A 119,849-nucleotide genomic window follows, 5' to 3' on the forward strand; every position below is an offset into this window, starting at 1 on the left:
AGTATCATGTGAACTTTACTTTGTTAGTTAATAAAGTTAAATTAAATAATATCTTACTAATGAGAAAAGTTTAAAGAATTTGAGCTAATAAAAATATTAAAAAAAATAAAAAATATGTTTCTGAATAAGAGTAATTTATCATTAGAATTAGTCTAGTAGTTAAGTGGAGAGAACTTAAGATCAATTCTCATTGCGACCTGTAATCTTTTCTTATCTTTATATAAAAAAATAATAAAAGTAATTTTAAAAGTTAAAATATAAATTTAAAATAAGTTTAGTATTATTAATTAAATTACTTTTTTTTAAGCAAACTATTTCTTTTAATTCTTGTGAGTTAGTTAATTAAATCTTATGAAAGTGATAGGTAGTATATAGATTAACCACTTGAGAATAATTGATTTCTTTTTACTTTTTATTTTTTTAACCAAAATGGTTATGGTTAGTTTTTGTAAATGAAGATTAAGCTCAATTTAGCGTATGTTTGAGTCATTGTTTGTTGAACGAATGCACAATGTATGTTCATGAAAACATTTTCTTTTTCATTAACGTGTAAACTAGTGGACCACCCTTCATTTCCCCCAAAAAAACTGATAAGAATGTATTAATAATTTAATTATTTTTTAATTATCATTTAATAATAAATTGTTATGAATGAAAAGTTTGTTAATTTTTATAATAATTATTTTAAAATTATTTTAAAAATGATTTATAAAGAAATGTACAGTACATGAAAAATAAACTAAAATTAGACCTTCGTTATGAATGAAAGGTTTGTTAATTTTTATAATAATTATTTTAAAATTATTTTTAAAATGATTTATAAAGAAATGCGCAATACATGAAAAATAAACTAAAATTAGACCTTGGATAGTTATCCTTATCTATAATGATTTATCTATCTTTATCAATGAATAAATAAATTGTATCAGCTAAACCAAACGCAACACCAACCAGCATTCAACAAACACTCAAAACAGAACAAAGTAGAAGTGCAGCTTAACAAATATGCAGTACGTGAAAATAATAATTCTGTTTGAGGTTGAATCATACATAGTGAGATGAGTAAATACACAATTGGTATTGAGTAACCGTATGAATAAAAAAGCTTTTAATTTCTTCAATTTTTCATGACTTCGGAAGCTAACATGGCTAATAGATTCTAGCGATTAGTTATACTCTCAAACAAATGCCAAATTTTTTATCCTTCTTGCAAATCCTTCATTTCAAACTATCTAAATAATGGATCGTATTTGGAAAGGTATAGAGATACACAATTTATAGAACGTATTACTAGCAATCCTATTAAGAGAAAAGGACACATAAGGAATTTAGAGAGAAACCAAAATTATAGCTAGACTAAGATTAAAAGCTTGAAGGGAAAAGATGGTATGAAGGGTCCTAACTTATCAGCCAATTTTTTCTGTGTTGGTGTCATCTGAAGGCCATATTACAGTTTCCATGAGCCGTTCCCTCATCAACTCCAAGTTTTCATCAGATATTTCTTGATATATCTCTGCGTGATTACATTTCTGCATGCCAATAAAAGGTGAAGAATAGTTATAGTTTTGAGTGCCTTAGAGATCAAACGAATTTTGAGTTCAATTACCTTGATCCATTTGCCATAAAGGTGAAGCCGTGTTACCATCACTCTTTCAGCAAGTTCATGTTGCTCCTAGCAGTAGAGCCAAAAAAAAAAAAATGATATCATTTCCAACGTCATGATCAGGTAGCACATTGTGAAATATAATTATCAAAACATTATGTACTACAGAAAATCATATGAACAATGTAAGGCATCAGACTAATAGTAGTAATGTAGACATGAAAATTAAACATGTCTACATTACACCGAGTAATTTGGTAGAAGCTATCCCTTCTATTATGCAAGTGTTTTCGGCACTGTGAAAAGACCATAACATGCTTAAGAGGATGAATTTTCTTTTAGCCAACACCAGTATTGGAAAACTATGATATAACTAGTCAGAGTACAAAACACTACCTTTCCGAGGGATCTTAGAAAATATTTCCCATCTTCTGGATGATTTGTTGCAACGAAACTGTCAAAATGGAAAACAATAATTAACTTTACTATGCGTACAAAAAATAAATGGCTTTACTATTTGGTTGAAATAATCTATTAAGGTCCAAATAAATGTTTTTGAAAATGGATTTTCTGCATTCCCACATCCACACCATCGCTTCTTAGATACATAATTTTAATTTAGATTTGTCAGAGATAACACATGAGCTGTCCGATTTTAATTCAATAATTCTGATTGTCATACCGAACCATATTGAATTCAACAATTCAGCAATAAGTGGAAACTCCCTGACTGCAGAGCACCCTGATTCGACTTTTCATAGAGGTGCAAATACAATCTAAGATATTTTAGGGAATGATTAACTTGAAATCAAGTAGGATCAAGAATCTAACTATGAGATAGGTATTGAATCACGCAATTCTAGTTCAACAATCATACCGAACCATTAAATTGTTCAGAAGCACTTCAGCAATCATTTATTGCTGGCAAGTTTTTGAGAGTAATAAAAGCACACATAATTGTATCTTTTTTAATAAACATCGTTTAATAGTGTTCTAAAACTAACAATTAAGGATTAATATGCACTTATGATATGTGAGTTTTGCTAGCTAAAATTATTTTAATAATGAGGATAGTTGATCTTGGAAGCATCGGGTCGATCCCATTTCTCAGAAATAGGCATGGCAACGGGGCGGGGCGGGGGCGGGTTTTACGTTCCCCGCCCCCGCCCCCGCAAATTTAAACCGCCCCCGTACCCGCCCCCGATACCCGCCGGGGGTAAAATCTAGGTCCCCATCCCCGTCCCCGGCGGGGTTCGGGTTTCCCCGCCCCGTCCCCCGCCCCCGCTCCTATTTTTTTTCTTTTTTTTTTCTTATTTTTTTCTTTTAAATAAATATGAATAATTTTAAAAAAATAAAAAAAAAGAAAAATAATATAAATTTTTACATAGAAATATTTTTAATTTTGGTTTATATATATATAAAAATAATTTTTTAATTATATTATTAAGCGGGGCGGGGGCGGGGGCGGGTATGGGTGCGGGGGCGGGGTGGGTATTAACATCCCCGTCCCCGCCCCCGCCCCCGATTTTATCAATCGGGGAAAACCCGAACCCGAACCCGAACCCGATAAACACGGGTTTTCCCCGTCCAAATCGGGGCGGGTTCAGGCGGGTACCCACGGGGACGGGTTAGATTGCCATGCCTACTCAGAAAGCCTTACAACTACTTGAGCAACACACTTTGTTACATGAATGTTATTTGACACAGCAGAATTTAAAAAAATGATTACTTCCTATAGCATGTATGCGATCTTCTCTTTCTCACAAATCCCTGTTGAACTAAGTCAACAATTTAGAAACTTACATAACATGGAAAAAGAGCATCGAACTAAAACAATTACAAGGGCATAGAAGTTTGAGGGGAAACATTCTTGCTACAACATGAAATTTCACTTACTTATAGAACCACCTATATTGAGGAGGGTTCATCTCATACAACTGTTGGAGAACAGTCCTGACAGCCTTGTATGTGAAATAATTGATTATTTGCTGTATCCAAAAAGATGAGGTCAGGCAAATTGCAAACCGAAAATAGTTATTAATATCCATTCAATTGAGAATGAGCTTCTACATGCAGAGAAATTATTAAGTAGTCTTCAACTACATAGTTTCTAAATACTCTCTGTGCATGATATGTAATAAAGAGTTATCAATTTTAGTTTTATTTTTTTAAATTGGAAAGCTTAAATACATGTTAGATTGAGTTTAGTAGTACCGTTTTAACATCATGAAAAGTGTCTTCATATTGACCACCGAGCTCGTTGACAATAGTGAGTGTTCTAGTCCTCTCCTTGTGCCTGCACTGCTTCTTGAAACGTGTATTAACACTATGACTGTGGTGCCATTCAATGAAGGAACTTCTGAGTTGCACGGTTCCACGCTTCACCAAGTGCTTCCTCTTCACACCAGTGGTGATAGGAACAACAGCATCCACCCACAAATATGGGCAACTGTGCGATTCCACCGCAACAGATACACCACCCACCATCCTAGCCTATTTTACCCCAAACCCAGATGAATTTAAGCTATGTCCAAAAAAAGTAAAGAGTTAATAGCTAGAACAATCAATGGAAATGGAAATTATAGTCAAAGATACGTGCATGCTATTTCTTTTGGGGTTCAAGGAAAACCAAGGTGGGATTTTTGAAAGAGTGTGTCAAGTGAACCTTAACCAAACAAATATTCTGAGGCCCAAAATTTTTGACCATAAAAACCAAAGAACGACTCAAATCAAATCAAATTAACGTTGCCTTTTCTATGATTTCTGCATAAAAATATTTTTTTTTTATGTATTTTCTATGATCAATAAACTAATTAACTTCAAATTACTGTCAGATATTTTTTGGGCAGCAATGATATATTTTTTTTCAACATACTCGATAAATCGTTTTAAAGTTGACATTCAAATATTAATTTATATTTGTAATGTTTGATTTTTGTTTATCAAACATTATATCAAGTTGATTTCTTGACAATATTATTTTGATATAAATAACTTCCACAAAATAAAACGAATGATTTTTAAACTAATGAAATTATGAATGCTATTTGATTTGAACATAATTATTTTTATTAAAAATATTTTTTTATCTATATAAAAAAAGATAAGCGAGGATAAAAAAATAATTTGAATGATAATTTTTTCATATGTATATATGACAATTATTTTGTACTTTTTAATATTTCTCTTATTAAATACTAAGGAGACATATGTTTCAAAATATAATATTACATATTCAAGAATTATATTTTCAGAAATACTATACTTAGAAATTTATTCTCATTAACATGTTTGGTTGATCGATATATAGTAATTTTTAAAAATTAATTAAAATCAAAAAATAAAAGTAGAAGAAGGAATCGGGAAAATATAGTTATAAATAGAAAAAAAAAGTCTAGTTCTTATGAGAATATAAATATCCACGTTTCACCATGGAATTAAGAAGGAAAACAAGTGTGCATGTTTTACATTCGTTGACATATTTCTGAGAATTTTTTTTTCCAAAATTTGTACCAAAAATAAAAATGTGATATTTCTAAGTGCATTTTTTTTGGAGAATCTTTTTTAACATCTAGAAACAAACACAACATAAATTCATCTCAATTTAAACTTCCAAGCACCAAAACATAGTCATTTATATCTAATATACAATCTTCCTTAAAAAAAAAGACAATGACGATAGCTTAGGTAAGCCATGCACAAAATAATGTGCGTATGTAATTAAAATCTCCATGTCCCACAAAATAATGTGTATGTACTTGAAAGTTGCACTGAAATTTGAATCCTATTTTGACAGTGAAGTTCAAAATTTGAAGCTAGCAGGTGAGGGAGGTAACCCACATAATAATGCGTGTAAGTAATTAAAATCTCGAAAATAAAATACTGTAATATTGTTTATGTGTCACCGGCCCTTTTAGTGATGATCCAAAAAATTGAATTCATCGTACATCAATCAAGTAAAAGCCGAATAGGTCGCCAGAATATTTGAACAATCCACTTTTTCACCCTCTTTCTGCCATTCTAACCATAATACAGGCCCCAAGACCTACCACTGTCAAAAAAAAACTCTCCCTGCTTCAATTCCTTCCCTCTTTTCCTTTCCCTAGGATTAAAATGAAGCTATAAAAAAAGCCTAAATGTTGCTTACAGTTTTTTTCTTCTTAATTTGAATTGTCTCCCAACAATAATTAAACACTAATACACTCATTATGTAATTTGACATTTATATTCTTTGACTAAAATTTGAGTTTAATTCTTAACTTTAACATATAATTGAAATTAGAAATATTATTTCTAATTTGAACATAATGAATTTATATTATAAAGTTGATTATGTTAACTAAACTATTTTTTTACTAAAATAGATTAATTTAATAAAATCTAATGAGTAGTGAGTGTTTTGTGAACTTTGAGAAGGGCTAAAGAATTTGAAAAAGGGTGTTTAAGTGGTAACTAATTAATAGGTGTTTGAGAATCCGAAGTGGGCAGTTGAAAAGCAGAGATAGGTTTGGTGTCCCTTTTAAGAAATGTTGTCTTGGATTCCTTCCACTCTGCTGTGTCAGTAAAAGGAGTTGCTTTTACGGCGTCACCTAAACAGAACAAAACCAGATCGATTATTATCTCACTCCTAATCATTACTCACTTCCCTACAAAACCCTCTTTCCAGTTTCCACATCATTTCATTTTCAAACCACTCTCCAATAGTGTAAACTGTAAAGCCTTAGCTAAGCCTCAACTCTCAACTCTCAACTCTCAACCTTGTTCTTGCCATTGCCAGCTTTTTTCTGAAACTTTTTACATACATATATACAAGCTTTTGTCTCTAGAAAAATGGTAGCTTCTGGAAGGACAAGATCCTCTAGGAAAAAGAAGAAAACAAGAGGAAGAAGGCAGTTGAAGAAGCAGCATCAAGAGACACCATCCTCAAAGAAAATGAACGTGGATTGTGCTGATGTGGCTGTGTGTTCCACTCCCAAAGGGCAAAAGTTTCGGATACCAGAACCTTCAACGTGCCCTCCACCACCCAAGAAGCCAAGGCTGCTGCTCTCTAACTACTCTCTGCGTAGGTCACCCTTAGCATTCTTTGCTCCACCAGACTTGGACATCTTCTTCTGCCTTCCACTTCCAGATCAACCCCTTTCATTTGTCTGCTAATATATGTTATGTATACCATCTCCCTCACTATATTCTCACTATCTCGCTCGTCTCATAAGTTTTCATACTTCACCAACTAACGTTGTAGACAGTCAAAACTATTATGTCAACTTATCAGATTGTTGTTTAATTAATAATATGTAAGTATTTTTTTATAAGCATTTTTTCTTCTACTAAGCCTTTTTCGGCTTGTTGAGCCTAGAAGCTCGACTCACCTAGATTATATAGAATAATTATGATGAAGAGTGAAGAACCTTCCGTTTAATAATGCATTTATATTTTTATTTTGAACAATACTGCAATATTTACAGTACATGCACAGAATTGTATATAGACATTGTTTATCTAGAAAGATAATAAATTAGGCTCAATTGAATTGGTCTCAACAATATTATCAAATTAATTTAATTCTATTATAAAACGCGCTAGTGAGTAGATCAACCGGTGAGTTCTTGTAATTGAATTAGAAAGTTACATGTTAAATTACTCTATTTTGTAATTTATATTTTTTATAATAAATTTTAAGTAAAAAGTGTAGTAGAGAGTATCTCTTATTAAAATAATTTTGTGAGATATGTGGCTATATACTACACGTGTCCCTGAGTTGAGTCCCACGTCTATGAGAACCCAATGAAGTATGTCTTCGGTTAGAATCATGTTAGATTTAGAGCCCCACTCAACCAAAACATTATAAAAAAAAAAAGTTATCATATTACATTAGAGAATGAGAATCTCAATAATCTTTTTTTCCAACTCACTTTAATATATATGTACTTTTATGTGCTTTATGATTGCTGAAATCGACCACTGCCTTCAAATAAATGATATAAAATTACGGAGGATTAGCATGACAATATCTAAAAGTTTGACATTCACTTCAACTTTGATTAGTGTGAAAATTTTACGTTGAAATGCTGGAAAAATGACTTATTTTGTATTTAAACTTTTGTTAGACTTTTTTTTCCGACTTGTATTAGAATTAAATCTCTTTCTATTCATTAATTTTTTTTGTTAGATACTTATTATACTTATCATTGGTAAGCACATTAGTAATGTGTTTGTTTGAAGTGATTTTTATTTAACTTAAGTTTGAGCCTTTAGTAAATGACTTAATGTTTTGGCTTATAGTATAATAGAATAAATAATGACTTTGTAATAAGTATTCACTTATTTTCTAAGTGGAACTTTGAAGTTTTGTGAGAGAAATTTTTTTCTATGTTTATAGAAATTATTATTGATTCTTATTTTTGAATTTTTTTTTAAATTTAAATAGACAAAATTTTCTCAACTTATTAATCCTTAAGTATTGTAGTGTTGTTTTATCGTTTCTTACCTCAATTCATTTTTTTTATTTCTTATAAAAAAATCCATGTTTTTTTTAATAAAAAAAATAGAAAAATAAGGCTAGAAAGATGAAATAATATATGAAGTTTTTAAATTGTTCAAAAAAGGAAATAAAAAGAAGGGAGTTACTATAATAACCTTATAAATCAAAATATTTTAGCATAGTCAATATTTTAAACTAATAAAAATTACATAAAATATGATTTTTTTTCTTTTCACTTTCATTTTTTTTCTTCTACATTAAGTAAAATATGAGGGATATTTTATAATTTCTTTATTCAATTTACTCCTATACACCTATCATGACTGATAATATATTAAAAATATTATTTTTAAATTCAAACATTTCGTATATATATTAAGAATTTTAAGAAAATATATGTTGAAATGAAAAATATAAACATATTAAAAATCAAACAATTCTAAAATCAAATGATCAAATATTTAAAAAACAAAAAAAAATAACCCCAAAATTATTTAAATATATAAGGATATAGTAAAATTTCTCTAAAAATAAAGGATTAAATATGTGTCACTCGAATTAATTGCATTTTTTTCTCTTTCTAAAATTTCAAATCCGTTTTCCTTTCCGGCGATTTTTACGACACTAAAATTTTTGTAACGCTTAAGAATCGTCAGATATTTTAAATCAACAATAATTTACTTATCATATCAAATTAATAGTCCTTGTAACAATATTATCACTTAACAATATTTGTTGACAAAAAGAACTAGAAACATTCAAAAATAAAAATTAATGGATTAAAAATAATAAAAAATCATTGAGAACTAAAAGTGATTTTTACGAAAAAAAATCACAAATAAAACTAGGTGTCTATAATCATGTTTGGAAAAGGTTAATTCTTATTATTTTGACTGTTTTTTTTAGAAGGGAAAAGACTTGCTTGAAAGAAAAAAAACATATTGTAAACTTTTGGCCCAACACTGGAAATTTGTAAACATTTTTTTTTCTCACCTAAAACTAAATTCTACATAAAAATGGATTCTTTTTTATATCTAAACAAAACTAAATATCGAAATAACTTTTCGAAAAATTAATCCAATATATATATATATATATATATATATATTTTTTTTTTTTTTGTTGTTGTAAGTTTTGGGTGTTAATTTATTTTTATATCTACCTCTAAATTACCTTTTCTATTACTATCTTTTTATTTATTTATTTATTTTATTTTTCCTACTTTAAAGATATTTAATTTTTATTTTTTATAAATAATCATTCATTATTTTTTATTGTTTATAAATAAAAAAGTATAAAGTGTCCCTTTTCTTTTTAATAACTAATATCTTAGTCTTTACAATACACAAACTAAATATTTATTATATGTAACTATAATTTATAATAAATTATATATAAATAAATATTATATTTAAATATATAATTTATAATTTAAATTTATATAAATAGATATTTTAAATATATAAATTATATTTTTAAATTTATAATAAATGTAATGCAATATTTTTTATTTATTAAAAAAATATTTTAAAAATATTAAAACTTAACTCATAAATAATTATGTAAATAAAAATCAAATAAAATGGAAAGTTGAAAAATTTCTTAAAATCTTTTTTGTCGAAGAAAAATTTCCTAAACTTACCTATACGTAAAATAAAGATTTGTATTTAATATATAGGATTTGATTAAAATAATAGTTATTCATAGATATAATTAATTATTAAAATAATTTAATTTTAGAAATTTGTAATATTCACTCTAAAAGCATATTTATATCGATAATATCTCTTTCAACGTCATTTTTATATGAAGTACTTTATCTTTCTTTATTTTACTCATAAATTTGAATAAGTTTTTTTAATGTCTTTTTCATCTCAATTATTTTTTATTCACTTTAAATAATTATTCATGTAATTAAACATTACATAATTTGTTTTTATAAAACTTATTTAAAAAATAGAGAGTGACAGACTGGGTTTATTCTGTAGTATATGTAAGATAAAATAAAATAAAGCAACAAGTGACATGAACGAAGGAAGAGCTTAAAGAAGTGGCTCCACGTTTTCAAATAGTTTCATTTAATTGAATTATTTATTTATTTCCCCATTTTTTTAAGGAGTTTATTTTATTTTATGGTGCAGAAGCAGAATTATCAATAATTAAGGGAAAATGACACGTGGCTCACATTGCTGTCAATTCCAGGACGCTGTGGGCCCCACCATAAGGCCACGCGTTCGCCCGATTCTGCTGCTCAAGTGCGTGTCACGTGCCCCTCAAATTTTGTTTCTTTTTCCTTCTTCAGAGGCTATGATATCCTCACCCTCTGTCACTTCACACACACTTTTCCCTCCACGTGCCCCTCCCTCAACGTCATGCTCACCTCATCATAAGATGTCACTTCTATTCTAAACACCAAACACTCAACTTGCTAGTCTTGTTAACTTTGTTGTTTTTTATTTTTTCACTTTCACTGTTATAATTCTCATCAATTTCATTATCCTTATATCACAACTAAACTCAACACCCCATATTCTAGGGAAAGTAAAGTTCTTTCATTTGCCTTTTGTTCCCCTGATTTCATTAATCAATTGGGGAATTTGATCTGATTGTGGTTCATTTTCCCAACGGGTAAGGGGTTTGGGGGCGATTATTATAATCTGGGTGGAATCATTCTCTGTCTGCATGTGTGAATTCTGGCAAGGTATCACTAAAACTTATACTTTTTGGTGGCATGTGATGTGGGGAATTCTTTCTGAGCTGGGTTTGGTTGCAAATGTGGGTGAATTGGGATTTTGGTGCTTGTATTAGGATCAGATAAACTCCAAAATTTGGTAATATTCTATCAAGTATAGCTCACTAGCTGGTGTATATCTGCTTCTATGACCAATAGTTAAGGTTGCATGTTGGAATATCCCTTGGTGCTGTTTGGTTGTTTGACTAAATTTGGAAGAAACAAATGTTGCTGAATGTTGTGATTTTTTTCTTCTAGGGGCATTTGGTTGCTGGGCACTGGCAAAGAGTTGAAAGATTTTATCTTTTTCTTTAAACAGTTGCGGCTCCTGCTGAAGATCCAGTAAGAGCAAACTGAAAACTATTTGTTTTGAGCCTGTGTTTGCCTTGACAAGTATCATCTTTCCATGATGAATTGTAATAATTTTGAATTGAGATGCCTCAATTTCCTTTGACTTGGCACATTTCTTATAATTTTATACATTATGAGGCTATGAAACGTTTTAATGTGGCTTTACTATCAATCAGCATACTGCATTTTAAGTGACTACTACTCCATAGAAAAGTAAGTGGTATTTACATTATCGAAAATGCTGTTTTCCAAACCTTTTGAACTTCAGCAGCCATGTATATATTATTACCCAAATAAAGAGTGTTCACATTTTCTTGCTGACCACTATCAGGTTAATGTTACACTTGTATGTTTGTTGTGAACTTGATTGTATTACCTTCTTAAATTGACTTACGTTCATTCATCATTGAAGCTATAGAACTATTGAGACTTTCTGTGAATTTTGCTTGATATCATATTGATCAATTTTTACCTCTAGAAGATTTGGACATCAATGTTTCTGAGACAATTATTATGGCTTTAGTTTTCATTTAATCACGTGGTTTTGTTTCAGAAATACCTTAATTATCTATTCTTTTATTGCCATTGGGGGGTCTCTTATTATAAAGGGGAATAATCACTGTCTTTATCGACTTTTATTTATCTTGCATTTGTTTTAGCATAAATAATAAAATTTGTACATCCACTTAACTTTTGTAGGGATCTGAAGATAAGATATGCAATCCAAATCTGAAACCGAAAATCAGCTGAAGTCCAATTCACATTCCTTTACACCTAACAATGCTTATTCTGAACCCTGGTGGCGAGGTATTCAGTACAATCCTGTCCCCCAAGCAATGTTGGGAGTGAATGCATCTAATTCGTCTTCACTTGAACGCCTTAATGGTGATTCAGAATCCAGTGAAGATCGATCTTTGTCCAATAATGGGTTGAATGAGGAAGATGATAATGCCACTAAAGAATCACAACCCACTGCTCCTAGAAAATCAGGTGCTTTAGACTATATTTTAAAGAAAAATACAAACATTAAAATAAGGATAGATAACATTTACACATTTGCTTATATATAATGCCTCAAATTATGTTGATGTGATTTTTTCCTTAGTCCAAGAGTTACAAGCTTATGGTGGTACTCAAATATAATATTCTTCTTGGCAGGGAATTATGGACAAGACCATCAAGCGATGCAGCATTCTTCATCACCTGCACCTTCTGTGCATGATGATTACCTTACAGAGGCTCCACAACTGGATCTTGTTGGCCATTCAATTGTTGTAAGCCTTTGCCCTCATGTTATTTTTTATTATTATTATTTTGGCATGAAGAGAAGGTGCAAAGATCATAGCTTTATGTCTGTTTAATAGCATAATTTTTTTTTGCTGATTCTTACATGCTTATGATGAAAATTCAATTATTGGAAAAGTTATATTTGCATCTTGCATAATGCATGCTTTTGTGATGGATCCTAGTATACTTCAAATATTTTTACTACATGCATGTGCTTCAAATCCTTATTATGGTAGCTTACGCAGACCAACAGTTGGTATGTGAGACTAACCAGTGTTCTTACATAAAAAATTTCTACACGTAGTTTGTGAAACTCACTGTTTTGCATTTCTCATGAATCAGTCCGGTTACAAATTGTTTTTGTCCATAACCCTGATGGATAGATTCTTGTTATATGATAAATTCTCGTGTTATTTGGTCTATTTTCCTGTTTCAAACAATGGTTATATTTGGATATCAATGTAATGATAAATAACCATATTATACTTTCACTATTAGGGATATGCTCCTTTTATAGGAATGCCTCATGCCAGAATGGCTTTGCCCCTTGAGATGGCTCAAGAGCCTGTTTATGTGAATGCCAAACAATACCAAGGAATTCTGAGACGAAGACAAGCTCGTGCTAAAGCAGAACTTGAAAAGAAATTAATAAAAGTCAGAAAGGTACAAATGTGCACCAGCTAATGCGTATGCATGTTGGTTACTATATAGTTCTGTAGTTAATTTCTGCCTTATCTCTTTTGGAAAGTGATATCTCAATTCTCAACACATTTCAGGTTTGGGATATTTGTTCCCCTGTTTTATTTTGTTTTGTTCTATAACCAATCTACTTTCTCTTGAGCTAAAAATTTAGTTTGACGTCAAATATTTTAAACTCTATATCTACCAAGGATACAATCAAGGTAAGATAATTGGAAATCCGGTAACCTCCGGATCTTTGAACATTTTAAAATCAGTGAGGGAGTTTAGGAAAGTGCTCCTGAACCTAAATTTGTAATGCTTTGGAACTCAAAAGACTCAATAAAGTAGGAAGGATAAGATGTTGAGAAGCTTATCTTCATTAAATTTTACACAAACATGTCTAAAATCAAAACTTTTTTGAATGGGTTGGCTCTAGTATAGTACTGATGCTTAGTATTTTTATCCCCACCCCGGTATGCTTACTTCAATTTCTTCACAGCCATATCTTCATGAATCTCGGCATCAGCATGCTATGAGAAGAGCACGCGGTAATGGAGGACGTTTTGCAAAGAAAACTGAAGTTGAGGCTTCAAACCACATGAACAAGGAAAATGATAAGGGTTCTGATCCAGTTCCATCATCACAGTCAATTAATTCATCTGGTTTTGAACCATTACCCTCTGATTGTGCTGAGACCTGGAATTCTAATGTGCAACAAGATGCCAGAGGATCTCAAGTGCATGAGAGATTTGAAGAACACAACTATGCAGATGGTAGAGGCTCCTACCATAATCATAATGCTTTGCAGTCATCATCTGCTTTTAGTTTGCACTCAGGTGAAAGAGTGGAGGAAGGGGACTGTTCAGGCCAACAAAGGGGAAGCATCTCATCTGAGCACACTTCTCAGAGGCGTCTTGCTATTCAGTAAACCACTGCATGAGGTTGATGTAAAGGTTGGTTTATAATCAAGTAAAGTAGTAGGTTGAGTACCTTGGTTATCTATACGTAAACATTGGCAATTTGCATGTCAAGCGGCAAATCATTCTTGGCTGTTTTTCTGGTGTTTATGATATGGGGAGAAGAATGATTGATTGAGCCATGATACATGTGTGATTGAAGTCAGCCAATCTTTCATTACATTCTCTTCTTTTTGTAAAAATATAGTACTATAGTAGTTAGCCAAGTCAAAGTCTTTGATCTTCTGACGGTTATTAATGTTAAATATGAGACGTCATGAGAGATTCACTGCATGATTGCATTTGCAGCGTCTTTGGCTCTTCTTGTCATTTCACCTTATTTTATTTTATTTTTTATTTTTGGTGTGATCAGGTCATTGGTTCAACTAAAGTTCGATCTTATCGTTAAAAAAAAACTTGCTATAACCATTTGGTAATCAAAATATGAATGCTTCTTGTTTCTTGAAATTGTCCAGTTTTGTTATGCTTTTAAGTTTCAGATACAAGGAATGTTCGGGAATAATTTTTTACTACTGAAGAGCAACTATGTGTCCCAATGTTGGATTCAAGAGAGTGACTATGTGGGTCCTACTATCGAATTCAATGGTGTAGATGCTCTTGGAGGAGGAAGAAATATTCTTTCTTCGTTAGCATATAAAACTTTACGAAGTACCCACTACATACAACTACAATCTTGGAATTCCTGAACAGCAATGCTTGCATTCATATTTCATCAACATTCCTGGCAAAATCCTTTGTTTTCTAATACGAAAAGGTGACCAATTACAGAATCACTAGTCCTATTGAAAACATGAGAGAATCTACATGTTTAATATTCGAACCAGATTCAGTGAAGCCCCCTATTCCCTTGCATTCTGACAATCAACGCATTTGCAATTGTTGAATAAAAATCCAACAATAAGAGTTTGAATGTGTTCTAAGTTTAGTTTATAACGAGAGAATATAAGTCGTATGATATTTATATGATGGTTTTAAGTTACTAATGGTGTGAATGTGTGATAAGCAACTGCAAACAATCCATATCAAATGCACGGCCAGGTCAAATAATGTAAAACAGCAGTAAAAGAAAACAATGTTGGTCTTCTCTCCAAGAGCTTTAGTTGTTATCAACCAATTAAGAACGTTCAAAAAACTAAACAAATAAAAGGAGTCGGTTTAAGAACGAAAACAAATTGCAAATTGATAAAGAGAAATAAATTCAATAAAAACAACTAATCCACAAGTTTTCTAATCGGACCTATCATCAATTTCTAAAGCTCTATCCCAATTCTTGTTTCAATTCATTTTTTACCCTAAAATTAATCAATTAAATGTCAATTAATTCCAAGAAAATACCTACGGAATTAAGCGCCATTTAAATCAACAAACCAATTTATAAAACGATTCCTTATCAAACCACTGATTAAACATCAAAATCTAATCAATCCCAATCAGAATATGCTAAATCATGGACCACTGATTAAACATCAAAATCTAATCAATCCCAATCAGAATATGCTAAATCATGGACCACTGATTAAACATCAAAATCTAATCAATCCCGATCAGAATATGCTAAATCATGGGTTCAACATATTAATCCAAAATGAAAATGCTAATTTATATGATGATGCACCAACCCAAAAAGAATTCACAATCCAGATTCAAAGAAAACGGAGAAAGATTGATTGATAAACAACATAGACCAAGAATTGGAAAAAACTAAAACCAAACCTAAAGACCTAAAAAGAAACCTTTATTCAGCGGATTGATCCAAAGATATTTACCCTTCCCTAAGACTTCACACAAAAACGTCAAGAGAAAAGAAGATGGAGAAAAGAAACTCGGACTCTAAATCAGATTCCTCTTCAAACGTGTCTCTGTAGCTCAAGTTATGATCTAACCAAAGACAATGGTCAGAAAACCTTAAAATCCAAAAATTAAGATTTGCATTAAAGCCCAACTAAATCCAAACATACAGCTAGAATACCAATATTAGGAACAATAAATACCCAACAAAATCAAGTATAAATCCATAAAAATTGTATTAAAATTGGTTGATCTGTAGGCTATCTGAATCTAATTCCTTTGCCCCAATACCTGGAGAGGTCTCAAAGCTTAGCTTATTTTTTCAGTTATTATTCCTTCAATACATCCAATGAAACATAACAAACCAAATACAAAGCCAAAAATGGTGAAAGTCCGAAGCAGGATCCACTTAGTCGTCCACGCTACAGTGTTGGACTGACCCAAGTAAATTTCCACTGGAAAATATATGGTCAACGGCCAAAAACTTATGCTACCCAAAACTCCCAAAATCTGATTGAAGTAAGGAAAGATGATTGCAACCACAACTGTCGATACAACATAAGCGGTTCGGAAAGACAGGCAGAGAAAATTAAGTTCAAAGGCTGGCAGCAACGGGAGTTTCAACATATATGTGTGATTCACAAATTCACTATCTGGGAATTTAAAACGGAACCAATTCTCAAATGTGGCAAAAAGTGGCTGGCTATACACCTGCACCAAAACAAGGCAGATGACAATCAAATGAACACGTATTCTATAATAGCAAATACAAGTAGAAAACAAACATATTACAAAGAGCAGAATTGGTTAATTGTATTTGATAACACACTACCCAAGATAGGTGATGGATAATGAGTCTATTTCGATACAAGTTTAAAAATGTTTTTGAAGATTTTTCTACCAAAAATAAAGCGTATTTTCTAATAGAAAAATTCTCAGAAGTACTTCTAACTTATATCTAAACTCGTTCAATATAAGAGTTGAAGAGATATAAAATGGGAGCACTATGATAAGAATTGGCAATGGTATCTAAGCATTTCCATGTACCTGATATGAACCAAGTAGGTGAACCACTATACAAACATTGGCAAAATTCACAAGCCAATAAGACTTGGAGGATCCGAACCCTGCTAAAAGGTTTCCGGGTGCATTATCACCAAAGGCAGCATATCCAGCAGCTCCACAACAGAGGAACAACAAGGTTTGGATAGTGACAGCTATTACTGAGGCCTTCTTCATGGTTTGGTTTTCTGGTGGAGGTGTTTTCAAAGTATCCTTCAAGGATTGGAGTAAATTATATCAGCCTTTATTATTAATAATTGTGAAATTTTCCCCCCAGAGCTGTGGTGAAGTTACATTATGGTTTCCTTTTAAGGGGTACGTACCTGTATTTCCAAAAGAATTATCGAGAATGGATATGAGAATGATATGTCACCAAGTGCTTGACAAATCAGCCATAACTTTTCAGTTCCACTGGAGGTACTGATTCCTCCAATGCTACCCTCAGCATGTCCTTTTTCTGATCAAAACTAATAATTAGCCCAACATATATTTTCAAGTAAACGTCCATGCACAAGCCAGTCATTGTGAGCCTAAGCAAAGACTCCCATACATACGCATACCTATAATTGTTGCAATGGAAAGCCCCACTCCTATGAAAGAATAAGTAAAGGACATAATTGCAGCAACAACCGATAACCATTCGATGTTATGGAAGTTGGGTATCTGTGACAGAACAATTTGGACAGCCCCAAAAAGCAGCATATAATATACATCAGCAGATTCACATGATGCTTCCCGCCCTTGGTTGTGGTAACAAAATGAATTTTGGATTGCACTGTTGCCACAAATACGAATAGCAGTCCAAATTAATATTGGCAGTCATATGGTAAGATGGTAGCATCTATAGAGCAAAGAAGAGGAAATGACATAACATAACAGGAGAGGAAGCAGTATGATTGCATGGACACACCTTAAACTGATAGCTGCTGTAATGACGTAGGCAATTCCAAAACCATAAAAACTTATATTCACAAGAAGGCCACTGAGGCGTCCATTCCTTATCCCTGAACCACCGAAAGAGGATATTATAAATAGCTTATAGCGATCTTGCACCATAGAAACATATCAAATGTTGTTCCATATTATGCATGCCTATAAAAACATATTAAAAAGCTGTTCCAAACGTGGTACCAGCTTTGACTTGCCACTTAGAAACATGTTACTACGTTATTCCAAGTGTGGTACCACATTTGAAAGGGACATTAGCTTAATGTTATTCCCACAACAAGGTGGATGCTACTTCCTCCAGACTCAAATATAAGTAAAAACAAATCTCATGAAAAATGAATCAAAATATAAATAAATGTTAAATAAGATCAACAAAATTAAACGATCTTAACTGATAGAGTATGTAGCATACCTAAATGCAAATGGACAACATCAAGGTAGGAGGCACTCCTGTGAGGACCCTCTTCAGGACAGGGATGGCGATAAGTGTTGCATTGAAGAAAAGAAGAGAAGAGAGTGGCAGAAGCAACGAGAAGGATTGAAAACGGGCCTGCAATCCACCCTAGCTGTGCAGTGCTCCAAGGCAGAGACAACACTCCAGATCCTATCACCCCTGTCACTATGTGTGCCACTGCTGTCCACACCGTCCCTTCAACAAATTCAATTCTTCATCAGATTCATGATGATCATTCACCTTTGCACACAAATTAAAACACACACATATATAAATATATAACACAACACAAACCTGTCCTTTTGAGAGGGTGAGATTGGGTGAGTAACAGTGGGATGTTGTCACTTGAATCGGTCATCTTCACACCCATGTCAGATGAGATGCTATGTGGCTCATTCTCCATCATGTGGACCTTGAATAATAAAAAGGCATTTAAGGAAAGAAAATGGAAGACACAATTTGGAATTTTTCTCCTGATATTTGTTACTGAAAAACCAAGATAGGGAAAAAGTTAGAAGCCCATGTGGACGAGGAAGGATTCAAGAAGAGGTATAACAGAACATGTTTTTTTCTTTCTCTTAGTTCAATTATATTTCTTTGGTTCCATGTGTTAAATAGAAGACGGTTCTCGTAGGTTTGGGGTTCTTATCCCCGTTGTTCCCAAAAAAACAAAAACAACTGTTCCAAATCAACACGCAGTAACAACACTGAACATTCCAATTTGTAGTAAACATCTAACATCTGATGGAGAGATTAACCACAAAGTCTGACCAACCAATTCAGATCAACTTTGCCTGGAAATCAATTTTGGCTTTATAGTGCGTCAAAAAAGAAATAAAAAACAAAACTTTTACCCTCAGATATCAAGTCACTAGAATCTAGATACTCCGGATTTAATTTATCAAAAGTTGTAAAATAATGTTTCACTAATATAACCCTACTATGAGCATGGATTAGTCATTGTTTTTTAACTTAAAATTATTGGGTCATCATGTTCATAAACACAAAAATAGTGTCCATAAAAAACAAGTTTCCTTTTTTTCCTTTTTAAGGAAAATGCTGAATTTTCATAATTAAGAATATGTTTTAGTATGATAGAATAAAAAATGATATTTGCACCTCCCAAAAAAGAAATAAAACAATAATATAATTAATTATATTAGTTAATCATCTATATATGTATAAAGTTTTTTATATTGACAATCAATCATATTTTTTAAATTATTTTATTTTATTTTTATTTTATTAAATAAGTAACAAACTACTAAAAAATATGATTAATTATCAACGTAATTTTTTTTACACTAATAGTGTACTCTAACTATATTTTGTTTTACGTTGAATGATATTAAAAGCAAAATAAAACTAAATATATGATTAAAAATTACATTTTAATTTCACTAAAAATAATAAAAAATGTAGTAGAATTATGATATTCAATCTGAAAAATGATAACTAAAATATCGAGATTAAAATATAGATATGCCATTTGGTTTTCTATACTTAAAAGTTGAAACCATTATCTTTTGTATTTTAAGAAATGTATATATATATATATATATATATATATATATATATATATATAATACTTGAGTTACTTCTAAAATACACAAACACATAAAAAAAACATATATAACGTGTAAATAATTTTTTTTTATGTATTTGTGTATTTTAGAAGTAACTCAAGTATTATATATATATCACACTAGTTGGTGATATGTTAAAAAACAAAAGTAGTTAAATGTCTCCATAAAAAATAATAGATAAAGAAATAAACTATTTTCCGAAAGAAACGCAAGCCTGTTTAATGAAAAAATATTCAAAATGAAAACGGATATGATTGTCTCTGCAAATTTGTCGATTATGTCCCTTTTATTATTATAAAATTTTGTATTTTCATGATCTTAATTAACGCCATAACTTAATCTCAACGAACAAAAAACCCTGAAATAATTGAGCTATAATCGTCTTTATTGACTTTGGTAGAATAATAATCGCGTTCTTTGTTTGATAGCTTTCAAGTTTTTTACATAACATGGGAGTCTTGGAATATGAAAAATGAAGGAATGAGTGAAAATGAGATTCACCTCTTTGAAATAAAAATAACTAGACCGCAATGTTTGATTTTAGATTTCATTTGAGATTATCTCTTAAACATAACCAAGTAAAATTGTTGTAAACAATGTTTAGGACAATCTTACATCCTCGAAATTACAACAAACCCAATATGTGCCATCAGAATGGGAGTGTCCTAACTCCTAACCAAACAAACATAAACATAACATAACTAAGGGTAATGGATGGGATTTGATGCACTCACTCTGTTAAGTGTTAATTAGCCCAATTCCACAAAATGGACTGTAACACAAAGCCCAACCTGTGGTTTTTGGGCTCTCCAATTTCTTTTCCCCAAAACCGGGTCTTACAAAATTTCTTCTTGCATCCATCTTTTTGGTTTTTATGCTTGGTTGCTTGTTATTTTCACTATTTATAATAATAAAATATTTAATGAATAGCAAATACTCACACGTTAATATATCTTTGTTTACTATAATATATTTATAAAAACCACAACGTGTTAAATAAATATGAATATTATAATATAATATTTTAATAAAAAATCACAGATTAATATTATCATATAACAGGATTCTCTAAAAGAGGAGAAGCCAAAACTAGAAACTGCAAGCAGCCATCGCGAAATAGACACCACACTCTCAGGCGGTGCCTCAAAAACAGATAAAGCCGAAGCACAATAATGCGAAAGAGAGGCTATGCAATCACAATTATTTTATACTATAATATAATAATTAGTGCGAATATTTACATAATATATATATATATATATATTAATACACTTTTTTAGAATATGATAAATATTTTAATTAATGTATAATGGTGCACTTTTGTGCTGGTAAAAAACTACAATGTAAAAGTTGACCAATTTTAATAGATTCTTACTATTTAATGTCCTTAAACCACTAGTTAAACAATTATATGTAGAAATTTTTTATTAAAATTAGAATAAAATTATACAGAAAAATGTGCAGACACTGCTGTCAACAAAAACTTTATATTTTTTATTTCTTGATGAGTGTATTAAGAACATTGCTTATTAATTTCTTTTATTATCATTTCTCACCCATCAATATCATCATCATTTCTTAGTACGTTCTTTTGTATTGTTGAGTTTTGGACTTTCTTTCTATACCAAAAACGGGCACAAATGTGCAAACTCGTTGTATCTTACTTAAGTAAAGAAGGGTTAAATCAAGATCTATAGAGAGTGACTCATTATTAAAAAAATAATAATAAATATTTACAGAAAAAAAAAATTATTGTACAGTTCGTATATTCATCAAACAACAATATTGTGATAGACCTTTCTGGAATCACATATGGGTTATTTACTGCATGCTAAGCCTTATCAAGTCCAGACAGTATCTCCATCTTGGCCAGCACATGCAAATCATCAACATCACCGTTCTATACACACATCATAGCAGCAATAAAATTGCCCATACACTCTTGTCCCATCTTATGTTAAATTATTGTTCAAACTTTATGCCTTCCTGGTCCTGGGAACTCTTATGTTAAGTTACTTAATCTTAAAAATTAACTAATATATTTCTGTGGACACAAATAAAATTCCTTATATCATTTCCATCAAATTCTTTAATTAAACAATGAAGAGGGAATATTTTTTTTGCAACATCAAATGACTTTCATCAAGAATATGTTGTTGAATTTCAAAAAGATGTTCAAATGTATCTATTTTAATGGAGAATTTAATGACGTGTACACCAGAAATAGTTTAAGCTTTACCCTATTTCCGTTAATGACCATATTTATGTAGCATTACAATTTATTTAAAGGGAGTTCTTCACTAACTAGTACTATTCCATGTCCAACTCCTCACATTATTGCTATCTCCTTTATAAACTCAAAATAGTAATAAAATTAACATGAAACTGAATTACATGAAAGATAAGATTATAAGATAATGAAGCACCCTTCATTAGCTTAGTTTCTCTCTTATGATTCCTTCAAATGATGCAATGAGAGCCAGTACCGACACAATAAAGCAAATAAAGCTTAAGGTCCTAAGAACAATCCATTTTCTAGACCAAGCTTCAATTTTCCTCTGCACAAAGTACATCTCTATCGGGAAATATATAACCAATGGCCAAAAGCCTAAGGCTCCTAACACTCCTAGAACTTGATTGAAGTATGGAAACAGTATAGCAACTCCAGTAGTGGAAACCACATAGGCTGTTCGAAAACATATCCTGAACATGTTTATCTGAAAAGCTGGCAAACAAGGCAGTTTCAATTGATAGAAATTATTCACAAAGCCAATGTTGGAGTATTTTTTTGAACACCATCGATCAACAGCACCATATATCGGCTGACAGTAAACCTGATCAAAAGATATCATATACAAGAATCACAAAAATTAGTTCTAACAATATCTTGTGCATATGCATTAAGAGAAAAAACTAATAGTTCTTATGACTAATAAGAAGCTACGATCTTATGAATAAAATGAGAATTTTGATTAGTGACACTAGTACCTGATATCCTCCTACCAGATGAAGAACAATGCAAGCATTAGCAAAGTCAACGAGCCAATAGGGCTCGTAAAAGCCAAATCCTGTCAAGAGGTTCCCTGGTGTTTGATTTCCAAAAGCTGCATATCCAAAGCATCCACAGCAGAGGTAGAAGAATGTTGTAATGAGGAGAGCGATCAAGGAGGCCTTTTTCATGGTCTTGTTTTCTGGTGGAGGAGACTCTAGAGTGTCCTGCGATCACAAGAAATAAAGTCAATAATTTGCTTCAGCTGTAAATTTTGTCTTGTCTAGTTTAATTTCTATAATGTTAGTGTATAAATTTTTACACAGTAAACTAATAAAAATCATACTAGATTTTATGATTGAATAGCGGTATAAAATCTCTTTGCAGGGCATTTAAATTAAATTCCTCCTTGCATGTTCCTCTCCCACCCATTTGGAATATGAAAGGTACCTGTATCTCCAAGAGGATGACCGTGTATGGATAGGCAAAGGCAATATCACCAACTGCTTGGAAGACTAACCAGAATTTGTCAACAATATTTGAAGTTGGTACTCCTGTTAATCTCCCCTTAATTGTTCCATTTTCTACAAGTATCATGAATCATGATTGATTGTTGCTTTCTCTTCATAATGTTGCTTTAATGATCAGAACAGAAGGCTCAAATGGACAAGTAAACAAAACCATAAATTCTAATTATGAAATTGAACCTTACCCACTACTGTTGCGATGCCAAGTCCAAGTCCAATGAATGAGTATGTAAAGGACATTATGGCAGCAACAACTGAAAGCCATGCCATGGTGTGAAGATCTGGTATGAATGACATTATGACCTGAATTAGTCCAAACAGCACCATATATATTGTATCTCCATATTTACAAGGAGCCTGATGTCCTTCCTTGTGATAACAATTTGATTTCAGTATCGCTCTGTATTTGTAGAAAGACCAAGCATAGTTATAACATCATCACATGTATCATTATGATAGATTAGTATCTCCAATATAAAATGAAATAGAAAAGCAACAGTTACAAGTAACAAGTTACAACTCAAACTCAATTGAATGGAATAGTACCTCAAACATTGTGCTGTGGTAATTATGTAAGCAATACTAACTCCATACAAGCTCAAATATTGAAGGAAACCAGCCAACCATGTTCTTTTATTGCCTAAACAAACAGTAAACATAATAAGTTGGCATACTTATAATGGCAGTTCACTGGATCCATATCCAAAATTTCAAGCTAGAGTGATTGTACAAGAAGAAAGAACTACCAAGATAGATTCTAACAGCTTCAATGTAAGAGCAGTTTCTTTTCCCAGTTACAGGATCCAGAGTTCTGTAACAATCAGAAAGGAGGAATGAAGAAATATAGGTGACAATTGCACAAAAAACCAAGAAAAGTGGTGCTGCAATCCATCCCAATTGGGAAGTGCTCCATGCCAGAGACAGAACACCAGCACCAATAATAGCTGTAATGATATGAGCCACAGCACTCCATAAAGTTCCTGGTAGAATTGTTGGAAGGAGTGAAATTCAAGTATATGAAAATGGAAAGGTTATGGTATGGTCCTAGAGATCTTTACCAGTCCTCTTGGCACGTCCATCATCATCGTAACCGCGAGTACCACCTGTAGTTATTTGGAGAGAGTTTTGCATTGTCATTTTTATCCAACTCAATTCTAGTTCATGGAGTTTGCTGGATATGCTTGTTACATTAAGTGAACTTTACGGCACCCGCATGAATTCATATTATATGCTTGTTTAGCGACCATTTAATATTAGTCTGCATGTAATATGATTATAAATTATGAAGGAAGGCATCATTTTCTATGGCTATGGAGTTTTAAAATTGATAAAGGACTCTTTGATGTCAAGGACATCTCTCCTTAAAGTTAATAACTGACTCACTAGTTATACTTACACTTACACACGCATTTGAAATATAAGATTATGCAGTCGCTAATCGCTATCTTAATATTCCAAGTGGAATATATTATCTCTATGCTCAACATAGTGGGGTTAGAGATAGAGATACTCCGTTCTGCCAGTCAAATAATTTATATAAGTGGACGACACCATTTTTTTATATATTAAATTAGTTTTGTAAGTTAAATACAATGCATCATTATGATTTATAATTGACTTAATAATAAAAATTGAAATAATATGCATAAAGTTTAAGTTTAAATTTTAGTTTTGTCATTGTAATTCCAATGTATTAAAAAAAATAAATGTTGAACACAATCTCCCATTATTAAAATAGTATCATATTCAAGATGTTCAACTAATTTAGTATAATTAAATTATTTTTTTATATAAAAATTATAACGATGTAAAACTTTACAATTTTAATCTCTTTATTATTAACCTCTCAACACTAATGATTCAATACTTCAGTGAATTAGTGGATCCATCATTACTAGCATAGTGAAACACAATCTCATAAATACTGGGGCATAACTATTTTGGCCACTAATTAACGCCACTAGTTCACTAACATGGGATTAATTAGAATTTTGTAGAGTTATCACAGTTCAAACACAAGGCACAATTCTCATTAGAAGAATTCTTTTTTGCAAGCTCATATTTGCATGTATTCTTTTTATATATAAAAAATTCATTATTTTAATCTATAATTTAAACAATCTTGTTTCAACTTATTATTTTACATTAATTTTGGTTGACTATTCTATTATAACCTTTATTATTTTATAAAAAATGCATTAATATGAAAGTCATAATATAATTAATATGGTGTGTAAATTTATAACTGACTTAAATTTGTACTATGTTTAAAACATAATAGTAACATTGAATTTATATTAATATTATTTTAGTGCTGACTTTTTTTTTTAGTAAGAATTTGAAATGAAATTACGGTAATAGTTGAGAATTGAACCATCAATTATACCAAGGATTGTTCTAACTTAAAGTGTCTTAAGTTTGAATACTAAATATACAACTGTGATATGTTAGATAATGGGAAGGAAAATTTTGTCATTCATAATGATCTTATCTTATTCGAGTGGTCTAAAAGAAAATAATAATTGTATAAAAAATATAATTTTATAATTATAGGCATTAAAATATCATACAATAATAATTTGAATAATATTTTCTTTATATTTTAGGTTAAATTAATCTATAAGATCTTGTAATTTTTTAAAATTTTAATTAGATTTTTATAGAAAAAACTTATTATTTAATCTTTTTTAATTAAATTCTCATTCATTAACGGTGTTACAACTTCTTTGATTTATGTTGGCAAGATATTATAGCATAATAATTACTTCATTTTTTTGGCACCACATAATAATTACTTTTGCACGCAAGAAAAACCAAAAATACAAATCATATTATATAAACTTTCTTATACTAGAATGAGAATATAAAAAACATTAAAAAATTGGATTTGAAAAATACAAAAAATAAATAGTTATATATATAATATGAAGAGAAAAAAATAGTTAACGAAATGCATAAAATTGTTTAGTAAATCAATCATAATAGTTGATGTTATCCATAAAAGAAACTTAAAAATACAATATATTAACATAAATTGTCTATAAAATATGAATACTAAAGAAAATGACTAGTTAATGTTTATTTTCTTTAAAATGTTTCAATGACTAAAATTTTTCAAATTAAAATTCTCAATACTTATACAATGACGTAAAATCATCAACAATTGATGAATAAATAACTTTATTTATAAAGGTAAATTATTAATTTTCAATGACTTCAAATTATTAATAATTAAGAGATAAAAATTTTAAAATAGCATATAAATTTTGTTGACATTAACTAAAATATAAATTATTAATTTACAAAAATGATAACAATTTATATCCGTTAACTAAGCTGTCTAAGATTTGAATGATGACTTTAAACATGAAATACACTATGTTAATAGGAGGTGTGTCTCATAATTTTTAGCAAATATTAATTACTACTTTTCATAATATATACTTCATACTAATATTATAATTATAAAAAAATATTAAAATATAAATAACTTTCTATTTATATCATGTCTCAATAAACCTGTCTTAGATATATTGATCATCAGATTTATTTTATTTAGAATAGCCATTAGAACAAGAAGTATTTGATGTTAACATAATGAATACATAATTTTAGGCAAATTCAAATAAATAAAAAGTTTTTTCTAAAAAAAAAAGTTAAATATGTTATATCTAAAATAAGTTTTATTTATTTTTTTAACAAAATATAAAATTATAAAAAAATTTCACAAAAAGGCATTGATAATATTAAAATAATTCATAATAAATACCATAAACTTTTTTCCATTGACTTATTTATATTTAAATTTTATACTTATAAATATTAGAACGATTCAAAAATAATAATCATAATAAAATCAATATTTTTTATATTATTATGCTATGAGATAAACGCAGCAAATAAATAAAAGAACTTATATTTTATTAAAAAATATATATAAAGATTAAAATATTAAATATTTAACTTATTTTAATATTAGAATTTGATATAAGTTAAAAGAAAAAAGCAAATTGAATTGGAATACTAGCACCCGTATGAGACAAAAAGAAATGAACGGTGCTGGAAAACTTTAAAAGGCAAACAAACAAATCCCATATGGAATACAGCTGTTAAGCATATCTCTGGCGCGCCCATCTATATATATATATATCCTTTTACACCACTAAACTTATTCTGTTTAATAATTCATCTTTTATATCAAATTTTAAAGATCTAACCGTTTAATTTAAAATTCTTAATGCATAGATAAATTTACAAATTTTAAAGATTTGAAAGTTATTTGATATTTTATTTTATTAATTCAAATTAACAGATAATTATAAATAATTTTTAAATTAATGAAACGGAATATCAAATAATTTTTAAATTTTTTAAAAATTTATAAATTTGATCTATGCATTAAAAACTTTAAATTAAACTGTTAAATCGTTAAAATTTGATATAAAGCATGAGTTATATAATAAATTTAGATAGACTTATTCTTGGAATAAAAATATCCATATATATATATTAAATCAAAGTATTTTTTAACTAGTTTTTTATACACTTCTTAATCAAAAGTTAAAAACCAATATACATTTAAAAAGTTAATTCTTGTAACAAATAATTTTCATACATATGACATACTTAAAAATGAAAGTTATCTATTAACTTTATTGCAATGTTGAAAATAAATTTCCACACGAGACAAAATACAATTTTTTTTTGTGAGAAATCAGTGGTAGGGTTGATAAGAATTTAATTCCACACTTTAGGTGGATTTACAAAAAAAATCCATAAACAATGCTACCTTTGTACTATTATCTAATTATCTAAATAGTTATTTAATAAAGAGTAAAATTGTAATTATTTAAAAAAATATATTTTTATATAAAAATTTAATTATACAAATAAAATTTTAAAATATTAGTTTTCTTTATTTTTCATCTTATTTTTTCTATTAAATAATTATAAATTTTATATTATTTTTTACTTAATTCTTATCAAATTAGTTTTAACATATATATATTTTTTGTTTCTCTCAATCTTTTCCTCTTCCAGACAAAGATAATAGATTAAAAGAATGAAAGTCAAAGACCTTGCACCACACACCTCGCAAGCAGCCAAGCACAACCTTAAGGATTACCGAATCAGAATTTTTTTCTTCTTCTTATTGCTTTTTAGTTATAAAGTTAAAGAACAAAAGTTGAATCCTAATTTCTAATCTATACCTTCTTATTGTATCGTACATATGCTGCGTATTTATTTTTATTTATTTATTTATTTATTATTATTATTATCAAGTAGTCATTATAGATTTAATATAAGCATTTAGTATGCAAAATGTTTTTATTTTTTTTAAATTTTAAATTGATGATTTTTGTAAGATCTCTCAAATTTAATATCTTAACAGTTTCATTCCATGACACTTTATATGGTAACACTTCATATAATTTTTTATTGGTTAGAACTCTTTGTGAATAGTCCTTTCTAAAATGTCTGTTTATTTTTAGGATCAATAACCAAACCAACATAAGTCTTTTCAATATATTTTGTCCTCTCTCGCATACTTTCTGAAAAACTTTCCAAAAAATCATTCATTCCTAAATTATTCTAAGTCAAATATGTTTAACTATTAAGTTCTTTTATGATGAACTATCAAAAAGTACATACATCTTATTAATATATATATATATATATAGTATAAATTAATTCTTTTAAGTCATTCTCAATTATATAATCTCATTTTGTATCTCAACTGTTACAATCTTGATTTCTCATATTCGATAGTTATTTAAAGGCTAAAACACTAATTTGGTCCCTTATATTAATTGTTTGTTTCAATTTAGTCCCATTTTAATTTTTGGTTTCAATTTGGTCCCAAACTAATTAATTGGTTTCAATTTGGTCCCTTAAAAATTAATTGGTTTCAATTTAGGACTTCCGTCCAAATTATTTAAACGGAGTTAACTTTTGCCCACGTGGATGCCACGTAGATACATACGTGGATACCACGTGGATGCCATGTGGATGCCACGTGGATAAATTTTTTTTTTTAAATACCTGGACCCAGAACGGCCCGTTCTGAAACCGGAACGGGCCGTTCTGGTTTCTTTTTTGGTGTATTAATTTTGCATTCAGAACGGCCCGTTCCGAATGCAATTAACACACAAAAAGTGAAACCAGAACGGCCCGTTCCGGTTTCAGAACGGGCCGTTCCGGTTTTAACTTTTTTTTTAAAAATATAAATATTAATAATTTTACAAAATATATATTATTAATTATATTTTAATTATGTTGTTATATCTAATAAAATAAATATTTTAATAAAAATAAGTAATTTTAAAATTTTTACCATAAAAAAATATTTTTCAAAATTATTATATTTTTTAATAAAATTAATAAAGAATATCATAACAATACGATTTTAGTTTCTCCCATTAAAAATTAATAATTTTATATATATATATATATATATATATATATATATATATATTGCGGAAAAATACAATGTATATTTCTCTAATTTGGGAAAAATACAAAAGTGGTATAAATAGAATACAAGGGAATAAATCTGCACACTAATCTATCCCTAAAAATCTGGGAAATAATTCTCCCTATAAATGCTGTATCTAAATAATTAAAGGAGGGGAAATAAAATTGATCTTATTAACATTAAATCTTTACAAATCAGAATTGAATATTCTGATTGATATATGCTGATTTCCAACAGATTCTGATTGATATGTGCTGATATCCAACATATATATATAATGTTTTAAAATTAAATAATTATTTATCTATTCAAATTAACATATGTTATAATTTTTTATATTATATCAATAATATTATTAATATATTTATAGATAAACTAATATACTTTTACAAAAATATAAGTATATTAATTAGAAAAATATATCTGATCTTATATATTTATATTTTTGTAAAAATATATTAATATATATTTATCAAATTATTAGTTTATTTATAAATATAGGAAAAATATTATTGATATTAATTTATTAGTAATATTAAAATATTAATAATATATAAATTTTATTTATTTAGTAATAATAAATATATATCATTTGATACATTACAAAAAATTATAATATATGTTAATTTGAATAGATAAATAATTATTTAATTTTAAAACATTATATATATATTAAAATTATTAATTTTTAATGGGAGAAACAAAAATCATACTATTATGATATTCGAGGGACTAAAATTGTTCAATTAAAGATTGAAGGACCAAAATTGCGCAATTGTAATTCTTTAAGCACTAAAATTATGCAATTAAAATCTTGGAGATCACAAAACTGCACAATTGTTTGAGAGATATAAAATGCAATTAAACCAATATTCTTGATTAATTTTATTAAAAAATATAATAATTTTGAAAAATATATTTTTATGGTAAAAATTTTAAAATTACTTATTTTTATAAAATATAATTATCTTATAAATAGAGTAATAATTTTTTCTTTCTCTTTCTGTTTGAAGAAATATTTAAATATCACTTTATAATTTTTTGCAACTTATTTAAGATTAAAAGAATAAAATGATAAAAATTAATAAAATAAACATAATAAAATAAAATATAAAAAAATATTAATATATTTATTTTATTAGATATAATAACATAATTAAAATATAATTAATAATATATATTTTATAAAATTATTAATATTTTATATATAAAATAAAATAAAATAAAACCGGAACTGCCCGTTCTGAAACTAGAACGGGACGTTCTGGTTGCATTTTCATTGTGTTAATTTTGCACCTGGAACGGGCCGTTCCAGATGCAAAATTAACACACCAAAAGTGCACCCAGAACGGCCCGTTCCGGTTTCAGAACGGGCCGTTCTGGGTCCAGGTGTTTTAAAAAAAATTTTGATCCACGTGGCATCCACGTATGTATCTACGTCGCGTCCACGTGACCAAAAGTTAACACCGTTAAAGCAATTTGGACGGAAAGTCCCACATTGAAACCAATTAATTAATATGGGACTAAATTGAAACCAAATAATTAGTTTGGGACCAAATTGAGACAAAAAATTAATGAGGGACTAAATTGAAACAAAAAAAGATTATAAGGGACCAAATTAGGTTTTTAGCCTTATTTAAAAGAAAAGACTTTCAAGAATATAATTTATTAAAAATCATTTTTATCCTACTTTCTCACAAAACTATTATTATGAGAATCCAACTTTCCTTAGTTAGAAAGAAATTTTTTTATATATATATAAATACCACAATATCTATTTTTTAAAGCAAAAAAAATTTCTTTCTCTCTTTTCTTTTATTTCTCTTTCTCCCTCTCTCTCTCTCACTCTCTCACTCAAACTCCTCCTCTCCCTTTGTCTTCTTCTCCTTCTCTTTCTCACTCTCTCTCTCTCCTTCTATTTCTATTTTTATTTCTCTTTCTCGCTCTCTATCTCTCACTCTCACCCGCTATCTTCATCTTCCTCACTCTCTCCCTCCCATATCTTTATCTCTCTCTTAGGGATGACAAATAAACCCGTATCCGTGAGTAATACCCAAATATATTCTGACTTTGATAGAAAATACCCGATTTGACCGGGTACGAGTACAGGTAAAACTCGATATATTAAACTGGATACGGGTATATACTTACTCGCCCCGTACTCGTCTCCGTCCCCATCCCCTATTTAATACTCGTCCCTGATTTAATTATTTTAAAGAATTTTAATATTTAATTATGTGTGATTGTTTATTATAATGTGAAACATTTGTAATTGTTTAATTATTAAGAAGTCTCTTGATTAAAATATGAGATAGACAAACAACCTAATTATAATTGTAATATAATAGAAAAATAAACTAAAAATATTATTTTTTTTTATAAAAAAAATAATTAATTTTTGACGAGTACAAATATGGGTATACCTGATATCCAACGCGAGTGGGGATGAAATAAAAATTATATACTTGACGGGTAGGATACGGGGATGCAAATGGGTTTGGGCCGTGGGGACGAGGACGAGTATCATGAAACTCGTAACTGCTCTGCCCCGTTGCTATCCCTACTCTCTCTCTCTCTCTTTCTTGTTTCTTATTAATTTTAATAATAATTAAAGTTTGTTATTTTTATATTTTAATGATATTTGTTAATATTTTTTATTATTTATTTTTATTTAAATGAAATGAAATAATGTATTTTTATTTTTCTTAATTATAATATAACATTTTTTTATTTTGTTTGAATTTTATATTTAAATAATTTTAATAAATTTTTAACTTTTTAAAATAATTCAACATCATATTTGTGATAAGATTTAAATAAATAAATAAATAAATATATAATGAGCTTGTTTTAATAAAAGATAATTATGTAAAAAATATTCATATACTCATAAATATACTATTCTAAGCAAACATGAAAGTATTTATTTTTTTAGATATTTTATATAAATATATTTAAGAGTTTTTATATGTAATCAAAGATATTTAAATTACTATTAAAAATTATAATTTTTAAAATTTGTAATTCTCAATAATCATATTATCAGGTATTAAAAACTTCTTTTTATAACAAACACTCCCTTAAAGAATTAGTGATCCTAATGTAGGAAATGAAGGTAATTTTGTGACTTATTCTTGAAATTGAGTTAGCATAGTTCTAATCCCACGTTAGTGAAGGTGGTTTTGTGTCTAATCTTTGAAATTGAAAGCACGGCATGAGAAAGGAATAGAAGAACGTTTGATGCAGGTGCACCTATTTTTAACTCTTCATGAGTATCACTATCATTCCTACTTTCACTTTGAGGGGCGTATAGAAAATATTCGATTTGATTGAAGAATAAGCAGGACCAGAATCCGTGGCGTAAAATTAACATAATCCCAATACAACATGCTTCAACCCTTCCTTATCAACCATCGGTTTAAAAAAAAAATATTTTTTCTACTTTAACTTGTGATTGGAAAAACATTCCTGATTCTCATTCCTACATCATTAAATTATAAAGAGAGAGAAAAAAAAATTATATAACACACATAATCTCCTATGAGATATTTTGAAACACGACGAAAAATATAGAACATGTATATATATATGAATCTCGAACGTCCTATACTCAAGTTGGTTCTAGACAATAAGAAACAGTAATATACTTTATGTATCTTAGGATTACAAGTTGTCTGAGATAACCCTTTGTCGGAAGGAGTATTCATAGGACAGAGGCAGAGGAAAGTCACTAGAACTTAAAATCACCAAAATGTTGTAAATTTAGTCTATACAGACTCTAATTTTTTCAACCCTAAATCCATATTTTAAGTGTATTTTTTTATCCTTCCGTGGGACCAAATTGTTCCTCTAGTGGAGTTGGGAGCTTTCACTGAGATGGTCCTTATATCACTAATTATGGATGGTCCATTATAAATATTGGGTTTGGGTACAGTGGGAATAAAGGTTCCAAGCCACTCCTTTGCTTCACTTCTGTTCCTTGATTAATATAAGAAAATATTATTTAAAACATGTGGCCTCTCAGTTCTACTTGGTTTAACTTTTGACTTTCAAAATGTGGTGGGTTTGGATATTCAAAAGTTGCTTCAAAATTGTCATAACTTATTTCACCAAATTAGACCTATAGCATCATAATTTTATAATGATTTGTATTATTTTTATACCATATTTCTACAATATTATCTATCAACTCAATATTTCTGGGATAAATCAATTTTTACCACGGTATCAATGATGGCACCACATGTACTCTTATGTGATCTAACCCCATTATTTAATATATTTAATTTTTGTTTATTTTAACATAAAGCACTAAAAGGATGTGTTAGACTAAATACTCATTTAAAATGGTACATAAAACTGATATTTTGTTCATAATCCTTGACAACTTGATGTTTGTGCAGAAATTATCGGCTAAATTCTTGCAGTCGAAGAACAATGAATCTATAAATAATATATAAAGAACATCTTTCCTCGAGAATTTCTTTTCAATAATTTTCTCTTAAATATTTCTTCTCTCTAATAATTCTCTTCTCAATATTTTTTTTAATATAAATATTATTATATAATAAACTGTAATTGAAAATAATTAAAAACAAATAAATGTATAAATATTATTATAAAATAAAATCTAATTAACAGTTTTAATATAATTACTAATAATTACAAATAATGAATTTCACGTAATTGAGGAGAGTTAAGGAGATATATTAATCTTAAGAACAATGTCCTAGGCTTCTATCCTGCAAGACTGCATTATTTCAACTTAAAACAAAGTTTAATGTTTTTTATACTGGAAAAACATATTAATTTGACCATGCACAATTTTGGAGTTGAATCAAATAATTCATAATCAATAGAACTATACAAGTTTTGTATGTACATGAACAAGTTTATGTAGCTTTGCACTTTATTTAAAGGGTGTTCTTCGGCAAATAGTACTATTCCATGTCCAACACCACTTTCACTTTGATATGTCCTTTATTAACTCAGTAGTAATAAAATTGGCCTGAAACTGAAATACATGAAAGATAAGAAATGAAGCAGCCTTCATTAACTTAGTTTCTGGCTTATGATTCCTTCAAGTGATGCAATGAGACCAAACAATGACACAAGAAAACAAATAAAGCTGAAGGTCCTAAAGACAATCCATTTTCTAGACCAAGGTTCAATATTCCTCTGCACAAAGTGCATCTCTACAGGGAAATATATGGCCAATGGCCAAAAGGTAATGGCTCCTAACACCCCTAGAATTTGATTGAAGTATGGAAACAGGAGCGCAAGTCCAGTCGTGGAAACCACATAGGCTGTTCGAAAACATAACCTGAACACGTTCAGCTGAAAAGTTGGCAACCGAGGCAGTTTCATTTGGTAGAAATTATTCACAAAGCCACTATTGGGGTACTTTTTTGAACACCATCTCTCGAAAGCACCATATATCGGTTGGCTGAAAATCTGATGAAAAGATCATATAGAAGAATCACAACTATCATTTGCCTGGTAACATGAAATGAAAGTGAAAGAATAGAGTCACAAGTAACTTGAGCATATAGTTATAATAACAATATCCCTAAGTTCTACAGGTTTAATTTATTTTATGTTTCTAAGAAAGATTGTTGGAATAATTGGAGGTGAAAAAATTCAATTGGTAATTCATAAGGAATAGAAAATCATTAAGGAATTCGTAGGAAAGATACATTATAAAATTTTGAAGTCAATCTTGTTTAATACTCTCTTGAAAATAAGTATATTATATATGTGTCATGAAAGGGCGGGGGGGGGGTCACTAAAGAATCAAGAGTTTTTGCGAGGAAAATTAATCATAAGGACTAGTTATGGTCTTATGAATAAAATGAGAATTTTGATTAGTGACCCTAGTACCTGATATCCTCCTATCAAATGAACAATAATGCAAGCATTAGCAAAGTCAATGAGCCAATAAGGCTCGTAAAAGCCAAATCCTGTCAAGAGGTTTCCTGGTGTTTGATTTCCAAAAGCTGCATATCCAAAGCATCCACAGCAGAGGTAGAAGAATGTTGTAATGAGGATAGAAATAGTGGAGGCCTTTTTCATGGTCTTGTTTTCTGATGGAGACTCAAGAGTGTCCTTCAGTCGAAAGAAAGAAATAAATTCATTACTTTAATAGTAAATTGTGTCTTGCTTGAGTTCAATTGCTATGCACTATCAATACTAAAAAAAGTATTTACATCATCAACCAATAAAAAATTATGTTAAATATGACATTGAGTAATAATTATAAACATCAATAAACTTTTTATACATAACAGTCCTTGATTGAATAACTAATTGTTTTCCATTGTGAGTGCGTTTAAATTAAATTATCCTTTACAAGTTCCTCTCCCACCCAATTAATTATAGAAGGGTACCTGTATCTCAAGGAGGACGACTGTATATGGATAGGCAAAGGCAATATCACCAATTGCTTGGAAGACTAACCATAACTTGTCAACAATATTTGAAGCCGGTACTCCTGTCAAACTCCCCATAATTCTTCCATTTTCTGCAAATGCAACCATTGTTTATTGGTTTAATGATTAGAAGGTTTGAATAGAAAAGTAAACAGAACCTGAAATTCTGACTATGAAAATGAACATTACCTAATACTGTTTTGATGCCAAGTCCAAGTCCAATAGATGAGTATGTAAAGGACATTATGGCCGCAACAACTGAAAGCCATGCCATGTTGTGGAGATCTGGTATGAATGACATTATGATCTGAACTAGTCCAAACAGAATCATATACATTGTATCCCCATAATTACAAGGAGCCTGATGCCCTTCCTTGTGATAACAATTTGATTTCAAAATGGCTCTGTATATTTAGAAACACAAAGCATCGTTAGAACATGAACAAAATTGTCATGAGATACACCAGTGTCTCTAATATTACATGAAATAATAATAAAAAAAACATATGATATGATCCTAGCATATAAATAATGGTTTTACGTAGGATTTAACTGGATAAGTACCTCAAACAGGTTGCTGTGGTAATTACATAAGCAATACAAATCCCATACAAGCTCAAATATTGAAGGAAACCAGCCAACACTGTTCTTTTATAGCCTAAACTGACAATAACAATAATTAGCTGGCTTAAATAGAAGTTCACGGGAACCATATCCTGAATTTGAGGATAGAATGATTGTATAACAACAATAACAAGGAACTACCAAGATAGTTTCTAACGGCGTCCATGTAATTGTAGTTTCTATTCCCAGTTAGATCTAGAGTTCTGTAACAATCGGAAAGGAGGAATGAAGTAATGCATGTTACAATTGCACAAAAAAACAAGAAAGTTGGTCCTGCAATATATCCCAGTTGTGAAGTACTCCATGCTAGAGAAAGAACACCAGCACCAATAACTGCTGTAATGATATGAGACACAGCACTCCATACAGTTCCTGGTAGAATTGTTGGAAGGACTAAAATTCAGGACTACAATTCAAGTATATGAATATGGAATGGTTTTGGTATGGTCCTAGAGATTTTTTACCAGTTCTCTTGGCACGCCCATCATCATCATAATAGCCATTACCACTTCTAGCTATTTCGAGAGAGTTTTGAATAGCCATTTTTATCCAATCATCCAACTCAATTTAATTGTATTTCATGGAGTTCACTGTAATTGAACTTTCTATTTTGTTAGGCTAATATCTTGACCTTATTATCATACAGATACAGTGAAATCTTGCCAGTAATATCTAACTGATATTGTAATATCCGCATATCATGGAGCAAGTTATATATTTTCTGCATTTATGGATACATATGTCGGGAATATGCATGAAAATAAATTAGTTTTGATAATCTGTTATTTTTGTTTCAAATATTTAAATTTAATTTGCTTTTATTATTTTAGGATTTATTTCCTTATTTATTTTGATATGAATCTTTTATTTATGTTTCATATATTTAAATTTAATTTGTTTTGATTATTTTAAGATTTCTTTCCCTATTTTTACAATATCATAATATCAATATTTGATTCTTGTACCACAAATTTTCTATGCATATAAAGATCTTATGAATAAAATATGATAATATCAATATTTGTATCTTCATGTTCATGTTATTATATGTACAAGAGCCAATCCAAAGTTACAAACTTATCAATAGTATTCTTAAATCTTTTGTGAGCATGTTCTTGATAACTAAGGTTTGTAAAACAGACAAAATTACCAGCTACTTCTCACAACATAAGATCAGGAAAACTTCATTGTACTATTTTAATATTAAAAAAAAAAAATACTGGCCAGAACAGGTTGTGAAGATGACAGAGATTCTTTAAAGCTGTATGGTGTATGAGTATGATTATAAGTTATGAGGTAGCTGTCGTGTTCTGATAGAGTATATTCTCTCTATGCTCAAATAATTTAGAAAACTTGCATATTACGATTAAAATCGTGTACAATGTATTGCTCACCTCAGCCAACTAACATCATATCTTTTTCTTAGTTTTTTAGTGCTATGCCTTTCCCGTAAGAAAAGGACTCTAATATTTGACATAAGTACATAATTATTTTCAAATGGTAACAAACCAAGTTAATGAATATTTAAAATTAGAGCTCTGAACTTTTTTGCACCTATTTTCAATCCTTCCTTATCATACCTAAGCCGTGTAGAAAATGTAGGATTTCATTGAATATGTAGAATCTGTGATGTCAAATTAACGTAATGGCAATATGGTTCAACCTTCCTTGTCATACCTAAGGCCCACTATGTTTAGCTTCTTTCACTTCAAGCTTAAGGAACTTACAGAAAATTTTGGATTCAATTGAAAAAAAATGTAGAATCATTGGCGTACAAGCACCATATTTATGCAGTTGAGTAATGTCTTTTGCTACTTTAACCTCTGATTGATTGGAATATCATTTCCTAAATTGTTTCTAGACTAGAGAATAGACAATAATAAGAAACAGTAGCATAACTCTATAACTTAGGATTCCAATGAATTGATAATCAAAGTTGACAGGGATAACCCTTTAGTAACACAAACTAAAATCTAGTGCAAGTAGACTTGCGAGAAGTTTTGATATGGAAATGACATTGCAAAGATAAAAAGATAAATGTAACGGTGGAAGAAATGGTGAGATTTTGTAAGTTTAAAATGCTGTCAAGATAACATTACCCTTGATTTTAATCATACAGAAGATTGTAGTAGCTAACTACTATACAGTCAAAAGTTAGTATGAATTCCTGTTAAAATAACGGGTTAAATGCTTGGAAATCTCTATGAAAACTGTCACAGGGAAGATATTTTAAGGTTGTCTCAGACGGACCACCCTAGTAATCATCGAGTGAAGGAAAGTATAGTATTTTATGCCAGAATGTCTATGCAACAGAATTGTGGCCTTATGTAGCAGGTTGGTCCGTACACATGGACTGTCTTGTAACTCAATAAGAATAAAGTCTTCTCAGGACTATAATTTCAAAAGTTGCAATTTGCTTCAAACAATTTGTTGATTTAGTAGTGGAATTGAAGGTGCCCATAACCCACATTCCACAGATTATGCTCTAATATTAATTGTAGGTCTTAGTTTAAAGATAAAGAAAAGTAACAGAGCAAAGAAATAATATAACAACTTTGTTTTTTTTTAATGCAATAAGTATGTAATTTTATTGAATATGAGTTATACTTTAATATATTGGAATAATTAAATAAAAATCATACTCCATGATTTTAAGAGTTTTTACTGATAACTAGAAAATAAAATTATAAACTAATTGATCTATTAGCAACACAATAACATATTTTTATCAACTAAATTAACTTATTCAAATTAAAAATCAAAACTACTTCAATAGTTGATAAGTGTCCATTTTACTTAGAATGTTTGATTAATATGACACTTATTTAATTAGATTTAGAATAAACTTGTACTTTAACTCCAAAAATATTAGAAAAATTAAAAGGATGTGTAACTAAATAGGTTGTAAAGAGTTGATGAAAATTTTACTTAAAAAGCTTGTTTTATGTCTTACAAGATTTAATGAAAATTTAAAGTCTCAAAATACTCAAATTTGTTCAACCATTTTAAAAGGGTTGAGCATATCAGAGGCACATAACAAGATTTTGAGTAGAACCAAATCTTCTCAACTGTTTGGAATGGATTGAGCAGATTAGGTCCAAAAAGGGGTAGAAAATTGGATTCTTAGGGGCTCGACAAATTTGTAAGGGCTTAGCTGATGAAAATTCTTTCACCTTGAAGAATTTTCCAATCCATTTAGTCGTTTGGAAAGAGTTGAGCAAATTACGCTCTCTCTTGTCTACTTTGTTTTATTTGCGAATCATATTTAAGGAAAGGAGAAAGAAAACAAAACAACACAACATGAAGAATAAAGGAAAAGGAAGAACTCCAAGGATCTTCTGGGAATAGGGATTTTGGATTTAATTTCACCTTCTTCTACATTTTCTCTATGTATTTGAAGATGACTCTCATTATTATGAGTAGCTGATCCTTCTTTTTGTTGGGGTTGAATGTAATTCATTAAACTATTATGTATTTATTTTGATTTATATATATGATATACGATATTCTATTATTTAATGTTCGTAATTTAATTCTATTCTTAATGCTAAAGTGACTTGATGAATCATCTTTTGATCTTGGATTTGAATTTTGATTGGAAAATATTTTTTAAATCTATTTTGAATCAAATCACCTAATGACTCTAAAGGCTAGGAATAGATTTGGAGTTGTTAGGTGAACAAATTCTTAAACTTAATGTAAGGACTCTTGTTTGATCAATTGAGGAATCATTTATTAAACTGAAATCCTTAGAATTTCTAAATATAAGAAATTGATCTAGAATGAATTTAAAGAATTCAATAACATTAATTGATAAAAATCATATATAGAAAAACACAAAAATAAGATATGTGAAATTCAATTCCAACAACTTTCTATGCTATTATCTCTCAATACTATAATTGATTTTACTTGTTATTTCATTTACAAATTCAATATTGAAATGAACATGTTTAAATTCAGTGTAATTCTTTCTTTTTAAAGTTTTAATTAGCATAATAAAAATTACCAAATATTTACAAGTCCCTATATTATAGTATGTTTGGTGTACTTGTCATAAAATCTCAACAACAACTAAAGACACATCCCCAACATCAATGGTGAAGACTAAAATTTTTGGAGGGACCAAAATACTTAAGATTATAATGTTTAAATTAAATATAATTATTTTGATAAGATTTTTAATAAATATTTTAATAATTTAATTATACTATTTAAATATAATTAAAAAGACACATAAAAATTGAGTTTGGAATATGTAAAAAAAATATTTCAATTAAAATGTTATTTTATGTTTATTCAATAATAATAATAATAATAAATAAGGAATGAAAAAATTAAAAACATTATAATTTGTATTTACTGAAATTAACTAAAATTATATAATATATATTCATTTGGTCTGAGAGAAAAATTGGAAGATCTAGTGTAATCATACAATCATTTAAGACAAGAAGCATATATAAAAATAGACATTTATAGAATTTCATGCTTAAAATTAATAATTTAGAAGATTATTTAGAAGATGTTTCACGATTGAAATTTTGGGATCGATCAAAGTTAATTGTTTTCTTTCATCATGCTTACAACCCCTATATGTCCCACTACATGTTAAAGGTAATATCAATAAGCAATAGACAAAACTATTACATATTTATAACACTCATGTATGTGTATGACATTGCTATTTTCAAATAATAGACTACAATTATTCATTATGAATTACCTCCTTAAATTTTAGATAATCTTAACAAAGTTAATATATATTTCATGTATATATATGATAAAATTTTAGGTGAGCCATGACCTCCCTTGGTCTATAAGAAGATTCATCATTGTCTAATAGTGTCATCCTCATATAAATTCACCTTTCACCCCCTCACCCTCATAGTATTAAAAAGTCCCTATTTAGTGGCTAAAGTGATAACTACCTTAGTTTAAAATTCAAAAAACCATGTCACTAAAGTGATAAAATTAATATATTTAGATAGAAATTAGAATGAGAGTAAATAATTAAATTTAGAAATTTATTTAACATTTTAAAGATTTATTTGACATTTTTTTAATATTAGGAATTAATGCAATAACACTCATATCTTTATTGAATATGACTTATATTTAAATACATTAAAATAACTAAATAAAGATCATATTTCATGATTTTATGAGTTTTAACTAATAAATAAAAAATAAAATCTAAAACTAACTCATCAACTAACAACACAATAACATATTTTTATTAACTAACTAATTAACTTATTCAAACTAAAGATCAAAACTACTTTGATAGCATTTAAAGACACATTTTTAGCAGTCATATCAAATTAATCTTTCATCCCTCACCCTCAATGTATTAAAAAGTACACATTTAGTGACTAAAGTGATAATTACCTTAATTTAAAGTTTAAAAAATTATGTCACTAAAATGATATTAGAAATTAAAATGATAGTAAATAATTAGGTTTGGAAATTTATTTCACATTTTAGAGACTTATTTACCATTTTTTTATTAAAAATTAATGTAATAACACTTAACACTTTTTTTACTAAAAGAAAATAAATTAGAGAATAAACTAAATTTAATCTTTTTCCATTTTTTGTTTCTTTCGGTTTGTTTTTTGTTTTTTGGTAAATGAACAGGCTAAGAGCCCAAACTACATGTTTCGTTCGGTTTATATTTAGGCTAATGATATATATACCTCCTTTATTTTTTAAAAAAAATTCTAAAATATGTATAATTTTTTTATTTTTAAAATTTTTAATTTTACATCTCTAACTTTCAATTTACTATTTTTTCTTTTTCACACACCTCCTTCATTTTCATTTTTAGTTTTCACATACGCTATCTTGTCTTTCTCTAATTCATCACTTATTTTAGTAGATAGTTTTATTTCTCTCGATTTTTATATTATTATTCTCTTATTTTCTCACCTCTTTCACTTTTTCATATGCATCCAAATCATAAAACTGGCAGGCTACAACATTGTAGGTACGTGTAACTTTTTTGATAGTTTCTAACAAACTAGACACATTTTTTCTTCCAACACTTCCTTTCCTTTCACCTTTCCAAAAACCTTAACATTAAGTTTAATGTTATGATCACTATTCTAGAATATTATGCAGATAGTGAAATCAGTGAGAAAATTGAAAGAGGAAGGGAAAAAAAATGTAAAATTAAAAGAATTAAAATTATCTACCAAAATAGGGTGAAGAAAAATTAAGATTTATGTGAAAATAAGAGAAATAGGTATGTAAAAAGTATGTTAAATTAAATGTTAAGAGTGTAAAACTAAAAAATTAAAAATAATAAAAATTAAAGATATTTTAAGAATTTAATTTTTTTTTATTTAAAAAAGGGTGTACTTATAAAAAAAAAGGTGGTGTATATATAATGATCCTTATATTTACCTTATTATATTCACTAATGCCCAGTTTAGTTACAACATACAGCCTACAAGTAAACTTGCCAACTGGATTTCTTGGGCCAGGCCCAGCAACTAATGTAGTACCTCATGATAGCTAGCCCAGTACATCAAGTGTAGCTTAGCAAAAAACAAAAAACATCTTACATTCAGAGCCATGTTCGAAGATTTTCGACAAACAAGTAAAAAGCTTAGCCAACAAAATTGACAGGCAACTTTTTCTTTTAAAAAAATCAATGGCAAACTCAAATATTATTCTTACAAAACAAAAACAGCCCAAAATGACATTTTTTTTTCTTTTATACAATTTGTATTTTTCACTCAAGACAATTCTACCCAAACTGTATAATATTATTATCAGTAACAAATTATTCTTCTTTTGAGTAATTAATTGTATATGCATATTCAAAACTCGAATAAATTTTCCTGTCAAATATTTAAGATAACTACATATTTAAATTTGAGACTACTAACAACCATGTACACTTGTTGGTACATGAATGGTAAATTACTCCCTCTTAAAAATTTATTATGAATTGACAATAGTTATATTGGGAGTTTGGGACTAAATAATAGAAAATTCTTATTTGTTTATATACTTTTCCATGGGACTAAGTCTATATATTTATCCTGACTGTTATATACAAAATTGTGAAAGCAAAATTTGACATTTTCTTAACTATATTAAAACGGTCAACATGCATCTTAACTCACCATTAGATTTAGAACATAAAAATAAAGATACATAAAAATTAAAAAAAAATACCTGGCACTGGTAGCAGATGTAATGATATAGGCCACGGTGGTACCATATAAGCTGGCATGCACCAGCACTCCAGATACCTTTTCCCTGGTCTCTCCTAATTTATCATAATATTTTAAAAACATATTCGGGGTGTTATGTTAATAATATATTTGAAATAAATAATAGTTTATATATTATGAATGAATAAATAATATATTTGACTAACCTAGGTATAACTTGACTGCTTGTGTGTAGGAGGGGCACCTAATGTTGCCATGTTGAGGGTGAGGGAATATGTAGCAGTCACTCAGAAGGTACGATGAAAGAACAGTAATGCATGCAAAGATGATAATAATGAGAGGACCTGAAATCCACCCTAACTGTGCCACCGACCATGCTAGAGACAGTACCCCTGCCCCTATCACACCTGTTATTATATGTGCCACTGCCCTCTGCAGATTACCTTCACGCCACATTTATAATAATATATAGTTAGAACTTTGACTTTCATTTGAATAGTAATGAATGGAAAGTATGATAAACAGACAAAATTTATGTGAAAGGTCAGGTGGGATCATTATAGTTTGAATCATTGAATGGAAAGTATGAATACATTTGTAACTATTGACTTTTACAGTTTTTTCACTTGTTAATATATTAAATATTATGCATTCTTTTATTTAATATTTATTACTTAGATTTCTTAACTAAAGCTATAAACTCATAATTAGATTGTCCTTTGAAACGAAACAGACAGTGCAATGCAACTGCCATTCACACACCAATCAGTCCAACAAATATCTCTCTATCTAACCCAACCCAGCCACACTGCTATTCAAATTCAATGCTATATTGTGCATGCAAGTCAAACAAAAGTTCAGGAGGAAGATGAAAAGCGTTAGCTAGGTTTCCTTTCAATAAGTTTCTTCATAAATATTGATAAGAAGAAAAAATAAATTATAAATTAAAAGTAGTTTTTTTTGAAGAAGATATATTAACTTATTTATCAAAAAAATAAATTTTAACTCATACACAAGTTAATTTTAGTTTATAAAATTGATTTCATTTTTTCATTTCATTTTTTTTAGAAGCACTTTCGAAAAATTTTATCTAAACATAGACCTTGATTAATTTACATATATACGAAAGCCCTTGTTGGATGAAATGAAAGCTTGTATGTATTATAACTGATTGTGTAAGATTAAAGGAGTTGTGAACACAAAAATCAGACACAAAAAAGTTGCCCTCGTGTATATGTTTCAGATGAGCTTGTGCATTAATTAGAAAAAGATAAAAGAGTGGGAAATTTCAGAATATTTAAAAATAATGGAGCAACTAACTTGAAAGATAGAGAGTAATAGCAGCAGTTAAGTTAGCACTAACCAGTTCTTTTAAAAGACTCTTGTTGTAATAGGTTGCTGGAAGAAAAGGGTTGAATCAAGGGTATTGCTTCATCACCCATTTCTTAAATTCTTCTTGCTACCCTTCAAAGTTGATGATTTTGCTTCTCAACAATCAATAATAATAATAATAATGAAATATGAATGAACCAAGACTTGAATTGTTGATCTAGAATAGTGTTTGGGCATTTGAAAAGAATGAGATGCATTTATAGCAGGAGCGTTGGAAAATCATATATATCCAAGAGGCACCTAACCCACCCGTGTTTTTGTACTTCTCTTCCTTCTGGTCTTCGCCATCACAAGATACGGAATCGTCATTTTCATATACAACATTAATATGTAATTTTTATTTTTGTCTCCATAAATAATGTATATAAATTTAATGTTAGTCTATGATTCAAAAAATAATGTTGATTATCTGTTATGGAATGTGGAAACAGACTTTTCTAAGCCAAAAATCATAAGCCACCTATACCACGTCATACATAGCCCCTTTTATTCCACAACTAACTTAACACCCACGAAATAAAATATCAATTTTGTTCTAGATGAATACTAATACATGTTAAAATATATAATTGTGTACTTATATACATGTAAATACTTCAAATAATTTAAAATAACAAAGTATAACTTACACGAAATCAATTTATCTATATATAATTAGAAATAAAGTTTAATTAAAAAAATTTAAATTATATATATATATATATATAGAGAGAGAGAGTATTCAATAAAAAAATATTTTATTAAGAGGACTATAAATAATTGTGATAGTGATAGTGATGGAGGAAAATAGTATATATATATAGTAAAGTTGTTGAATTCTTGGAATTTATATAGAATAACTAAGAAGTCTTAATATAGCTAAAAAATTTGGAAGTTCAGAAAGGGTTCTGAATTTTTCTACGTATAGTATCATGTTGTATATATATGAGCCCTTACTTGCAAGAGAAAACCATGTATTATAAGAGAGAAAAAATCAAGGTTAAATTAGCAAGAAACAAAACGCGTTTTCATTCCAACACACAACCAATTAGCCAAATTAAATTAGAGTAAACCATTCAACCTAGCTAGTGATAGAGATTGACGTGGTATATGTAAAATTTCTATATTCAAATTCAGTCGATTTCTCGTTACAATTTTTATGAATTAAAAAGAAAATAAAGTATTTTTAAAACTATGTCTCAATTTGAAACATGTTTGAAAGAATAAATAGTCATTTTTAATATCTAAGAATGACATCGCATTAATTTCCGAAATTAAAAAAACTTCAGCTAAATTTTCAGTATGTTAAATGAATTTTTGAATTTAATCTTTTTTGTCATTTTGATCGTAAAATTATATGTTAATAATATCATTTTAGTTATATATTTTTAAAATTTTATATTAATATAATTGATAATTGATATGTTGAATAACTTATTTGATATTTTCAAATTTTAAGGATTAATATAATAATTTCTTTTAAATTTATATATTACAATAATAATTTATTCTATTCCAGCTGGGGTTTAGGACATGGCAATATGATTAAAGTTTTTTAAGACGGCCATTATTATGTATTGATATGTCCTACGTGGACTCGACATACACTCTAAAATTGTCAATTTGTGTCATGCATGCAACCTGCATCTTTTAATAGCATTTTTATTTATTTTTAAAAAAAAAATCAACACCGAAAACGCAATGATGGAACAAGTGAAAGACATCAAATGCACAAACAACTTCTTTTTATCCGTACGGACTCAATATTAAGGATCTATAACAATTCCTACACCTTTTTCAATTAACTGAAATAAATTTCTTGATATACACAAACCGAACTTAAAATCAATATTTTCTTTTAAAAAAATTATAAACATCTATTTCTTTTTTTTTTTTTTGAAAGGTCCAGGAAAGATGTGAGTATGCAACATAAAAATCAAAATCTTTGTTATCAAATACATAACTTGCATAGTCGTCAATTTGTCACTAGAACTTGGTGATGGGTTAAAGTAATAAGTATGATGATGTGAGATTATAAGTTTAATTTTGACGTGCCTACTACACACACAAAAAAAAATACATAACCTGTGTTTATCTTTGCAAAATTACGAAACATGTACGAATGCAAATGGTGTGCTCAATATTTGTAACACAAAGTCGTATTTTTGTTCATATGTTTTTAAACAGTCTCACATTGATTAGTTTTTTTTATAAAAAAGAAAAAGCACTGGATTAATATCATTTGTAGGGTGTAACATGAGTTTTCATAAGGATAATGATGCATGTTAAAATATATAAGTTTAGCTTAACTTGTACTTGATAGAATGATTTGTTTAAATTTAGACTCTAAGAAAAACACAATAATGTACGGATAAAATTATGTCAACTCAATAAGTTCTAATGCATGTAAACAAGATTTTTAATAAAAAGTTATTTATTAATTTCTTAAATAAGCATTGCTCTAGACCATTAGTTGGCAAAACTCTTTGCATTAAGTTAATTACAAATAAAGTTTAATGATTTTTTTACTAGAAAAACAAAGATTAATGCGACCATGTACAAAACTGGAGCTAAATCTAATAATCCATAATCAACCAATTCTCTTGATATATGCATAAATTAATTTTAACTTATGAAAAAATTTATTTTATTTTATTTTTTTCTTATTTCTTTCTTTTAGAATTGTTTTTGAAAATTTATCCAAAGAACGAAACAAATACTCAGTTACATGAAAGATAGGCTGCAAGACAAGAGACACAAACAAAACACCCTTTGTTAACTTAGTTTTTCACTTATGATTCCTTGAAATGATCCAATGAGAGCCAGTACTGACACAAGAAAGCAAATAAAGCTGAAGGTCCTAAAGGCAATCCATTCCCTAGACCAAGCTTCAATTTTCCTCTGCATGCACAAAGTACATCTCCTTTGGAAAATATATATCCAATGGCCAAAAGCTAGCTTAAGGCTCCTAACACTCCTAGAACTTGATTGAAGTAAGGGAACTGAATTGCAAGTACAGTTGTGGATACCACATAGGCTATTCGAAAACATGTCCTGAACATGTTTATCTGGAAAGTTGGCAACCATGGCAATTTTTCAATTGCTTATTTACAAAGTCACTATTGGGGTACTTTTTTGAACACCATCGATCAACAGCACCATATTGGCTGACAGTAAACCTGATCAAAATATTATAAACAAGAATCACAACTATGATTGGTAATTCATAAGAAATACGTAGAAAAGATATATGAGGAAATTTTGAAGGAAATATTTTTTTATAATCTTGAAAAATAAGTATATTAAGGAATACCTGATATCCTCCTATAGCAAATGAAGAACAATGCAAGCATTAGCAAAGTCAAAGAGCCAATAAGGCTCGTAAAACCAAAGCCTGTCAAGAGATTCCCTGATGTTTGATTTCCAAAAGTTGCATATCCAAAGCATCCACAGCAGAGGTAGAAGAATGTTGTAATGAGGATAACAATCGTGGAGGCCTTTTTCATGGTCTTTTTCTGGTGGAGGAGACTTTAAAGTGTCTTTCGCTCAAAATAAATAAATTCAATAGTAGTAAATTTTGTCTTGTCTTGCCTTGGAGTTTAATTTCTACTTTTTTGGTGTATAAACTTTTACATTATCACTAATCAAAAATCGTGCAAGGTATAACTTTTAAAATAATCGTTATAAAAGTCAACAAATTTATATTACTGAATGATGGTATAAAATTTCTTTGAGGACGTTGAAATTAAATGTTCTCCCTTCCTATTGGAATACATGTATCTCAAGGAAGATGACCGTATATATAGGCAAAGGCAATATCACCAACTGCTTGGAAGACTAACCATAATTAACTTGTCAATATTTGAAGTTGGTACTCCTGTTACACTTCCCATAATTCTTCCATTTTCTGCAAGTGCAACCATAACTCTCAAAGTTCCATTGTTCTCCTTAAACTTTTTGAGTCTAAGAAAATATCATTATTATATAGTTTGTTTCTTCATACATAAATTCAAAATTCCATATATTTCAGCATTTAATATTTTTTTAGCAGCTAATAGATATGGGTTTTTGTACAAAATACTTGTTGTGAAGATCACCTGAACAATTCCAAACAGCATCATATAGACGGTATCATCATATTTACAAGGAGCCTGGTGCCCTTCCTTGTTATAACAATTTGATTTCAATATCGCTCTGTATTTGTAGAAAGACCAAGCATAAATTAGAATGTGACAAAAATATCATTAAGAAAAGAAAATTGCTATTTTTTTTATCCAGATTAAGAAATGCATTTTTTCGCTTTTACTCGTAAATCCTTCTTTTTGACCACTTAATTGTCTCTAGATGTCGAAACTGGTATCCCTAATAGAACATGAAATAGAAAAGAAGCATATACAGGTAACGAATTTCAACACAAACTCATCATTGTTATGAATAATGGTCATCTCATAATTACACACGGGTCCATTTAATAAAAGGCTATATGCAGTCCACATTAGAACTTTGAAAATATTCATTAAATTGGAATATTTGGAAATGTCCAAAGTAGACGATTTAGAAAACTTTTTTATAACTATAATATTTCTCAATAAAAAAAAATTTAATCTATTTTAGGCCATTATTTTGAATATTTTATATTTTAAAGTCATGTTTTTATATATTAAAAATTAGTATTATAATATTATATGATTAATTAGTAGAATTTTTCTAGTTTTAGATAATTTCGATATTTTTTTATTTAATTTGAGATATAGGAGAACAATTAATCACAAATTAAAGAATTAACATTGAAATTTGCTCAAAAGGAGAGGGAAGTGCACTCTGAAACTCCATCCTCTCTCAAAGCGAACCATCAAAAACTTCAAGCGAGTCATAGTCTTATAATCATGAATCTCTCAACAATTTTTGTTTGTATTTGTGAGTGAATTCCTTACTCATGAACAACTAAGTTCTCTATTATTGGAGACTGATGTAGCTATTGTACTCATGTAATTTTCCTTGTTCTCATTCAATACATTATTTTTATTTATTAATTATTTTTACCTTATTCTTAATGTTTCCTTTGGCCAATGCATGATTTTATAATTTTAATTGAGGTTGGAAAATCATTTTAGAATTACGATCTATGTAAAATGCATTCTGAGCGACTTCACCCTCATTCAAAGTGAGCCATCAAGTTCTCTAAGCGAGTCAACTCAAGACACCCTTAAAGCACCATGAAAAGCAATTGAGCACTATACGCGAGCTGGTATAGTAATGCAAGGATATGTCATCAAGCTAACTTAAGAGAGTCAACATGTTGCTTAAGCAAGCCTACATAGAAAAAACTCACTTAAGATATAATAAAATTAGAGCTTGAGAGATGTAGCGACTCACTTTGTTTTCCAGTATTATTTATAATGATTAGAGAGAGTGGGAGTGATAACCTTGTATAACGAATTCCTCAACGATCTCCATTTATATTTGTGAGCGAATTATTTACCTATGAGCGACTAATTAGTTCTCTGTTATTAAAGAGTGATATAATTGTTGTACTCGGGTAATCTTCTTTGTTTTCATTCAACACATTATTTTTATTTGTTAATTATTTTTACTTTATTCTTAATGCTTGTTTTGACCAATGCATGATTTTATAATTTTAATTGAAGTTAAGAAACCCATTTAGAACTGCTTCTAAGCTTGCAGCCACGCACATAATTCAATAGACTTAATTTCTTTTATACACGTAATTCAATCAATCTATCTTATATTTTTTTTTGTATATAGGAAAGTTTTATTTAGTGCTTGCATATGTATTAGATATTAATATTATAAGATTTATTAAATATAATTATTTTATAAAATTTTAATTACATATGTTGTTTATATTGTTTAATAATTTTAATTAAATATTATTTATTAAATATGAATAGTATTTAGTGTGATTAAGTTGTGATTGATATATTTTAAGATAAGTAGTATTAATTAATTAATTAATTAATTAACTATATATATTTGTTTATAAATATAAAATATATATATATATATATATATATATATATTATTTTTTGATATATAAATACTACTTGTTAGATAATAAATTTTTTATTTGATAAAAAAAAAATATAAGCGATATTTGCACATTTTTAAAGTGAAATCCAACTATCATGTGAGGAAAGTATTCAATTGAAAATAAATATAAGATAATAAAAAAAAGTGAAATATTTACAAAATAAAATCTTATTCTTATTCATATATACAAACTAACTTTAGTAGTAAATTCTATAAAATAAAACGTTTCAAGAAATTTTATTAAAAATAGTCAAACTAAACATGTTTTCTAAATTTTAAAATTGAAAAATAAAATTATTTTTTAAGAATAAAAATAAAAAAAATGTTTTCTGAAACCAAACACACCTTAATTGTTCTTATTATTTTATAAATCCAAATTCTTCATTACTCTATTACAAACTTTGTGATTTTATAATTTTATAAGTTTTTTGCATTTTATGTTTAATAATTTTAAAAAATTTTAATCATCCCTTTAATATCAAAATTACATTAAACAATTATAACTTAATTTTTTGATAACTTAAATTTTTGTTGAATATATTCCCAACGATAATTGATACAATTATCAAATACGTATCATTAGCATTTGATTAATCTGTTAACATCAAGTGGAGAGTAATGCTCTTCACGGTGAACACTTCATACTCTAACATTGTATCATTATTCTCATACATGACAATATTTCAGACGCTACCATCCTAAAAGAGAGAGGTTACAATTTATGACTTTTTCAGTATGTCTCTCCCTCAAAAAAAGAACTCCATTGTTTATGCATCAATATAGAATTATTTTTAAATAGTTTTTAACAAAGCAAGTGATCAAGTACTCAAAATTAAGTAAAATGAAATTGAAAGCACTATGCATCTATTTTCAACACTTATTATTATCATAATAACTAGAGGCTTTCTTTCACATCAAGGAACGTATAGAAAATATAGTATTTCATTGAAATAGAAAGTAAAATCGGTGACGTAAAATGGAGGTAATATTAATGGAAATATATATTGTTCGACTTGAGGGCTAGTTTGGATTTCAACTTGAGGGCTAATAAGACGCACTAGTAATAATATTGATAGGAATTAATATGATTTAATTATGTCATCCTTATCGTAATTGCGTGGTCTTCTTAATTAATCTTATAATGAGATTACCTGATGCTTGTAGCAGATGTAATGACAAAGGTCGTGGTGGTACCATATGAGCTCACATGCACCAGCACTCCACACACCTTTTGCCTCGTACGTCTCTCCTAATTTATCATAATATTTCCTAATTATATTACTTAATTAATGTTAACTAAAAGTGAAAATATATAGAAAAGCAAACCAAGCAGTGGCATAGTTTTTGACTGCATCTGTGTAGGAAGGGCACCTAATGTTCCCATATTGAGGGTGAGAGAATCTGTAGCAGTCACTAAGAAGGTTTGCTGAAACAAAAGTAATCCCTATAAAGAGGATATATAATCATGAAAAGACCAAAAATCCACCCTAGCTAGTTGTGCCACAGATCATGCTAGAGACAACAACCCTGCTCCTATCACACCTGTTATTATATGTGCCACTACCCTCTGCAGATTACCTTCACGTCACATTTTTATAATAACAATAATTAGAATTTTGATTTTCATTTGAATAGACAATAGTATTGAATGGAAAGCTTGATAGAATACTCTCAAAAAGAAGAAGTTATCATAGAATATCTATTGAAGAGCATTTAATATTATTACAAAATTATTTTAATTAGTTGTATGTTTTTTAGTTTGCAAGACAATTAAACTGTACACTTTTTAACAGGAAAAAAAATAGATTATGTCCTAATTTTATGTTGGCATCTAATCACAACAATCTTAAAAGTCATAGTTATAGTAATTTTTTATTAATCGATAGTCTCATAATATAAAACTTATCATTAAACCCTATATTTAATACTTATTATGCAAATAACACCACATTCATTAAAAGATCCTTCTTTTAATTTAAAAAATAGGAGGATTTTAAACTGAAAAAAAAAAAAACAAGAAAAATCAATGCAACTGTCATTCACACAAAAATAAATCTCTCAAATATCTCATAATACTAGGAATGGCAACAGGATGGGTCGGGTACGGGTTTCATGATACCTGTCCCCGTCTCCGCGAGTCAAACTCATCATCGTCCCCGTATCTGTCGGGTATGTAAATTTCATTCCCATCCCCGTCCCCGTCGGGTATCGAGTATACCCGTACCCGTCAAATTTTTTATTTTTTATTTTTTATAAAAAAAAATATGATATTTTAAAATTATTTTTTATATTATAACTATAATTAGGTTATTTCTCTATCTCATATTATAATAAATAATCACACATAAAAAAATATTAAAATTCTTTAATATAATTAAATTAAAAGTGGGTATTAAATTAAAAATAAAAACGGGGACAGATACGGGTACGGGCCGGGAAAGTACATACCTGTACCCGTACCCGTACCCGATTTAATATATCGGTTTTACCCGTACCCATACCCGGTCAAACCGGGTATTCCTTGTTAAAGTTTGGATGGGTTTAGGTATTACCCGCGGATACGGGTATATTTTGTCATTCCTACACAACACAGACTGATATTTAAATTCATTACTATCTGGTTGCAAAGTTTGTGCATGAAAGTTAAGGAAGACTAAAGGCATAATTCTAAGGAGGAAGAATAAAAGTGGTAAGTGTGTGTTGGGATTAGTTTTCAATTCTACCATAATTAATTACAAAACTAGAGTGAAGGCCAGAGTAACAAATAGTTGCTTCAACTTTGTTCAATTTTCACCGTGATTTTAGAAGTTAGAATTGATTCTACAAGATATTCAAACACACTGTGAACCTTGTTAAAAAAGTCTTCTGTGAGTACTTATAAAAGAAAAAGATGAAAAGTCTCATAAGACTGACTTTTCTTATGAAGGTTTATGGAAAAAAAAAGGCATAATATTAATATAGCTTACCAGTTCTCTTAAAAAGAATTTTGTCGTAACAGGTTACTGAAAGAAAAGAGTTAAATTAAGGGTTTTGCTTCTCAACAATCAATAATAATAATAATAATAATAATAATAATAATAATAATAATAATAATAATAATAATAATAATAATAATAATAATAATAATAAAATGTGAAAGAACACAACTTCAATTCGTGATGTATAATAAGCGGTTGAGCATTTCAAAAGCATAACATATTTATAACCACATAGGCTTAGAGGAGAAGAAACATTGTTGGGGCATAGTGGGACCATGCTTTCTCCTACTCCTAAATGTTTTAGGAAAAAAAATTATTTGCATTCGTCACTATGTATTAACTCTTTCAACAAATACTCAATAATTATCTTAATTTATATTTTATACCCTACGCCGTCAAAAGATAATATTTTGCCTTTTATTCCACAAATAATCCATGAATGCAAAATAACGCCTCTTAAGAAAAAAATTATCAAACTAGTCAAATGACGATTAATTATCAATAGATACAAATATCAATTCATAATTATACATTAATATAATATGATTATCAAATGAGAATTATTTTAATTCACTTAAATTTTAATTACATCACTTAAATGTGACATGCTAATGAAATACGAATTCTGCGATATTAATGTAGTGAGGGAGTATTATTAGTCATAATTTATATTATAATTTTCTTCGATCGATAAGCCTATGTTATATTCACTATCATTATTTAATAGTTTTGCATACGAGATTAATATTTCGAAACAAAAATAAATTGTTTTTTTTTCCGGTATAGTTTATAAATAAATCATCTCCTGACTAGTCTCCAGATTGTGATGTGAGCAAATAAGTGGATGGTAAAATACTTTATTTAATTTTAAACAAACCAGCCCAATATCAATGATACATTTATATTATAGCCTGTCTCTCCTGACCTGCTGAAACCATCAAACTTAGCTCTAGTTTCTGCTGCATTTAAGGTGTAAAGTTTACATGATGATTCTCTAATAATTTTTAGCATACGTAACAAAAATAATAGATGACATAAATTATGATGAATTTTGTGACTTCAAATGTAGAAACCAAATACAGAAGATTCCAACAGTAAAAATTGGATAAGGAACTCAATGCCAAACTTAAGCATGGAAAAATTGAAAGTCACGAATTTTATTAACTCAAATAAGCCTAATTCTTGTTGCAATATAAAACCGGGAAACGATTAGTGTGCTTTGACAACTTGAGGCAGAGATTTGAGAAGGGACAAAGACGGTCTTCGAACCGTGTGGTTAAGCAGTAACATGAACGTCAGAAGTGTTAAGGCTCCAGCCTGATGTGCAGTGCCCAGTGAAACAGGTACATATGAAAGAAGCGTTGAAATTCCTAAGGTAACCTGTAACCATGCAAAATTAATTACACAATATACCTAATGACAACAGCCACGAAGAAATCGTAATTAGAGGTGTGTGCAAAATATCCAGATTACCAATCTACACTATACTAGACTGCTTGCTACTAATAACAAACACCCTGAAGTCTTTCTTCTTATTTCTTTTATTTATTTAGAGTAATCCACCAATTAAGTTCCTGAAACCGGAAAACACTGCCATAGTAGTCCCTGAATCAAGAAAAGTAGCAAAAAAGTCTTTGAAATGAATGTCTGTTTAGTGATGCTGTTAACAACGTTGAAGTGGCATGTAAAGTATCATGTAGTGTCCCTGCTGGCCCACCACCTGGTGTCCATCTCAGCTGAGACAAAAATAAAAACTTCAAAAAAAATTCTCTTCCTTCAACCTCCATCTTCTGCTTCTTCTCTTCAATGCATATTATCTCTTCTCTTTCTCTTGTGCTCAACAAACAAGCCTTCAATGAAATCACATTAATCTAAAGTTATAGGAATTAAAATGTGTAGCAGAATGATGCATACAAGCAATTAGACCGAGAGCCTTTTTACCAATCTCCATTGGCTCTACTACTCTTTACATCTCCTTGAACTCGATGTTTCAGAAAGTGTTTGGGGTTGGAAGTGTTGTTGGCAAGGAAGGAGTAGGCAACAATGGAGAATTCATTGAGGAGTTTGGTGAGGCAGAGCTCCGGCTTGTTGTGAGTAGCTGCACAGTGTCAAGAAGAGAAAGATGGAGTAGGGTCTTGGGGACTAAGTTTTTTTTTATTTTAATTCTTTATTTTGGTCCCCTTTGATGTAGACCTCATGTGATAGGCCAGTATATTAGTGCTGTTAACAGTGTTACTAAACGGAAATTCATTTTTTGCCTAACGTGACCCTCTAAATGCAGTTTCAAGACCTTTTTGCTATTTTCCTTGATTTAGAGACCAAAGTGACAACACCTTACTGTTTCAGGGACTAAATTAGTGGCTTACACATCTATTTATCATCATCATTGTCATCTTCAATTAGAAAAAGAATCAGAAAAAGCAGGGGAAGCAACAGGTTTGAGCATTTAGCGCAGATAAAGGACGCGGTATATCAGCAGGCAAATAGCTAGCTAGCAACAACAGCAAAGCAGGACCCCAACAATGCAAAATGATAAACATTTTACACTATATGCCACTGGAAATTGAAATTATGACCTGAAGAGCTGCCATGCCAAGAGCACCTCCAATCACAGATCGTACTGCAGGGTGTAAGTCCAGCTTTCTTGTTGACAACCATAAAATGCCCACTGAAATCAGAGTTGCAGTTGCAAGTACACGGTGATCAAGCTGTTAAGAGCAAAACACCAATTAGAACTTCAACTTGTTATATAACATTAGTCACCAAACCACAAGTATGAAGATAAATTTACTAATTACTGCTACCACTCCAGATATAGATGCCTCACAAAGTATTTCCAAACAATTCATTTCAAATTTCTCATCTCTTGAGAAGGGAATAAAAATCCAACAAAAAAAAAATCACAAAAACAAAGGTATTAATTACTATTTTAACATTTTAGAGATATCAGCATGGACTAATTACCTGCACAGTTGATGTGTTCTCGAAGAAATTACGAATCAGAGGCTTCATTTCAAAAATGTCTTGTGGTATCCATGTATCACCCATCTTTGGGAAAGTATTAAATGCATGCCCCTGGCAATTGACATGCATGAAGAGTGATTATGTTTTATCCTCACCAAAGGCTCAATCATGTTTTCCAAGTAAAAATGAAAGAAAAGAAACTACTGAATAAGAGAACATACAGCATCATTTCCAGCTACAAATGCACCAGAGACAGCAGTAAGACCAACAAGTACGCTAATAGGTAATGCAAGTCTCCTCACTTTAGCTGCCCCACGAACCCATGTTAGCGATTCAGCTGGCGGTTCAGGCATAACAACGGAAAGTGCAGTCCAAAAGAGGCCACAGTAAATAGCAAACGCTGATGTGAGATGAGCTGCAAGACGATAAGGGCTTACCCTTGGCTGGGAATATTCGGATGGTGGTTCCTAAAGAAGAAAAATCTTATTAGAATCTAACAGTGCAGGTCAATTTAACTTCAAATAAACAGAGGAATTTATATTATTTATGTTCCAACCTCTAAACCACTTTTGACCATCCACCAACCAATGAGACCCTGCCCAGCACCTAGGGCAAAGAGAGCAGAGAGTCTCAATCCCAATCTCAAGGTAATATACCCCTTATGAAGAAAATATGAATAGGGCAAAGCAAACATAACTCCTAGTGCCCTTCCCCACATACGATGTGCATATTCCATCCAATATATGAATTTGAATTCTTCAATCTTCATGCCTCTATTAACACTGCAACAAAGGTGAAACGAACTATCATCATAACATTCATAACAACAACTAAGCTCTTTCAGACCGGTGACAACCCACTTCCAGTTAATTAAGCCCTTCCCTTGTTTATTATTGTAATAAATACACGATCAATACTAAAAATTGCATATTGTAATTAGAACCCGAAAGGTAAACAAGTTTGTCCATAGGCAAATTTCCAGAGAATAATTTAAAAAATTAATCGATCCAGTCTATTATTATTGAGCAAGTTATTTGAGTCATTATTCCTCAATATTCAATCATCTAATTTTTATGATTCGATTTTAACCCTCAACAATTAGTCAGCCAACTTCAAGAGGCTTATTTACATGTGTTAATTTCTATTTTACCAGAATATAAACCCCTTGAAGCATTTCATAAGTTAATGGAAAAGAAAAAATGTAAAACAGCATATGCTCAATGAGGTATTTGCAGTTTACCGCTTGTATTCAGGTGATTGCTTATATTTGTCAAACTCTTGCAACCATTCCTCGTCTGAGAAAGGAGGAAGAGTACCAGTGAATTTCCAATCAGTCATTGAAAGACCAGATCGGGTGAGTCTAGTCAAACCCCCAAGCACCACCATGCTGAACACCCATGCGGCAGAGCCAAAGAGCCATATACCAACCACTTTCTGGGCTCGAGAACCCCCACTCACAAGCAACTTCAACTCCTCCTTGTGTTGAGCCCCAACAGACACCATCTTAGAAAAGTTCCTCATGTGTGGCACATGCTCACCCTAAAAGCATCATCACAACACAGATGACCCCATAGAGAAAAATTGAAATTTGAAGAAAACCCAGATGAGAAATGAAGGAGAAAGCGAGGTAACCTTGGGAAGAAGATGGGATCGGAAAGCATGAAAGTAATGGGTGGCGACGGGAGGGGTGGGAAAAGTAAAAGATCTTTGGGTGGAAGGAGAGAAGGGTGTTCTTCCTCTTAGCTTGTGAATTCCGCATGCTTCTTTGCTGCGTCTCAGAACCGACCACATTGTTCCCCTACCAAACATCTCTCTCTATCTCCTGCAACTTTCTGGGTTTAAACAAGGTTTTGTGAAATCCTAAGTTCAAAGCATCTCAAACCCCCCAAAATAATATGAATTATATTCTCATAATTTTATAAACTACTCTTTACTTTTCTAATTTAATTTCCTTTATTGTGGTACAATTTTTCTATAACAAAATTATATAAACCAATAAAGGAAAAAGGCACCATTTACCTGCAATTGTATTTTTTTAAGACACATGCCTACACTGTATTAAAAAATATTTTTATGAAAAACTATTGAAATTTCAAAATGAAATAAATGAAAAATTATTTGCAGAAAAATGTAGTTTTAAAAAGTTGTAAAAAAAATAAGGGAGAAAATAGTATATATAAAATTAGAAACTAAGGGGGGTGTATTGGTTTAGGATTTCGTAGGATTTTAAAAGACTTTTTTTGAGTAAAAAAGTCCATTGGTATTCAATCAGGATTTTATGTCACTTAAAAACAATCCAGTGGTATTCAATCTGGATTTTCAAGATTTTTTAAAGAGCCCATTAAAATCCACTGTTATTCATTTGAGATTTTTTACAACTTAAAAACAATCCATTGGTATTCAAAAATATAAGGATTTTAAAGGATTGTTGTGTGAGAGGGATTTTGAAAGACTTTCTAGTGTTATCTATAAATACCAGATTCATAAAACAATCCCATCCAAACCCAACGGATTTTGAAGGATTGTTTGAAGTGATTTTTCAAGTGTTACAATAATTTTCAAGTGAGTTTTTTATCTTTTTTTTTCTATGCTCCTGTCTTCTCCATTTTTTCTCTACTAATAATACTATACTATTATTCATTGCTCATATATAATATTGTAGTACTGTTCTCATCCCATTCTCCTATTTTGTGAAACTCTGATATGTAAATGATAGTGTCATTGACTTACTCTATTTTTCTGTTCGTTCTCTTTAATTGACTTGCTTTATTTTATTCTATGTAGTTGAATTTGTTCCTTTATATAACAAAAAAAATGCTTGAAATTTTAACTTTTAAGTGGTAATTTTTTTTATAACATACGTCAAGAAGAAAAAAAAGGTGAAAGATGAAATTGATATCATAATCTCTAAATATATATATATATATATAAGATGAATTTGTTAGGGTTTCTGTGAGTAGAATGAGATGAAAATGGATCTTAGTTGGGGGAAGAACCCTCTCAGCATAAAAACTGCGAACTCTCTCATTCCCTTGAATTTGTTACTCTTATCCCTCCTTTTATGACTCAACAATTATTTTATTTTTTTTACTATGAATTTTTCTTTTTATTTTTATATTGTGAATTTAAGATTTTTTTTATATTTTTAAAAAAGAAAATTAACATAAGACATTGCAGTATCTAATTTTTTAGGGTTTAGGATTTATGCCTTCATTAGCTTATTTTTTTTAAAATAAAATATTGTTAAAATATTTGTTAGAATAATTTACATTTATAAATATCGTTAAAAATTATCATATAATATATAACTAAAATAAATAAATAAATAAATAAATATATATATATATATATATATATTCTCTATATCTAAATACTCTCATTTATATAAAAAGATTATATATCTAAATATTTTCTCAGTATCGAATATATTAAATTTTTTTATATAAAAAATTATCTTTTGTTTCTATATTTTCGTTTTTACATTTTTTTTATAATGATTGAGATATTTGATCTATTTGGATAGCCAAAATATATTCGATCTTGTATAATTGGTGTGCTTCTAAAAATAATAATATAATTTTATTGATTTTGTCTCTTATCCATAATTATTTATATAACTGGTTTTCAACATATATTATTTTAGTAATTCAAATGGGAGATTCACATGGAAATAATAAAGAAAAAGAAAAAGAAAAAGAAAACTATGAAGCTTGGACCAATGAGGATTCCGATAAATTGTTACAATTGATAGTGGATGCTATAAAAAGATTATAGAATATTATGGAGAATTATTATTATTATTTATCTAGACATTATTGTTTTTTTTAATTATTTTATCTTTGACTCTTTTTAAATTTGAATGTATGAATTTTTTTTTAAATCTTATCAAATGTCAAAACTCCACAAAATCCCACAGAATCCATTAAAATCCTGATTTAAAAGTCTTGTAGAATCCATTAAAATCCTGATTTTAAATCTTGTAGAATCCTGCAAAATCTTAAAAGTCATGAAAATCCTGCAAAGTCTTTTAAAATTCGCAGGATTTTTTTTCACTAAAAAAGTCCTTTAAAATCCTAATCCAATACACCCCCCTAAAAGTAGTTATAATTTTTTAATAATTTAATTATACTTTTAACCATATAAATAAAATATTTGCTTTTGAAAATAATTTATTTGCCTTATTTTCATTTTTTTTAAAATAAAAAACTATAGAACTCTTGGTTTTATAACTATAGTTAATAAGCACTTGATCGTTGTTAGCTTTTCAGGTTTCTAAGATATACTATTGATTTCATTAATTATTATTATTATAATAGTAGTACCGATTTCAATTTATGGATTTCACATGATGTACCCTTTGTTTTACTTTTAGAAGGCCCAGGATTCTGTATGAAATCAAATCATTGATACCAGAAATTAGGTCGAAAATATTAGCATTGTTATATTACAATTTGTTGCTGTTTCACAACCTATACTAATATTCCAACTCAACCCTCTATTTGTTGCATTATCAATAAAGTCTTAAACTATTAGATAGAATTGTCTTTTTTCGTGAAACTGGAAAAATATTACGTATTTGTAGCTTCATGTTAGCTTGTATTTTTATGATTTAACACAAAATGAGGATCTCGTGTTTCTCTGCTCTGATATTTATCTTTCATGGTCTTTCAAATGGCAATCAGTATTTTCATAACTTAATGATTAAATCTTATTTGGCTTTACTAGAAAAATTGTAAATTAGTAATTACTTATCGAAAGGAAATGCAAGGTCAGCGTGTATATGTGTGTGGTCAAATATTCATCTATTCATAAACTAAAGTAGAAATGAGGCATAATGAACTAAGGGCAACCAATTCATAGTGTATGAGGAATGATGCAAAGACTGCTTTTACATTCTGACAAAGTATATCACAAAAAAAATGGTAGAGAACTTGGTCATATATTTATTGCTTCTGGTTATTATTCCTTACAAGGAACTACAATCTTTTCCTGCTATTTGTCTCATACACGCATCAAATTGTCACGAACTACGGATACACTACAAGTATAATTAACCCCCTCATCTAGAGACAAAGTCTCTGATTCAAAAATCAAAAGAAATGCTCCATTGATATAACTCTACCTCAGGCACTCTCAAATCAATAGTCACCAATCCAGATTCTTCCTCGTACATGAATTCCACCTCTTCTGAAGCAACTGTTATCAACTTAGGCCGAGCTGATGAATAAGCACCAAATTTGCCACAGCCGCGCACTTTCATGGCCACATGTGTGCTTCCATTAGACCCCCAACTGATCTCTTTCACAGCCCCTCCTGAATTGAACATCTTTATCAAACCAATAGGAGCAAATTTGACACCATTGTTCAATTCCTTCACGGGAACTATTGTGAAAACTTCATATTCTCGAGATTTCAAGGTAATTGGGATGGATGCATCCTTTGGAAGGTACACCACTTCACCTGCAAATTAACATCATAAAAGGACCATTACACAAGAAAATTTGGGTTAACTTTTATAATCATCACAAGTACCATGTCAAGCACAAAAACTTACCACCAACATGGGAAAATATAATGGCATCTCCTGTCCATTTATCATCTGCTACCCTGGACAAATAATCAACATCTTTAGCTCTAATGACACCAGTAACAATGCCTGGATTCTCATCATGGATAAGATTCTTCTTGCCAACTTTGCACCATCCAGCTCCTTGGCAGTTGAATACAGCAACAACTCCAGAAAAATCATTGATGTTCCAAATCTTCAGCAGACTGCAAAAGTAGCATCCAATGAGTTAAGAAAAATAAAGAGAAAAAGAAGCAAGAATACTCTGTTCAATAGCATAAAGTAAAGAATAAGATACTACATAAATTGGTCAAGTGTATATATATGTATAAAAGTAGCCAAACTATTTTGGATTCTTTACCTCTTTCCATCTCTAGCAGGATCAGTAAATAAGCAATCCTTTGTTGGTCTTCCTGGAAGTTTAGCCCTTAATATAGAACCATCAGGTAGTGCAAGCTTCTTCAAAAGATTAAAGTCATGATGTCCAGGCTTGTCACTGCACAATACAATAACATCCTAAGGTAAAATATCATTTATCTAATTCAAAATGTATTTAAAAAAAAAAAAGAGTCATAAATCGTCTCCTCACCTAACATAAATAGGACATCCCCCAACTGCTCGTGCTGCACCATGATATTCAGCCATTGGATGTAGGCTCTACACATTGCATAAAATTGAAGTTAATTAGCTCCTGAAGTGGTAAGTACATTTCTGTTTTCTAGGAGAAAAAGGAATGATCCCGTATTTCACAACTTACATGAAACATATCCCAATCTGGCTGCATAAATTCACCAAGGAAAATAGTATTATAAGCCACTGATGCAATGTGAATCGTGTGAGATGCAGGGTCTCTTGGCCAGAAATCATCTGATGCCCTAATAACAGCAGAACGCTTTGCACTAAACAAGTAAATTCATAAAGAAAATCATTAGCATGAATAAATAAATCTAGAGTAATATAATAGAAGAATTCACATAAGTTGTGTAAATTGTATGCAATTCACACCTGTACAATCCATCTGTGTTGTGACTCATGCAACAAATGATTCCATTATCAGGGAAGTTTCTAGAGATTGATGCCTCTAATGCCTGGTGGTATTTCCTTGCAAGTTTCACCCTCCCACCATGTCCTGCTCCAAGAGTTTCAAGGATATTCTGAACATCAACTTTGACACCATCAATACCAGCGGATGCCAAATATGAATGGAGTTCATCATAAAAGTGAAAAACTTTCTCAGGATTCACTAGGCCAAGTCCATTCATGGCAATGGTTGTCAAAGCTTCATCTGGTTGATTCGAGTCAACTCCAGGAGATGAGACAGGGAAGGCCATCTTTGACTCATAGTGCTCCATACCTGAAACCCCGGGTTTAACACCACCCCAATATCCTGTTATTGCATGCCACACATATACGTACCTGTAAACTCAAGGGGTAAATTTTTCAAAGACCATGAGTACTTGAAAAGAGAAAACCCTATGAAGAAACAAAAGAAATAATATATGAAAATGGCATACTTTATATCATGCTCTAGTTTGATTTCATTAGTAATATGCCTTATTCCCAGAGCTGGGTCCTCTACCCGCTGACCTTCCTTGCCATCTTTCTGGAACTTGTGATTCTCTTTGATGTTTGTTAAGCGATTTGCAAAGCTGTTAAAGCAAGAAAGTGACTTGCTTATTCAACATTGTAAAATGGATGGAACTACAATCTGATAATGAAACTTAGAAAAGTACCCACTTGGCTGAAGTATCAGATTTCCATTCAATACCATTAGGGTCCATGCCAACAGATTGCCATCCATCATCAATTATTACAAACTTAGCAGGAATTCCACCTTTCTCAAAGCTGCAAAAAGATTAAAAAAAAATGTGACAGACACAAATTAATGTCTATGTGATGCATATATCTCATGTCAATGATCGTTGTCCATAGAAAGAAGTAACACCTTTGTAATCCTTGCTTCACATTCTCTGAAGTCACATTAGTGTAGAAAGCATCCCATGTACACCATCCAAACCAGTTCAACATATCTGGCATCTGAATACAAGTGGGTGAAATAAAAATGAAAAATTAGAGGTAATGAACATGACCCTAAATATTTTAGGCAGGGAGAAGAAATATGTACCTTCTTTCGCTCGCGGTGAGCAAAGGTCTGTAAATGTTTCTCAACAGTCCTGAACAGAATTACAAATAAAATAAAATCAATAACTTGTATATTACACTTCAGGAGATTAAACTTTAAAGCTGGATCCTGATAGTAATTAATAGAATTTAAAATCCAATTTTTGTAATAACCAAGTAAAGGGAATCATCCCAAGCATATAGAGTTCGATGACTGGTATAAACTAAAAATTAGGGAAAACACAGGTGAAAGTTATTGAAAGGTTTTAACTTACTTGACAGCATTTGTTATGACTTCATAAGGATCTGATCCAGCCCCAACAAATACCAGATGAGTCCCATCAAATTCCTCCACAGCAGGACAACCTGCAAATCAGATACAAATTTCTTCAATTGAACAACAGCAAAAGTCACCACATATATGTGAATACAGTAATCAATCTTTATTCTTCATACCACTTTCCACACAGATCTCAATCTCGTTTTGATCATTCCCCTGAAGAACTGCCCTGAAATCTCCCTCCAGAAGGGGCAAGAAAACAGTATAGGTAGCATGATCCTCTCCTCCATCAATATCAGAGCCACTGTTTGATTCAACAAGCAAGAACTGTGTCTCAATGGGGACTTCTTGTCCACAAGAGCCCATTCTCTGCGTCATCCACCACATCTTGAACCGGAAAACACACATAAACCGCAACCCCCTGAAACCAAAAACAAAAAAATCATCTTTGTATCAGAATCACAGTTACCTTAAACTTAAACATTAATTACTGTGCATCAACACCCATAAAAAACCTCAAAAGCAATCAAGTCCATGCACATGCACTTCCTGATTGTGACAACTGACAAGCAACACCAAAAACACAGCATTCACCCAAAAAACACAAAATGAACACTTTGACCTCATGTTCTATTACAACTATTCTACTTCACAATTTACACAATTACATTAACAACAAAAGATTAAGAATAAAAAAGGATTTTTAAAGTGTACATACTCAAGTTTGCCAATTGGGAAAACTTTGCGGCTACCCTTGTGATGGGACGCAACTCCAATGAAAGCCCCATTGAGCAAAGCACCCCCAGAAGCAGGGGTTACAAGAATGTTATCATGGACCTCACTCAGCACCTTCTTCCCCAACACCATCAACTTGCCATCTGCAACAGATATACCTGCTCCCACAGTCATCTTTTTATTCTTGCTCAAATGGATTCAATTCAAATCAACAGTGTCAAAGGAAATTGCAGCACAACACCACAACCCCACTACTGTTGTTTTGTTTGTTCCAGAGGACGTGAAATAGAAGAAGGGAGGGAAGGGTATTTATAGCAACAGGATAATGATAAATTGGTAATCACACGTAAAGCTGTGTCAGCTGTGGGTGCCCAAATTGTTAGGAACTATTGCCATTATTGATGCATAATTTAATACCATGCAATCAATCTAGCCACTGCAATATTTTTTTTTATTTTTCTCATGAGATTTGCTGCTACGAGTACAACAAATTATCGAGTGGACATATCTTACATGGTGATGCTAACATCACACATACAATTACATGCTTTGATGTGCTCTTGTCTCTTTACACTTTTATGTGGTTAAAAGGTCGGCTAATCAAAAAGTTAAGCATCACTCGTTGTGATATAACGATACTATTACAATAAACATGTCTTTCCATGACAACTTTTCATTATATAAAAGTGCACCAATTATCAAAGATTTTTCTTGTGTCACAATCAAGATGAGTTTTACAATTAAGCAGCTTCATTATACTAAACTATTTTTAAGATTAAAAAAAAAAACAGAAATATCTCGCATTATTGATTGAATGACATAAATATTTTATTTTTAAATTAATATTGTACTTATATTTATTTTAAATTGTAGTAACTTTTATATATATCAATAATACAATGTTAGTAATTGATGGCATAGGAACATTTTACTTGCCTCAATAGGAGTCTTATTTTTGTGGCCGAAAATTTGTAAGTTATTTTTTAGGTTTGTCTTCTTGCTTCGTTATAAAAAAATATATATATTAAAAAAATAAAAAAAAAAGAGAGAGAGAGAGAGTTGGCACACGTAGAAAGTATAGCGATTTGTGGAGCCCAGAATATTAGATAGTTCCAAATTGAGAGTCGTATGATTGGGTGGTGTAGATGGAGTGATGCAAGGGGCGTATGAGAAAAATCTGGTGTCGTGAGTGGTGAAATGAGCTACGTGGCATGCGGAAGATGGGGTTCACCGTTCACGTGAGAAGAAAAATGGATGAATGATCCAGTACAGCGTAGGCACACGTGACGCTTTCTAGTGGCGCCTGTTGGTGCATGCATTTGCATTTTCATTTCACTTTAATCCTTCAATGTCTTTGCATGTTGGAATGATTAAACAGATTTTTAAAAAGAAAAAGTGAGCAACTAGGTTGCAATTGCATGTATTAATTATTAGTTTACAAAAACGAGGAATTTACATGACATCATTCAGACCAAAATTAATACGTGGCAGTGACATTACTTACAGCTCAGATCCGACTTGGCATTTCTTCTTATTTACAATTTAATGAGAGCATCTCTAACGAGGTTACTTATAAGAGCATCTGCAATGGAAGTTGCTTATAAGCAACCCTCTGTGCCACATCACTGCCACAGGGAGTTGCTTATAAGCGACTCCCATTGCAGATGCTCTAAGCAACCCAATCCCTGTGCCACATCCATAGTTTTAAAAACCGGACCGGTCATCAAACCGGTTAAGGTATTGGGTCAGTGGGTCAAAGGTTGAACCGGTGGGTCACTGGTTGAACTGCATGACTCGATTTTTATTTATTTTTATTAAAAAATATTCATATTAAATATATTTATACTTATAAATTTTAATAAATTCATATCTTATTTTAAATTTAAATTTTCTATCTTATTTAAAATTATTTTTATTTTTATTTTGTAAAAAAATACATAAAAAAAATTACATGTTAAACGGTATATTAATACAAATTAAAAATATAAATAATATGTACATATATAATATGCTTGCAATTAATATCACAAAATAATATATGTAATATTTACATAGATATTGAATTATTAAATATATAATTTAAAATTAATAATATACTATAAAAGTTATTTAAGTTGTATATATTGCAAACAAATATATTAGAACAAGTAACCATTGTTATATTTAATAAGACTCCTTGCTTTTTCATTAAGAGATTCAATTTTTATTATTATTTTTGTGATTTATGGTCCCTTAAAAAAATATAAAAAAAAAAAAAAAAAAAAAAAAAGTGGTTGAACCGGTTTGACCCACCGGTTCACCGGTTGAACCGGAAAATTGACCGGTTCAATCTGGTTTGAAACGGGTCGACTGCATAACCGATCCAACTTCAGATTCGGACCGGCTGGACCACCAGTTCCCGGTCCAACCGGTCCGACCGGCCGGGTCGGTCCGGGTTTTAAAACACTGGCCACATCACTGCTAAATTAATTCTGCCTCATTTTATAAGTTGCTTAAATTTTAGCAAAATTGTTTCTACTAAAATTTAAACAACTTATAAAGTAGGTCAGAACTAATTTGACAGTAATATGATATTAGGAGTTGCTTGCAAATACTCTGACACAACTTATTTCTCATCCACATAGATTAACAACTAGTTACTTGTTCAAACTTAACCACCATTGAAAGAGTGCATTTGCATTCCTATTTTGAGGATAACACATATATTCCATCTTAATTTTTATCTTTTTTTAAGCTAATATTTTAATAATATCTCAATCAACTTTTTACATAAACCAAGTCACTAAAGTTTTTCAAATGAATTTCATAATATATTTATTTTTTATATTTTATTATTCGTGTTAAAATGCGTGAACTTTTTTATTTATAATAATATATTTTGATATTATATTTCATATCATGGGCTCACAATTTTTTTGAAGAGCGGTGCTCTTCCTTGCACCCTGTTTCTCATAATGGAATCAAAGACGTATTGCCCCACACAAATTCAACTTTTACAGATTTTACTACTGTTTTTGTAATAAAAAAATATCGTTGGAGCTACTCTTAAGTCTTTTTCTTCTTCTTTATCTAATATTAATTGTTCTTACCGGAATTTGTCATAGGGACGATCTTCCAAGTAAGATTAGTGAGCCTCCTCCACTGGTAAGCTGATGCTCCAAGATGGGGGTGGTACCTGCAAAAGAGACTCCGATGCTCAAGTTAGTGTTTGTGGGAGTATGAGTCTCGTATAAATAATGCACGTACCTTTGTGTGAATTAGGGTTGTGTTGGGCCTTGGGCCTGAGATCTGTTATGATCTGATTAGATAGTAGATCTCGTCTGGAGCGAGATCCCCGAGATCAGTTATGATCTAATTAGATTGCGGACCTCATCTTGAGCGAGATCTTCGAGATCAGTTATGATCTGATTAGATTGCGGATCTCATCTGGAGCGAGATCTCCGAGATCAGTTATGATCTAATTAGATTGCGGATCTCGCTTAGGCCGAGATCTCCCAGTGCGTGCCCGAGGTTATTCCACGCTGTGATACCGAGCTCGAGCTCGGCATGGCAGTATGGATAGTACATTAATAATATCTTTATAAGTTGCTTCCACCAACTCAAAGGTCCTAAATCCACCACTAGCTGTAATCCTAGTGGTTCATATACTTGTTAGTTTGGTCACAAGAAATCAGGCTGTTACAATTATTAAACTACATCTTCACCGATATTACTGCAAGTAAGGTCACAAGGTGTATTTAAGATTTATTTATTTACGTGTAAACATGATGCTGTTTCTCATCATTCTACACCATTTTTTTTCTCACTTGTCCTTAATTTATTTTCAACAACATACCCACATTACCCCTACCCTTATGATTTCTTTCCCACTTGTACTGTCACAACAGTTCAAAAGAGTGGGGGTTCATTGAACCTAAGTATTCTTAAAATAGATGTCACTTCAATTGTGAGAAGGATAAAATAATACACTCGTGTTATGATATCATTGATCTACATGAAATTGATAATCAAACCCTTTCAAACCTTAAGGTTCCGGCCGGCACTACTACAGTAACAACATTTTACATTGGTTCTTTTGACTATTCTACGTCGGTTCTAAAATCGATGTAGAATGAAGAGATGTAAATTTGTGTATAATTTTACATCGGTTCTGTGTATAACCGATGTAAAATTATACTCTCATTTACATCTGTTCCTGTCTGAACCGATGTAGATTATTAATTTTTTTTAAAAAAAAATTGTTTGATTTTAGGTTCTTTCTAATTTAACCTGTAATAAACACATATATAATTCTCTGCCAGATTTTTGAAAATGTGCATGAAATTATATAAAGTAACAGGCGAAGATTATAATGAGTTATTATATAAAGTCATAAAAGAGAAATCTACCAATTTACTGATGTTATGAGGTAAAATTCAGCTGTACAAGTTAGAAGCAAAGTTTTAATTTCAGATTCCTTCCTAAAATAATTTCACCAAATTAATCTATTAGTTTTTAATATAATTAGTAACAAAAAAAATTGCATAATACGGCTTTTTGTCAAGTGGTATGATTCTTTGAATACTTCACACTATAAACATCATAATACAAGGGGATGCTAATCTAAAGAATGATGCTAGCTAGCCTGATTAGGCCATTACATAGAATGGTCCACCTATTTGACTGCCGAGCTTTGCATCACGTGGAAGACTCATGGAATCCTATTTTACTGATGTGTTTAGTCTGTGAACTTTTGTCAATTTTCATTTTTAGTCTCCGTATAAATTTTATTCATCTTTAGTTCTCGAAATTTTTATACATGAATTAAAAAAGTTTTGACACCTAATGGGAGAAAAAGGTTTAAAGACTACAAAGGCACAAGAAAGGGGGGGAAACCGAAAAACACTTCATGCTCTCATGGATACAATCATATATTCGAGAGAAAAAATGTCGGTAACATAGAGAAACTTGATAGCAGCCAATGTTTTTCTTAGTTACCCGTTTTCAATTAGGCTAATAACAAGCATGAACAGGGCACATCTGCGTAGTTATTAATGCATTTCAAATAAAAGTTCAATTCACTCACAAACATACCATCCATAAACCATCCCCGATTAGAAGATATGTATGCTTTGGTAATTATGAAGTCAAGGTCTGTCAAGATTTGCACGACTTCCAGCAGAATTTCAGGTTTGTTAACACTATCAACCTGTTATTTTTGGGGGGATAATAAAAATCCATTAGTAGAGGATAATATTACAGTTGCATATTGCATCCACTAATCTCCAAATAAATGATTCTTTCAAGAACCACGAAAAATGATACTATGATGATAATGCAGTGGGAATCCTTATGGTATACATCATTTACAAGGAACAAAGAAATCTATACGGATTAAGTGGATAAAATTTTAACAATGTTTTTTTGTCTGTTTAATTTTCAGATAAAATTTTGTAACTACTACATGAACTTAAAAAGTAGAACAGAACGAAATATTTCCAAAAAAGGATTTCTGCAGAGCTTGGCAATGAGACAAACCACAGGCTATCCAAAAAGTGGTATCATCCTTAAGTGGATTGATCATGATTTTAAAGTAAAATCAAGTTTGACTGAAGTTTTGACCATAGGTTTAAATCACTGAGGACTAATGAAAATTATGAAATCTAATATAATTTAAAAATAAATGAAAATCAAAACTCTAGGTTAAAGAATCTTTAAATATCACATAAGCTGAGCCTCCTAAGAAGCTAGATAGCTAAATTAATCACAAACCACGACTTGCAAGAAGGTCATGGAAAAAAGTTCTAACTAATTATTTTGAGAAATTATACCTTGATCAGTGTACAATTATGGCATGTAGTGTTGTCCACAGAGACCCTGCGAAGTGTAAACAGAGTTCACCATCAACGTGTCACTTCTTTCATAGGAAATAATAAGTGTTTCTAAACAAGTTTTTTAAAAATAAAACAATTCTTTAAGAAGTAGATAGGAGTTGCTTCTTAAAAACTGTAGAAAATTGTTTACTTTAAAAAAAGTTTAGACAAACACATCAAAAAAATCATTTATGATCTGAATTTGTCTAACAAATTTCATTCTTATATTGTATATATTCAATCAGGAACCTGGTCAACCTGAAACCAAGGCCAACATGAGCATAGTAAAAGAAGAAAATGTAGACAACCAATCAAAAGCACACGTGATAGCAGAATGCGGTACAAAATTAAGTTATCATGTTGATAAAGAGAAGACAGTAGAACCACACTTCATAGAGAATTTAGAGAATAAGGATGCAAGTGAAATCACATTACAGGAAGCCACAAATGCCAAACAGACAAGAGAATAACAATTTTGTCTTATGCTGAAGTGGCATCTTGCTCCATGTTCTCCTCATAGTAATCTGTCTCAACCAAAATCAGAACCCATTAATGCATAACAAAAAGGTTCAACATCAAGTAAACCAAGTAAAAAGCAGACATATTAAAATAGTAAATGTTGAAAATAAAAATTACATGAATTAAACTAATTTAGTACAATCCAATATATCTCCAATGCTTTGAAAAGAAAATCTCATCCAACCTGTACAGGGCGATCACCAAGTATTACTCTGCCACCATACTTGATGGCTTCTTCATATCCAACACAAAAGTCAGAGCCAGGAAGGACCTCAAGCTTACTAGCAATCTGTCAGAATTTTAAGGAGAGAAAAAGGAAGGTATAAGATAAGTATAGCATTAATAAATAAGAAAAGGGAAAATATTAATAATTGAAAATCAAATAAGGAGGATACATATGATTCTCAAAGAAACCTGCCTTGGCAAGGAGCCAGCCATAAAGTACTTCAAACATATTATGTTTTTTCAACATTGTAATCATTTGGCCCATAGTGGGTACCTGGGAGGAGGCAAAAAATAAATAAACATACAAAAAACAGATAACTGGATGAGAACCAAAAGTAATGATGGAATCAAGGAAAATAGCTGATGCTAAGTTTGAATATACATATGATAGTTTATCTTTCCAACTTTACACTCATCTGAAACTAATTGGAAAAGAAGAATATTGATATTCTCTAAGTGTAATTTATTTCCTCATATGTGTTATACTCTTATACACATAAATTACCAATTCGAACAAAACAGTTCAAAAGAGGGGGGCGGGGCAGAGGCTGGTACTCCCGACAAACGATACAATAATTAGAAAAACACCAAGTGAAAAGATAGAAACCTTATGATTCTTAAGGGCAAGCACTGCCACCCGACTCGCGCACAATTCTTGAAGACAACCTACACCAAACAAAGACCAGCCATAGAGTTTCAACATTTAAAATCCACAAAACCAGGAAGGCACGTCATGAAATCAAGAACAAACAATCAAGCACGAGAATCATCGATTCACAAACCAAGTGTTACTGAGTTCAAAACAGAAACAAACCTGCGATTTCAGAAAATTCACTACAGCTTGAACTTCTCTGCTTGATTCCTGCAACAAGAATTCAGCGTAAACTTCAAACTCTTTTACAATTCCCCAACTGTACTTATTATTACAACAACTAGAATCGATACGATGAAGACAAAACACGGTTATGCATCCTTTCGAAAATGACACAACAACAATTGCAATTGAAAGGAATACAGAAAAAAGAAACCCGCATTTTTCGTTCCGGTTGAACACAGTGCAATGCATGACGAACTGAACGAATACCTCGGACACGTGAGTGGTGTCGTCCAAGTAGATGTGGCATCCTACTAATCTTAGGGTCAGTCAATTAATGGTGATGAACAAGAAGGGAGAAGAGTGCGCGAAAGAAGGGAGAAGAGGGCTCAGAACTTTCTCAACGGAGTTCGCTCTCCGTAGTTGCTCGCGGCGGCTACCAACATTGCTGAGTGAAAGGGTTTAGTGGCACGGGTGTTCATGGGCCGCGCATACAGGCTTTATTTCTACACCGGTCATAAGAAAAACCGATGTAGAATAATTCCTGATTCTATTTTTACGTCATAACCAAAATCGATGGAAAATATGTTTGTATTTTTTATTTATTTACACCGCATTTATAATTTACATCGGTTCTACTACGACCGATATAAATATAACGATGTAAAACAGTCTTTTTGTATTAGTGCGGCCAGAACACACAACAAATGCTATTTGCGACAGCTGCTTTAATTTAATTAATTGTTTTTAGTTTATATTTTTAGAAATACAAGTGTGTTAATTAAAACTTATATATAGAGAATTTGTCGTCTTTAATAATCTTAATTTGAACTCAAATAAGATAAATTAAACCTAGCTATTGTGGGTCCTGCTCTCAAGATCGGAATTTTTTTTGAACAAGAAACCTATTGTGACAGCATAAACTTGACTTCATCGTGGTAAATTGAAACAATTGACGAGCATTGAAGCTTTTAATTTCTGAAGGAATTAAATGTTTCATTTTCTATGACTTTCTTCTTGAAATGATCAATCATATGTTCTATATTCTTGAAGGTGTATGAAATACATATATCCTGTTGATAATTTTGAAACCAAACTTGGTTGAGTTCTATTGGCTCCCATATTCTCCTAAAAATTTGGTGAACCAGAAGATGATGTGAGAAGTAATTAGTAAATAATTTCTAATTATTTATATTGCAAACAAATTACAAACCATAAAATAATTTACACAAAATATTTCTAAAATTATAATTCATTAAAAAATACTAATGTTTTTGTTTATTTTATGCCATGATATTTGTTTAAAGGAGATATATTTATTTATAGGAGGTTAATTTTGTTGTTTTTATCAGTTATTTGCACATATATCTTTATAACGATAATATATTGTTGAATATTTCAATTTAAATTTATACCTTCATGATTTTGTTTTTATCATTACTAGTCAAAAGACTTTTTATTAATGGAGTATGTGTGTAATTATAAACTTTTATTTCTTCCTATTCTATCCTTATTTGTATCTCTATTGTTCTATATCTAATAAAACTCAATCAAATAAAAGTTTAAAATTATAGTTTTCTCCTTTTTTTTAACTATTGAATGAAATATGTATTGGGCTTTTACTCTTAAACAGGACAAGTTTTGTTTGGGTCGCTTGGCCTTGGCGGGCCTAATAGTTCGAAAGCATAACCCAGTTTGGGGATTGGTTGTCCATAAGGAATTAAGGGCGAGAGAAGGAAAATCAATGTGGGTTCCAAAATGTTGGAGCAAGCTGAACCATCGTAAGGAAGCATGAATTGGTATGGATAAAAGGACCTGTAAAACAATCCGTTTTATTAAATAAATTAAAGAAAGAATTAGTTACGTTATACATAAACGATCTATGTGTTGAAGTAAAATATTAAAAAATTACATGGAGGAGAATGTGAGATTAAAGAAATGGGGGTGGCAATAATGTCTTAGATCATGTCACGGTTTGGTTTGGTGAATGGTCATCTTCTTCATACTTTACAATTAATCTTTCTAGGAATCTCTACACCCCCATTGATATATAGATAAGACTTCGTTGCTGCCAAATGCAACACATGGAATTGATTAGTTTCAAAACCAAAATGAATCAAATTGTGACTCTTGCAAGGACCAACTTCGCTTTTAGTAGCCAAATAACTAATGACATAAAGGGTGGAGAAAAACACTACCTAAATACTTCGCTTTTTTATTTTCCCATTCTATGCATTTGATTTTGGGACTTGGTGGTGGTTTGCTCACTCCTTTTGACTTTGCCTTTTCCAAAAAAAAAAATTCTATATATTTGATTTTGAAATTTATTTAAATTTTAATTAGAATGATTTTCAATCAATTTTTCAAAAAAAGTTTAAAATTATTAAAATACACTATATAAACTATACAAATTAGTCAAATATCAAACATCACATCTCACACACAACTTATAACAATTCAAAATTTAAATTCAAATTGTAAATATAAAAGCTATTTTCCTTTTTACCCTCGTAATCACACAATTTCACAAACTTAAGCCAACAAAATTCAAATTAAAATCAGCTAGCCTTTTGTGGCTTAATTTTCTATACTTCTCAATTTAGTGTTTAAACATTAAATTAAACACTATTTTGTGAATTATTTATACCAAATTCTAGAGAGAGAAAATGTTTTGAAATTTATTAAAAATGAAAGATATGTGAGAAAATAGAATTAGACAACACATTGAACTCGTTGATATAGTGAATAGCTTATGATATTGCAGCACATTTATGTTAGAATAAAGATAAATTCTCTTTACCTTTATCCTTATCCAAAAACGCAATCATTATGAAAGGTTGTACATATATTTGGTGTTGTTAGTTTTGAGAACTTATCGTACACGGTTTGAATGTGTTGCGGCAGGGTTTTATTTGAGCACGTTGATTGTGATTTGCTTTGTGCCATAATAATTGGGAAAGTGGGCACAGTAAATGACAAAATGTTATGTCCATGGTTGGTCTTCTTGACTCGAGTGTTTCACCTCTCTCCCTTTTATTTCTATGCTACAAATTCATCACTTTTTTTTTTTGGTGCAGGAAAATTCATGACTTTAGTTTAATGCTGTATTTGATCTAACAAAGAACATGAAAAAAATATATAGAAAATTAAATAATTATGTAAGATGTTACTGTATCATTTTTTAAATAATTAAAAATATAAGTGTAGGAGTGATATAAATTAAGTTGTGTTACAATCTTTCCTAATCTCATGTGTTATCAATTAATGTAATTAAGATTGTTTTGGTTTAGTAAATAGTCTTGAGTTTTCTAACAATGTTTCTCATGAGTGTTATGAATTAATGAAAATTATAAAATTATTTATTTATTTTCCTCGTCCCCACACGCATCTCATTTTCCTTAACACGGTGCGATAAAATACTAATAAGAAAACTTTTCAGAAAAAAAATATTATTTTTTTTCTTTTGTTTTCTAGAAGGCTTTCAAAAACCGACACATGCTACTTAAATGACCGTTATACCCTTCTGTCTCAAGATTTTTGGACCGCTATATAAAACCATGCTTCCACTCAACAACGCACTGCACAACACAAATTAACAAACGCAACAATTCTCATTTCCCATTATACCCTTCCAAAATATCTCAATTCTCATGCCTCTCACCGGTGCCACTCTCCGGCCTCCGATCACGGTGTCGGCGGTGGATTTCCGGCGACCGGCGAGGCACTACGAGGTGCTCCGCATCAAGCACAACGCATCGTCGGTGGAAATAAAGGCGGCGTACCGGAACCTGGCGAAGGTGTACCACCCTGATTCGGCGGTGCGGCGGTCGGAATCCGACGAACGGGATTTCATTGAAATTCACGAAGCTTACGAAACGCTATCGGATCCGTCGGCGAGAGCGGTCTATGATTTGTCGTTGATGGCCGCGCACGGTGGCGGTGGGTCGTTATCGTCTTCGGTGGGTCCGAATGGCTCTTCCGGGTTGAACCGGACCCGGAAGTGGGAAACCGACCAATGCTGGTAGAAAAAAAATATAATAAAAAAAAGAGTTTGTCACCGAAAAAATGAAAAAGTTCCTGTAAAATATGTAAATTATTTTGTCAGTTTAATATTTTCGTTTCGGAGATTTTGCTACCTCTCATGGAACATTTCTTCTGCAATAATAAATCTATTGTGTATATTATTTAATATTTTATAATAACAATCTTGAAAGTTAAAAAAAAAAAAAAAAAAAACTCTTTCGTACAAGTCAAAGTGTATACTACAAACTAGAAAGTATAATTCTTCTGAGCAATTATGTCAATTTAACGCTCAATAAGATTAAGACTTCTCACTTTGACACGCTTGAGAAATAACCTTGTTTTGCTATCTTAATTTAGATATATTAAAAAAATAATAATTAGTCAAAAAAGAATACTAATTTTATAAAAAAAAATGTTTGTTAAAATGATATAACGCAATGAAAACTTTGTAAAAATTAGTACAATAACAGGAGTATACTAGCAAAAATATAATTAATATTATATAAAAAATTAAAATAATATTTATTCTAAGACTTTTTTCTTGGCCAATAAGATATGAAAGTACAGCAGAAATGTAAAAAATGACTTACCAGTTCCCGTTACTCGCCGATAGTAACGGTCGGTTCAGCTTCATCGTCAAAGGCACCTTCCATTTCTACGCGGCAAACTTCGACTTAAGGTTTCGGTGTTTCACGATCCGTTCCTAAAATACAACGCAGGGGCAGAAATTAATAAAAAGAAAACAAACTTAAGCACGTGGATAAGGAATATTGCGAAAACCTAGCATGGATCCCCTGGATTGAGAAAACCCTAGATTCCACGAAAACAAAAGCAAAATTGAAAACGAAGGGCAAAAAATAAAGAGCGGAATAAGCACTACTGCCCCAAATTTTGCGAGCGAAACCCGTTAGCAGAGTTAATGGTGGAACTGCTAGATCATGTTGCGGTGAAGGTGCGGAAAATTGGTACGATGATGGGAGAAGAAAGAGAGCGATACTTCATACTTTGGAGTAAAGAGCATAGCAGAGATGAACGCGCGTTTTGGCTTCAAGTTTTCCCTCCATTTTTTGCTTTTGGTGCAATAGAGTCATTTAATTTATATTATTTTTCACTGAGTGCCATAATAATTTTTTTAAAAAAATAGTTAATTTATAAAATTTTATAAATCTGTTTATTTATATTATTTAAAAAACACTTTTTTAGAAAAGTTTTATAACATATTTTTTTATAAATCAATAAAAAACGTTTTTTTTAATAAGTATTTTGCAATTATTTTTTTAAAATGTTATTTTTCAATGAGTGCCATAATAATTTTTTAAAAAAATAATCAATTCATAAAATTTTATAAATGGCGCTTATATTTACACGCGCTGTCTATTTATTTTCTTTTAGAAAGCACTTTTTTAGAAAAGTACTATAACATTATTTTTTATAAATAAAATAATATAAAGATAGCATTTTTTTATTATGTGCTCTTCATATAAAACCTTATTATAGCTCTTATTTAATTAAGCGTTTTTTTAACGTTTCATGTTTTAAAACACAGCACTTATTAATTAAGCGCTAACTAAATAGTGTTATCTATTACCACTTTTAGAAAGCACTTTTTAATAAAAGTGCTATAACATATTTTTTTATAAATAAAATAACACAAAGATAGCATTTTTTTTATTAAGCGCTCTTTATATAAAACTATATTATAGCACTTATTTAATTAAGCACTTTTTTAACGTTTCATGTTTTAAAACACAGCACTTATTAATTAAGCGTTATCTCAATAGTGTTATCTATTGCCAATTTTAGAAAGCACTTTTTAATAAAAGCGCTATAACATATTTTTTTTATAAATAAAATAACACAAAGATAGCATTTTTTTTATTAAGCGCTCTCTATATAAAACTATATTATAGCGCTTATTTAATTAAGCGCTTTTTTAACGTTTCATGTTTTAAAACACAGCACTTATTAATTAAGCGCTATCTAAATAGTGCTATCTATTGCCACTTCTGGTGTAGTGTGGATCATATTCGAGACTTAAGGGAGTACTTCCTTTTCATCATTTTGTTTGACATTTAAATAAAATGTGTTTTATTTTAACTGTTAATTTTAGATATCAGTATATGTTTAACTATTTAATGTGATGTAAGAAAATACAAAAATAAATATAGATGATAGAAAATAGAGAGAGAGAGAGAGAGAGAGAGAGAGAGAGAGAGAGAGAGAGAGAGAGAGAGAGAGAGAGAGAGAGAGATTATAAATGTAACAATTAATTGTGGTGGGAAAAAATAATATAGATAAAGAAAAAGTGAACCTATAAATGTAACAATTAATTGTGGTGGGAAAAAATAATATAGATAAAGAAAAAGTGAACCTATGACTATGTTTATTGTATTTCAACTGGGACTCAATCAACAAGTATTTCTCATTATTATGATTTTTTATTGTAAAAAAAAAAAAGAGACTCAATCAAACGTTAACTGTTAATAATTAATATTGAATATTAGTGGTAAGTGGGTTTTATTTTTGACCTGTTTTATGGAACAGTTGGTCTTGGCTCCAGTTGTTTCATTTTACTTAGCAAGCCCATATTTTATGGGCCTATACAATAAGATTTGAGCCACGGGCTCAGCTTCCAAAAACAATTAGAAAAGAAAAGAAACCAGGCAATTAGTATGGTAATTGTTGAACCTAACTTTACTTTTCCCTAAAAAAACAAAAACATGTTTATTAGTATTTAATAAATATTACAGAAATCTTAATAAATAAAAGTTTATTTAATAAAACTCTTTAAACTAATATAAAACTAAAATATTTAAAAAATATTTGTCACCCGTTTCTTTCCGTCAATACATGACAAAAACTAGAATCAATGATTAAAAAAAAAAGACCAATTTGATTTGACAAGATGTGAGGAACTCATGTCTTTTAATTAAGATTAAAAATTAAAGAAAAATATCAATTTGGATTGGTACAAATGGCAAAGAGATCAAACTTTTACGAATACAAAAAAAAAATGTAAGTTAAGAAAAGTGTTCATGTTAAAGCTTAAAAAAAAAAAAGATTGTTTATGCAGTTTGGTAATAATAAAAGAAAAAAGAAAAAAAAAAAAAATGTGACGATAAAGTATAGCATGTGATCAAGTAAGTGGTCAACTTCAGTATAGACCAATCACCAAATATTAAGGCTCCATATCCATATTCCATAGCTTCTTGTTGTAACGGACTCAACCACTGTCCTTTACGCATCACCTTCCACGTTTCCCATCTAAGTTGACAACAAAACTTTTAATTCAAAACCCAATCAATTAAAATAAAACCAATCTTATTTTTTTTTTATTTAAGTAAACATTTACAGAAACATTTTTAAGATCTTGAATTGGAATAAATGAAGAGAAAGAGGTGCCTATAATTTTACATGACGTTAATTAATTCCATTAAAAGAATAAACAGTTTCATGGAAAAGGTTCCAAAAAAAATAAATTTGTTTCCCCTTTTTATAAAAGGAATCCTGTGTTAAATGGAATTGAGATAGCTTTTGTTATAAGCGTGAAAACGTTGTGAATCCGTGACAGAGACACCAACGTTGTCATCCCTTCCTTCTATTTTCCACTTTTACACTTCTCCTTCTTCAAACCTTCCTTTTAAATTCCCGCATCATCTTCACGATTTCCCAGATCCGAAATACCCAGAAGGGAAAGATCGAAGCTTTGGATTCAAACATGTGTTGTGGGGGGAGGGTCTGCATGCTTTGCACGTGCCTCATTCTGGTGGTGCTCGCCATCGGCTTGCTGTTCGGCTTCGGAGTCTTCAAACATGGCTTCCACAAAATCAAAGACACCGTCAGTTTCTGCGATTCATGCGGTGGCGCCGCTGGAGGAAGGCCATTCTTGGGCCACGCGCCGCCCCCCTTCTTCTAGTTCACTCTGTTCTTCTTGTTTTCTGTTAATTGTTTTGGGGATTTGTTTTATTCGTTAGTTAGGGTTCGCATTTGTAATTACATGTTTTTTTCTTGGGATTCATTTTCATTTTCTAATGAATTGTCTTTCTTGTTATTTTTGTTGATTTTCTCACACCTACTTGGTAAGCAGAACCCGTGTTTGGATTTTTTTTTTTTCATTAAATTATCTTAGTTGTTTCAAGAAAAAACTCCATGCTTTTTCTAATTATTTTTTCTTTTTAGCATAATAGTTTCTTTACTTATTTACACTAGGAAAAGTCAATTTTAGTATTTTTTTTTTTTTGTTATCGCGTAAGATATTTGCTGTTCCTTCCAATATACGAACTTTAAATAAATATTTTTTTAAATCGAAAATTTGAAGCATCTTACTATCTAACGAACAAATCGATGATACATCAAAGAGGTACATGTTGATATTTGAACTATAATGTATATACGATTGAATCCCCATGAGTTTGCCCCAAGTGTAAGTGAGGGATTCGAGAGTAATGGATATGGATATGGATAGGGATATTGGATAGGGATTGCATCAATCTTCAGGATAAAGATTTTCAAAATTAATTGAAAATAAATAAATAAAGATTTCATGGAAGTGAAATGAGTTACGTGGTTTCTAAATTCCTTAATGGTGTGTTTGGATGAGGAATTTATATGGGATAATTTATTTATTTGAAGAATTTCAAATTCTTTGAGGTGAAATGTTTTGTTTGGACGAGGAATTTACAAAGAATTTGAAATTTAAATCCAATCATTTGTGAAATTTCTTAAAATAGTAGAGTTTCAAATTCTCCAAAAAATGGGAGAATTTGAAATTCCTCATATTTGTTTTTCTTATTTCACCTATATATTTTATCTTATCTCTTCATTTTTTTAATTATTAGATATTCAAAAATATTTTTAAAATTGTTAAACATTATCTAATATTAATTGCTAAAATTATTAAATATTATCTAATATTAATTTTTAAAATTAATAAATATTTAAAAATAGATTAATATTTATTTTTATAAAATTTAATTTAAAAATCTCAACATATAAATATATTTTTAAAATCAATTTTACTATGATGGAATAAAATTATCATATTCAACCTAACAATTTAAAATTTAAGAAATTTGAATTGACTCATCCAAACAAAATATTTTAAGAATAATAGAAATTGAAATCAAAGTAATTCAAATACCAAGAATTTAAAATTCCTTGAATTTGTAAAATTCCTCATCCAAACACACTATAAGGGCTTTGTTCATCATTTGCACCACTCACACTTGATGATCACTACTGTGCAGCTTCCCTCGATATCCTCTCTAAAGCCCTGTTTGGCGAAGAGGTGAAATTAGAGGGAGAATGAAGAAAGTGAAAAAAAAAAAAAAAGAGAGAGAGATAAATACTAGAGTAAAAATAAGAGAAAAATGGTGTACTAGTGTGTTTTATTTATATATTAAATTAAACTCACATAATTAATTATATTGAAAAATATAATTGATTGTGTAAATATCTGAATGTGTACTAACATGGTTATGTTTGATCTAACAACAAGAAAGCATAATCAATTTGTTTTATTTTCTTTTCCTGTCTATTTTGTGTCTAAATTATAGTGCATGCCAATAAATTGGTTTGCTGGAATTACATTCTAACATTCTTACAAGATGCAATTACACTTTTAGATTGTAGACAAGTTTTTGTGCAAATGTTCAATCTAGACACATTGAAGAAGAATGCAACATATTGAAAAAGGTAAAAAAAGAAGCTAAAAAAGTTCCAACTTTAGTATAAATGCTTGGAAGAAAAGGAAAGATTGCCTAGCACATAAAACAAGCATACTAGTTACGAGGATAATGTTGTAATTGAATAATATTGAACACATTATTTTTGCATAAATTTACTTAATTTTGTAAGGAAGTTTTTAAAGTAAGAATACTAGTTAGTTGCATAAATTTTCACATATTTTCATCCAACATCTCTTATACTAAACAACATTTAATAATTCACATGTCCTTATTCTTTTTTTTTTCCCCTTCCTTATCCTCTTTACTTCCACTAAAACATACTAGCTACAAGGGTAACATTGTAATTGAACAATCATAAACACATTACTTAAAGTAGGTCTCACATAACTTTTACCAACCCCTCCTTCACGAAATTATATTTAATAATAAACAAGTTCTCATTTATTTACTCTTCTTTTATTATTCACTTTACTTCCAATACAACATACTACTAGTTACAAGGCAAATTCACTTTCTTTTGTCAATTTTTTTTTAAGTTAGTCTCTTACATGTGACTTTTGTTGACATTCACTTATTTTTATTGACATAACTAATAGTTGATTTTAATGTTTTGAAAAAAACAAATACAATTAATTCTTAAGAACAAGAGAAATAGTTTGGTATTCCTATATTTTTAAGAAATATTTTTATTTTCTTTTTGTAAATCTCAAAGTAGACTTGTGATTATTATAATTTTGTATATAAAAATGATTCTATGTTTTTGTGTATATAATTTTTTTAACTGTTTTATTTTTAAATTTTTAAATAATAAAAATTAGTATAAAAAATTAATTATTTTTATAAATTCAGTATTTGAACTTGAAATCTTAAAATTTAAGAACTAGACACAATACCAATTGATTCAACAAATATCAGTAATTTTTAAATACCTTTAAATAAATATAAAGGTACAAAGTGTCTTTATCTCAATCATAGTAATAATATTAAAATAATAATAATAATAATAATAATAATTTATATTTATATTTTTTATTTCTCTTCACTTCACTTTTTTATACACTTTTTTTTTCTGTCTTTATTTCTTTTATCTCTATCAAACAAAACCTTATTGTAGCCCAAAATTGCAAAGCAGATGATAAACACACCTTCACTCTCGTATAAACACACCCCCTTTTTTTAAAAAAAATATATAAAATGTCTAAATTACCCTTTAAAAAAAATGAAATTCCTAAATTTACACCTCCCTTCCCTGCACCCCACACTTCACACCCCTCTTCTTCCCAAAGCCTCTTTCCGCTCAATGTCATTAAGCAATATACTTTTACAGTCATTCTGAATAGAAAAAAACAGGGACGGAGCCAGGATTTCAATACTGGGGGGCCGAGAATAAATAATATATAATTTATAATAAATGAAAATTAAAGTATCAAAAGCATATAAAAAAAAATATAAAAAAAAATTAAAATTGTTGGGGGGGCCGTGGCACCCGTAGGTCCCCCCTTGGCTCCGTCCTTGGAAAAAAAGGATTAGCCCCACAATAACCAGCATAAGAAAGGTTCTTTTACAGTCATTAGCATTCCGGAAAGTACTTTTACAGTCATTAGCATTCCGGAAAGTACTTTCCATAATAGTAAAATTATTGTTCATATAATTCCGGAAAGAACTTTTCGTAATAGTAACTTTAATATTATGGAAAGTACTTTCCGGAATTATGTAACAAAACATTTCTGGAAAATACTTTCCGGAATAAGAATTTAATATTATGAAAAGTATTTTCCGAAACATTTTTATATAATTCGGGAAAGAATTTTCCATAATAGTAAGAAGAAGAAGAAGAGGAGTGTCAGAAAGAGAAAGAAGAGGGGTGTGCGAGGTGCGGGAAAAAAAAAGAAGAAGAGGAGTGCCAGAAAGAGAAAGAAGAGGGGTGCACAATGTCAGCAGGTGATCTTGTAAGAGACAGACTCTTACTTGTTCTATGGAAAGACACACTAGTACAAAAATGACTTTTAAAATCGGAGTTTTAAAATCAGTCATAAGGTAGCCATTTTAAAAGTGACGCGGTGGTCTTTACTGCAACAAAACAACCCCAGAACGGCCCCAGAACGGTTAGTTCTGCAAGCAAAATGGCCTGTACTTCTTTCAGTATGACTCGTACTACAAACAGCACAACCTGTACTGCTTGCAGAACGGGGCGTTCTAAAATCAAAACGGGACGTTCTTCTTGCAGAACGGCCCGTTCTGGTGCGGGGAAGGAGGGTGCGGGGAAGGGAGGTATAAATTTAGGAATTTCATTTTTTTAAGGATAATTTAAATATTTTATGTATATATTTTTTAAAAAAGGAATGTGTTTATACGAGAGTGGAGATGTGTTTATCATCTGCCAAATTGCAATAACCATTTTTTTGAGCCAAAAAAGCGTGAGTGACCCAAACAATGTTAAATGCTTATTTCGCTAAGACACCAGCTTACCGAAGTACACGGTGCAGACCAAATCGTAAATAATTGTTTTTAAATAACCCATACTATACACGATATTTACTAAAATATAAATAAGAATTCAACATATAACCTTACCGTGCTCGCTATGGACCATAATTTAATGTTTTAATTCAATTAATTTTGATTTTTAAAAACGAAAAAATAAAATATTTTTACTTATACTTTTGTTTTTATCACAACTAATATATATTAAAAAACATTATTTATCTTAATTGAGCTCAAATAATTAATAATAACACATAATTAGTTTATTTGATAAAAAATATTTTGTGGATTTACATAATTAAGTTACAAATGTGTGAATTAAAATAAAATCAGTTGGCTCATATGTTAAAGGTGTTGCTAAATAAAGACTTATTGTATGTGTTTAAAGTATTTAGTTGATAATTATGTTAAATAATTGGGTGAGTGTTAAAATTAATCAAATTAACTAGAGCTAATTTTATTGTCAAGGAAAAAATCATGGGTTGTGCTACTTACTTTCAGATTTGCTATCTCTATATGATTCTCTAATCTCATTATAGAGTGACTATCAAATGGCCACTTAAAATGCTTAATCCTAGTTACCCTCTTATCAACTTCGGCCTCGTCTCAATTTTATAGAGTAAGAGAGATTAATGCTACTACTGTTTTTGTTTGTTAGCTCCATTTAAATTCGTTATTGTCTCTTAAAAAATTAGAAACAAAACAAAAGAAAAAAGATGGCTGTGTGTAGATTTAAACAAGCCATCACTCATAAGATAAATTTACAAAGTTATATATTTTTATTCAATACTTTCTCTTGAACTATCTTATCTCTTGCTCTCTCTTTGTATACAAACTTTATATAAATTAAAATGCAATTTCTCATTTACAGTTTAGTTTATTTTTTTTCCAAACATAGTATTGATTATAAATATTCACAATTTTTATTGGGGATCATGAGTGCACACACAAGGTGAGTAGAGGTGTAAGCGCTTACAGATAACCCATGAATCCGAAGTGATATAAACCAATCTAATGAATCTGGATTGGATTCTTTTAGTATTTAGGCCAAACCCAACTCAATCCAATCAAAATGTTACTGTATGAGTCAAGTAATAAATTTTGTATTTTTGACTCATGACCTAATTTGACCTAGTCATATATAATAAAAAAATATAACAATAATAATAATAATAATAAATTAGTGTTTTAATGATCATTTACTTAGAATAATAATCATTATCACTCCTGTTTAGTAACAAATTTCATGTTTTTGGATGAATAACATTATAATAATACAACATATTTATTTTAAATTTTATTTTATATGCATGTTAGTTGAACTAATAACAATATAACAAATCAACAAATTAATTTTGAAATTTAGTTTATATTATTATTTGTTTTGTCTATTATAACATTGCATTTGTAATAAGATTTCAAATATTTTATATTTATTATGAAATAATTTAATTTTATAAAAATAAATAAATTTAATTATGTTTATCAGATTTACTTAATCTAATTCAATTCGTTCATGATTGGGTTGAGTTGAGTTGAATTTTAAAATTTAAAATACACAAACATAACCCAATTCATTAAATTTTGATCCCATCAGATTGATCTAAATTTGGTTCAATCTAACTTTCTTACACCTCTAAAAATAGATATTAATCTCCTAACATTTATTTTATATTCAAAGTTAAGACTTGAATTTTAAACATTTTGATTAAGCGGTATCACTTATGTCAATCAATTTTCATCTTAGATGTAGGTTCATGTCTCTGATTTTTCGTACTCGAATTCTCTGCGTTCAGAAAATACATGCATTCACGTGGACGTGGTCAGTCAGAATTATTAGATGTAAATTGGATGGTTCATGGCTTATATATATCTCGATATTGTAGTTGTAAATCTGTCATAAAATACACAATTAAAATACAAACTTTCCAATCTTCATCTAACATCCAGATTTATAGATGTTTGAATGCATGGAATTCACTCCCAATGTCAACGGTACATGTTAGTGTGTTTGGTTATGAAGAAAAAAAAAACAATATATTTTATTATTTTCGGTGAAGGGGAAAGTGGAAGAAAAATAATAAAAAAATGTCTTCTAAAATTAGAAAAGTCAAATATTTTGTTCCTTCTTTTTCTTGAATTCAAATTTTAATTTTAACTTTATCTCTTGTTTTCTTTCTATCCAAGCAAAGGACATTAATTGATACTGGTAGTAGTCCTTGCACCTCATATTAATGGCTTCGAAACCAGCCCCCAACTATTAACTATTCACCAAAAGAAAGGTTGGTGTACCTAATTCATTCCACAGCCCAACTAACCTTCACTCTTCTCTTCTACTTTGTACCCATTCCTACGAGTAACATGCTCCTTTCTTACTTTAATATTATGTAAAAAAAAACAAAACCACTTCAATGTTGAAAATTCTAAGTCATTAATTTTTATTTTAAAATTAGTAATTAGGCTTCACTATGACATATCACTTTCTATTTTATATAAATTAAACAACTTTCTTTAATAGTATCATTTTAAAAAATCACTAAATAAGTCTCAAAATTATTCTACATATCGAAGCTTTTTTTATTTATTTATCTAAATAGGTCACACAAGAATCCATTTTTCTTATAAGTAACTGTTCTTTATGTAGGATATGACTGCTTAATTAAATTAATGTTGGCTTATGTCTCTTTAATGTTGATACCTATTATGCAATATTTGGTGTTTATGTGAAGAAGTTAGTTAAGAATTTTCCCCTAAAAGTAACCACACAGTGGGACCATGCTTTCTCCTACTCCTAAATGTTTTAGGAAAAAAAATTATTTGTATTCGTCATTATATATTAACTCTTTCAAAAAATACTCAATAATTATCTTAATTTATATTTTATACCCTACGCCGTCAAAAGATAATATTTTGCCTTTTATTTCACAAATAATCCATGAATGCAAAATAATGCCTCTAAAGAAAAAAAATTATCAAACTAGTCAAATAACAATTAATTATCAACAGATACAAATGTCAATTCATAATTATACATTAATATAATATAATTATCAAATGACAATTATTTTAATTCGCTTAAATTTTAATTACATCACTTAAATGTGACATGCTAATGAAATACGAATTCTGCGATATTAATGTAGTGAGGGAGTATTATTAGTCATAATTTTATATTATAATTTTCTTTGATAGATAAGCCTATGTTATATTCACTATCATTATTTAATAGTGTTGCATACGAGATTGATATTTCGAAACAAAATAATTTTTTTTTTTTTTTGCAGTATAGTTTATAAATAAATCATCTCCTGACTGGTCTCCAGATTGTGATGTGAGCAAATAAGTGGATGGTACAATACTTTATTTAATTTTAAAAAAACCAGCCCAATATCAATGATACATTTATACAATAGCCTGTCTCTCCTGACCTGCTGAAATCACCAAACTTAGCTCTAGTTTCTGGGGCATTTAAGGTGTAAATTTTACATGATGATTTCCTATAATAATTTTTAGCATACGTAACAAAAAATAATAGATGACATAATTAAGAGATCCATAGCATTATGATGAATTTTGCGGCTTCAAATCAGTAAAAATTGGATAAGGAACTCAATGTCAAACTTAAGCATGGAAAAATTGAAAGTCACGAAATTTATTAACTCAATAAGCCTAATTCTTGTTGCAATATAAAACCGGGAAACAATTAGTGTGCTTTGACAACTTGAGGCAGAGATTTGAGAAGGGGCAAAGACGGCCTTCGAACCGTGTGGTTAAGCAGTAACATGTACATCAGAAGTGACAAGGCTCCATGCTGAGGTACAAAGCGCATTAAACCAGTTTCAGAATCAGGTAGAGAATCAAGTTGATATGACTGAAGCGAGACAAAAATTCCAACGGGAACCTGTAACCATGCAAAATTAATTACATAATCTACCTAATAACAACAGCCATAAAGAAATCATAATTAGGGGCTTGTGCAAAATATCCAGATTACCAAATCCGATCCATCTCCACACTAATCCGTTCTACTACAATATACTAGACTGCTTGCTACTAATAACAAGCACCCTGAAGACTTCTTATTTCTTTTATTTATTTAGAGTAATACACCAATTAAGTTCCTGAAACCGGAAAACACTGCCACAGTAGTCCCTGAATCAAGAAAAGTAGCAAAAAAGTCTTTGAAATGAATGTTTGTTTTGTGATGCTGTTAACAACGTTGAAGTGGCATGTTAAGTACTTGCTGGCCCACCAGGTGGTGTCCATGTCTTCTGCTTCTTCTCTTGTTCAGTGCATATTATCTCTTCTTCAATGCATATTAAGTTATTAACTCTTCCCTTTCTCTTCCTTCAAGTAGGGTCGGTCTTGGGGATTAAGTTTTTCTTTTTTAACTCTTTAATTTGGTGCCCGTTGATGTAGACCTCATGTGATAGGCCATTATACTAAGCGGACATTCATTTTTGGCCTAACGTGACCGTCAAAATGCAGTTTCAAGACCTTTTTGCTATTTTCCTTGATTTAGAGACCAAAGTGATAACACCTTAGTGTTTCAAGGACTAAATTAGTGGCTTACACATCTATTTATCATCATCATTGTCGTCCCGCAGACAAAGGAAGCAATATATCAGCACACAGATAGCTAGCTAGCAACAACAGCAAAGCAGGACCCCAACAACACAAAATGATAAACATTTTACACTATATGCCACTGGAAATTGAAATTATGACCTGAATAGCTGCCAAGCCAAAAGCAATTCCAATCACATCTCGTGGTGCCAGCTTCAGCTTTCTTGATGACAACCATAAAATGCCCACTGAAATCAGAGTTGCAGTTTCAAGTAAACAGTGACCAAGCTGTTAAGAGCAAAACACCAATTAGAACTTCATCATATTATATAACATTAAACAACAATTATGAAGATAAATTATTACTGCTACCACTCAAAACATAGATGCCTCACAAAGTATTTCCAAACACTTCATTCATTTCAAATTTCTCATCTCTTGAGAAGGGAATAAAAATCCAATAAAAAAAAAATCAAGAATACAAAAGTATTAATTACCATTTTAACATTTTAGAGATATCAGCATGGACTAATTACCTGCAAAGTTGATGTGTACTTGAAGAAATTATGAATCAGAGGCTTCATTTCAAAAATATCTTGTGGTATCCATGTATCACCCATCTTTGGGAAAGTATTAAATGCATGCGCCTGGCAATTGACATGCATGTAGAGTGATTATGTTTTATCCTCAACAAAGGCTCAATCATGGTTTTCTTAAATATGAAAGAAAAGAAACTACTGAATAAGAGAACATACAACATCATTTCCAGTTACAAATGCACCATAGACAGCAGTAAGACCAACAAGTACGCTAATAGGCAATGCAAGTCTCCTCACTTTAGCTGCATGAACCCATGTAGGCGATTCAGCTGGTGGTTGTGATTCAGGCAAATAAACAGAAATTACATTCCAAACGAGGCCACAAAAAATAGCAATCGCTGATGTGAGATGAGCTGCAACACGATAAGGGCTTACCCTTGGCTGGGAATATTCAGATGGTGGTTCCTAAAGGAGGAAAATCTTATTAGAATCTGGCAGTGCATGTCAATTTAACTACAAATAAACAGAGGAATTTATATTATTTATGTTCCAACCTCTAAACCACTTTTGACCCACCAACCAATGAGACCCTGCCCAGCACCCAGGGCAAAGAGAAAAGAGAGTCTCAATCCCAATCTCAAGGTAATATACCCCTTATGAAGAAAATATGAAAAGGGCAAAGCAAACATAACTCCTAGTGCCCTTCCCCACATACGATATTCATATTCCTTCCGATATATGAATTTGAATTCTTCAATCTTCATGTCTCTATTAACACTGCAACAAAGGTGAAACTAACTGTCATCATAACATTCACAACAACAACTAAGTTCTTTCAGACCGGTGACAACCCATTTCCACATAATTAAGTCCTTCCCTTGTTTATTCTTGTAATAAATACACGATCAATACTAAATGATGCATATTGTAATTAGAACTTGAAAGGTAAACAAGCTCAAATTTCCAGAGAATAAATCAAAAAATTGATGGATCCAGTCTATTACTATTGATCATTATTGTCGTATTAACTATCTTCTTCATACTTTGAGACACACAATCATGTCTTTCTAGAAGTGATTAAGCTTAAAAGCGTATTTAATCAAGTTGATTTTATGATAAGTTTGAGGTTATTTGAGTCATTATTCCTTAATATTCAATCATCTAATTTTTATGATTGGATTTTAACCTTCAATTAGTCAGCCAACTTCAAGAGGCTTATTTACATTGTTAATTTCTTTTTTACCAGAAAATAAGCCCCTTGATGCATTTCATAAGTTAATGGAAAAGAAAAAAATGTAAAACAGCATATGCTCACTGAGGTGTTTGCAGTTTACCATTCCTCATCTGACAAAGGAGGAAGAGTACCAGTGAATTTCCAACCAGTCATTGAAAGACGCATGTATTCAGGTGACTGCTTATATTTGTCGAACTCTTGCAACCATTACTCATCTGAGGAAGGAGGAAGAGTACCAGTGAATTTCCAATCAGTCATTGAAAGACCAGATCGGGTGAGTCTAGTGAAACTCCCAACCGCCAGCATGCATATCACCCCTATGGAACAGCCAAAGAGCCATATACCAACCACTTCCTCGGCTCGAGAACCCCCATTCACAAGCAACTTCGACTCCTCCCCAGGAAACACCATCTTAAAAATGTTCCTCATGATTTGCACATGCTCACCCTAAAAGCATCATCACAACACAGATGACCCCATAGAGAAAAATTGAAATTTGAAGAAAACGCAGATAAGAAATGAAGGAGAAAACCTTGGGAAGAAGACGGGATGGGAAAGCATGAAAGTAATGGGTGGCGAGGGGAGGGGTGGGAAAAGTGAAAGATCTTTGGGTGGAAGGAGAGAAGGGTGTTCTTCCTCTTAGCTTGTGAACTCCGCATGCTTCATTGCTGCGTCTCAGAACCGACCACACTGTTCCCCTAGCGAACATCTCTCTCTATCTCCTGCAACTTTTAGGGTTTTGTCAAATCCTAATATGAAACTCCAAAGTTCAAAGCATCTCAAATACGGGTGTAAGCGGGTTTTAGAGAAAATAGTGAGAAGGAGAGAGAAAGAGAAATGGAAAAAATGGGATTTGGTGGTGAGTTTGTTAAAGGAGAATCGTAACGGCCACATCCTTGTTTTGCATGGTACGTCCTTACACAACACACGTCTCCTCAGTCGTCCTTTTTTTATAATCAACATCAAACCCCAAAATAATATGAATTATATTTTCATAATTTTATAAGCTACTCTTTACTTTTCTAATTTTCTTTATTGTGGTAGAAAATTTTTCTATAATAAAATAATATAAACTAGCAAGGAAAACGGCACAACATGCCTGCACTGTATTTTTTTAAGCCACATGCCTACACTATATTAAAATAATAATTATTTTTATGATGAATTATTATAATTTCAAAATAAAATAAATGAGAAATTATGTAGGGAAAAATAGTTTTAAAAATCTGTAGAAAAAATAAGAGAGAAAATAATCTATATAAAATTAGAAAGTAAAAGTAGTTATTTACTTCTAGAAATAATTTATTTTATGCAATAGATTAAAATTGAATTCCTGAACATATTAATTAAGATAAACAAGTCATTATTGTTTATGTTAACTAATATTGATATAATTTTGATTCTTCAATTTCTAATTATATAAATTAAATATTTCAAATCTCCTAATTGTATAATCTTAGATTCATCTATTATGACATAATAATATGTTAATAACGTGACTTATTGTCCGATACTTATATTATTAAAGTGATACTTATTACATTTTTTCATTTTTAAGTATTAAAATAATAAATAATTATGATAGAATTAAACTATATCCACACATAGGTTGTCACACCATCATCTAAATCTATTTAAATATTATAAAAAAAGGTAAGAAAGTATAAGTGTAATTAAACCTTTTTCAATTAAAAAATGTATAATAATCGTCTGAACATTTTAAAAGCATAACATATTCATAGAGTTCAGAGGAAAAGCATTGTTGCAGCACTGTAGGGTCATGCCTTCTACTCCTAAGTGTTTTAGGAAAAAAAATTGTTATTGTTGCATTTGTCCTTATGTGTAAGCTCTTTCAACCAATACTCAATAATTATCTTAATTTATATTTTATATCTTTCGTCATTTCAAGATAATATTTTGCCTTTTATTTCACAAGTACTTGCCTTTTATTTCACAAGTAACCCATGAGTACAAAATATAAGGATTAAAGATTTAATACCTCTTAAGAAAAAAGAAATTATGAAACGAGTCAAATGACAATTAATTATCAATAGATATAAATGTCAATTCATAATTATACATTTATATAATATCATTATCAAATGACAATTGTTTTCATGTAATTTTAATTCGCTTAAATTTTAATTACATCACTTAAATGTGACATGTTAATGAAATACGAATTTTGCTTTATTATTATAGTGAGGGAGTATTATCAGTAACAAAAATAATAGATGAGATAATTAACAGACCAGTTGCATTATGATGAATTTTGAGGCTTCAAATGTAGAAACCAAATACAGAAGATTCCAACAGTGAAAATTGGATAAGGAGCTAAACGCCAAACTTAGCATGGAAAAAATAATAATTCAAAATAGAAAGTAACTGTTCTTTATGTAGGATATGACTGCTTAATTAAATTAATGTTGGCTTATGCCTATTATGCAATATATGGTGTTTATATGAAGAAGTTAGTTAAGAATTTTCCCTGTAATATTGTATTGAATATCGCATAATGTATAGAAAAGAGTGAGAGTAGATAATAATAGGTGGTTTTCATCATGATTTATGTTTTTTTTTAAATAGAAAATAAGAATGTTTTCTTGAACCAAGTAATTCCTTTTTTTACTTTTTATTTTATTTTTCTTGTCTAAAATAGATGTCTTTGTGGTATAACGAGTATTTTATTTTGTGAGATAAACAAGATAATTTTTTTAATATAATTAAATTTTATAAGAGTTAATCACCTATATATTGTCATAAAGTTTTTTTTATACCGATAGTCAATCAAAATCGTTAATAGTACTTTTTTATCTATTCATTTAATTAAATTAAAATAAAAAAATATTATTAACGACTCTGATTAATTATCAATATAAAATTTTTTTTACTGATGATTAACTCATTTTATAATACTAAATTACCGATAAGGTACGATGTCTTCTCAATTATATTCCAATTTCCCTTTCGACGCATTGGTGTGATTGTCATGTTATTGTGCACGGTGCACCCGTGTTCCATGCTTTCCATTTATTTTTTTTATTTTGTATGTTATTTCGTTTAAAATTATAAAAGGATATTCTTTGCCTGCGACGTTTTCTAAACGGAGTACACATTTGTATCAATTGGTACATGCAAATTTGATTCTTTTTTTGTCCTTTGGCATAAATATTTTAAGGATATTAATTATTATTTATTCTTATTTGTATTTAATGTAATAATCTGGCCTCTAACATATATGACTCAAAAACTAATAATCTCTCTTTTGCCTTTGTTAAGGTTCGCAGTTTCTTCCCCTTTCAGGATAAATAAATATATCTCGGATTCGGTGGATCATTGTTTTGATAAACATTTCAATGAAGATTTCTCCTGTAATAGTAAAGATTTTCTGCTTCTAACTATAAATCATGGAAAAATTTAATAATTCTTTACAAAAAAAAAGTGCTTAATTAAAAGAAACAAACAACAATAATTAATTCAGTTAACATGTGGTCTTAATAATTAGTTACATCTGACTCTGTTGCATTGGTATGAAGGGTGTCAAACTCTTTAAATAATGTGAGAACGAATGGTTCAATAGTGTGTTAAAATAAAAATATTATACAGGGATGAATGTTAAACTGAAAGAATAGCAGTAGCATGGGACCAAGAGCACTACATAACTATGTACAATGAAATCAAGAAGACAAAAACACCTAAATAGAATTACATTCATCGAAGTAAATCCTGCACAACTAATATTCAAATAACCTATTATGTCTAGTTTACAAGCTTAATTGTATTTGTGTTGCTGTCCTCTGAAGTTTGAAGATCTTCAGAATCCTGTCCAGACATTAAGAACTTCATGAAAGACTTCAGAAATCAGATCCCTGTCTGCACTTTGCAAGAAGCAAAAGAAATCATCCCTAATGTCAAATAGTTTACCAAATTTCACGAGATATTCCATACAACTACTCTTGAGCTTCGGCAATTGATACAGATAAGCACTTTGGAGCCTCTCAAGCACATTATTTGAATCAATATCTTCTAGCAGACTCTCATGACATGCCTCTCTCAAGTCATATATGTCATACTTGTCAGCAGCATGCAGTAGAGCAAGCCTATGCATGAGAAACTCTTCATCTTTGATGGTTCCATAGAGGTAACTTAGAAGTGCTTGGCATGCTTCCATTGACATGTCTGAGATGTTTATGGTGGAAAGATGATTCTCCTTAAGCTTATGTGAGAACATGCTGCGGAATACTGGTGAACGAGATGCAAGTACAGCTCGGTGAGCTCTTATGCTTTCGTCAGACTCGTTGGTATTGATTGTTATGTCTGTGAGAATGTCTTGGGTTAGCATAAGACCAAGAGAATTAAGAGCTTCTGCATTTGAGTTTTGCTGCAAAAATCTGCTAGGCCAGATAGAACAAGGTTCTCCACCCTGTATTGAAATGAAAGAAAGTAGCAGTAACATGAAGTTGGATATATTGTTACCACAATTCTAGTTGATGATAAGTAATTAATCATCAAGATTGAACAGAGTAGAGAGTAGAGGGGTGAATTGAGTGATGATTATAACAGCAGTGCATTAAAAACAATTATGAATCATGTTGATTGAATATATAGCAAGGAGCAAGTAATTAAGAGTAAGGATAGATGTATGTACGTTTGGAGTTGCAGTCTTCAAATCCAAGAACTCAACGTGAATAATGAATTTGGCAGGTAGGGGAGCCTCAAGTATCCAAACAAAGCCTTCGGTGTTGGCAAGTAGTTTGTCTTTTATTTCTGCATCATAGTGATTAATTTAGAAAGGGCATGCAAAAAATAAAGAAAAGAGAGAGAGAGGTTACCTGAACGGGCGAAAGGTTTGCGATCTGGAAGAGAGGTAAGCAAACGAAGGATGAAAGATGCGATGGGGGGATTGTGTCTGTATAGTTCGGGGTATAAGGAAACCCGGTTCTTCTCCACCGACAAATGCCTTGGATCATACATAAGAACAAGAATCAGTTACCTCGTATTGATTCATAAGCATAAGCATAAGCATGTAGAGTAATAGATATACCAATTCCACGTGGCTATCTTGAAGGGATCGGATTTGCGGTAGGTGGAAGAGGGTAAGTTGTGGATTGTCCATTGAGCAAGACGACATGTAGTTTCAACTTTGTATGTAGAATCGTTCATGTTCATGTTCATGTTCATGTTCATGTTCATGTTCATGTTCACTCTCTGCAATCTGCACCACTACCACACGCAGCTTTCAACTCAAATATCTATGTTTTTTGCTATTTAATCCTGCAAACTATGCTATGCACAAAAGTTAGAGTTTATCTTAAGTTTTGTCTCGGCATTTAATTTTGTCCGATAATGTAATAAACTTTAATGATGATTGGGTCCCACGTTCCTAACTGATGCCCAAACATAATGGAAAGTGCAAATCCATCAAGAGACGACCGACTCATTAGATGCCTTCAAAATTATCTTCTCTTATAGATAAATATACTTTTCCTTAGGCTTAATTTTTTTTATTACTTTATTATTATAATTATGTGATTTTAATTTTTAATTTTTAATTAAATAATTTTAATCTCTTAAATATCATAATTATATAATTTTAGAATTTATAAAATATTATAATTATATAATTTTTAATTTATCTAATTTTAATAGATAAAAATTATATAATTATAATATTTGAATGAATAAAATTATATAATTATTATATTTAAGAGATTAAAATTATAGAATTAAAAATTAAAGGATGAAAATTACTTAAATAAAATTTAAGAGGCTAAAATTAACAGAGAAAAAGAGAGAGAAACGTAATTAACTCTTGTTGTTAATTTAGTAATTTAGTGACTTTGTTATCTGATTGGAGCGAAATGCACGTAAGTTAATTATATGGATTGATTGGTTGAGACAAATTAAGTCTAAAAAAGGAATTGTTTATATATGATTGGGGACGCCATACTCAGATGTGAGAGATACACGGGAATGATCCAAACCATCATGTTATTACTTTCAAACCTCTTCATTTTCAAAAAACAAAAAAAGAATGCAGCATATGCATGCAGTGATTTGACCCTCCTACCACTGCCTGCGAAAAAGGAAAATCTATATTTTTATGATTTGAAGCCAAGTATCCACTCCTTTCAAAATTTGACTAATTTGGTTTTCGGATTGTGCAAGCAATCATCTATAACATACTTTGTTTTCTCTCCCTTGCTCATCTATGTCTAGCAAATTAACACCTACTCACTCAAATCACCTTTCTATTTATTCCTTTTTTTAATTGAAAATGACACCCCCAGCAAATCCAGAAACTAACATCTCAATGAAAAATATAATTATCAGTTCTTATAATAACAAAAACAACATAAAGAAAAAGTGATAACTTGAAGAACAAAACGAAAGAAAGTTAAGTTTGTTCCTTCCCTCTTTGTGAAGAACTGTATTGGTGCTTTATCCACAGTTAATTTTTTTTTTTTTTTTTAAATTGAGCATTTCATAACTTGAAAATTATAACTAGATCGATAAACCCATATAATAAATAAATAAATGAACCCTAACCGTTCCAACTTCCAAATCGATTAAGAAAAGGAAATTAATTCCTTTTAGTAGTATTATATTTGGATACGGAAAGTGGGGCAAGACAAGACAAGTATGTTTGATTGACCAGAAAGGAAGGAATTTTCAGTTTCATTTCGTTTTTTCTTTCTCCATGAAAACTCTAGACCTACTAGTCTACACCTTTTTTTTTACTTCACAAAATTAATTCTTTTTTATTGTTATCATACAAATATATCAGAAAAAAGAAAACATGAAAAAGAAACAAACCCTAAACTACATTATTGATTTACTGCTTACTAAAATCCATGCTCTTAAAATCCTAGCTAGTCTGATAGTTTATTATTTATCCTTAAAGAGGAATTTTGTATTGGCTTCAACAAGTAAAAATGTTAGTGAAATAATCTATTTATTAAAAAATCTCGTATTCAATTTTTGCCATATTAATCTAGTAAGCAGAGGTTACTTGTAACAAGATTAGAAGAAAGAGTAAATAAAGATGCATTTTAATACAATAAATTTGTTTTTAATTTCTTTTATGAAAAGTGTTTGCATTTTCGTTTACGCAATGTTCGTTGTTATTTTTTTTTTTAATGTGTGGATATTTCATTAACAATAAGTCAATAACATGTTATATATATATATACTTATATATATATATATATATATATATATTATTTTTTTTATTGTAAATATAGAACTTTTAGCTTTATTTCTATAAATATATCATTTTCTTTTTTGTTTTTAGTCACTTCTTTTACGCCTTTACAAAATATAATGTTTTTGTTTTAGTTTCTATTGTCGTGGCAAGACCTAAAACAAGTCACTTCATTCGTCTAATTTTTTTATACATATAATTATATTTAAAGAAGAAAAAGAAAGACTAGTTGCTAGACAAGTCCAATTCCCTCTTACACTAAAGAAAGTAGAATTTAAATGGTTAGATTCAATGGTTATATAGGTTCAATAGAATTTCGTCAACTATTGAGAAAAGTTGTAACTCTAGTTCAAACTTGTACCATAGAATCTTTATGGAATTTTATTGCTAAATTTACTCAAGATTTCTTTACTCTATGGGACTTGTCTTCGAGGTGGTCATTGAAGGACTCTAACAAAAAAATTTCTATACTAGATTCCTTACAAACTAAAGTCCTAACAATCTCCATAAACTAAGGTACTTCAACCGATTTACTCTTCATAAATCCATTTTTGAAAACTCAAATTCTTTGATAAACTTGATTATTAAATCATGTGATATCACTTTAAAAATCATGTTGTCAAATTTTAAATAAATTAAGGATTTTGATGTATGTATTTTATTTTATTTTTTGTTGAAAAATGTATGTAATATTGTAGTTAATTAAAATTATTTATATTTTTAAAAAGTATTTTATATTAAAAAAAAACTGTTGATTGATGAATTACTAAACAGCTTTTAAATTATATACAAAATTATGTAAACTTGTGTAGTAACCCAATTTCGTCCGGGAAATATTAATTTTGTTTTTAAAAAATAGAAAAATAGGTATATGCAAAAAAGAATAAAAAAGGACAAAATTTCAAGCCCGGAACGGGCCGTTCCAAAACCAGAACGGGCCATTCCAACTTTCCAAAAGGTACTAAGATGCAGGCCTGGAACGGGCCGTTCCCAATCTGGAACGGGACGTTCCAGCTTTCCTAAAAGTCCTAAAGTTTCTAGCCCGGAACTGGATTCAGAACGGGTCGTTCCAACCTTCCAAAAAAGGCTAAATTTCTAGCCCGGAACGGGCCGTTCCAAAACTGGAACGGCCGTTCCCAAACTGGAACGGGCCGTTCCAATTTTTAAAAAAGACCTATAATTTTTAGGCCAGAACGGCCGTTCCCAAACTATAAAAATACCTAAAAATTTTAGCCCGGAACGGGCCGTTCCGAAAATGGTCGTTATGAGTAAAATTGCCACCCCGGAACGGGCCGTTCCGGATTCAGAACGGGCCGTTCCGGTCCCTCAAGAAAGTCTATAAATAGCGCCCTTCCCCTTCCCACACACACATCTCTCCCCCTTGGCTTTCCCAAAGGACACCCACACACACCCTTCCCACACACATCTCCACCTTAGACCAGAGGGAACCCAGAGAAGGAGACCCACTTCTGTAGCGAAGAATTGTGAGTATATTAAACTCATTTCTTTTATTTATTTTTATATCTGTCAGTAGTTCTTATTTAAATTTAAAATGTGATTAAATACCAAAATATAGTGTTACAATATTTAATGTAAATATCTGGAATTATTGTATCAAAATTTTATTGGAGGAATGGTTAACTAGATGTGACATCTTTTTAACCTTTGAATTTAAAGTACAAGTTGTGACAGCTTATCTTTAAATTTTTCCTCCAAAAAATGAAAATGTCCAACCAAGAATTTTTTTAATCACAACATCTATAACAATAATTATAATTACAATTTTATTGAATTGACTTTGGTGTACACCTTGGTCAATTTTATATTTTTAGGGTGAATGAGCTTAGACAGTTCAAGAATCCTATATTTAACAAAAGTAAATCTAATTAAAAAATATCAACACACAAATATTTTTTACAAAGAATTACGTGACTCTGATTCTTCATTATACATGAAGATACGTAGGAGCAAGAATTAAATCTTGTCGAGCCAAAAAATAAAAATATATTATTTGTCTTTTTATATAACAATAATAATTCTTTAACTTTTTTTTTTTAAATGCATAATTTAAATTAGTTAAATAAAATATATTTGATTATTTTAGTGAGATAAATATTTTTATAAATTATAAATAATTAGTTTAATTAATTAAAGGTAATCGTCTTAGGACGAACGTTGTGAGGTGTTAATACCTTCCTCACACGTAATCGACTTCCGAACTTAAAAATCTGGTTTTCGTAGACTATTTTCTATTTTATGGTTTTTCCAATGTTTTTCCATAAAAAACATAGGTGGCGACTCCTCTTTTTCAATTTATTTTTCGCCGTCCCGTCGCGACCGAGGTTGCTACAGATGGCGACTCCGCTGGGGACTATTTTTGAGAGTCAAGCCTATAATAATTAGTTAAACTAATTAATAATTTTTTTAAATGTTTATCTCACTTTTTATTTTATTTTATTTTTTGTTTATGTTCCTTATTTGTTGTTTGTCTTATATGCATGAATTATATAAATATGTGTTGTGGAATTTGAACTTTAGGATAGAAGAATTTTATTTTCTATATCATATGTGATGTGTTTTGTAGATTGGATAGTATAGGATTGCTCCCTTCACACACTTCACTTGCATAATTTCACACACGTTTATGAGTGGGGTCCTATGCCCGGACTTGAGTGCAACTTAGGATAGTAAGAGGTTGAGTAGTAGTAACCTTCTTGATGAACATCTTGTTTGGTTATTATGAAGGCCTCACTTAGAGTTTATTCCTTTCAAGGGTATTATCACCTCTAATAGTTTACTTATTATTGTGACTAATATCCTAAGAAGGGTTATTGGCTCTAGGAATCTATTTTAGAACTATAGCCCCACCCTTTTGAAAGGAACACGTGTTAGTAGTCCATAGAGTTTTCAACTTAAGGATGTCCTTATTAAGTATCACAGGAGCAATATGCTACCTTTACGTTCGAATGACGCAAAAAAAAAGAAGAGAATTTTATTCCATTTCATAATACACATCATACATTTTTTTGACTTTTATCATATCTCACACATCTTCAATATAACATTCATCACCACAAAACTATTCATGCATGCATGCATTCATCTACATTTCATAATTTATTCATGATATACATTTTACATCTTTGCATAAATTTTTTTTTATGAAATCATGCATACAACTTTAAAAGATTGCAATTGTGATCATCATTGACACTTTTGTTTCTTAAGGAAAATGAATAAATTTCTCTTGCATAATTCAAAGTAAGATCATTATTCCATTTGAGCATTTAGTCTAAAATGTATCTCATAACATTCAATATTTTCATAATTTTTCATGACATTCACGCATAAGCATTATTTAGATTAAGTAATCATGTTAGGCATATCCATTAGACATATCCATCATCTTTTCTTGTCATAATTGCATTTATTCTCACTTTATCATCGCAAGACAAATGCATTTGTTTCTCTAAAAAAAATCAAAAAAAGAAAATAAAAAAAAAAACATTTTTTATTTCAAATTAGTCATTCCAACATTTTTCTTTTATACATGCATTTCATAGTAAAATAAAGGTCTAATTGATTTCTCATTCATGTCATTTTAAAAAAAATAACAACTATCGAATTTGATTATTTTCTTTTAAAGAGGATGTTAAGCAACAAATTTATGCAATGTCTCAAAAAAAGGGAAACAAAGAAAAAGGGGGAATAACATGAAATTATTGTTCTCACTTACATTTAATTCTCAATCAAGAAGATGAGCTCTTTGACAAATTAACTTGTCAATTGACATGGTTTTAAAATCATTGTTAACCTTTTGAAGTACTTATTTCATTAACTTGCATAACAAGTTGTGTTGTTATCTTCATTGTCATAAATTGTCTTTGTCCCATTACATCTCATAGTTTTCTCATTATTCTTCCAAAAATGAAGAGCTTGTCCTCATAAAAAGTCAAATCTGTTGGATGATTCTCAATTAGAAAGTTTGGCAATAGAAATTTGAAGATTTCTTATCGGGGCAAATTTATCATTTTATGAGTATTTGTCCGACCATCTACCACATTTAATGGTGATAAGTCTTATGAGCAAAAAATAAAAATAAAAAGTGAAAAAATGTAAAGTCCGTTAGACTGAAAACCCGAAAGGGCGATCTAAGCAAAAGTTAGGACAATAAAAAAAAAGAAAAATAAAAAAAGAAAAGGAGTAACATGGAGTTCATTAAGTTTTGTCTTAGGATTAACCTTTAAAAAATAAGCAGTCAAGATTTGAAATGATATCTGACCATGTTTCTCTATCTCCAAAATATATATATCACTTGCCACCCAAATTTGAGCCTAAAAGTGAAAATTTTCTTCAATTACCTCAAACAAGACTCACCCTCAAAATAGGGGCAACACAATTTAATTCAGCTTGTTTATGATACCATCAAAACAATGAAGATGAAAAAAGAAGAGAAATGAACCAAAGGCATCAAAAAGGCCATTGTTTTATCCTTGAGGTAGCTTCTTATGCTAGTGTGACAAGCAATGTGGTGGTCAAGTTCATCAAAAGAGATTTAATTTGTTATTCTGGTCTATCAATTCATTTCGTTATTGATAATAAGATCAATCTGAGTAACAAGATGATGAAAGAGTTGTGTGAAGAGTTCAAAATTCGACATCACAATCCCTCACCATATTGTCCTAAGATGAATGGGGCAGTAGAAGCGGCAAATAAGAATATAAAGAAGATTATTCAGAAGATGGTGGTCGCCTACAGGGATTAGCATGAAATGCTCTTTATTGCTTTACATGGATATCACATTTTTGTTTGCACTTCTACTGGGGCAACTCTGTATTCTCTGGTTTATGGTGTGGAAGCAGTCATTCCCATTGAGTTTGAGATACCTTCTCTAAGAGTATTGGCCGAAACCAAACTTGGGGGAAACATAATGGGTTCAGGCTCGCTATGCTCAATTGAACCTAATTGAAGAGAAGGGATTGAATGCCTTGTGTCATGGTCAATTATATCAAAAAAAGGATCAAGGGAGCTTTTGCCAAAAAGGTTTGCCCGCAAGAGTTTCTAGAAAGAGATGTGGTATTGAAGATCTTACCACCTCAAAAAGATTATAGAGGGAAGTTGACGGGAAGATCTATTGAACCCAATAAACTCTAATGCAGCCAAGAAATTCTATGCAAAATAATAACAAAAATAAAAAGTTCGCTATGCTGAAAACCTGAAAAGGCAGCTTAGGCAAAATTTAGAGCAACCTGCTAGGCTAAAAACTCGAAAAGAGCAGTCTAGGCAAAAGTTAAGGTCTAAAAAAAATGAAAATAAATAAAAGAAACAAGAGCTTGCTAGGCTGAAAACCTCAAAAAGGCGGCCTAGGCAAAAGTTAGAGCAACCTGGTAGGCTGCAAACTCCAAAAGAAAAGCCTAGGCAAAAGCTGGGGTGAAAAAAAAAGAGGGGCGAAGAAAAGAAACCGAAAAAGCATTGAAGCCAACACTATAGCAAAGATCCTTGTTTCGAATAACCTCCAAACACACATTTGGGCCTTTGTATCTTTTCTTTCATATCCATCTCACCGACCAGTGTTACAATCTGATGAAGTCCATACAGATCAAAAATTGGTTGCTTCTTTTTTAAGTTTAGTCTTAAGACAAAACACTTGAACTCATCTATCGATGTTAACAAGATTGCTCCAAAAAAAATACAAATGTTCGTAAGACTTGTACATCCATTACATCATGGAGAGAAACAAACATCTAGTGCAAAATCTTCTATTCATCGATGTTCATTCATTACTACACTCAATAATTATGAGAATCATTCAAAATGATAGATTGGGAACAAATCACAAGTCATGCCCTCCTTTAATTCCCCCTTACCCAATTAAATGAGACATTTGTTTTATGTCTTATTTCTCCATCAATTCATACATCAATATTATTTCCTTGAGTCAGAAAAGAAGGCAATCACATTCATCATTGTCTCCTACTCTACCCCTTCCTTTCAAAACTAAATTGGGACAACCACTTCACACTGGGGCGAAGGATCTCATTGTCATTTCATCACCTTAACTTTCAATTGGAATAATTGTCTAGTCCAACTTTGTTCCCTATTTCTTCATAAATTGGGGCAACTCAAAGTACTCCTTTTATACCGGGACAAGTTGTCAACTATCATCACATTTTCATTCCAACCATATGATCCACGTGTCTCAAGTTTAATCAAGTCAATGCCTGTATCATCCATATTCCACCATTCTAAATACGGGTGATCCTTCCCATATGTGTCACTGTTTGATTCTATCCACTAAAGTCTAAAGTGATGTAAATCATTTGTCTCACTTGTTCAAAGTCCAAGTTAGTCCAAATCCTTCCAGTTTTCACTCCATTAATTTGACATCAAACTGGGACAATTGCTCAATCTCTTGTTTCCATCAAGTTCTCAATTTTTGTCATATCTTGGGGTCGTTTGCTCTATTTTCTCTACATCAAAACAAATTCACGTTCAAATATCCTTTTTGAATAGCATTCCAAAAAAAATCAGCTGTCATTGTTATGCATGTTGGTTAAATGATGTTTCAAAAGGAATGACAAGGTAGTGATAATCACTTGATTGACAAGTTAGGCCAAATGAGTCTCACTTGATTCTAGGTGGGATAAGCTTGAAAAGATAAATTGTGAGATCATTTTTCAAAGAAGAAAAGAACAGGATTTCATGGATTTGAAAAAATGAAAAAAAAAAGGTGAATAATTGAGGCACAAAAAGGGCTTTGCATGGATTTGCTTTCTCTAAAGAAAATATTCATTTTTATGATTTTCTATAAAAAAAAAAAAACAAAACAAAAACAAACAAAAAAACAAACAAAAAAAGAAGAAAAAAAAACAAAAATTGAAATGTGTCTATGACACCTCATAAGAATCCAAACATCGAATCAAGCATTACATCATTTGCATTAATATGTTTAAAGTGTTCGTTCATGTCCAATCATCACTTGGCATCCACTTTGTTTGCATCAAAGTTTGGTACTTTTCTAATACATGCATTCAAATTCATCACTTGCATATATAGTCTCGCACTTGTCCGACATCTATATCATCTACGTTTGAGTTTGGCACATGTTTGACATTCATTACATCATAGTTTGGTACACCCATTCAAATCCAATACTTGTCCAACATCCACATTGTTCACATTAATGTCTAATACTTTGTTTAACACATTCATTCAAGCCCAATGCATACTTGTCATTTGCATCACCAAAAGTTTGGATCATCCCTAACTCATGCATTCAAGTACAATACATGCTTAGCATCCACAATAGTTGTACCAAAGTTTGGTACTTATCATGCACATGTAATCAAGTAATGTACTTGCATAACACATTCGATGAAGTTTAATATCTACTTGGTATTAACATTGTTTCCATCAAAATTCACACTTTTATGTTTCGGGTCCCCGCGCCCATGTTTTTAATATTTTGGGTCCCTACGCCCATGTTATCAATCTTTCGAGCCCCCGTGCTCACTCTTTTAATTTTCAAGCCTCTATCAATCTTTCGGGTCCCCGCGCCCAAGTTTTTAATTTTTAAGCCTCTATCAATCTTTCGAGCCCCCGTGCTCACTCTTTTAATTTTCAAGCCTCTATCAATCTTTCGAGCCCCCGTGCTCACTCTTTTAATTTTCAAGCCTCTATCATTCTTTCGAGCCCTTGTGCTCACTCTTTTAATTTTCAAGCCTCTATCAATCTTTCGAGCCCCCGTGCTCACTCTTTTAATTTTCAAGCCTCTATCAATCTTTCGAGCCCCCGTGCTCACTCTTTTAATGTTTCATGCCTCTATTAATTTTCAAGCCTCTTTGCTCACTGTTTTAATTTTCAAGCCTCTATGTCCACTCTTTTAATTTTCAAGCCTCTATGTTCACTCTTTTAATTTTCAAGCCTCTATGTTCACTCTTTTAATTTTCAAGCCTCTATGTTCACTCTTTTACTTTTCAAGCCTCTATGTTCACTCTTTTAATTTTCAAGCCTCTATGTCCACTCTTTTAATTTTTCAAGCCTCTATGACCACTCTTTTACTTTTCAAGCCTCTATGTTCACTCTTTTAATTTTCAAGCCTCTATGTCCACTCTTTTAATTTTCAAGCCTCTATGTCCACTCTTTTACTTTTCAAGCCTCTATGTCCACTCTTTTAATTTTCAAGCCTCTATGTTCACTCTTTTAATTTTCAAGCCTCTATGTTCACTCTTTTAATTTTCAAGCTTCTATGTCCACTCTTTTAATTTTCAAGTCTCTATGCTCACATATCAATCTTTCGAGCCCCCGTGCTCACTCTTTTAATTTTCAAACCTCTATGCTCACTCTATCAATCTTTTGAGTCTCGTGCTCATTCTTTTAATTTTTAAGCCTCTATGCTCACTCTATCAATCTTTCGAGCCCTCACGCTCACTTTTTTAATGTTTTGAGCCCCCGCGCTCACCTTTTTAATGTTTTGAGCCCCCGCACCCATGTTGTTTAATGTTTCGAGCCTTCATGCTCACTCTTTTAATGTTTTGAGTCTCCGCGCTCATGTCTTTTAATGTTTCGAGCTCTCGCGCTCATGTTTTTTTAATGTTTCGGGTCCCCACGCCCATGTTTTTATGATTCGAGCCCCTGTGCTCACTCTTTAATGTTTCGGGTCCCCGCGCCCATGTTTTGAGCCTCCACGCTCACTCTTTTATGATTCGAGCCCCCGTGCTCACTCTTTCATGTTTCGGGTTCCTGCGCCCATGTTTTTAATCTTTCGAGCCCCCGTGCTCACTTTTTAATTTTCAAGCATTTATCAATTTTTCGAGCCCCCGTGCTCACTCTTTTAATTTTCAAGCCTCTATCAATCTTTCAGGTCCCCGCGCCCATGTTTTTAATTTTCAAGCCTCTATCAATCTTTCGGGTCCCTGCGCCCACGTTTTTAATTTTCAAGCCTCTATCAATCTTTCGGGTCCCCGCGCCCATGTTTTTAATCAATCTTTCGGGTCCCCGCACCCATGTTTATAATTTTCAAGCCTCTATCAATCTTTTGAGCCCTCGTGCTCACTCTTTTAATTTTCAAGCCTCTATCAATCTTTCGAGCCCCCGTGCTCATTCTTTTAATTTTCAAGCCTCTATCCATCTTTCGAGCCCCGTGCTCACTCTTTTAATTTTCAAGTCTCTATACTCACTCTATCAATCTTTCGAGCTCTCGTGTTCACTCTTTTATGCTTCAAACCTCTATGCTCACTGTATCAATCTTTCGAACCCCCGTGTTCACTCTCTTATGTTTCGAGCCCCGCACTCATTCTTTTATGTTTCAAGCCTCTATGTTCATTCTATCAATCTTTTGAGCCTCCGTGCTCACTCTTTTAATGTTTCGAGCCCCCGTGCTCACTCTATCAATGCTTCGAGCCCCCGCGCTCACTCTTTTAATGTTTCGAGCCCCACGCTCATGTTTTTTAATGTTTCGAGCCCCTGTGCTCATATATCTCTAAACTTTAGACGAAATTGGTATTTTCTTTACTTATATTTTACTACGATAATATGCAACAAGAGTTGTTTATATTATCTAGTAAAATTAAGTAAAGAGGGGCAACTGTAGTAACCCAATTTCGTCCGGGAAATATTAATTTTGTTCTTAAAAAATAGAAAAATAGGTATATGCAAAAAACAATAAAAAAGGACAAAATTTCAAGCCCGGAACGGGCCGTTCCAAAACCAGAACGGGCCATTCCAACTTTCCAAAAGGTACTAAGATGCAGGCCTGGAACGGGCCGTTCCCAATCTGGAACGGGCTGTTCCAGCTTTCCTAAAAGCCCTAAAGTTTCTAGCCCGGAACGGGCCGTTCTGGATTCAGAACGGGTCGTTCCAACCTTCCAAAAAAGGCTAAATTTCTAGCCCGGAACGGGCCGTTCCAAAACTGGAATGGGCTGTTCCCACAACTGGAACGACCGTTCCCAAACTGGAACGGGCCGTTCCAATTTTTAAAAAAGACCTATAATTTTTAGGCCAGAACGGCCGTTCCCAAACTATCAAAATACCTAAAAATTTTAGCCCGGAACGGGCCGTTCCCAAACTGGAACGGGCCGTTCCGAAAATGGCCGTTATGAGTAAAATTGCCACCCCGGAACGGGCCGTTCCGGATTCAGAACGGGCCGTTCCGGTCCCTCAAGAAAGTCTATAAATAGCGCCCTTCCCCTTCCCACACACACATCTCTCCCCCCTTGGCTTTCCCAAAGGACACCCACACACACCCTTCCCACACACATCTCCACCTTAGACCAGAGGGAACCCAGAGAAGGAGACCCACTTCTGTAGCGAAGAATTGTGAGTATATTAAACTCATTTCTTTTATTTATTTTTATATCTGTCAGTAGTTCTTATTTAAATTTAAAATGTGATTAAATACCAAAATATAGTGTTACAATATTTAATGTAAATATCTGGAATTATTGTATCAAAATTTTATTGGAGGAATGGTTAACTAGATGTGACATCTTTTTAACCTTTGAATTTAAAGTACAAGTTGTGACAGCTTATCTTTAAATTTTTCCTCCAAAAAACGAAAATGTCCAACCAAGAAATTTTTTAATCACAACATCTATAACAATAATTATAATTACAATTTTATTGAATTGACTTTGGTGTACACCTTGGTCAATTTTATATTTTTAGGGTGAATGAGCTTAGACAGTTCAAGAATCCTATATTTAACAAAAGTAAATCTAATTAAAAAATATCAACACACAAATATTTTTTACAAAGAACTACGTGACTCTGATTCTTCATTATACATGAAGATACGTAGGAGCAAGAATTAAATCTTGTCGAGCCAAAAAATAAAAATATATTATTTGTCTTTTTATATAACAATAATAATTCTTTAACTTTTTTTTTAAATGCATAATTTAAATTAGTTAAATAAAATATATTTGATTATTTTAGTGAGATAAATATTTTTATAAATTATAAATAATTAGTTTAATTAATTAAAGGTAATCGTCTTAGGACGAACGTTGTGAGGTGCTAATACCTTCCTCACACGTAATCGACTTCCGAACTTAAAAATCTGGTTTTCGTAGACTATTTTCTATTTTATAGTTTTTCCAATGTTTTTCCATAAAAAACATAGGTGGCGACTCCTCTTTTTCAATTTATTTTTCGCCGTCCCGTCACGACCGAGGTTGCTACAACTTGATTTACTTGGCAAGAACAATTTAATGGTTAAACTACATGATACTTTGTGAACATCTAAATAACATGTGTCAAACTTTATAAAGTGATACTTAGAGTCTGTTTGATTGCAAGTTTAGAAATGATTTTGAAAACTTCTTTATTCAAAAGTAATCTTTATTTTCGGTAGTGAAGTTCCAAAAAATGTCTATAATTTGTATTCAAATAAATTCTTATAATTACTTATTATCTATTTAACCTTGATTTATATGATATTATCATATATAAAATTTTACTTGATTCATATATTCGTAGGTACAATGGGTCTGGTTGTTTATTTATTTATTTTTTTTAAAATCAAATAAAAGAAGAAGTTTTTATTTATTTATTTATATTTTTTAATATGTTGGTGTAAAGTGTTTATTTAAATAAAAACAATTTTTTATTTTTGTAAGAAGTATCTCTTATCTATTTCTTAAAAAACAATTTTTTTAAATTATTTTTTTTTAATTTTAAACAATCTGGCCAGTATCCAATAATATTTATGGAATCCTATTTAATTAACATATCATGTATTGAAATAAAGTGAAGCAATCTATGATTGAAGCTCATGGGATATATTGATATTGTACCTGTAAAGAGGATACACCAATGATCTTCTTGTATGTTGAGGGTCGAACGTCTTGCTCCGATCCGATGTGAGTAAGGGTTGGTACCTGCAAAAGGCACTCCAACGCTCAAGTTAGGACAAGCACAAATATCGAGAGTAATTAATGAACAGTGACGTTACCTTTTGACCTGAGCTATTTATACTGACATTCGTGGGCCCTGGACCTTATGGGCCCTGTAAAAACTTACCGTGCTAGGTAATACTTCTTAATCAGCTAATTAACCTTTGATGGTCTATTAATGATAACTAATAGGGATGAGCCGAACCAGGTAACCGATTGGCAATCGGCCACCTCATTCGGCCTTTCGGCGACCGATAAGAAGGTGGCTAAACATCCCTACCCGTACACTGCCCCCCAGCCTTGAAGGAAAACGGATTTTTCTTTAAGGGTAAAATGGAGATGGCGGTTAGGGTAAGATGAAGAGTCGCGCGTTTATAACTGTTGGATCTCGAAAATCAAACGGTTATAAGTTTTCAACACTTTTAAAATTTCCCGATTTCCTTCAAATCTATAAATAGGTTAAACTGTAGGGCCATTCGCACGCATTATTCTAATCCGAGTTGTGCTAATCTGAGCGCTTAGGAGCCGATCCGATTGTCCCTCGTGCTTTTGTGAAGAGATTGGTAAGTTTTTGTTACCATGGTTGATACTTCAAGTTCTTCGGCTGACAGCTCTCGGTCATCGTCCTCCGAGGGGTCCTCGTCCAGTAGATCAAGCCACTCCAAATTGACTCAGTCCCCTATTGATGCCGAAATACTAGATGAAGGCAACGATTCTTCAGAAGGGACTTCTACTAGTGGAAGTGAAGAAGTCGAAGAAAAAACAACTCGGGTAGCAACCCGTCAACGATACGGCCCCTCCGATGTGCCTGGATTCGAATGGGTGAACGGGGAAGTGACTTCTTATTATTCTCGGTATCAAGATACGCAGATGATTACTAATCTTCTAGATTACACAAACTGTCTGAACTTTGATACCAACGAAAATCCCTACCCGATTGGGATTCGGTCATGCCGAAATAATGCCTTTCCAAACCCTGACATGGTCTGCCTTGATCAAAGTGGTGGAAAGATGGAATCATTCTACATATATGACTGTCTTCTTCGGGATCTCAAAGTCAAATTGCCATTTGACGAGTTTACTATAGGAGTGCTGAGAGTGTTGAACGTGGCCCCTACTCAATTGCATCCTAACAGCTGGGCGCAACTACAGGGCTTCAAATACCTGTGCAAATGTCTCCATATTAAACCTTCTCCACTTCTTTTTCTGTACTTCTATTCGTCCCGACCTACTATTTTGGCGAAATGGCACTCTCTAAGCCGAGTAAGCGATCGGCTTTTGTTGGATAGTTTTACTTCATCCTATAAGAATTTCAAGGCCGGATTTTTCCGAGTGACCATACGGCCGAACGGGCGACGCTTCTTTTTTTATGATGATGGGAAGAGCCTATTCCCTTTATACTGGACCCGTACCCCTCGGCCCTACGATGTAGTGCCGAAAAAGATGCTGACAACCGAAGAACGAATAAACTTAAAATTATTAATGAGCCTTCCTCGGCGTTTGCCAACCAGGTCTCTTATCAATTTGATAGTGTCTCCTCGTTGGTGGGCCGACCTAATTGGTATGTTGTCTGTCCTCTCACCTTTATCATCATAATTCCTATTGATGTTTACTTAACTTTTCTTGCAGGAATCATGGTTAAGAGTGGTGCTGATGACCTGAATATTCGACATCTTCTTGCTGCAAGAGTGAAGGAGGCTCGGCAGTCGGGGGAAATCGGCACTTCGGCTGTTACATCTTCCCCCCGTCCCAACACTGATAACCGATTGCCCCCTCCTCCGGAACGCAAAAAGAAGGGAAAAAAGGGGAAGGAAGTCGCCCGAGAACACAAGAAAAGGAAGGGCTCTGACGATCAACCGGAGCGATCCAAGAAGGCTAAGTCAATGCCTGAGTCTTCTCCGAACCGAACCATTATTGTGGTGCCTCCTCCATTGATGTCTCAGTCATTTCTGAGCGAGGATACTCCCTCCAAATCGGTGATTCGGTCTGATCTTGTCTCTCCATTTGGGCAAGAATTTTTATCATCTTTGGATGTGAGAACAAAGTGGAGATTATTTTGCGAGGTACAGACACGCTCTTTAGCTCTGGCTCATCACCTCGCCATGGAACCTCTCGGCGAGGTCCAAACTTTGAAACAAAATCTTGAGGAGGCCGAAAAAACTGCAGCCGAAGCAATTTCAATCAATGAAGGGGTGATTGCCAAGAATAGGGATCTTGCTGCCGAGTTAGATGCTGTTCGGCGTGACAATGATACCCTTCGTCTGGAACTTCAAAAAATAACTAATGAGGGGCATCGCCGACTGGAGGAGGCTGAGGCTGCATATGACACCCTCAAAGAGCAAGCTAAAGAAAAAATCATTGCTCAACATGAGGCTGGATTCAAACAGGCCGTTCGTCAGGCTAAGCATTTCGGTCAATTTGAAGAAGGTTTTGAGTTTGACATGACTCAGGATTTCTATCAAGGGTCCTTGATGTCTTTTGCCGATATGCCTGAAGGAGCCGAACTGGATGATGATAATCCTAACACTGCCCCCCAAGTAGAAGATGGTGTCGAGACCTCCGAGGAAGATACACTGGATGAGGAGAACCCTATCCCTACTAACGATACCGAGGGAAATCCTGATACCGTTATGGGAGTTGAGTCCACCCGAACGCCGGAAGAGTAATTAATTTTCTTTTGTAATAGAAATGCTTTATTTGTAATTTGAAGGCCGATAGAGCCTTCTTCTTTTGAATGAAATCATTTTTCTTAAGCAGTTTGCCTTGAATTATTATTCGTTAATTATTAACAAATACTAAAAAAAATACACTTCTTGAATTCTTACACAAAGTCGAATAGATTAACCACTTGCATTCGTATCTAGAACCGAATGGGTAAGCATTTGTATGCGTACATAAAACTGAACGAGTTTGTTTCGAATTTCGCTTTAATAAAACCAAAGAGATATATACCGGAAATATGTTCTTTGAATAAAACCGAATTGACTTGTTTCGGCGTGTGTTTTTGATAAAACTGAAATGATATGCTTCGGTTTGGAACTCATTTTTGGTCAAACCGAACTGATAAGCTTCGGCTGGTAACACTTTTTTGAATAAAACCTAACTGATATGCTTCGGTTTGTATACTTTTTTTTTATAAAACCGAATTGACTTGTTTCGGCGTGTGTTTTTTATAAAACCGAATTGTTATGCTTCGGTTTGTATGTCTTTTTTGATAAAACCGAATTGTTATGGTTCGATTTGTATGTCTTCTTTGATAAAACCGAATTGACTTGTTTCGGCTTGTACTTGTTCTTTTGATAAAACCGAACTGATATGCTTCGGTTTGTACATCTTTTTTGATAAAACCGAACTATTATGCTTCGGTTTGTATGTCTTCTTTGATAAAACCGAATTGACTTGTTTCAGTTTGTACTTGTTCTTTTGATAAAACCGAACTGATATGCTTCGGTTTGTACTTTGTGGGGAAAGCGTGTTACAATATACATATATTTTTTAGGGCACATCCTTGGCCGAGTTGAATGACTCGGGAGGGAAGCCTGTTGCAAGACTTTTCAAGGCACATCCTTGGCCGAGTTGAACAACTCGGGAGGGAAGCCTGTTGCAAGACTTTTCAAGGCACATCCTTGGCCGAGTTGAACAACTCGGGAGGGAAGCCTGTTACGATAGTTTTTAAGGCACATCCTTGGCCGAGTTGAACAACTCGGGAGGGAAGCCTGTTTCAAGACTTTTTAAGGCACATCCTTGGCCGAGTTGAATAACTCGAGAGGGAAGCCTGTTGCAAGACTTTTCAAGGCACATCCTTGGCCGAGTTGAACAACTCGGGAGAGAAGTCTGTTACGATAGTTTTTAAGGCACATCCTTGGCCGAGTTGAACAACTCGGGAGGGAAGCCTGTTACGATACTTTTTTAAGGCACATCCTTAGCCGAGTTGAACAACTCGGGAAGGAAGCCTGTTGCGTTGATTGAGTAGCGAAGAATCGAAAATTGAGCCATGAGAATGGAAGAACTGAATAGATTTCATTAACAGGTGCCTCATTAAAAACCTCATCGGCCAAAACCCCTTTTCACTTTTTTATAAGGGGAGAAAAGACCGATCAAGGAAAAGAGTACACCATCTATTTACACAAGGTCTTGTTACAACATATACTAGCTATAATATGTCTTCAAATGAGATGCGTTCCAAGTTCTCGGAATGACCTTGCCCGAAAGTTCTTCCAATTTATATGCACCGTTTTACAAGCTATGCCGGACCCGAAATGGGCCATCCCAATTAGCAGCTAATTTTCCTTCTTTCGGATTACGCCTCGCCGATCCTTGTGCCCTCCATACCAGATCGCCTTCTTTAAAACTTCTTCTGATAAGATTAGAATTAAATCTACGAGCCATCCTCTGTTTGCAAGCTTCAGCTATGATCTCGGCTCGAACACGTACTTCATCGACCATATCAACTTCAGCTCGAAGAGAAATATCATTAGTGTTTTCTTGAAAATATTGTCGCCGAAAAGATGGTTCGCCCACCTCAACAGGTACCATGGCATCTGTGCCATACGTAAGCCGAAAGGGTGTTTCTTTAGTTGTGGACTGAGGTGTACACCGGTACGCCCATAAAACTTCTAATAACTCCTCTGCCCAAGCTCCTTTAGCGTCTCCCAATCGATTCTTTAATTCTCCAAGGATTACTTTGTTTGCTGCTTCGGCTTGTCCATTGGCTTGCGGGTGTTCGACCGAGGTGAACTTGTGCTTGATACCGAGATCCTGAATGAACCGATTAAGTTTTTGATCGGTGAACTGCAAACCATTGTCAGTGACAAGTGCATATGGAATGCCAAAACGGGTGATGATGTTTTTCCATAAAAACTTTTGAACATTGGCTGCTGTGATACTGGCAAGCGGCTCGGCCTCGACCCATTTCGTGAAATAATCTACAGCAACCAACAAAAATTTGCACTGACCCTTGGCGATTGGGAAGGGTCCAAGAATATCCATCCCCCACATTGCGAATGGCCAAGGTGAACTAATGCCATGAAGTTCTTCAGCCGAAACGTGGATAAGGTTACCATGCCGCTGACACGATACACAATGCTTTACAAACTTTACACAATCTTCCCTGAGAGTAGGCCAGTAGTATCCGGCCCGAAGCACTTTAGTTGCTAAAGTCCGTCCGCCCGAATGGAAACCACATATCCCTTCATGCATCTCTCTCAATATGTAATTAGCTTGTTCTACATCGACGCATTTCAGCAACGGAGCCGAGAATCCTCTTCTATATAAGTCTCCTCCAATCACGACATATCTAGCGGCCTGCGTTCGGAGCTTTTTAGCCACCGTTGGGTCAGATGGTAGGGTATCATGCTCAAGATAATCTATTATCTCGGTTATCCATGTACGAACAGACCCCTCTACTACCAAACATTCAGCAGCTACCACACTTGGCGTTTCAAGATCCAAGTGAAGTGTGGTTCGTAGCTGTCCAGGTTTTCTGGTACTGCTTGCCAACCGAGCCAACTGGTCCGCCCTCGCATTGTGTTCTCTTGGTGTGTGCTTTACGTAAACTTCTTCAAACGTATCGCGCATTTTTTGAAACAAATGGTAGTATTTCAACAAGTTTGCATCTTTGACCTGAAAATTATCATTCACTTGTTCGGCTACAACTTTTGAATCGGTCCATCACTCCAGTCGGTTAACACCAATCTCTCGTGCAAGCCTTAAGCCAGCCAATAACGCTTCATATTCGGCCTGATTATTTGAAGCCTTGAACGCAAATCGTAATGATTGCTCTAGGATTAATCCTGTTGGTCCCTCCAAAATTATACCTGCTCCACTGCCTTGATTGTTGGAGGAACCATCCACATGTATCGTCCATAAATCGTTGACAAAACAACCCCTCGGCTGCAACTCATTGATAAAGTCCACCAAGCATTGAGACTTGATTGGTCCTCTAGGTTGGAAACAAATGTCGAATTCCGATAACTCAATAGACCAAGCCATCATCCTTCTTGCCAACTCAGGTTTACGTAGTACTTTAGCTATTGGGCAATCGGTCCGAACAATAATTTGGTGACTCTGAAAATATTGCCGGAGGCGCCGAGCGGTGTGAACCAGCCCTAGTGCCACTTTTTCCAAGAGCTGGTACCTTGTTTCGGCCTCTTGCAACATACGGCTGACGAAGTAAATGGGCTGCTGTCCTTCCTTTTCTTGAATTAGATCTGTGCTTATTGTATCATTTGACACACACAAGTAAACCACAATTGGTACTTCTGGATCGGGCTTAGAAAGGACTGGTGGGGAACCGAGGCGTTCCTTTAAAGTCTGAAAAGCCTTCTCGCATTCATCGGACCATTCAAACTTGTTTGCTTTTCTCAACAATCTCACCATAGGTTTCGTTATTTCAGCTAAACACGGGAGAAATCGGGACAACGCTGTAAGCCGACCTGCTAGCTGTTGAACTTGTTTAAGGGTCTTAGGGCTTATCATGTTGACGATTGCCATACATTTGTCAGGATTTGCTTCGATTCCCCTGACCGAAAGCATGAAGCCGAGGAACTTTCCTCCGGACACCCCAAACACGCATTTCTCCGGATTAAGCCTCATATCGTACTTGCGCAACTGTTGGAAAATTTTCGAAAGATCCATTACATGCCGATCAACGTTTCTGGATTTTACAACCATGTCATCCACATATACCTCCATATTCTTGCCTATTTGATGTTGAAACACTTTATTCATCAACATTTGGTACGTTGCCCCTGCATTCTTCAACCCAAACGGCATTACCCGATAACAGTAATTGGCCGAATCGGTTATGAAGGCTGTCTTTTCCTCGTCGCGGGAATGCATGGGAATTTGGTTGTATCCCGAGTAAGCATCAAGAAAAGTCAACATCTCATGTCCTGAGGCTCCATCAACTAATCGATCTATGTTTGGAAGTGGATAGGCATCCTTAGGGCATGCCTTGTTGAGACTTGTGTAATCAGTGCACATTCTCCACTTTCCATTCGACTTTTTCACCATCACCACATTTGCCAGCCAAGTGGTGTAATGGACCTCCCGAATGAATCCGGCCTCAAGCAACTTGGCAACCTCCGTTTCAACTGCGAGTTTTCTTTCGGTCCCCATTTTTCTTTTACGCTGCGCGATTGGTTTTGCTTCGGCACATACTGATAACTTATGACACATGATTTTTGGGTCTACACCCGGCATGTCAGAAGGTGTCCATGCAAAGAGATCTTTATTCTCCTTTATAACTTTACATAGGGCCGAGCGATCATTTTCGGAGATTTCGGCACCGATGTACGTAACCTGCTAAGGGTATGAACCTATCTGGAACTGCACTTTTGACTCAATCGGCTCCACCCTTTCTTCATTATTCATTCTAGGATCAAGATCCCATATGGCCTCGTCTACAGTTGCCGAAGCGTTCACAGCATGGATTCTGTTTGACTTGGATTTTCTTTCTTCCAACGGCAAAACTCGCAAACTAGCATAATAACATTCTCTCGCCGCCTTCTGATCAGCATGAATTGTGATTACTTTTCCTTGGTCGGATGGAAACTTCATCGCCAAATGTGGTGTTGAAACGATAGCTCCCAATGCATTCAAAGACGGTCTGCCGAGGAGGATATTATATGAGGTACTTGCATCCACCACAATATATTTTACCTGAACTTCTCTGCTTTCCTGTTCGTCAAAACAAAAGCGTGTGAAGAGTTTAATGTAACCCTTGGTACTGACCCTCTCTCCTGCAAAACCAACCAACAGATCGTCATAGGGAAGCAATTCTTTTTCAGAAATGCCCAACTGCTTGAATGTGTTCCAATATATGATATCTGCCGAACTGCCCTGATCAATCATTGTTTTCTTGACGATGCAATTGTGAATTTCTACACTGATCACCATCGGATCGTCTTGCTCTGGGTCAATGCCTTTGAAGTCAGCATCAGTGAAGGTTATTGTTGGCAATCGCCGAGATGACTGTCTATGAACAGTGTTGACCGATCAGATAGCTCGGAGATGTCTCTTTTGGGCCGAAGAAGTTGTGCCCCCACCCGCAAAGCCACCAGCAATAGTATTGATAACCCTCCTATGCGAAGGTGCCGAGTCATCTTTTCTTTCGCGCGACCTGCTTCTTTCACGTCGAACTCTATCAGAGGTTTTATCAGAACGGTCTTGCCTGTGCCGATCTTGATACCTGGGTTGATATGAACGATTCTGGGATGAACCTGATCGGTCCACAAAGTTATGCAGTTTTCCTTGCTTAATCAAGTCTTCAATCTTATCTTTAAGGGCCGCACATTCATCAGTTGAGTGTCCACGATTCCGATGATACCGACAAGATTTGCTAGTATCTGCCCGTGGTGGAGTGGAAGCCCTCTTCGGAATTGTCAACACTTCAGACGCCAAAGCCTGTTCGAGGACCGCCGCGCGGTTGGCATTAAGCGGAGTGTACTGAGTATACTTCGGACCCCGGATAGGCCGCTCCCGAAGGGATATTTCTTTGCCTCGCCCCCTGTATGATTGTTCTACCGGTTTTTCGGATTTAGTGGACTGCTCGGCTCGGGCC

At 31.5% G+C, this 119,849-nt stretch overlaps 11 protein-coding genes, 1 long non-coding RNA gene and 1 pseudogene across 22 annotated transcripts; 2 read left to right on the plus strand and 11 right to left on the minus strand.

Annotated features, from left to right (window-relative positions):
• Positions 1 to 1,059: 1,059 nt before the first annotated feature.
• On the minus strand, positions 1,060 to 4,244 carry LOC109793863 (chaperonin-like RbcX protein 2, chloroplastic). The gene is made up of 5 exons (XM_020353336.3): positions 3,818 to 4,244; positions 3,500 to 3,591; positions 2,000 to 2,057; positions 1,607 to 1,672; positions 1,060 to 1,529 (listed from the first exon to the last, which is right to left on the minus strand). The coding sequence occupies exons 1-5, from the start codon at positions 4,088 to 4,090 to the stop codon at positions 1,407 to 1,409; spliced, it is 612 nt and encodes a 203-aa protein (XP_020208925.1). The 5' UTR covers positions 4,091 to 4,244; the 3' UTR covers positions 1,060 to 1,406.
• Positions 4,245 to 10,515: 6,271 nt separating this feature from the next.
• LOC109794635 (nuclear transcription factor Y subunit A-1) lies at positions 10,516 to 14,384 on the plus strand. 3 transcript variants are annotated; one of them, XM_020354083.3, is made up of 6 exons: positions 10,518 to 10,785; positions 11,074 to 11,157; positions 11,866 to 12,156; positions 12,325 to 12,440; positions 12,952 to 13,116; positions 13,634 to 14,384. In XM_020354083.3, exons 3-6 carry the CDS (start codon positions 11,883 to 11,885, stop codon positions 14,060 to 14,062), a joined length of 984 nt encoding a protein of 327 aa, XP_020209672.1. In that variant the 5' UTR covers positions 10,518 to 10,785; positions 11,074 to 11,157; positions 11,866 to 11,882; the 3' UTR covers positions 14,063 to 14,384. The 3 variants fall into 3 exon arrangements, with proteins under 3 accessions (XP_020209676.1, XP_020209672.1, XP_029124839.1); XM_029269006.2 differs by lacking the exon at positions 10,518 to 10,785 and adding an exon at positions 10,794 to 10,979; XM_020354087.3 differs by lacking the exon at positions 11,074 to 11,157 and having other exon boundaries at positions 10,516 to 10,785.
• A 1,727-nt stretch (positions 14,385 to 16,111) lies between these two features.
• LOC109816994 (putative amino acid permease 7) lies at positions 16,112 to 19,159 on the minus strand. The gene is made up of 7 exons (XM_020382189.3): positions 18,658 to 19,159; positions 18,322 to 18,558; positions 17,872 to 17,965; positions 17,522 to 17,736; positions 17,285 to 17,418; positions 16,947 to 17,174; positions 16,112 to 16,610 (listed from the first exon to the last, which is right to left on the minus strand). The coding sequence occupies exons 1-7, from the start codon at positions 18,767 to 18,769 to the stop codon at positions 16,209 to 16,211; spliced, it is 1,422 nt and encodes a 473-aa protein (XP_020237778.1). The 5' UTR covers positions 18,770 to 19,159; the 3' UTR covers positions 16,112 to 16,208.
• Positions 19,160 to 22,269: 3,110 nt separating this feature from the next.
• Positions 22,270 to 24,958, minus strand: LOC109817713 (putative amino acid permease 7). The gene is made up of 7 exons (XM_020383048.3): positions 24,524 to 24,958; positions 24,212 to 24,445; positions 24,012 to 24,105; positions 23,651 to 23,865; positions 23,389 to 23,522; positions 22,938 to 23,165; positions 22,270 to 22,783 (listed from the first exon to the last, which is right to left on the minus strand). The coding sequence occupies exons 1-7, from the start codon at positions 24,600 to 24,602 to the stop codon at positions 22,382 to 22,384; spliced, it is 1,386 nt and encodes a 461-aa protein (XP_020238637.2). The 5' UTR covers positions 24,603 to 24,958; the 3' UTR covers positions 22,270 to 22,381.
• Positions 24,959 to 34,901: 9,943 nt separating this feature from the next.
• On the minus strand, positions 34,902 to 45,854 carry LOC109788341 (putative amino acid permease 7). Of its 2 annotated transcripts, none has more exons than XM_020347040.3 (7): positions 45,543 to 45,854; positions 44,386 to 44,622; positions 44,181 to 44,274; positions 36,558 to 36,772; positions 36,327 to 36,460; positions 35,821 to 36,045; positions 34,902 to 35,394 (listed from the first exon to the last, which is right to left on the minus strand). In XM_020347040.3, the coding sequence occupies exons 1-7, from the start codon at positions 45,619 to 45,621 to the stop codon at positions 34,993 to 34,995; spliced, it is 1,386 nt and encodes a 461-aa protein (XP_020202629.1). In that variant the 5' UTR covers positions 45,622 to 45,854; the 3' UTR covers positions 34,902 to 34,992. The 2 variants fall into 2 exon arrangements, with proteins under 2 accessions (XP_020202629.1, XP_020202636.1); XM_020347047.3 differs by lacking the exons at positions 44,181 to 44,274; positions 44,386 to 44,622; positions 45,543 to 45,854 and adding exons at positions 36,933 to 37,026; positions 37,134 to 37,364; positions 37,457 to 39,596.
• Positions 45,855 to 47,267: 1,413 nt separating this feature from the next.
• Positions 47,268 to 49,416, minus strand: LOC109810745 (putative amino acid permease 7; annotated as a pseudogene).
• A 6,177-nt stretch (positions 49,417 to 55,593) lies between these two features.
• Positions 55,594 to 59,444, minus strand: LOC109808943 (heme A synthase COX15). 3 transcript variants are annotated; one of them, XR_014429638.1, is made up of 9 exons: positions 59,176 to 59,444; positions 58,784 to 59,082; positions 58,100 to 58,325; positions 57,765 to 58,010; positions 57,544 to 57,654; positions 57,156 to 57,287; positions 56,521 to 56,677; positions 56,053 to 56,429; positions 55,787 to 55,959 (listed from the first exon to the last, which is right to left on the minus strand). XR_014429638.1 is itself a non-coding variant. In XM_020372146.3 (7 exons), the coding sequence occupies exons 1-7, from the start codon at positions 59,350 to 59,352 to the stop codon at positions 55,789 to 55,791; spliced, it is 1,362 nt and encodes a 453-aa protein (XP_020227735.1). In that variant the 5' UTR covers positions 59,353 to 59,441; the 3' UTR covers positions 55,594 to 55,788. The 3 variants fall into 3 exon arrangements, 1 of the variants encoding a protein (XP_020227735.1); XR_014429637.1 differs by having other exon boundaries at positions 56,053 to 56,677; XM_020372146.3 differs by lacking the exons at positions 56,053 to 56,429; positions 56,521 to 56,677 and having other exon boundaries at positions 55,594 to 55,959; positions 59,176 to 59,441.
• A 3,007-nt stretch (positions 59,445 to 62,451) lies between these two features.
• SIP1 (seed imbibition 1) lies at positions 62,452 to 66,734 on the minus strand. Its single transcript, XM_020372081.3, has 13 exons — positions 66,229 to 66,734; positions 65,687 to 65,931; positions 65,506 to 65,596; positions 65,235 to 65,283; positions 65,055 to 65,146; positions 64,847 to 64,954; positions 64,624 to 64,758; positions 64,115 to 64,525; positions 63,867 to 64,008; positions 63,699 to 63,766; positions 63,471 to 63,605; positions 63,098 to 63,315; positions 62,452 to 63,003 (listed from the first exon to the last, which is right to left on the minus strand). The coding sequence occupies exons 1-13, from the start codon at positions 66,417 to 66,419 to the stop codon at positions 62,627 to 62,629; spliced, it is 2,262 nt and encodes a 753-aa protein (XP_020227670.1). The 5' UTR covers positions 66,420 to 66,734; the 3' UTR covers positions 62,452 to 62,626.
• A 2,456-nt stretch (positions 66,735 to 69,190) lies between these two features.
• LOC109808999 (uncharacterized) lies at positions 69,191 to 74,229 on the minus strand. 3 transcript variants are annotated; one of them, XM_083063687.1, is made up of 9 exons: positions 73,926 to 74,229; positions 73,656 to 73,703; positions 73,449 to 73,507; positions 73,035 to 73,115; positions 72,801 to 72,905; positions 72,533 to 72,621; positions 72,056 to 72,101; positions 71,319 to 71,433; positions 69,191 to 69,877 (listed from the first exon to the last, which is right to left on the minus strand). In XM_083063687.1, exons 1-9 carry the CDS (start codon positions 73,963 to 73,965, stop codon positions 69,696 to 69,698), a joined length of 765 nt encoding a protein of 254 aa, XP_082919813.1. In that variant the 5' UTR covers positions 73,966 to 74,229; the 3' UTR covers positions 69,191 to 69,695. The 3 variants fall into 3 exon arrangements, with proteins under 3 accessions (XP_082919813.1, XP_082919815.1, XP_082919814.1); XM_083063689.1 differs by having other exon boundaries at positions 69,191 to 69,420; positions 73,926 to 74,228; XM_083063688.1 differs by having other exon boundaries at positions 69,191 to 69,869; positions 73,926 to 74,228.
• A 2,696-nt stretch (positions 74,230 to 76,925) lies between these two features.
• LOC145951679 (uncharacterized) lies at positions 76,926 to 78,742 on the minus strand. Its single transcript, XR_014429570.1, has 2 exons — positions 78,269 to 78,742; positions 76,926 to 77,673 (listed from the first exon to the last, which is right to left on the minus strand). It is a non-coding gene; the product is annotated as an uncharacterized LOC145951679 (long non-coding RNA).
• Positions 78,743 to 81,169: 2,427 nt separating this feature from the next.
• Positions 81,170 to 81,729, plus strand: LOC109809024 (uncharacterized). Its single transcript, XM_020372247.3, has one exon. The coding sequence runs from the start codon at positions 81,397 to 81,399 to the stop codon at positions 81,592 to 81,594; it is 198 nt and encodes a 65-aa protein (XP_020227836.1). The 5' UTR covers positions 81,170 to 81,396; the 3' UTR covers positions 81,595 to 81,729.
• A 7,748-nt stretch (positions 81,730 to 89,477) lies between these two features.
• Positions 89,478 to 93,119, minus strand: LOC109808933 (heme A synthase COX15-like). 4 transcript variants are annotated; one of them, XM_083063894.1, is made up of 7 exons: positions 92,721 to 93,119; positions 92,289 to 92,635; positions 91,509 to 91,731; positions 91,171 to 91,419; positions 90,952 to 91,062; positions 90,578 to 90,703; positions 89,478 to 89,750 (listed from the first exon to the last, which is right to left on the minus strand). In XM_083063894.1, exons 2-7 carry the CDS (start codon positions 92,351 to 92,353, stop codon positions 89,553 to 89,555), a joined length of 972 nt encoding a protein of 323 aa, XP_082920020.1. In that variant the 5' UTR covers positions 92,354 to 92,635; positions 92,721 to 93,119; the 3' UTR covers positions 89,478 to 89,552. The 4 variants fall into 4 exon arrangements, with proteins under 4 accessions (XP_082920020.1, XP_082920019.1, XP_082920021.1 ...); XM_083063893.1 differs by having other exon boundaries at positions 92,289 to 93,119; XM_083063895.1 differs by having other exon boundaries at positions 92,270 to 93,119.
• Positions 93,120 to 95,742: 2,623 nt separating this feature from the next.
• On the minus strand, positions 95,743 to 97,487 carry LOC109808975 (BTB/POZ domain-containing protein At1g55760). Its single transcript, XM_020372181.3, has 4 exons — positions 97,233 to 97,487; positions 97,021 to 97,148; positions 96,837 to 96,955; positions 95,743 to 96,611 (listed from the first exon to the last, which is right to left on the minus strand). Exons 1-4 carry the CDS (start codon positions 97,385 to 97,387, stop codon positions 96,003 to 96,005), a joined length of 1,011 nt encoding a protein of 336 aa, XP_020227770.2. The 5' UTR covers positions 97,388 to 97,487; the 3' UTR covers positions 95,743 to 96,002.
• Between the last annotated feature and the right edge of the window lie 22,362 nt (positions 97,488 to 119,849).

This window comes from Cajanus cajan, chromosome 9 (genome assembly GCF_000230855.2).
Source record: "Cajanus cajan strain Asha chromosome 9, NIPB_CcT2T_4, whole genome shotgun sequence".
NCBI classification, from domain to species: Eukaryota; Viridiplantae; Streptophyta; class Magnoliopsida; order Fabales; family Fabaceae; genus Cajanus; species Cajanus cajan.

Bases quoted from the DNA above. Each gene is read 5' to 3' on its own strand.
- LOC109808943 (XM_020372146.3), bottom strand. From the start codon at position 59,352: ATGTTTGGTAGGGGAACAATGTGGTCGGTTCTGAGACGCAGCAAAGAA. The intron at 59,083-59,175 runs GTTACCTCGCTT...TGATGCTTTTAG, and splicing joins GATCCCATCTTCTTCCCAAG to GGTGAGCATGTGCCACACAT. The intron at 57,655-57,764 runs GTATGTTCTCTT...GTCAATTGCCAG, and splicing joins TTGTAGCTGGAAATGATGCT to GGGCATGCATTTAATACTTT.
- LOC109817713 (XM_020383048.3), bottom strand. From the start codon at position 24,602: ATGACAATGCAAAACTCTCTCCAAATAACTACAGGTGGTACTCGCGGT. The intron at 24,446-24,523 runs GTAAAGATCTCT...CAATTCTACCAG, and splicing joins TGGACGTGCCAAGAGGACTG to GAACTTTATGGAGTGCTGTG. The intron at 23,166-23,388 runs GTACCTTTCATA...TTGTGATCGCAG, and splicing joins TCATCCTCTTGGAGATACAG to GACACTCTAGAGTCTCCTCC.
- LOC109809024 (XM_020372247.3), top strand. From the start codon at position 81,397: ATGTGTTGTGGGGGGAGGGTCTGCATGCTTTGCACGTGCCTCATTCTG.
- LOC109808999 (XM_083063687.1), bottom strand. From the start codon at position 73,965: ATGCCACATCTACTTGGACGACACCACTCACGTGTCCGAG. The intron at 73,508-73,655 runs GTTTGTTTCTGT...TGTTTGGTGTAG, and splicing joins TGAATTTTCTGAAATCGCAG to GTTGTCTTCAAGAATTGTGC. The intron at 73,116-73,448 runs GTTTCTATCTTT...GCCTCCTCCCAG, and splicing joins TTGCCCTTAAGAATCATAAG to GTACCCACTATGGGCCAAAT.
- LOC109808975 (XM_020372181.3), bottom strand. From the start codon at position 97,387: ATGAACATGAACATGAACATGAACATGAACATGAACATGAACGATTCT. The intron at 97,149-97,232 runs GTATATCTATTA...GTATGATCCAAG, and splicing joins AAGATAGCCACGTGGAATTG to GCATTTGTCGGTGGAGAAGA. The intron at 96,956-97,020 runs GTAACCTCTCTC...ACTATGATGCAG, and splicing joins CAAACCTTTCGCCCGTTCAG to AAATAAAAGACAAACTACTT.
- LOC109793863 (XM_020353336.3), bottom strand. From the start codon at position 4,090: ATGGTGGGTGGTGTATCTGTTGCGGTGGAATCGCACAGTTGCCCATAT. The intron at 2,058-3,499 runs GTAAGTGAAATT...CCATTTTGACAG, and splicing joins CAATATAGGTGGTTCTATAA to TTTCGTTGCAACAAATCATC. The intron at 1,673-1,999 runs GTAGTGTTTTGT...CTCTACTGCTAG, and splicing joins TTCTAAGATCCCTCGGAAAG to GAGCAACATGAACTTGCTGA.
- SIP1 (XM_020372081.3), bottom strand. From the start codon at position 66,419: ATGACTGTGGGAGCAGGTATATCTGTTGCAGATGGCAAGTTGATGGTG. The intron at 63,316-63,470 runs GTAAAGAATCCA...CTACTTTTGCAG, and splicing joins CCTGCTAGAGATGGAAAGAG to TCTGCTGAAGATTTGGAACA. The intron at 63,004-63,097 runs GTAAGTTTTTGT...GTTAATTTGCAG, and splicing joins TATATTTTCCCATGTTGGTG to GTGAAGTGGTGTACCTTCCA.
- LOC109794635 (XM_020354087.3), top strand. From the start codon at position 11,883: ATGCAATCCAAATCTGAAACCGAAAATCAGCTGAAGTCCAATTCACAT. The intron at 12,157-12,324 runs GTGCTTTAGACT...TCTTCTTGGCAG, and splicing joins CACTGCTCCTAGAAAATCAG to GGAATTATGGACAAGACCAT. The intron at 13,117-13,633 runs GTACAAATGTGC...ATTTCTTCACAG, and splicing joins AATTAATAAAAGTCAGAAAG to CCATATCTTCATGAATCTCG.
- LOC109816994 (XM_020382189.3), bottom strand. From the start codon at position 18,769: ATGATGGAGAATGAGCCACATAGCATCTCATCTGACATGGGTGTGAAG. The intron at 17,966-18,321 runs GTATGCTACATA...TCGGTGGTTCAG, and splicing joins TGTTGTCCATTTGCATTTAG to GGATAAGGAATGGACGCCTC. The intron at 17,419-17,521 runs GTATGCGTATGT...AGTTTTGATCAG, and splicing joins TTCCATTGCAACAATTATAG to AAAAAGGACATGCTGAGGGT.
- LOC109808933 (XM_083063894.1), bottom strand. From the start codon at position 92,353: ATGCGTCTTTCAATGACTGGTTGGAAATTCACTGGTACTCTTCCTCCT. The intron at 91,063-91,170 runs GTATGTTCTCTT...GTCAATTGCCAG, and splicing joins TTGTAACTGGAAATGATGTT to GCGCATGCATTTAATACTTT. The intron at 89,751-90,577 runs GTCATAATTTCA...GCATGGTTACAG, and splicing joins TTGGCTTGGCAGCTATTCAG to GTTCCCGTTGGAATTTTTGT.
- LOC109788341 (XM_020347040.3), bottom strand. From the start codon at position 45,621: ATGGGTGATGAAGCAATACCCTTGATTCAACCCTTTTCTTCCAGCAAC. The intron at 44,623-45,542 runs GTTAGTGCTAAC...TGTGGCGTGAAG, and splicing joins AGAGTCTTTTAAAAGAACTG to GTAATCTGCAGAGGGCAGTG. The intron at 35,395-35,820 runs GTACTAGGGTCA...TCTTTTCATCAG, and splicing joins ATTTGATAGGAGGATATCAG to ATTTTCAGCCAACCGATATA.